The 144179-nt window shown below is 43.9% G+C and overlaps 1 pseudogene; it reads right to left on the minus strand.

Moving 5' to 3' along the window:
- Positions 1–90757: 90757 nt before the first annotated feature.
- On the minus strand, positions 90758–90876 carry LOC115082838 (annotated as a pseudogene).
- Between the last annotated feature and the right edge of the window lie 53303 nt (positions 90877–144179).

Consider the following 144179-nt stretch of genomic DNA (forward strand, 5'->3'; position numbering starts at 1 on the left):
CTCTGCCCCGCCCCCACCTATCCACTTTCCAATAAACAGTCCCCCAGATCCAAATGCCTGTCTTCCCTCAGCAGTAGCAGCCTTGACCCACTCTAGTCCAGCTCTCTAGACATATCTGGTGGTCTAGTAGGGCCTGGAGTGACCACTAGGCTCAGGGCCATGCTCTCTCTCTCTCTCTCTTGTCAAATTTGCATCAGCCAGCTGTCATACTAGAAATTACCCTAGAAGAAGTGGGAGTGGGTAGGGGGAAGTCTCTAAAAGCTAGTTGGGGGGGGGGGGCTATTTCAGACATAATAGCCCTTTAAGAACCATTCCAGAAGCATCAGAATATATATTAGCATCACGATGCTCCCAGGGAAAGTTAGCTACAACTTCTGAGTTGTAGCTAAATTTCAGGAATATAGAGAGCTTGTGTTTTTTTTTTTTTTTAGGAAAGCTGCCTAATTTTATTTGCATAAAATTTACTAATAAGGAGCTTCTTTGTATGATTTTCAAACCATATGCATACAAAGCAGGCCATTACAATCCCAATATTATTCAGAGTTAAAGTGCAGCATTTAAACTATTGTGTGTTATTGCTGAGTTAGGCACTTAATGCATGGTAAACAGTGTTTAACATACAGTAAATGCTATTCAATGTGCATTAAACATTTAACACAACTTAGTAAATGACCCCCTTTGTCAAGTTATCATTGCTTGCTAAACGCTGATGTGAACTCAGCATGTGAACTTGATTGATTGTGTGTGACAGACACTCTCATTCAGTACTAGAGTGTACTGTGCACTAGTTCGTAGAGTATCAATAAATCAACCCCCCCCCCCCCCCAAGTAAGCACTTCAAATTCCATCATACCATTGCGAGGAAAGAACAGATTGTTGTGCCGGAGGTGGACCCTTGGGCCGAGGTGGGGTTGACCAACCCGTAGGTAGGGGACCTACGGGTCCCCACCGTCGGCAGGCAGGGTGGGCTGATGAACAGAGACCAGCTGGAGCTTCACCAGTACCAGCCCTCGTTCCCCATGGGTTGAGCCTTTGGGTGCCGGGGCCAGCTGGACTTTGGTGGGCCTCTGTATGAAGTCGATGAGGAGATCGAGATCAGCCCAGAGAGATGGTACAGTCTTACACTGGACAAGGTAGTGTCCTGGAGACTCGAACGTGAAAGGAATGAAAGTAGATAGGGGGCGCCCGAGCAAGAGCAGGCTAAAGCCTGAATAGACCAAGTCCAGGAAGTAGACTGAAGAGGCATCGAGGAACAGGCTTGAGTCAGGGCTGGCGGCAATCTGGAAGCAGTGGCAAGCAAGGCTGAGGTCTGATCACAGAGATAGTTAAGCATAGTCAAATGATGCTGAGGTCTGGGTCTGGAGAGAGGCAATGAAGTAGTCAGGCAATGCACAGGTCTGGATCTGGAGAGAGGCAACGACGTAGTCAGGCAATGCAGAGATCTGGGTCTGGAGAGAGTCAGCGGCATGGGCAGGTGAAGTAGAGGTCCAGGCTTGGAGAGAGTAAGTGGTGTGGTCAGGCGAAGCAGAGATCCAGGCTTGGAGAGAGTCAGCGGCGTGGTCAGGTGAAGCAGAGATCCGGGCTTGGAGAGAATCTGTGGCGTGGGCAGGTGAAGCAAAGTCAAAGTCCATGTAGGCAATCCAAGGAAAGGTGAAGAGCAGGAACATAGGAGCAAGGAGTCAGGAACCAGGATTGGCGAGGGACAGGAACATGGGAGTGAAATGAATCTCAGGAGGCAACGAGTACTCAACCAGTGAGGAGACCTGTTGCAAAGGCAGAGCTAAGGAGCAGAGCCCAGGCTTAAGTACCAGTGCTCCACTGACATCATCATCCTGGGCCGCAGCTTGGTTCCCACCTCAGGCCCTGCTTAAGCATTAGTGATGCGAGCGTGTGCACCTAGGGAGAGGCGCAGTGCCGAGTAGCAGCATCTCTCTGCGGGCCACGCAGAGAGGCCCGACGTGGAGCAATGGAAGTGGTGGCTAGACCGGGTACGCCAGGAACTGTAGTTGAGCCTGAGACATCAGGGGAGGCCTTAGGACGTGGGTCTGCCGTGGACGGCATGTGTAACAAACGGGGAGCCTTTAATTTATCTGACACAGCAATGAATGGAAAATGGCTTTCAACACTAGGGATGGCCACTCTAAGTACCTGGTGATGCCCTTTAGTTTATGTAACAATACCGCCGTATTCCAAAATATAATGAATGCAGATTTCTGGGACCTTCTCTATTAGTGCAAAGTAATGTATCTCAATGACATCTTTATCTTCTCCTAGGATTTGGTATCTCATTGCTGCAATGTTCGCCAGGTACTACAACACATCTGGGATAATTAGTTGTATGCTAAGCTTGAAAAATGTTTATTTGTAAAGGAGAGCCTCCCTTTTCTGGGATACATTGTCTCCAGTAGGGGCTTTAACATGGATCCAGACAAACTAAAAAGTATCCAGGACTGGCCTAAGCCAATTGGACTACAAGCCTTGCAGAGATTCTTAGGTTTTGTTAACTAGTACAGACATTTTATTAACAATTACTCCAAGATATCCACATCTCTCATGACCCTCACATGAAAAGGGGCCAACACCACACTCTGGCCACCCGAAGCCATGACGGTCTTTCAGAAATTAAAGGCCACCTTCCTGCAGGAGCCCTGCACGCAGCATCCAGATCCCACACGCCCTGTTGAAGTGGATGCTTCCTTTATTAGGGTAGAGGCAGTCAAGTCAGCACTCCTTTAAAAGAGTCATATACCCCTTTCCTTTTTTCCCCAAAATTTCTTGCCAGCAGAATGCAAATATGGGATTGGCGATAGAGAGCTCCGGGCAATCAAGTTGGCTTTGGAGTAGTGGTGTCACTGGTTATAGGGGGCACAACACTGCCTAACCATCTACACTGATCATAAAAACCTGGAGCACCTCCACCAAGCACAACCCCTAAATACCCGGCAAGCACACTGGTCCTTATTTTGTCCCGCTTCAATTTTGAGCTCCAATATAGACCAGCAGCCAAGAATGCTCACGCGGATGCACTTTCCCACTCGTTTCAGACTCAAGATACCCCAGAGCTGCTCTAACACATCATTAACCCAGCCTGGCTCCTCCTCACTGCCTCCATGACCATTCCTCCAGGGAAGATGGTCGTTCCATGCCAACTTTGAGAAAAAGTATTGAAATGGTTCCACGATTCCCATGTTGGATGTCACCCTGGATGCCCTGCACCAAAAATTCTATTGGTTACCCCATATGCAAAAGGATGTCTGGGACTATGAGGACTCCTGTCCCACCTGCGTGCAGCAGAAACCATTGGTGAGATGACTCTGGGGCTGTTGCAACCATTGCCAGACCTCAGGGAACCCTGGACACATTGCCAACTGACTTTGTAGTGGATCTCCCTCTCTCTAATGGCAATACTGATATTTGGGTCATAGTTGACCGCTTCCCTAAGATGGCCCATTTCACTCCACTGCCTGCTCTCTCTACGTTGCCATTGTTGGCGTGACTCTTCACTCAGCATATCTTTTGCCTCCATGGACTGCCCAAGCACATTGTCTCAGATCAAGGTACCCAGTTTACAGCAAAGTACTGGCAATCCCTATGTAAAAAGTTTAACATCTTGCAAGATTTAACTATGGCCTACCACCCTCAAGCCAATGGACAGTCCAAACAGACCAACCACACTTTGAAAAACATCCTACGGGCCTCACCAACACCTGTTAGGATGATTGGGAATCTTTGCTCCCATGTGCAGAATTCTCACTCAATTTCCACTCATGCACCACCACAGGATGCTCCCTCTTTCAGATTGTCTATGAGCAACAACCACATCCTCCTTTTCCAGGTCACTGAACATCCCTTCACCGGAAGCACACATGCCTGCTCAGGAACCCCAGAAACTTTGCAGGCACAGCACAGGGATGCTCCAAAAGGCAGCCAAGAAGGCTAAGAAACAACTGATAGACACTGGAGACTGGCACCCTAATTTAAGCCTGGGGACAAGGTATGGCTCAGCACCCATCATGTTAACCTTTGGAGGCCCTCTATGCACTTTGCTTCCTGGTACTTTGGTCCTTTTCCAATCATGCCACAAGTGGGACCAGTGGCTTATCAACTATGGCTACCTCCTTCTCTAGGCATCCACAATGTCTTCCATGTCTCTCTCCTGAAGTCATTAGTCCTCTCATAGCCCTCTTGGAAATCTCCAGAGCCACAAGAGATCTCCTCAGAGGAAGATATTACCTGACCAGGTAAAGGAGGTTCTGAATATCCATCAACGAGGCAAGAGATGGGAATGCCATATCTTGTGGGAGGGGTACAGACCAGAGGAGAATACATAGGAACCTGCCTCAAACATATTGGACAAAAACCTCCTAAAGGATTTCCACGCTACACACCCCAAGAAAAACAAACCCTCAGGAGGGAAGCTTAGAGGGGGTGTACTGTTGCACTTGGTGGCTCATGGCCTTCCTTGAGCCGCTGCACTCACCTTCAGGCCAGGCTGGGTCCCGATGCTCCCTGACACCGGGGCCGACCCCCAAGGCAGTATAAGTCCGCTACCTGCTTCTCTGCCAACACCGGCTTTGCTCCTCTTCCTGACACTCAGTGGGCCACCACGCACGATCCCCTTCTGAGGCCACTGTTCTCTAGTCTTCCTTCTTAGGGCACGCACGTGCAAACTGCACACCATTTAAAGGGACATTGATGTGCACCAGAGGTGCCTCCTAATGACATCACAGCCTCCTTCCTATTTAAGGCCTTCCTGAACGCCCTTTCAGTGCCTCGGCAATAAGTCCACTACTTTCTGGTAGAGACAGTTGCCCATATTCCTGATTCCTGCATTCCCATCTGTGCTCCCAAGTCTTATCTTCATCTGCTTCTTGGTCAGTCTCCACTTCCAGCCTTCGGTGTCCACTGTTCCTGCCTATGTCTTCCTGCCTCCTCTCTATTCATCTCCTCCCTCGGATGGATCTAGGTTTGACCTCGGCTTGGACTCTGTTTCTGATTCTTCTCCGCCTTCCTTCAAATCTGGCCTGAACACCAACCTTGCTTGTTCTTCTCCTGCCTCCAACCTCTGTTGGGACATTAACTCTGAAATAACTCTACCTGCCCTGACCACAGCTTCAATATGGCCTGTCAACTCACTGCTTCTTCATCGGGCTGGTCTGCAATGCTCCCTCCTTCATGGACTTACATCACCTCAGAGGCCCCCACCTCAGACCAGCCGGCCCTGCACCCAAGGGCTCAACTTAAGGGTAGTGCGGGCTGGTATTGGCAAAGCTCCAATTGGGTATCTGCGCCTACCATCTCTGCCTGCCAACTGTGGGGACCTGTAGGGCTCCTTCTGCAGGTACGCCAACTCCCCCTCTGTCCAAGGGCCGCATCTGCTGCAGGAGGAAGCATTTCCAATCTTATCTATATTCTGAAAGGGAAGGAACCCAGGTCATTACCTTCATATAAATGCAGGCTGGAATACAGAAAGCAATAGTATCCATCCCAATATCACCTGCTGACCACTGGGAAGTCATATTTATTTATTTATGTATTGATTGTCACTTTTATAGGCTGCTTCTACTATAGAGGCTACAGAGTAGTGTTCATTATAATCAACTACAGAGACATCATGAATAAATCAATAAACAAAAAAATAAGCTATATCCACAATCATAAATAAGAATAAAAAAGATAAAAATGCAGTAAATAAATACAAGATAAAATTACAATTGAATCTGCGAATGGGAAATTAACTTTATTTGAAGGCCATATAGAATAACCATGCTTTACACATCTTTCTCAAGATAATTGGATCTTCTAGGAGCTTAAGCTCCTGTAGCCTGGTGTTCCAAAGAACTGACCCTATACAGGTGATACTGTTCAAGCTCTCCATCAGTTAAATTTTATCAGGAATCTTGAGCAACAGAAGTTGGGAAGAATGCAGATTATGACAGGAAAGATACCATTATATCCATGACTGTAAATCACCACTAATACTACTGTACTTCATGGGCCTGGATCAGAGCCAGACTCTATGTGAATGTGAGTGGAGGTCTGGCTTGCATCCAAGGAGTGATGCCTAAGAATAATTTGAATAAATTGATTGCTGCAGAAAGTAATGCAAAAGGAAAATTAAAGAAGCAGGTAAAAAAGAGGTGAAACTGAATAATTTAGCAGACAAACAACATAAAAGTGAGAAGGAGAATGCTACAATGTATAAATGAAACAGATTTTGGAAAAGACAGGATGTCCTATGGGATTTCTTTGATAGCTACTAGAACTATGCTACTAGGCATAGCTCTAGTAGCCATACTATCCCTGGAGAAAACAGGATTATATACAGAATAACACTTTCATTTATTGAACTAACATAAAAAATTATCCAGAGATGCTGTTGTACATAAGCTTTGAAGCCTAAACCTGAATAAAGGGCCCATGTGGTCTTAAAAGTTTATGGGCAATCAACCATACTTTGAGATAATTGTTATACTGGCCTACTGAAATTATATCACAGGTCCAGGGTGTAAATGAAAAAAAAAAAAAAAACCCACACAAAAGCTTATCTTCCCTAATGTTATGGAAGAAATGTAAAATTTTGTCTCAAAGTTGTTGAGGTTAAATACAAAACCTTTCTATACATATTGTTTAGCATTGTTTTATTAAAGTTAATGTGGTGAGAAATGCTTTCAGAAAATAATACTATGGTTTAATGCTCACTTTAATGTAAATTTTATTCACTATATCTATTCCAAATGTTAGTATATTATTTCTCATTCCCTGGGTGAATGTTATGTTTACTTTGTATTTATTTATTCAATTTTTTTTTGTTTTCTTATTACTAAAGAAACTAGGAAATGATTTCTGCATCTCCTGGGCATATTCCCCTTATTCCTCCCAATAAATCATATCTGGTAGAATCCTAATATGAATCTAGCTTGTTCAATGAAGTAAAAGTAAGAAACATTTAAGGTTCACCTATTCCTAAATGTGCTGTTGCACACTGAACTGCGCATTTCAACATGTTGTCCATAATGACTCTAAGCTCTTTTCTTGAGTGATAACATCTAATAAGAACCTAACATTGTATACATATGCCTTTGCACTAGTCCATATTGAATTTCATTTGCCATTTAGATACCTTGTTACCCAGTCTCACCAAGTTCTTTTGCAGCCTGCTTGTGTTTTAAATATTTTAAATAATTTTGTATCCTGTAAATTTGAGCAGCTCACTCATTTCTCCCTTTTTCCAGTCATTAATGAATAATGAAACAAAACTGATCCTAGTTCAGAACCCACAAGATATTTCACTATTCAGCTCTCTGCATCAGGAAAACTGACCATTTAGTCCTCTTTATTTCCTGTCCTTTAGACAGTCACCAATCCACAATAGGACATTGACTTCAATCCCTTTCTGAAATACCATTTTAAAATCTAGATACATTATATTGACCCTCTCATCCTTATCCACATGTTTATTTATTCTTTCAGAGAATTATAAAAGATTAGTAAGGCACAACTTCCCTTTGCTAAATCCATTTGGCCATGTTTATTCATATGACCAGTAATTTTGTTCTTAACAACAGCTTCTACCATTTTACCAAATATCGAGCACAAAAGATCAAAAGAGAATGAAGAGGAAAGAGGAAATGAAAGAGAAGTAGATAAAAGAAATGATAGTTGGAAGACACTTAGGTGTTAGATTGTTTATGGAAACCTTCATGTGCAATCACCTGGAATAACAGAAAGCCAAAAAAGGGAATAGACAAAATACAAAATCAACATTCTGTTGCGTTAATGGACGAAAATGTGGACCCCTTGCCCGACGGGGAGTTGGCGTTACTTGAGAAGGCGAACCCCCGCAGTTCCCCATCATCGGGAGGTGAGGCTGAACTGATGCAGGGGCTGGCTGGAGCTTTTCCAATACCAACCCCATTCCCCATGGTTTGAGCCTTTGGGTGCATGGGGCCGGCTGGTCTTAGATGGGCCCCTGTGAAGACAGTAAAATGGTCAATGTTCAGTCCGAGGTCAGAAGCCAGAAGGTCGCCAATAGCCGGTCTAGGGTCAGAAGCCAGAGAGTTGTCAGAAACCAGTCCACGGTCAGAAGCCAGAGAGTATTCGGAAGCCGGTCCAGAGTCAGTAGCCAGAAGATCCGTCTGCAGGGGCAAAGGGAATGCAGCTGGAGCAGGAAGAAGACTCAGAGGACTGGGACAGGACTCAGAGACTGGAACAGGACACGGAGGGCTGGATCAGGACAAGGAGCACCAAGAAGCACTGAAGGCTCCACAAAGGCGAAGCAGACTTGTTGCCAAATCGGGGAAGAGCAGGTGGAGTGGGCCTAAATAGGCCAGGAATGATGACATCATCCAACGACGCCTCCAGGAAGTTCCCGTGCCTGTCTTTTTAAGAGGGATCTGTGGTCGCACCCACCTAGAGGGCGGGTCCAGCTGGCTGGGAGGATGGCAGCATTCTGCGGGCCTGCGGCAGTCCAGTGTCACTGGAGAAGGGCCTGGGGTATCCGGGAGAGGTGCTGAGGCAGGCGGCTGGCCACGTGCAGCTGAGAGCCGTGGCGAGTGGGGAAGGCTCGGCCAGTAAGCACAACACATGCACAGTGTTAGTTTAGTTGTGTTAACTTTCAAGAAGTAAATCAACCAGTATAAGAACATAAGAACATGCCATACTGGGTCAGACCAAAGGTCCATCAAGCCCAGCATCCTGTCTCCAACAGTGGCTAATCCAGGCATAAGAACCTGGCAAGTACCCAAAAACTAAGTGTATCCCATTTTGCTGTTGCTAGTAAAAGCAGTGGCTATTTTCAGAGTCAACTTAATTAATAGCAGGTAACGGAATTCTCCTCCTCCACTAACCACATCCCCTAGCAACAAATTCCAGAGTTTAATTATGCGTTGAGTGAAAAAGAACTTTCTCTGATTAGTTTTAAATGTGCCACATGCTAACTTTATAGAGTTCCCCCTAGTCCTTCTATTATCTGAAAGAGTAAATAACCAATTCACATTTACCTGTTCTAGACCTCTCATGATTTTAAACACCTCTATCATATCCCCCTCTGCTGTCTCTTCTCCAAGCTGAAAAGTCCTAACCTCTTTAGTCTTTCCTCATAGGGGAGCTGTTCCATCCCCTTTATCATTTTGGTTGCCCTTCTCTGTACCTTCTCCATCACAACTATATCTTTTTTGAGATGCGGCGACCAGAATTGTACATAGTATTCAAGGTGCAGTCTCACCATGGAGCGATACAGAGGCATTATGACATTTTCCGTTTTATTCACCATTCCCTTTCTAATAATTCCTAACATTCTGTTTGCTTTTTTGACTGCCACAGCACACTGAACCAATGATTTCAATGAGTTATCCACTATGATGCCTAGATCTCTTTCCTGGGTGGAAGCTCCTACTATGCAACTAACACTGTGTAACTATAGCATGGGTTATTTTTCCCTATATGCATCACCTTGCACTTATCCACATTAAATTTCATCTGCCATTTGGATGCCCAATTTTCCAGTCTCACAAGGTCTTCCTGAAATTTATCACAATTCACTTGTGATTTAACTACTCTGAATAATTTTGCATCATCTGCAAATTTGATTACCTCACTCATCATATTTCTTTCCAGATCATTTATAGATATATTTAAAAGAGGGGGGGGGGGGAGCCAAGATGGCCGCTTGCTAGCAGCGCATTTCAGAAGTTCCCACTGAAGTTTCTACTCTGACTAGTTTTCTATCGGATATGCCCCCTAAATGAAAGGGGAAAGTAAGAGTTTATCCCTCTACACCCTCCCTCCCCATGGGACAATGAACCATCTCTGAATGCACGTTTGTTCGCCTGAAACAGGGGGGCTGCTCCCCGCTGACGAGCCTGGTAAGGAAGTTTTCGTCTCATCTGGGGAACTTTCATTGAGCCCCCCCCCCCCCACACACACACACTAAGGGTTCCATCAGCGATTTCCTCTAACCTGCCACTGGAAACTGCGTTGGCGATACCGAGAATGGCAAGCTCAGAGGAAGCCACTGAGGGAACAGAACCAAACAGAGCACAGTGAGTAGAAACACCTTGGGAAGGAGGCACCATCACTCCGGTATTGGTAGACAATACATTGTGAAACCAGATGACACCATTGGCGGTAAGACTGTTCTAATTCCTACTTCAAATATTTCTTTGCTGGTTTCTTCATCTACCCAGGAACATCAACCTGAGTTGGTTATCCAACCTAAACCTGCTGTGGTTATGTTGGACTCCCTCTGGGAATTGATGGCCCAACAAAATTTGGCCCTGCATGGTTGCAGTAATCAGATTACTCAGATTTCTACATGGTTGGATATCCTAACCCATGATCATGATAAAAGATTAACTGAGCAGTCAAATAAAATACAAATGCTTGAAAATCAAGTGAAAGAAATTCAAAAAGTCCAGTCAGCCACGATTCAGGATTGTACTATTCTTAATAAAAAAAAACAGAGCTGCTGGAGAATCGGTTAAGATGGCTTAATTTAAGATTACTAAATTTCCCCAGGATAATAGGGGAGCAGCCAAGAGTTACCCTACGTAGATACCTGAACGAGACGTTATCAATTGCTTTGGAAGATATACCACCTTTCAATAAGGTTTATTTTTTACCTTTCTCTTGCTCAAGAGGTAATATGATACAAAATCAATTGGAGCTGGGGAATTTGATGGACTTGCTTGAATCATCATCTACAGATATAATTGAGAGTACCACACTGTTAATCTCATTTACATATGAACAAGATATGGGTTTGATAATGAGGAATTATTTTCAGCATATGGGGACCAACTTTATGGGCCAATTTGTCCAGATCTTCCCGGATCTGGCAAAGGCCACACAAGAGAGAAGGTTTCTTAGCGTTGCGGCAAGAAACTAAAGCCATGGGTGCAATTTACCAGCTCAGATACCCGTGTAGATGTATCATCAAGTTTAAAAATAACACTTATGTTTTTCTCATTCCTGAACAACTGAAAGTGTGGCTTAATTCCCAGAGAAGGGTGATGACTATTTCATCACCTATTGAAAGTCCAATTACCTAGCTTAAGTATTAATGGGTAAAACGAATGCAAGTTAATGGCCTTTTTCCTTGAGATATCTGTTTGTATAATTTTCAACTATTGGCTTCCAATTGTATTTCTATAGTTTCCTCCCCCTCATAATATATTTTGGGGTCTAAATATAAAAAGGTTTCTGGTGGATTACTACTGTAATAATTTGTTTCTTTTGTTTCTGTACAAAGATGATATGCTTTGTAATTTTGTGAAAATACAATAAACATAAAATAAAATAATAAAAAAATAATAATAAATAAATAAATACATATATTGAAAAGCACGGGTCCCAATACAGATCTCTGAGGCACTCCACTGCCCTCTCCCCTCCACTGAGAAAATTGTCCAATTAATTCTACTCTCTATTTCCTGTCTTTTAGCCAGTTTGTAATCCACGAAAGGACATCGTCACCTATTTCATGACTTTTTACTTTTCCTAGAAGCCTCTCAAGAGGAACTTTGTCAAATGCCTTCTGAAAATCCAAATACACTACATCTACTGGTTCACCTTTATCTACATGTTTATTAACTCCTTCAAAAACATGAAGATTTGTGAAGCAGATTTGTAAAGCTACTGCCTGTTCCTGCCTCTGACCTGTACACAGGCTTCATCTCTTCACCCGAACTTCCATTGCAGCACAGGTCCAATATAATTGGGAATGGCAAATTTCCAGCATGGGCTACAGGATGGCTTGGCTATACTTTCCAACAAAAGAAGGAGCAGAGACTCGAGTGTGCATGGTTGATAGCTGTGATATATCCTTAGTACAAGGGATGTACTATATGATGGCAAAAGCAAGGGGGCATACTCTTACTCATGACCTTGTATTTTGTTCTAGTTTGTATGGACTTCAGTGTGGGAAGGATAGCTTTCTCCCAGTCCCTCTTTCATGGAGTGACCATTTTTTGGTTAAATTCTCAATTCAAACTGGATGTTGAAAAACTCACCAGAATAGATAGATTATACCTGCCTCTTTCCTGGAATATTTAGAGTGAATCTCCTACAATTTTAGAGGATTTTATATAGCAAAACCTGGGTTTCTTTATGGGGTGAGGAAATGATCAGATTAGTGGAATGATTTGGCACCTGAAGAGTCGCAGTAGGCGAGGAAAGTGAAGCGATTGCCATTGTTTCCTAATACCTTGTAATCACTTAAACAAGTGGCCAAAAGCTTGAAACAATATTCACCTAAATCATGTCTAGACTCCAGCAGACAAACCTATAAGCACCATAGACATCAGTATAATAGGAAACCTTTCAAGGCTAAGTAGTTATTTTTTTAATTGTATTGTTATTGCTCATAACCCTTCCAAGAAACTGTTTAGAATAGCAAACAGCCTGGCAAAACTGTTTGTTGTAGCAACTCCTGTGTCCTCTAGTGAAGCCTGTGAGAGGTGTTCTGCCTTTTTGAACTAGCAAGGTTCTGAAAATACATGCCAAACTTATGGGGAGAGAGGTCTCCATGGAGACTGTTAAATCTAAAAACTGTGTTGATCCTTCAGATCCCCTGGGCCAAGTTGGATGAGTTAGTCAATTTGGTTGCGTCAGAGACTCCAACAAACCAGATAATGTTTGGGAGTCAGGATGTGCAAACCAGGCTGGCTGAGTCAGGGAATCCTACAGCACATGAAGAGCTTGGGATTCAGAGCAGGTTTAGCATGTTTCACTTTTGTTATAGATGTTCAGTAGTAATCTGCTTAGATTAGTGGATCAGTGGAATATAAATTGTTTTACATAAATAAATAAGTTAGTTATTACTGAACTTGCTGCTAACACCAATGACTGCATTTCCAGTCAGCATTCATCTCAGAATGAGTCATTTTATGGTCACTTTCAGGATGTCGGATTTAGACGTTAAAACATTTCTAATTTAAGATTTTTAGCATGTTTCCTATATTCAATATCATATTATTTACTTAAGACAGCTAAATATACATTTAATGTTTGTTTAGGGCTAATTATTATAGTGTCTTTGCATGTTGGTCTTCCTGTGTCCTTGAATTGTGCGGCCATTAAACTTTTATTTTACAAGTTCTCCCAAGATCCTGTTGTAGTGGAGAAATTTAGATAAATTCCAGAGCTCCATTCCTGGCCATACTAACTAAATGGTCAGTTTTTCATCAACGGCAGCAATTTATTCAGAAGGAGAACATTTTAGACCCATATCAATCAGGGTTTAGATGTGTCCATAGAATGAGGTCATTATTAGGTATGTGCAGTAGGAAAAAAATTGCTTTATTTTAAAATTTGTGTCATAGGGATCCTAATTCATTATCTTAGTTTCAAAATGAAAAAAATATGTTTTAGTTTGGTTCATTTTCATTTGCCAATAAAGTCAATGGGGGAAGAATAACAAGTAATTTTCAGCCTATTTTGGGCTTCAGAATAGGGGTTTTCTAATCAATTGTCTTAACATTTGTGGGGAGAAGTCAACAAAAGGCAAAAAAAATTCAAGGTACTTAGAAAGACCAAGGAGACTGGAAATTGGCACTAAAAGTGGCATGAATAGATTTAAAGGGATCCACGGTGGGAAATGTTCCACAGAATTCCTTGCTGACATCATCGGCTCTATAGTATATAAGCATTTCCTGTTCACCCTTCCAGTGCCTTGGCAATAGGTCTCCTTGCTCAGAGTAGTGGATTGCCATTCCTGCATTCCTGTATTCTTGTGTTCCTGCATTCCTGAATTCTTGAGTTCCTGAGTTCCTGCATTCCAATATTCCTGCCTTCCTGCCTCCTGTGTTCCTTGTCGTCCTTCTTCATTCCTTGGACTGATTTTGGCTTTGACTTCAGACTGGACATTGACCATGATCTACGCCGCCTGCCATGACCCTTGCCTAGAGCCTTACCACAAGCCACGCCACCTGCCTTGACCTTTGCTTGACTTACAACCTTGAGCTATTGCCTGCTCCTGCCTCTGACCTGTGCACAGGCTTCATCTCTTCACCCAAACTTCCATTGCAGCAGAGGTTTCACCTAAGTCCAGCTGGCCCCGGCACCCGAGGGGCTCAAGCTAAGGGGAACATGGTGATGAAGCTCCAGCTGGGCCTCTGCTTTCCTTCAGCTCCTCCACACAGGTAGCGCCAACTCCCCCTCGGTCTGAGGGTCCAGCAGCACAACATAGACATGGTTTAATGGGACAAAGCCAGCATATAGTTACCCAAGGGAAGACTTGTCTCACAAATTTTCTACAATTTATTCAGGGGTGAATAAACAGGTGGATAAAGGTGAACCAAGAACTCGCTTTCAGTATCGGGACCTTTATGTTCTACAATGGAATCATAATATAGACTAGAAGAAGTAGCAGAAACAATATGTCATGAACTGAACAAGGAAGAAGGCTACCTATCCTGCTCAGAAATGCATGTCTTATTTGCAACAGAGTTTGTCGACCTTGGATTGGTTTCATCAGTCATCTTTAGACCCACAGATAATGACAATCAAGGAAGACAATCCTTGATATATATGCTAAATATGAGTAACTGTAGTTATTTAGAAAAATCCACATGCCTATACTAAACATGGAATAACATTCAAAGATGCTCCAGCTTGTTTCAAATTTTGATCAATTTGTATTGGAAATTGCAAGAATATAACATTTTATAAATAAATAAATAAACAAACAAACCTGTGCTATATCAATCCCTTTGTGCATATGTTATAGAGATGTGCAGGGAAATATATTTTCATTCTGTTTTATTTTTAGATAATATTTTATGTTTTTTTTACATTTCATGTTTTTTCCTCATTTTTTCATAGTGTGTAATATTCACAAATTTTGAGCATTATTTGCAACTATTGCATACTACTTAGAAGTAGTATGCCCTATTTTCAGAAACAAATGAATCACATTTTCAGAGGGATTTTCTGGAGGATTGTGCATTTATTTTGGTGTAAAACAAGAGGGGGTTGGGGGGAATAATAGTTATATAAATGTATCACTGTCCTGCTCTTTGTTGACTGATGTAGTTTTCTGTGGTTATCTGTTTTTGATAGGAATAAAAATTACTAATTAAAAAACAAACAAGTGAAATAGGTATTATATCACCCTGGTCAATTAATGAAGGAAGGCTGGAAGAAAGACCTAGAAAGGAGATCCAGTAAGTAAAAGAAGCCAGAATATGAGTCAGACTCAAGCTCCCATAAGGCACATGGTTCTTGGAGGTAGAGGAACTATCTAGGCTTTACCCCATTGAGGGGAAGAGAGAGCCCAGCTATAGTAGGTGAAGGTTGAGAGCTTGTCAGGAGGGGTGGAACAGGAACAGGAATGAGTTTTATTAGAACCAGGAGAAGATACAGAGGCGATGGAGATGGAAGTGTTGAGCAGTCCTGAGGATGACTCTGAGCCAATGGATGTAGGAGTCGAGTAGTGGAGGTCCCTTCCAGAAGAGGGATACACTCAGGGAAACTGCAGGTCAGGAGCTTAAAGTAAATACTACCATGGGTGACTGAGTTGCAGCCACAGTGAAAGGGGAAGTACAAGCCTCAGCTACAGACTACGGTGGAAGGTGGCAGTAGGGCCTGGTTCCCTTAGAACCAGACCCTTAGAGCAGAAGCCAGACCTAGGCTGTGAAGGAAGCAACTGCAAGCAGCAGATATGAGGATTGATAGTTAGTTGCTTTATTACTGCATGATTTTTGGATTATTGTTGTTTAATAAATTAATGCTATAGAAACTGTAAACTAAGGGATTATATTGGCTCAACTGGGGTGAGAGGCCCCAAATCCATAATGGTGACACCCTGGAAGGAATAGGGTAAAGTAATGCTATAGAGACTTCAAACTACCAGGACAACCTGGAACTATATTTGCTTAAGCCCAACTCTCCAACTGGGGGGAGAGGGCCAGAATCCTTAAGTGTGACTCCCTAAAAGGAATGGGGTAAAGAAACACTATAGAGACTTTAAATTAGCAGGTAGGGAGATCATGTGATGCCTTGAGCAAAGAGGGATGTGATTTCCTTTGCTCTTCTCAACCCCCTGCCACATCTGCTTCCATCCCTTTTACTAGGCTATCCTCTAACAGCAGACAGGTGTTAGAAGTAGTGATGGTATTTCTGGAGGCCGTATAAGGTATGTCGGCTTGATTAACTAAAAAAGAAAAAGGTAAAGACAAAGCTAGGCCAGGAAACAGCAAGATGGCGGAGGTGAACCAGGCCTTGGAGAATCCAACAGTATGTGCAAAGGAGATTACAGAGTCGAAACAAGCAGTTGTGTCAGCTTTAGAGCCGAAATTTAAGATAATAGTAGATAAATTGGAGGAGGTGTATGCTTCTATGGCTATTTATGAGGTACAATTTGGGGAAATCAAACAAAGAGTATCTGCGAATCAAGATGATGTAACAGCAACTGAAGAGGAAATGCACACTTTGAAAGCAATGGTCCAAAAACAAGAAGATAGACTTGATGAGCTAGAAAATCGCTCCTGATGAAATAATTTACATTTTGTCAGTCTCCCTGAGACTCTGCTTGAGAAGGACTTAGTAAAATTTATGAAGATTTGGCTGGTGTTGCTATTGGGCCTTAACACAGTGAGAGGTCCTTTGCATATTGAGCGTGCACACCGCTTAGGAGCAAAAAGGGAATGTATGGAGTGATCGAGAGTAATTATTGCTCATTTTTTTGTTTTTTTATTTTGTATAATTCTTTGTTTATTATTTCCATTACATATTCAAGAAGTAATTACATACTTGAATGAAAAACATATATGGCATTCAGTAATATATCTGAAACAATAAATTGAAGAAACAAATAGTCATTTATCAGAGATGTACTAGTCCTCAGCAGGGATCCATTACCACAATCCCCGGACAATTATATTAAAACATTAAGGTAAAAAGCTGGTATAACTAGGCACTCTCAATATGAACGGTATCCTAACGGGAACTTTTTTACATTTAGGTAATAGGAGAAGAGCTAGCGACAGGCACATACTTTTCACTAATGAAAGAGGAAAGCTGAGAAGAAGTAAAGAAAACATATGAGGCGCTTTTGTATTTGATTATACATTTGCACAGAAATGTAAGGAAAAAAGCAGCCCCATTTCTATAACATGTGGTTTTAAAATCAAGAATTGTTTCCACTTCTTTTGAGTTTCTCGAGCAAAATCGGGATACACATGCACATTCAAACCAAGAAAATTCTCAGCACAATTCCTAAAGAATCTTTTAAGTATCCATTCTTTATCACTAGGAATGTGCATTCGTTTGTGACGAAATAGGAAATAGAGACGCGTCGCGGTTCGGGAGGGCGCTGAAACGATAAGAAAACCCCCAAAATTTTGTATGGTTTTCTTATCGTATTTTTTTGGAGGGGGGAGAAAGAGCACATTAAAAAAACCCAAAAAACCCCCCAAACCCTCCCCAACCCTTCAAATTTAATTAATTGCAACATCCCACCCTCCCGACCCCCCAAGATGGCACTGGCCGTCTATTGATCCTACCATGTGACAGAGGCCGGCCAATGGCACCGATAGCCCCTGTCATATGGTAAGGGCAAAGGGCCATTGGCACCATTTTGATTACTGGCAGCCGATGGCCCGAGAGTGGGAGATCGCTCCCGGCACTCCCGCTGGACCACCAGGGACTTTTGGTAAGTCTTGCGGGGTCGGGAGAGTTGAGGGTTGCAATTAATTAAATTTGAAGGGTTGGGGTGGGTTTTGGTTTTGGGTTTTTTTACAACCACCATCTGCCCCCCCCAGATTTTGGGCTTTGTTTCGGGGGGCAGACAAAATAGAATCAGCCTGAACCACGGGAAAACGAAATTTCCCCCAGCGGGCCGATAACGAAGGCCAAACCAAAAGGTTTGACTGAATCACATCTCTATTTATCACGCTATAAAAGAAAGGAAACAATAAGGGGCGGATTTTCAGAGCCCTGCTCGCCTAAATCCGCCCAAAACCGGGCGGATTTAGGCGAGCAGGGCCCTGCACGCCGGTGAGCCTATTTTACATAGGCCTACCGGCGCGCGCAGAGCCCCGGGACTCGCGTAAGTCCCGGGGTTCTCCGAGGGGGGCATGTCGGGGGCGTGTCGGGGGGCGGGCCCGGTCGTCGCGGCGTTTCAGGGGCGTTGTCGGCAGCGTTTTGGGGGTGGGCTACGGGGGTGTGGCTACGGCCCGGGGCGGTCCGGGGGCGTGGCCACGCCCTCCGTACCCGCCCCCAGGTCGCGGCCCGGCGTGCAAGAGACCCGCTGGTGCGCGGGGATTTACTTCTCCCTCCGAGAGGCGTAAATCCCCGGAGAAAGGTAAGGGGGGGGGGTGTAGACAGGGCCAGGCGGGTGGGTTAGATAGAGGAAGGGAGGGGAAGATGAGGGGAGGGCGTTAGAGGATTCCCTCCAAGGCCGCTCCGATTTCGGAGCGGCCTTGGAGGGAACGGGGGTAGGCAGCGCGGCTCGGCGCGCGCCGGCTATACAGAATTCATAGCCTTGCGCGCGCCGATCCAGGATTTTAGTGGATACGCGCTGCTCCGCGCATATCTACTAAAATCCAGCGTACTTTTGTTGGCGCCTGGAGCGCCAACAAAAGTACGCCTATGCGCGCTATTTGAAAATCTACCCCTAAGTGTAGCTGGTAAAACCATGTCCTTCTGTGATGTCTCAATAATGTTTGTAATATCCAAATGTGAATCAAGCAAAGTGAAAATCTGGCTTCCATGCTGTTCCTCAGTTCCCTTCTTGAAAGGTGGAAGATAATAAATTCTTCTTGTCACAGGAAATGTTTGTTCGGGTATTTTAAGATTTTCCAACAAATATTTTTGCCACATATCTTTTGCAGCAATTAGAGGGTCCTTGGGAAAGTTAATAAATCGTATATTCTTCACTCGAGCTCGGTTTTCAATTGCCTCTAATTTGTATTTTATACTTGTGTTTTCTTTTACAATTGAGCATTGCATATCCTTCATAGCAGAAACTTTTTTTTTCAGATTTTCACTGTCCCCCATATTCTTTTTAATCTGGAATTCTATAGTACTCACACGGTACTCCAACCCACTTACTGATTTAACTACCGGTTTCAATTGTGTGGTAATATTAGGATTTAGGGAAGATATTGCATCGCAAATTACTTCTAAGTTGATCTGTGTGGGCTTCACCCAATCAAATGCGTGAAAATCAATTACCTCTTCCTCCTGCCACCACAACATGGGTAAAAATGCTTGTATCTCCGGTCCCGCAGTGGTAGAGGGCTCTCCAGAGGATTTCACTTCCACTCCCCGAGACCCTGTAGCGTTGCTCCTTTCCAGCAATCCTGCTTCTTGGGGTAGGCCCAAGGATCTAGCTACAGCCAGATTGACTGGAGCACATTGTTTTTTGGGGAGAGAGAAGTTTGCAGCTCCAAGGGGACTCTGGGTTCAGCTTCCTCCCATGAGCGAGCCAGCGAGCCAGCTCCCAGAATCAGGTCCTCGCCACAAATAAAAGTCCATCGGGCCCGTAATCGTAGTATGTTGTATTGCTTCTCTTTCCTTAGCTCTACACTTCCTAGCGGTATGTGGCATGCCTTCCTCATAGGAACCCGAGGAGCACTCACAGATGCATCCTACCAGCGCGGCCATCTTTGATCCCCTATTTCTCTTTTTTTTTTTTTTGCCTATAAAGTGGATTCTTTGTAGGCCTTAAGATCTGTTAAAAAGTTGTCCTATGAAAATAAGAACATTCTTGTGTTCCAGGATTTTTCTCCTAAATTATCTGCCCAACACAAAGAAATTTTGCCTGTATGCTCATGGCTGCATGCTCTGGGTTTGAGATTTGCACTCATAGAGCCAGCTAGGCTTTGGGTTATGCTTCCTGAAGGTACTCAATGGTTCCAGTCTGTTGGAGAAGAAATTAAATTAGTGACTCATCTGGAAAATACAAGAATGGCGGTGATAATTACTTGAAGACTCTGCTCCACCTAGTTGATGACATGACGACAGTGACATAAGGCTATATACGTTATTTCTCATTTTATGGGCTTCCTATGGAATTTAAGCAATTTATTGTGCTGGATAAAGCATAGATGACTTTTAGGATGATGCATAGGCATGGTTTGCTCCCTGTAAGTTTCATGCCTTATTCAGCCTACTGCTTTATCTTTGCTCTGGATTTGTTATGGAACTTTTCTTCCTTAAATTCAGTGAAAACACTGGCAACTCTCATTGTTACACATTGGCACTGCTTGGGGCATTCTAGGGCATGGAGGAGGCTCTGCTCCGCGAACACAGAGCTACAACTTTCTTGGAAATTAACAAATTGTGTAAGTTTGGAAAAAGTGAAATTAGCTTCTAGTTATGATTCACAATTCTTCCTTGAGAAGGAATGATTCTTTGCAGAGAGGTTACTAGTAAAGTTTTACAGTTAGGTAACATCTCACTTGTGGGAATATATGGCAACAGATAGTGGCAGGTTGGAGAAATTATGGCATCGGTACTGATCTTGCCACTTTGGGTGAAATTCTCATTTAATAGAGGTGCTGAGTAAAGGGGTTTGGGGGGAAAGGGGAATGGATGCAGTGAGGGAGGGAAGTATTATTAGGAGAATTAGTTGTGTGGGCTGGAAGAAGGGTCTATTGATGGGAGAAGTAAAATATGGACTAGTGGGCACCTTAGCTGGGGAGGTGCTCACTTTCAAATATTTACCTATCTTGGATGTTTAATTATCATACATGAATGAGAAAGAGTAAACCAACACTGAAATTGGTTTCTTGGAATGTCTGTGGTATCCACACATCAGTGAAATGTACAAAAATTTTGACAGTTCTTAAAAAATTAGCCTCTGATATAATTTATTTGCAGGAAATGCACTTGAGTGATGTGGAACATCAGAAGCTTAAGAGTGATTGGGTGGGGCAGTTTTATTTTGCATCTGCTTCCACCAGATCCATTGGATTAGTGATTCTTATTCACAAAAATTGCCCCCTAAAAATTGAAAAGAAGTCAAAGATCCTCTGGGATGATACTTAATCATAGCAGAACTGGGAAAGAAGTGTGTGGCACTTTGTAATATATATGCTCCTAATAAATATGATCATGCTTTCTTTACTAAGATAGTACAGCTGCTATTAACTAATCTAGAGGATATGATAATTGTGGGAGGTGATTTTAATATAGTGGCAGAACCAAACCTAGACAAATCTCACTTGACTAGCAGTAAGATTCTGGTTGTGAACACGGGTATTCTCTTCCTAAATTCAGAGCTCCATCTTCTTGATTTGGGAAACCTTCCACTCACTTGAAAGAGATTATACTTACTTTCTAGAGCATATGCCACATTCAATAGATTGGATTACTTTTTGTTTTCACAGAATGGATTTTCTTATATTGATGATACCAGTATTGGAGAATAAGAATTTCAGATCATGTTCCTGTTTGTATTACACTTAATGGGTTGGGAAGGAGACCTTCTAAGGGTTTGGAGATTTCCATATTATTTGGATAATGATTCTTCTTTTCAGGAATTTCTGAAACAAAGTTGGACAAACTACACAGTTCATAATGGGATTCATTTTGAAGACACCAATTTTGGCCTGGTACACAGCTAAATCTGTTTTGAGAGGAGACAGACATACAATCTTTCATCATTAGGTAAAGAAAGGTAATATATAAACATATTTTGGCTTTAGAATCTAAGCTAAATTTAAGGAAAAAATGTTTGGCTGAATTCAATAATGCTGCAAATAGGAAAGTATTTCTTTCACTTCAGGTACAATTTAATATGCTCCTACATCAAAGAGCAAAAAAGAGTATTTTATATTACAAATTTAAATTGTATCAACATAGCGAAAAGCAGGTAAATTGTTGGCCCGTCTAATCAGATCTGATTCAGGTCCTAAATACATTTCTCATTTAAAGGGCAAGAGTGGGACGATACTCCATTCTAATCATGATATTTTGACCTCCTTTGTTGATTTCTATACAAAATTATAAACCCCTGAGGGATCTGATATAGCCAAATGTCTGGGTTTTCTACAAAATTTGGGATTAAAAACTTTTGAACATAAACATTTACTAAAACTAAACAGGCCCATTAGTGTGGGGGAACTATTGCTGGCTGGGAATATAGCAGGCTAAGCTATTGAAGACACTTGGACTGAATGAATTCAATGCTGAATTCTACAAAATCTTGTCAGAACCAATTGCTCCCCTGCATAGTAAAACTTTTGCAGCATTAAGTAATAGAGGCTATTAACACAACAATGCCAATAAAGACATATTAACAGTCATTCCCAAACCAGGGAAAGATAATTCATCTGTTGCTTCCTACTGCCCGATTTTCTTGCTACATTTTGATCAAATGTCATTAGCCAAAATATTGGCCAATTGTTTGGCATTGATATTACCAGAATTTATCGATTAGGACAAGTGGGATTTGTCCAGGGTAGACATGTTACAGTAAATATACATAGGTTACTTGCTGCCATTTCTTTTGTACCAGTAGGAAAATTTATTTATTTATTTATTTATGTTTTTATATACATAAAGGGGTAGATTTTCAAAGGGTTACGTGCGTAAAATCCACTCATAACCCTCAAAAACCTATCCCTGCACGCACAGAGCCTATTTTGCATAGGCTCAGCTACGCGTGCAAGCCTTGGGATGCGCTTTTGTCCCAGGGCTTTCAAAAATGGGCGGGCCAGGGGCGGGGCTGGGGGCATGGCGGCGGTTCAGGGATGGGCGTGGGATGGGGACGAATCTTCCGGCACAGCAGTCTGTGCTGGGGGATGGCGAGCCGGCGCGCGGAAGTGGCAGGCGTAACTCAACGAGATAAGGTAGGGGGGGATTTAGGTAGGGCTGGGGGGGTGGGTTAGATAGGGGAAGGGAGGGAAATGTGGGGGAAAGCAAAAAAAAAAAAAGTTCCCTCCAAGGCCGCTCCGATTTCGGAGCGGCCTTGGAGGGAAAGGAGAAAGCCATCGGGGCTCCCCTTGGGCTCGGTGCATGCAAGGTGCACAAGTGTGCACCCCCTTGCGCACGCCGACCCCGGATTTTATAACATGTGTGCGGTAGCGAGCACATGTTATAAAATCAGGTGTACATTTGTGCGCACCGGGTAGCACGCACAAATGTACCCCACGTGTTTAAACTAAAATCGGCCCCAAATTGCATATAAGGTCAGTGTAAATATATCTTTTCTAGTAGTCAGCTTCAATGCTGAAAAAGCATTTGATTGAGTGAAATGGCAGTATTTAATTATTTGAACTTCTAGACCATATGCAGCTAGATGGTCTTTTTTTGCATGAGATTTAGTTGCTATATACTATCAGACAGTGGAAGTAACAAAAATGGAGAATGTTTTGACATTTTCATAATCAATAGAGGGACAAGACAAGGATGTCCATTGTCACCTTTGTTGTTTCTATTAACAAATTCAACAGGACCCTACCATCAAGGGTATGCCAATGGGACCCTCATCTTTTAAGTATGCTGCATTTGCTAGTTTTTCTATGTGAACCCATTGGTTCTCTTGCAAAACTGTTACATTTCTTTCAAATTTGGGGGGAATTTTTGAGATTGAAACAATAAAAACAAATCTGAAGCCTTAGCAGACCCAGAAGAAGTGAAAACTAATTAGAGGGGAGATTTCTTTTTAAAGTGGGCCTCAGGATCCTTTCATTATTTAGGGATAATCATTGCTTTGAACTTAAAACAAATGTATGCTCTCAATATACTGCCATTACTCCAGTTTACCAGGTCCAAGTTGGGTGTTTGGAAACATTTACCTTTTTCTTTGGAGGGGGGAGGGGGGTGTAAATCTTTTTCAGATGGTCATATTTCCTAAATGACTATACATTTTACAGACTTTACCCCTTTGGCTCTTAAGTAAGGATATTAAGGTCTTGGACAAATTCATATTACAATTTCTATGGGCAGATAAAAAAACCCCTAGAATTTCTCTTCAACAATTAAAAAGAAGTTGGGATCAGAGAGGATTTGGTCTCCAAAATATGGAACTCTATAATTTAGCAAGTCTATTATTAGTGGTCAGAGGCTGGCTTTACAATGGCTCTATATTTACCTCTATAGTTAATGATCAAGAGATGGTAGATCTGCGTTAATTTCACAGACCTCATCAGATAAATTACCATCAAACCCCGCAAGTCAAATATTAGTGGCACCATTATGATGGGCATGAAAAAGACTTATGAAAATGATGAAAATGTCTAGTGTGTACATGCCAATTTTACCACTTCAGGGAAATGCAGATTTTCTACCAGGTATGCAGTCTCTGCGTTTCCAGTACTGGAAAGATAAAGGGATTACACAAATTAAACGTGCTCTCTGAGGGGGGAACATTATTAACATTTCAAACATTACAGACCCAATTTGGCTTAATTGAGTTTGTTTGTTTTTTTCATATCTGCAACTGCATCATTACATCATTTCCCTGAACAGGACAGATTGAAACCTGAGTATGGTTGACAAGGTGGATAACGTTTTTCAAGTAGAATGAAGGAAGATATCACTGGCCAGACTGTACAAGGGATTGTTAAAATTAGACAAAGAAGTAGGAGTTCAGACACTTTGTGATCATTGGAGGGCAGAGAGTGGTTTTCCAATTTCTCAGAAAATCTTGTTACCGTGCTTTAAAGCAATTAAAACCTTTTCATCCAACAGCTACCTAAGAGAAATCCAATTTAAGTTTTTCCATAGGGCACATATCTTGCAGGTGTTAGCCTTTAAAGCACAACTATCTCTGAAATTTGTTAAAATATTTCCTCGTTAGAGGTTCTCTAACTCATGCTTTTTGGGGGTGCCTGATAATCTCCATATTTTGGAAAGGGTCATACATTAATGAACTTATGGGTTGTGATAGTCCCTTAGTACCAGATCTAATATTATTTGGAACATAAATATTTATGAAGAGATGGGGAAAGACTTTTAATTAAAAAATTATTGGTGCAAGGGAAAAGATCTATTTTATTAGTGTGGAAAGAAGAAACATTTCCTTCTTATTGGTTATGGCGTAATGCTGTGCATAATATGATGTTTACGGAATCCCTGGCGGCACAAATGTCGCTTAAATCCAAGACAAGGTTTTTGAACATTTGGAACAATTATATCCAAAATTTATCTAGCAGACCTCAGTCTAATTTTAAACACTTTATAAATGGTTTGCATTCTCCTTCAAAAGACAGTTTGTATATGGAACTAAGATTTCTGTGGCTGATAGGAGCGAGGGAGGTAGTCAGGTTGGGAGATACTTGGGAGAGAATTCCTGAGCTGTGTGCTGTGGGGTGGTGAGTGACTTACTAGTTTTGGTGGGTAAGAGTAACCCATCTGAACCAAATTTGATGATCTTATAGTGGACTTGGGGAACTGAGGGGTGTGTGCTTGGGGGGGGGGGGGGGAATAATAATAATAAAATTGAAACTTTCATTATTTGAGGTTTAATGAGTTGACTTCTCATGGTATAGAAACTTTGGGGCGGATTTTAAAAGGGTTGCGCGCGTATATTACGCACGTAACCCTGAATACCCGCTCCTGCGCATACCGAGCCTATTTTGCATAGGCGATGCGTGCAAGCCCCGGGATGCATGTATGTCCCAGGGCTTTAAAAAAGAGGTGGAGTGGGCGGGGTGGGCAGTCCGAGGGCGGGGTAGGGGTGAGACCGAGGCCTCCAGCACAGTGGCTGTGCTGGGGGATTGCGTGCTAGCATTTGGCCGGCGTGCGCAACCTATGCCTGCCCAGAGGCAGGTGCAACTTATTTAAAAAAGGTCAGGGGGGGGTTAGATAGGGCTGGGGGGCGGGTTAGGTAGGAGAAAGGAGGGGAAGATGGGGGGTTGGAAGGAAAGCACTCCGAGGCTGATCCAACTTCGGAGCGACCTTGGATGGAACAGGGAAAGCCATCGGGGCTTTCCTAGGGCTCACTGCGTGCAAGGTGCACCCCCTTGCACGCGCCGACCCCAGATTTTATAACATGTGCGTGACTGTACTCGCATTTATAAAATTGGGAGTAGATTTGTGTGCGCCGGATTGCGCGCGCAAATCTACGCCTGCGCATACCTCTTAAAATCCGGCCCTATGTTTGTATGGTGCATGCTTTTGTTCATTATGATGTTATTATATTCGTCACTGTTCTTTATGCCAGGTTGTTGTATTCTTTTGTCATGCCAATAAAGATATATGAAATTAAACTACTGGGACAACCTGGGACTATGTTTGTTTAAGCCCAGCTTACCAAATGGGGTGAGAGGGCCCAAATCCATAACTGTGACTCTCTGGAAGGAAAAGGTATATTAATGCTATAGAGACTTCAAATTATCAGGATACCCTGGGACTATGTTTGCTTAAGCCCAGCTCACCAACTAGGGTAAGAGAGCCCAAATTCATAGCTGTGACACCCTGGAAGGAACGGGGTAAAATTAGGCATGAGAACTGGAGTACCTGGCCTGGGAGCCTCTGAGGGAGGAACTGGGGAAAGCTGCAAGGAGAAGCCAGGCAGTGGGACCATGGAGAAACCCCCCTAGTGACTTAACCAGTGTTTCAACTTCTGATTTAACTAGAGAATTTCAGCTGGATTATGAGTGGGAGAGTGGCCGATGGCACGGACTTACGATATTTGGTGTCAGTTGTGGGATCACGAAGCCTCATGTCACAGAGGAAAATAGAGACAAGGATAGTATGGACACCTAGAAACACAGAGATACAAGAAGAAATGAGGTAAGAGTACTCAATTCTAATTGCTGTTGGATACTAGGGGACAACCAGTGGCGGGATTTTCATTAAAATTAGACATGAAAATAGATGCCCTAAGGTAAGGGTACCACAGGATATCGCTGAACTATTTTATAGATATATTAAAAAAAAGGAAAAAAAAAAAGAGGGAGAGTTCTTGGAGTAGGGAACTTGTAGTGGTGCCACACTTGGGTTTGTCTTTTGTTTTGTTTCCTGAAGTCCAGGATGGTTCCAACTGCCCTGACAAGCACGAATGAATCAATGTCTCCAAGAAAAGTGAAAGTGATGAATTTCAAGGGACTCAATTTACCGATATGTAATTAAAATTGCATGACTTCAGGTCCTCAGTTTCTGTTATGTATTTAATTGAATAATACGCAGCAGAAGACAAAATATCTCCAGTTGTTACTGAAAGGTCATTATTTTTATCTGATTTATATGATGCTCCCCCGATGAAGCTTTTAATTAGGTGAAACAAAGGCCTTTGTTGGCTATATACAAGAGGGTCTTTTAGTCAATATTCTATGAGTTTTTGTGGAATTCAGTGCTGTGGTAGTTTTTATCATTTTATTGGGGAATTACTGGTGTGTTTGAGGCATGAATGGTTTGAGTGTTTGAATAATTTTAAGATGTGTGTTGTGGGCTAATAGCGGAGTTGCGTTAATGATTGATGCATAAAACTAATAAAGTGTTTTCTGCTTGTGTAGGCATATGCGTATACATAAGCATTTTCATATATAACAATGTGAATAAATATCTGAGGTATAATTAAGGTTTTGTTAAGGGTATTTTTGTTATGTTTTGTATTATTACACTTTTTACACCCTTTAGTAGGGTGACTGCCAATATATATGATTTTTACTCTCTATATGTAGAGAGTAAAAAACATCTCTCTCTCTCTCTCTTCCAGAGAGAGATGGAGTTTTAAAAAGAAAAGAATGAGTACAGAGGGAAGATTCAATGCGCTTTTTTTCTCAGCTAGCCATGGACTGAGTTACAGTTCAGTAAATTTGAATGTCACTACCACAGCCACAGTACTTGGGTATTTATCCAATACCTGCAGACAAGCAGGTTCCTTAGGCATTCTTTTTTTCTCTGTGCCAATCTCTTGTCTCTCTTTTCATCTGGGACACCATCAAAAAAGAGTAAAGGGCTGACTTTCAACAATGCTGCTGAGTTGTTTATTCAGGATGCCATTGGTTTTTACCACTGCTTGTTGAAACTAAGGTGCTCAGCTTTGAACACTGAACACAATGAAGCTAATGTAATGAGTCTAATATGTCAGTGAACAAAACACAATGAAGTTTTAGCAACAAACACTCTTGGTTTCAAGTTATTGCCTCCCTTAGATTCAGGGCTTTGAATTTTATTGTTTTGTTGCTGTAGCCTTTTTTTTCACAGATGAATGGCCACACCATTCCAATAAAGCACTTTTTTTTTTGTCTCTGTGCCTTTATCATCTCTGCATTACCTCCTGACAGAGAAAGTACTCCAATAGTATCTTAACAGCCTGCAGGGACAGAAAACCTGCAGGCAACCTTATTTAATAAGTTATATTTTCTTTAAAAAATATATAATTTTTTTTAGGTCTATTTAATGTGGTGGATAAAAGAGTCTCTTTCAGTATCTTCTAAGTCCTTGAAATCTTTCAGCTGCGGCAGAGCACCACTGAATATTGAAAAATCTCAGCCACTGCTAATCCTAGGAAGTGGGAAACTATCCGTCACACGTAGGTGCTCACTTATCACTTAGGTACTAATACTGCCAGCACTAATGTTAAATTGCCTTGCACTGTACTGGCATTATGCATTTATCACTGCATGAATTTATCATGCAGTGCTAGATTAATGAGATATTAAACAATTCTAGCCAAGATGCAAATTGGCATGGCAAAGGGCTAGTGCTAATATTTAACAAATGAGCACCTATGGCCAGCTTCAAGTTTCAGGATTTCTATTGGTGCATGGTTCGGAATGATGTATCTTTGAAGAATACTAAGAGAACAGGAAAATTAGGTCATCTCAGTAGAGAGGATAAAATAAATACCAAAATGGACCAGGTTTCTTTTAGTAAAGTGCAGAAAGATTCCAAATTACCCCTGTCAACTGATGAAAAGGTTGTTAACACAAACAAAAAAATAATAATTTGGAAATGACTGTAAACAAATCCTAGAAGTCTAAAAACTAAGATCGGACAGTTAGAGTAGATAGCACTGGATGAAGAGATAGATATAATTGACTTCTCAGAGACCTGGTGGAAGGAGGATAACAATGGCACATTGTGATACCAGGATGAAACAGGAGGAGGGGTGGCACTATATGTTAAAGAGAGCATTGAGTCAAACAGGATAAAGGTTCTTCAGGAAACAAAATGCAATGTTGATTCTTTATGGATAGAAATTCCAGGTGAAAAAGGGAATAAAATAGTAGTAGGTATGTATTACCGTCCACCTGGCCAGAATGTTAAGAGAAATCAGGGAAGCTAACCAATTTGGCAGTGCAATAAATAATGGGAGATTTCAATTTCCCCAATATTGACTGGGTAAATGTAACATCAGGACTTACTAGAGACATAAAGTTCCTGGATGTAATACATGACTGCTTCATGGAGCAATTGGTTCAAGAACCAAAAAGAGAGGGAGCTATCTTAGATTTAATTCTTAGTGTAACACAGGATTTGGTGAGAGAGGTAACAGTGGTGGGGCCACTTGGCAACAGTGATCAAAACATGATCAAATTTAAACTAATAACTGGAAGGGGGGACAATAAGTAAATCTGCAGCTCTAACACTAAACTTTCAAAAGGGAAACTTTGATAAAATGAGGAAAATAGTTAGAAAAAAACTGGAAGGTGCAGCTCCAAAGGTTAACAGTGTTCAACAGGCATGGACATTGTTTAAAAATAGAATCCTAGAGGTGCAGTCCATTTGTATTCCACAAATTAAGAAAGATGGAAGGAAGGCAAAACAATTACCGTCATAGTTAAAAGGTGAGGTGAAAGAGGCTATTTTAGCCAAAAAAAAAAACACCTTCAAAAATTGAAAGAAGGATCCATCTGAAGAAAATAGGATAAAACATAAGCATTGTCAACTTAAGCGTAAAACCTTGATAAGACAGGCAAAGAGAGAATTTGAAATGAAGTTGGCCATAGAGGCAAAACTCATAATAAAAACATTTTAAAATATATCTGAAGCAAGAAACCTGTGAGGGAGTCAGTTGCACCATTAGATGACCGAGGGGTTAAAGGGACTTTTAGGGAAGATAAGGCCATTGAAGAAAGTCTAAATGAATTATTTGCTTCTGGTTTACTAATGAGGATGTTGGGGAGATACCAGTTCTGGAGATGGTTTTCAGGGATATGATTCAGACGAACTGAATGAAATCACTGTGAACCTGGAAGATGTAGTAGGCCAGATTGACAAACTAGAGTAGCAAATCACCTGGACCGGATGGTATGCATCCTAGGGTACTGAATGAACTAAAAAATGAAATTTCTGATCTATTAGTTAAAATTTGTAACCTATCATTAAAATCATCCATTGTACCTGAAGACTGGAGGGTAGCCAGTGTAACCCCAATATTTAAAAAAGGCTCCAGGGGCGATCCAGGTAACTATAGACCAGCGAGCCTGACTTCAGTGCTGGGAAAAATAGTGAAAACTATTCTCAAGATCAAAATCATAGAGCATATGGAAAGACATGGTTTAATGGAACACAGTCAACATGGATTTACCCAAGGGAATTCTTGCCTAACAAATCTGCTTCATTTTTTTGAAGGGGTTAATAAACATGTGGATAAAGGTGAACCGGTAGATGTAGTGTATTTGGATTTTCAGAAGGTGTTTGACAAAGTCCTTCATGAGAGGCTTCTAAGAAAACTAAAAAAGTCATGGGATAGGAGGTGATGTTCTTTCATGGATTACAAACTGGTCAAAAGACAGGAAACAGAGAGTAGGATTAAATGGTCAATTTTCTCAGTGGAAAAGAGTAAACAGTAGAGTGCCTCAGGGATCGGTACTTGGACCGGTGCTTTTCAATATATATATAAATGATCTGGAAAGGAATATGACGAGTGAGGTTAGCAAATTTGTGGATGATACAAAATTATTCAGAGTAGTTAAATCACTACAGGAGGACCTTGCAAGACTTGAAGGTTGGGCATCCAAATGGCAGATGAAATTTAATGTGGACAAGTGCAAGGTGTTGCATATAGGAAAAAATAACTCTTGCTGTAGTCACACGATGAATACTGTATACAATTCTGGTCACCACATCTCAAAAAAGATATAGTTGCGATGGAGAAGGTACAGAGAAGGGCAACCAAAATGATAAAGGGGATGGAACAGCTCCCCTATGAGGAAAGGCTGAAGAGGTTAGGGCTGTTCAGCTTTGAGAAGAAATGGCTGAGGAGGGATATGATAGAGGTCTTTAAGATCATGAGAGGTCTTGAACTAGTAGATGTGAATCGGTTATTTACACTTTCGAATAATAGAAGGACTAGGGGGCATTCCATGAAGTTAGCAAGTAGCACATTTAAGACTAATCAGAGAAAATTCTTTTTCACTCAATGCACAATAAAGCTCTGGAATTTGTTGCCAGAGGATGTGGTTAGTGCAGTTAGTGTAGCTGGGTTCAAAAAAGGTTTGGATAAGTTCTTGGAGGAGAAATCCATTAACTGCTATTAATCAAGTTTACTTAGGGAACAGCCACTGCTATTAATTGCATCAGTAGCATGGGATTTTCTTAGTGTTTGGGTAATTGCCAGGTTCTTGTGGCCTGGTTTGTCCTCTGTTAGAAACAGGATGCTGGGCTTGATGGACCCTTGGTCTGACCCATCATGGTGATTTCTTATGTTCTTAATGAACTAACAGGCAATTAAATGCTAAAAGAAATTAAGAAAGTTAAGAAAATCAGCAGCACATTAATAATGGGTGATTTTAATAACCCCAGTATTGACTGGGTGAATGTTACATCAGGACATGCTAGAGAAGTAAAGTTCCTAGATTAAATAAACGACTGTTTCATGAAGCAGATGGAAAAAGAACCAACAAAAAGGGAAACTGTTTTAGACCTAATCCTTAGTGGAACACAGTATTTGGTGTGAGAAGCCACTTGGTTATAGTGATCACAACATTATCAAATTTATAACTGGAGGGAGTGCAAAAAAGAAATCTACTGCAATAGCATTTAACTTTCATAAAGGTGATTACGCTAAAATGAGGAAAATGGTTAGGAAAAAACTGAATGGAGCAAATGCAAAGATTAAGAGTTTAGCTCAAGCATAGACATTGTTTAAAAATACCATCTTGGAAGCCCAGACCAATGTTTTCCACATTTGAGAAAAGAAGGATAAATGACTAACAGTTTGGTTAAAAGGTAAGGTGAGAGAAGCTATAATATCTAAAATAATATCTTTCAAGAAATGAAAAAAGGGATCCAGGTGAAGAAAACAGGAAACAGCATAAGCACTGGCAAGTCAGATGCAAAGCATTGATAAAGTAGGCAAAGAGAGAATTTGAAAAGATGCTTGCTGTGGAAGCAAAAACTCACAAAATCTTTTCCAGGTATATTTGTGGTAAAAAGCCTATGAGGGAGTCAGTTGGACCATTAGATGATCAAGATGTAAAAGGGATACTTAGGGATGTCAAAGCCGTAGCAGAGAGAGAAAATGAATTGCTTGCTTTGAATTCGCTGAGGAAGATAGAAAGGTGATGATTCAGAAGAACTAAAACAAATCTCAGTGAACCTGGAAGCTGTACTAGGGTAAGTTGACAAACTAAAGAGTAGCAAATTGCCTGGCCCAGTGGAATACATCCCAGAGTGCTGAGAAAAGAAATTGCAGACCTGCTATTGGGAATTTGTAAACTATCAGTAAAATCATCTATGGTACCTGAAAACGGAAGGGTTGCCAATGTAACGCCAATTATTACAAAGGGATTAAGAGGTGATCCAGGAAACTATAGACCAGTGAATCTGAGGTTTATGTCAGGCAAAATGGTAGAAACTATCATAAAGAACAAAATTGCTGAACATATATATAAGCATAGTTTAATAGGACAAAGCTAACATGGATTTAGGCAAGGGAAATCTTGCCTCACATTGCTACTTTTTTTTTGAAGGCATAAACAAACATGTGGATAAAGATGAGCCAGTTGATATTAGAGGTGTGAATCGTGTAATCGATCGTCTTAATGATCAATTTTGGCTGGGGGGGAGGGAAATCTGATCGTCGAGTTTTTTTTTTCTAAAAATCGTTAAAAATCGTAAATTGGGGGAAGGCGGGAAAACCGGCACACCAAAAAAACCCTAAAACCCACCCGAACCTTTAAAACAAATCCCCCACCCTCCCGAACCCCCCCAAAATGTTTTAAATTACCTGGGGTCCAGTGGGGGGGGTCCCGATGCGATCTCCTCCCGCTCTCTGGCCACCGCTGCGTTGAGAAATGGCGCCGGTGGCCCTTTGCCCTTATCATGTGACAGGCCAAAGGTAGTGCCGGCGCCATTTTGTTTCCTGGCTCCCGACGTCACGCGTGCCGGAGATCACCCCTGGACCCTCGCTGGACCCCGCTGGACCCCCAGGGACTTTTGGCCAGCTTGGGGGGGGGGGCAAAGGTAGCGCCGGCGCCATTTTGAAGATTGGCAATACCGCCCGCGTGCAGGAGGTCGCTCCCGGACCCCTGCTGGACTTTTGGCAAGTCTTGTGGGGGTCAGGAAATTAAAATGTCATATATAAACATCGGGGTAACTTCTCGTTATGAAGGTTACTACCCTCAAACATTAAGCCTTATACTTCACTTTGATACAGCTCCAACACTGCTCTCTACATCAATGGCAGGGGAGGAAGGAAATTGGAATAAAAAAGTTATCAATAAGGTCCCTGAACTCAGCGGTTGTGGTAACAGAAAGGCATGGGAAAATAAGTGTGAAGCTTGCTGGACAGATTGGATGGGCCTGTTGGTCTTCTTCTGCCGTCATTTCTATGTTTCTATGTTTCTATAATTGTTATACAAGTAACCACTTCTCATGTTTATTGCTACAAGTTATATGCTTGTTTATAATTTTGAAATTTCAATAAACAAAGTAAAAAAAAAGTTGAAAAGAACTGGTCCAAGGATCGGTAGCAGTGAGAGCAAAGCTGAAGCATAACCAGTCGATGATAAGACTGTTTTCTCCTGCCTGCTCACTTGGGAAGAACTTTGGAGATTCTGGGAATAATCTGAGAAAAAGATAAGAGAAGGAGACCAGGGCTTATTTATTGACATTTTGGCTATCGGGGAGGGGATCAGGAGAAAAACTGTTTTTGCCAAAGTCTCCACTGAGCTCTTTATGGCTAAGGCCAAGGGCCTTTAGTTAATCCTCATCCTCCTTGACCTATCAGCTGTTTTTGACACCATTGATCACCATCTACTACTTGATTAGATTTCAGGACTCTGTTCTATTTTGGTTTTCTTCTTATTTATTTATTTAACATTTTTATATACCGAGGGTCTGGTAACAATGTTACTAATCACTTCGGTTTACATAAAACTTTGAAATGACTTAACACAAGTGTCTTACAGAGAACAAGGAAAATGGGGAACTTGGAAAAAATTGAATAAATAACACCTTATAAAATACATACAATTGCCCCATCCATCATACTTTTACTGTATCCTTATCCTCTGGTGGTACTTTCAACGCTGCAGTTCAACTATGCCTCAAGGTTCTCTCTTGGGCCTTTTTCCTTTTGCTCTCTACACTACTTCTTTTAGAGCTCTGATCTCCTCTCTAGGCTTTCAGAACCACTTTTATGCTGATGACTTCCAGCTCTACCTCTGTATACCAGAAAATTCATCTAGATTCCTGCTGCAAATTTTATCCTGCTTATCAAATATTGCCACCTGGATGTCTTGCCATCACCTCAACTTAAAACATGGCCAAGACAGAACTTCTTGTTTTCTTCCCCAAACTAACTTCCTCTCTTCCCTCTTTCTCTGTTTCTATGGATGGCTCTCTCATACTCCCAATTCCCTCATCCTGTAACACTGGGATCCTCTTTGATGCTTCCCTTTCTCTATATACATCCAAAACACTGCTAAAGCATGCTATTTCTTCCTTTAACACTTCTAAAATCTGTCTTTTCCATTCTGAGCATGCTGCAAAAATCTCATCCACTATCTTTCTACCTCCCACTTAGACTACTGCAACTTGCTCTTCATGGGCCTCCCAATAAATCCTCTCTCTGCACTGCAATCTATTCACAATTCAATTGCACAACTTATCTTCCTTCAATATTGCTATGACCATGTAAACTCTCTTCTGGAGTCACTACATTGGCTTCACGTTTGCTTTCCACATAGTTCAAACTTCTCTTATTCATCTATGAACTCATTCTCTCTACAACTCCTCACTACCTACATTTTCTTCTCTCTCTGTACACCATTACTCATGATCTCCATTCATTGGGCAAGCTGCTCTTATCTGTGCCCTTATCCTCTACTGTGTACATCTAACTCCACGCTTTGCACCTTGCTTCACCGTATGCCTGGAATAGAATTCTAGAGATGGCATATCATGTTCCCTCTCTGGCTGTATTCAAATTCAGTCTAAAAACACACTGTTTTGAGGTTCCTTTCAGATCCTAAGCATGACCAGTTAATAAATTCACTTTCTTTATAATTGTCATGTATGTTTCACTTGACTAGATTGTAATATCCATGGATCAGGGACTGTCTTTTATATGTATCTATACAGGGCTTTATATATTTAGTAGGGATGCATATTCATTTAGGATGAATTAGGTAATTTCAACAAAATTGTCTAATTCGTCCTGGTTCTGGGACACTAAAACCAGAACTAATTTGTCCCAAAATTTCGGGAAAAAATTGTTTTCAGGTTAGTGCGCACTAACGGGAGTTAGTGTGCGCTAACGTTAAAATGTTAGTGCACAATTAATGGGGAGTTAGTGTACCCTAACCCCATTAGTGTGCACTAACCTGAAATTCGGATCCCCCAAATTTCAAAGGCCCGAACCGTGGGAAATACGATATTTCCCGCGGTAGGCTGAAACAAAGCCCGAACCAAAAGATACGGGCTTTGCACATCCCTAATATTTAGTAGCATTTTAGAAGTTATAAATAGTAACATAAGTAATAGTAGTAGAATGGGAACTGGTGGCCATGTTATTTTTTATAATATAGTTTTCTTAAAGGAGGGTGATCAGGGCTACAGGACCAGAATGTTTTAAAAATATTTTGAACTTAGGAAGGGAGGGAGGGAAAGAGGAGGATGAGGCTGAGGGGCATTCATTTTAAGCTTTGTGCAGGAAGGGGGATTATTAGCTTTTTTATTTTAGAAGACTTATTGGGTCATTTACCAAGGCATGTTAGATGTTTACTGCCATGGTTATCACCTTGTGGTAGTGATAATGAGTACTAATTTAAATACTGTACATTATTTTACCCCTGATATTACTGGTATGGATTCAACAAAGGGGAACATAATTTAAAAAATGATTTACCTGCATGACCAGAGAAACCTGTGGTGGCCTGTGATTGAAGAAACAGTGCAGCCATAAAGACAGCATAATGCTACTGCACAAATGGCATAAACTCAACCACAAATTTAGAGAGACAACACATTTAACCTATATAATATTTAATGTAAATATCCACATATCTACCTATATAGACATTTAAAACTAAGCTAGCGCACTCACACATTCATACAACCCAATTAAAATAATAAGTGTTCATTCGAGATGTTAAATTGAGATTAACATATATTATTTTTGCAATAAAGGCACTTATTTAACTGAAAACTGAATATTTGACAGTACAAAGTTTAAAAAAGAAAAAAAATGGATGAATGAGTAACTGGGCAGGAGTCCTGCCCCTTGGGGTGACTACACTCTGTCCCAGGCTGGCTGCAACCCTGTCCAAAGCTAGGTCCCGTTGTAGAAGATATAAGGCAATCAAACTCTAGAGCTGCCTGGGCCAAATGCTACACTCTCCCATGGTAATAAAGGCCTCTGATGACTGCAGGGAAAGGCAGGGAGAAGGCTTAGAAAAAAGGCAGCATCATGCTGCTGTTGCCAGCAATCACAGGAGTAATTTTGTTTTTTCATACAGTGCTGGAAAATGTTCAGGGATGAAAGCAGCTTCAAGTTGTGTTGCTGGTGGTGCCTTGGTAGAACTTCTGAGGAGGCAGGGAGAAGCCAGTTGTCCGGGAGAGTAGTGCTGCTGTGCTGACTGCTGCGGAAGCCCAAGCACACTCTCGCCAGCACAGTTTTTAAAATAGAAGGTGGTCACAAGCACTAGGAGCCTTGTTGAGGCTCCCGGTGCTAAAAAAAAGGGGTGCAAGCCTGGTCTGGCAGTGACATCAGTATGGCATCATTTTCAGGTCTGTGGCAGTGGTGATAAAGTTTTTAAAAGTTTAAAAACACACAAAAAGAAAAGCAAATTGAAATTTAAAAAACCCTGAGTCCAGGTCATGGGCATACAATAAAGGCTCTTACTCATTTTTTAAACCCCCAGTGAAACCCAGTGCCCTTGATGAAAAATAAATAAAAAGAAGAAAAAGGCACAAAACACACAGAAAAATGCCCAGATTACACCAAAGGGGATCTCTAAGAGGCTTATCAAAACCCCCAAAGTCAACCTTTAAAATTTAAAACTGACAAAAACAGTAATGATCCAAGTGGCATTAAAAAGTCATTAAAAGTGAGGAAACCATTAAAATAATTAAGAATAAAGATCTTTAATTTCATTGGGAAGTAGTCAGGAAAATTAAAATGGAAGCCACTAGGGCAGGGGTGACCAACTTCGGTTTTCAAGAAATCCGTACTGAATATGCATGAAATAGATTTACATGTATTGCTTGCATTGTATGCAAATCTATCTCATGCATGTTTATTGTGGAAATCCTGAAAACCAAATCTATCTCATGCATGTTTATTGTGGAAATCCTGAAAACCAAGTCTGTTTGTGGCTCTCGAGGACCAGAGTTGGTCACCCATGCATTAGAGAATACTATATAGTGCTTCACCAAATCAAGGTATAGTAAAAGTTAAACTAAAATAAAACATTAAATAACATATTCAAATTAACAGTGTCAGTCATCAAAATGCATTATGGCATTAACACAAGAAATACATGTGTTACTGCATGGTGCGAATACAAATTTTTAGAAGGGGCAACATCACACTGTGTGATAGCATAATGCATGCTATCGCATGGTTTTAACTTCATCTTTTTTCCTGGCATTGAGCTGAGCAATATGCCCAAAGCAGCTGTAATGCAATTTAGAGAGAGAGAGAGACTATTTATAATACCTTCATAGTACTCAATTATTTATATCTCTATAGGAGGGCCAGATAATAATTCAAGGTGAGGTGTTGGTGGTGGTTTAGGGTTTAGGGGCTAGTTTTACATGCAGAGTGAGATGGATGAACAGCGCAGTACACCTTGGTGAAGATTTGATGTCATTTGAAGTGAGAAAAGTCTCACAAAGTTGAGATTTCTACTATGTTCTCTCACCCTAGCTTGATGGACTCTATAAATGACCATGCAGTTTCCTCTTGCTCTTTTCGTCTTTTGTACTTCCAGCTCAGTTGGAACCAGGACTGAGATCTGGTACTATAAGCCTTCATTAACAATTATCCAGGGATTTTTCCCCCCTATTTTATACTCTCCACTTCTTACATATCTAGTTTGGTCTTGCAGTGAAGAGCCTGAGCCAGCAACCATGCACCAGGTATCATTCCAGAACCCTGCCATTATGAGCCCTAAATCCAACCACTAGGAGGTCCAATTTGGTAGCTGTGTGGCTTGGCTGTTTAGCTGGATAAACCTATCCAGCTAACTTAGGTCCAAGCCATGTTGGATATGCAATCTAAATTCAGAGCTAGCTCCATCTTTATTTTTTACACTAAAATCAAGGAATAGGACATTCTGGGATAACTGCACATCAGTTTGTGACTTTTGTTAAAGTCTGTGCTAATCTAGGAATAGAGTCGGCACCCATTAGTAAATTGTTAAAAATAGTACAGTGTGAATACCTTCATGCCACCCCTTTGACAAATGAGTCCTTTTACAGTTCAATTTCCAAATAGTTCATGTAGTGGCAAACTACATGAGTGCAATTAACATGTATACTTTAAGATATGAGAATACAAGTATACTTTAAGATAAAAGAAGTTATTCAGATTGTTTCTTTTTTAAAGTAAGCAAAGGCAAAGTTCATGTTATGACTGCGGGGCCTTCAAATTCTGTTGAGGATGCGGAGGCATGATCACTTACTCCTGGGAGATTGTGACCCCTTGGACCACGGCGTGGCTCAGGGAGGAGCCCCAAGACACACCGTGGGAAGTGAGTCTGTACAGGCATGGGCGGAGCAGGAACAAGCTGGACCAGAAACAAGGTAAGGAATGTAAAGAACTGGAACAAGGCAGGGTCAGCCCTCCACTGGACCTACATGCACCAGTGAGACCCAGCAATGTAAGACCAGGACAGGAATCCTTCAAGACTTAGGATTCAAGACTCAGAACTGGGATTTCAGGAATAGACCTCAGCATTAAAAACAAGAGCCTTCTGGAGACTTGCGCTGCAGACATGAAGACAGGCCTTGTGCCATGAACACCCTACACAGCTCCCCATGGGCTGGTCATGGGCCACGACAGTAGCATGCCAGGAAAGGTGGACAAGAAAGGAATCTGGAAGCAGGACAAAGAGCCGGAGGTGAGGACATCAGGACCAGGACTGGAACATGGAATATCAGGAATGTCTGGAACGTGGAACATGGAACATCAGGAACTTCTGGACATGGAACATCAGGACTTCTGGACAAGGAATCACAAGTGGATTGTGATACATTACAGGAGGACCTTGCAAGACTGGAAGATTGGGCATCCAAATGGCAGATGAAATTTAATGTGGGTAAGTGCAAGGTGTTGCCTATAGGGAAAAATACCCTTGCTGTAGTTACACGATGTTAGGTTCCATATTAGGAGCTACACCCAGGAAAAAGATCTAGGCAAAATTCTTTTTCACTCAACGCACAATAAAGCTCTGGAATTTGCCAGAGGATGTGGTTAGTGCAGTTAGTGTAGCTGGGTTCAAAAAAGGTTTGGATAAGTTCTTGGAGGAGAAGTCCATTAACGGCTATTAATCAAATTTACTTAGGGAATAGCCACTGCTATTAATTGCATCAGTGGAATGGAATCTTCTTAGTGTTTGGGTAATTGCCAGGTTCTTGTGGTCTGGTTTGGCTTCTGTTGGAAACAGGATGCTGGGCTTCATGGACCCTTGATCTGACCCAGCATAGCAATTTCTTATGTTCTTATGAACATCAGGACTTCTGGATGAGGAACATCAGGACTTGGAACATCAGGACCTCAGGACAAGGAACAGACGACGAAGGAGCTCTGACAAAGAACAAGACCAGGAAAATCAGAGGAAGGAGACCAGGAACATGAAGAACATGGAACACAGAGACATCTGGACAGGAGCAGACCACGGAAGACCTTGCCCAGAGAAGAGGAACATGGAAGACCAAGGAACCCGATTCAAAGGCCCCGAGGAAGTGAAACTGAGTCCTTTTATAGGGCTGGACTAGGGCAAGGACTGATGACAACATCTGGTGGGGCCAAGGGCTTTTCCCACCATTGGACCTTTAATAGCATGGAGAGGCGTGCACGCATGCCTAGAGGAGTCTTGGGATGGAAGAAGTCGGCGGCTACACCATGGCTGCAGAGAGGATGACAATGGCGGCGGCTCCATACCGCAAAGTATCAAGTCTAGAAGTGGCTTCCTGCCATGAAGGCAGGAAATGGCGGTGGCATCCTGCCACATGTTGGAAGGATCCCAGTGGCATCTTCCCCACCACAAAGGCAGAATCAGCGGCAGCGACTTCATGGCCACATGGGATGAGACGTTGGGCGGTGGCTTCAGGGTCGCAAAAGAGTGGTGTCCCGGTGGCGGCACTAGGGCCGCATGAAAGAATCCTGCGGCATCAGGCTGAGGAGCAGGGCATCCAGCAACGATAGTGTGTTGGGTGAGTGGAGGGCCTGCTCGCGGGATGGTCTCCACGAGCAAGATCGTAACAGTTCATACATCAAAATCACCTGCTTTCTGTGCACCTGATATTTGTGCAGATAGTAGAGGAAGAGCAAATGGCAAGTGTACATTTGAGAATCAAATATATATATTTTTTCCTTCCATAACTAACTTTCCCACAGCAATGTCTCTTTTTATGGAAGCCTCACATACTTTTCACCACATTTATGGAGGGTAATTTTCAGTCAAGCTATTTTATACAGGTAAATGCCTTAAATTGCCCTCGTGATACTTTAAAGAATCGGTTTAACATCCTTTCTGATACATAATTTAAGTATACTGATCATTTATAAATACAATTTTCATGTATTTCCCACAAAAGAAGCAACTCTCCTATTAAATTTCTGTTCCTTTGTCTGTTGGTTTTTATGTTTTTTTCCACTTCAAGTATCAAATGTACTAAAGGGATTTCCCCTTTCTATGGGAAAATAAATTTAGCACATTATGTCTTTAGATAAAAGCAAGGAGTTATCATGACCTTGGGCTATAAAACCATCTGTGTTCTACCAATGGATATTATACATGGTTTTCAACACATAGACATTAACATAAGGACGTCAAAAGAATTCATGCATCCAATTTCAAGATTTATTGTTGCTTTTGAAGTCAAAATAATAAAGCTTAATATTTAAAAATGATATAGTTGAAAGAGTTTTTTAAAGGTTTTATTTTTGGAGGTTTTGAGAAGTAAAATAAAAACCATCCAAATGAAATCAGCTGAAGCCCTGGACTCCTGTATCTAGTAATAAACCAACTAAAGTCAAAGACGTCTGTATAGAATTAGCAAAGCCTAGAAACATTTTAATTGTTGTGCTGATGAACATTTTCTGTTTGAGGAGCTATCTCTAATCTTCAATTTGTTGGAAAATGAAAGAAAGACTGAAGCATCCAACCTATCATAAAATGAAGCAATTAGAAAAAAAAAATAAAAGGAGAGTTTGACCAGGTTAAAAATTTGCATGAAACATAAGCATTGTTAAGAATACCATCCTGGACTTCCAAAATGTATTTTGTGTACATTAAAAAAGGTCAAAAGAAAATCAAGCAACTGCCACATGGGTTTAATGGTGAAGAAAAAGAGGCAATTTAAGCCAAAAGGGGATCTTTAAAAAAATTGAAAGCACACTCACATGAGAAAAATAGGAAAGATCATTAGCACTGGCAAGTTAGATGTAAACCAGTAATAAGGCCAACAAAGAATTTTTTTAAAAACTTGCCATAGAGGTAAAAAATAATAACAATTTTTTCAAGTACATTTCAGGTGAAAAGCCTGTGAGGAGGTCAGTTGGACCTCTAGATGACCAAGGGTTTTCAACCAACCCAAGGAAATTGCAACCCCCCCAAAAAAAACTATGGATAGATTTAAAGAAAATATCTGTTTATCTAAGTTAGCTGGATAGAGATATCCAGCACATGGCCTTGTCCAGTCCATGGTCCTTATCCCTGTCAAATGATAGGGTCAAGGCCTGGTCAGTGCCATTTTGGAAAATGGCACTGACTAGGCTCCGGGCCCTAACTCTGAACAATAAAGATTTTAAGGTAACGGAGTATGGGGGAGAGGGGCTTTGGGGTGTCTGGGTGGGGGACCACTAGGCCACCAGTGTTTTATTAGAAGAGTTGGGAGGTGAGGGGGGAGCACTACTGGCCTATTGTTTACATGGAAAGGGGAGCCAGAGGGAGAGCACACTCTTTATGGGAAGAATTCCAGTAAATAAGGTGGGGGTTTGCAAGGGAGGTCATTTTTATGTACCACAGTTCAGGACTGCCTCGAATGGTGACCTGGGGTGGAGGTGGGGCTCTAATAAAGCTTCTGGTGATTTCTTTTTTACTTCTGGGCAGGACGACATCTGTGTTGGGCTGCAGGACCATTTAAAGTAATGGCGACCCATATGTTGGGGATTGCCATCATACTTTCACTAGGCCTCAGCCACTTTCTTTTGTCTCACGGACTTTTTCTGTGAGCCAAAAAATGAAGCGATACTGCTGCGATATTTTGTCAGAGATGTACAAATTATCACAGCACCTCTGCCTCCATGATATTGGGCATCTTTTACAAAAAATAAATTGCAGCTTAGTGAATCCAGGACTTTGATGGGATATTCAACAGCACAGCTATGCTGCTGACTCTCCCTGGATAAATCACTATTTGGCCAGATAAGTATTACCCAGCTAAGTTTAGACCTGCTACTGAGCAGGTTTAATTTAGCTAGATAACTTTGCTACTTAGCTGGATAACTTATACGACTATTGCCTGCCCCCAGGTTAGCTGGCTAAGAACTCAGCTGATTAAGTGATTAACACATTTCTTTCTGGGTCATTCAGTTCTTCATTTTCATTATTTTTAGTCTTTGCTGTATATGTGCCTCTCATCTTTCTGGGTCATTCAGTTCTTCATTTTCATTATTTTTAGTCTTTGCTGTATATGTGCCACTTATCTTTCTGGGTAATTCAGTTCTTCATTTTCATTATTTTTAGTCTTAGCTGTTGTTAGTGTTTGTGGAAATTGTGGGTGGATCCTTGGGCTGGTAGCAGATGACAACGCCCCCGGGGGAAGATCCCGAGAGGGACCACCGGTCAGGCTTAGAGTATGGAGACAGACACACACTAGTTCTTTTATTAAACAATATATCGAACCACCAGAGGTGGCAGTAGTAAGCTGAAGTCCTGGCTGAGCTGTAGTCCCTCAGATACTGGAACAGCGATCCTGGATAACTGAGCTGTAGAGAAACTGAATATAGTGAGTAGGCAGGATATGCAGAGTTCAGGAACAGAACCTTGATGGTAACACTCACACAATAGTCTCTTAGAAGCAGCCCAGGAGCTGGAATGAAGTAGGCCCTTGAGGAGCGAGTACCTGGTTCCAGGGAATGCTCTGAGAGAGAGATAGTAACTCACTGATATTGTAGGCAGTGATGACTTCCTGGCAGAAGTGGTATTCAGTAGGGGTGTGCATTCGGATTGACCGCATTAGTAAAACGCAACTCATATTTTTTTTTTACTTAAAAAATTGATTCGACATAAACGATCGGATTTCCCACATATCGAACATAGATATGTTCGATATGTGGGAAATCGCGATTATTGAGCCAAAATAAAAATATAAACCCCCTCACCCTCCTTAATCCCCCCCCGACTTACCACAACTCCCTGGTGATGGAGCGAGGAGTGAGGACGCCATTTCTGCAATCCTTGGCGAGAAGCATGTGACGTCGGCGGCACGTCGAGTGACGCCGGCGTCACGTGATTCCCGGCGAGTTCGCGCCGGACGGCTCGTTCGGCCCAAAAAGAACTTTTGGCCAGCTTGAGGGGGTCAGGAGGCCCCCCCAAGCTGGCCAAAAGTTCTTTTTGGGCCGAACGAGCCGTCCGGCGCGAACTTGCCGGGAATCACGTGACGTCGGCGTCACGTGATTCCCGGCTCGTTCGCGCCGGACGGCTCGTTCGGCCCAAAAAGAACTTTTGGCCAGCTTGGGGGGGTCAGGAGGCCCCCCCAAGCTGGCCAAAAGTTCTTTTTGGGCCGAACGAGCCGTCCGGCGCGAACGAGCCAGGAATCACGTGACGCCGCGTCACTCGACGTGCCACCGACGTCACATGCTTCTCGCCAAGGATTGCAGAAATGACGTCCTCACTCCTCGCTCGATCACCAGGGAGTTGTGGTAAGTCTGGGGGGGGGATTAAGGAGGGTGAGGGGGTTTAATTTTTTTTTTTGCACATATGTACATATACCCAACTCATTGGATTTTTTTTATGTCCATATTGGCCGCAAGTGGGACCCCCTTTCGGACATAAAAAATATGAACATAAAATTTTGCTCTGCACATCCCTAGTATTCAGTAGCAAGTCCGGGAACAAGGGCCCTCGAGGAGCGAGTACCAGTTCCAGACTGCGATCTGAAAAGCAAAAGAGAAAACGAGGCCCCTGAGGAGCGGGTACCCCTGGTAAGTCCGAGTAGGCAGAGTAGCAAGATATGCGGAGAGTGAATCCCATCCGCCAATACCTGGAGGAAAGCCCGTAAACCGAAACCTTTGCTAACTCGATTCGTTAGCGATTTCAGAGACCTTTAATATCCGGTGAGGATGACGTCACCTCAGGGGGACGCCCCTGAGGTTCGCGCCACTGCTGGTACTTGAGTCGGGGCCACGCCGCGTGCGCCCTTAGGCTGCTGGGAAACATGGCGGAGTGCAGTGTCCAGCCAGTCCGGGGACGCTGGAGGGAAATGGCAAGATGATGCTGCGGCAGCCAAACTTCCAACAGGCAAAGAGGGAGTCGCCAAAGCGGTAAGTTGGGCATAGTGGAGATGTCGGGCAGCGACGGTCGCAACAGCTGTATATGTGCCACTCATCTTTCTGGTTCATTCAGTTCTTCATTGTCATTACTTTTATTCTTTGCTGTATATGTGCCACTCATCTTTCTGGTTAATTCAGTTCTTCATTTTCATTATTTATACTCTTTGCTTCTGACTGTTTGCTCTATGCTTTCCATGTGCCCCTCTTCAGTTGGGGTAATTATTTTCTTAAATTTCTCTACCTTCATTAAACCCTTTCCTCCGGCCAGGAAAACATTCCATTGCACGTGTAGAGGTGGAGTCCGGAGATCGGCAACCACTTGAAGGCACTAGTTCAGGCTCTTTCTTGATGCTGTCCATGTGCGTCTCTATTTGATGGTTCACTATTTATCATTTATACAGCTTTTGTCAATTTCCGTCATGCTGTCTCTCCATTCATTAATCACCATTCTTTTTGTTTCCCGTTCAGCTTTTTAACATGGCAGGAAAATGTACTATTGCGGAGGTTGAGGCACAGTGCAGTGATCATCAACAACAGGAAGCCAGTAATTGTAGCCAGCCATCCCAAAAGTGAACCTGTAATGCTAGCTTCACGGATGAGGAAAAGGAGTAACTTTGCCATGCTGTGTGTGACAAATAAAAAGTGCTATTCCAGTCCAAGGTTCTAGCTAACGATGAAACGGATTCGAAACGGATTTGGGAGAAGATCGCACAGGATGTCAGCTCTCTTTCTGTCATGCGCAGAGACGTTAAACAGGTACAGCACCGGTGGCGCAACACTCGAAAAGAGGTGAAAGAGAAGGCTTCAAAAATTGACGCATCGGCAAGGAGGACCGGTGGAGGGCCACCGTGTCATATAGTGTTGACACCAGTGGAGGAGCTGGTTCTCCATACCGTGAGGCCGGAGGTCATGGTTGGTATGCGCACACAGTTCAGCGCTGACACAGGAGCAAGCGAAGGTATGCATAAACATATATCTTGTTTGCATTGCATGTTAACTTTTGGGCTCAATAGAGGTAAACTGACAACTCTAACCGCGACCTCTTTCTCTCTCTTTTCCTCAGATAGAGCGCACAATTGTGATGTTAACAGCGAACAAGCCATTCCCACGCCTGCCAAATTTGTTTTCCCCATGCCCAACGATGACTCCCCCAGTGAACACGTCTCCACAGATGAAGCCTTTACACTTAACCTGTTCAATGTGTCTTCTGTGAGCCAACAACCTGAGACATCTGAAACCCTGGAACCATTGGTAGTAGAACCTGAGGCATTTCAAGCGTCACAACCATCTCCCCCTTAGCCTCCCCCACAAAAAACTTTTTACACATACCTGGTGGTCCAGGGGGGCCACGGGGACCGATCTCCCTTTCCCACGCTATCAGCTGCGCTAAAAAAAATGGCGCCGATGGCACTTTGCCCTTACCATGTGACAGGGCAAAGGTAGCGCCGGCGCCATTTTGAATATTGGCATTAGGGCCCGAGTGAGGGGATCACTTCCGGACTCCCGCTGGACCCTCAGGGACTTTTGGCCAACTTGGGGGGGCCTCCTGACCCCCACAAGACTTGCCAAAAGTCCAGCGGGGGTCCGGGAGCGACCTCCTGCACTCCGGCCGTATTGCCAGTATTCAAAATGGTGCCGGCCCTACCTTTGCCCTCACAATGTCATAGGGGTGACCCGCGCCGGCGCTACCTTTGCTCTGTCACATGGTAAGGGCAAAGGGCCATCGGCGCCATTTTTTTTAGCGCAGCTGATAGTGTGGGAATGGGAGATCGGTCCCCGCGGCCCCCCTGGACCACCAGTTTGTGTAAAAAGTTTTTTTGGGGGGCTCAGGAGAGTGGGGGAGGCTAAGGGGTAATTTTAAAGGGTCGGGGTGGGGTTTTTTTTTATCGGCGCGGGCCTCACTAAAAATTTAGTGATGTGAATTGGAATCGGAACCAATTCCAATTCACATCTCGTAACGATCAGATTCCCCCCCCCCCCCCCAGCCGAACCCGATCGTTAAAACGATCGGGCACACGATTCACATCTCTACTGTTTATTGATTTTATTGATTTTATTCATTTAATTCATTTTCTCTATCGATTACATACAGTTTATATACACAATGTATGGATTACATACAGTTTATACTTCGATAATTAAAAATAAAACCATGAAAAATGTAGAGAAGACAAGGAAAAATTCGAGCAAGTTTTCATTTGGTTCACTATTATTTATAAGTTTGCATCTTGCTGGGAAATGGAGGGATAAGCTTGCTGGGAACGGTTCTGATGGATGGATCAGGTTGCTTTTAAAAGATGGCTAGATCACAGCTCCTGAAATAAAAACAACAGAAGATTAAACATACTGTACAGGAATTAAAAGAATTAATATGGCTATGTACCACAATAAAAGCACCTTCAGTATGGGACCCTGGAGACAGGAGTGGTGCCACAAGACACAAGAAGATCAGTATGGAGAAAAGAATGTATAACAGTTAGAAACTTACAAGAGAAATATGTTTCGATGATCCTTCGTCGGACTTCATGCCCCCGTGCAGTGTTGTCTGCTTCAGCTGCCGGTTACACAGGCGGATGTAGCGGCAAGTTTTTTGCTACCTCTGCATCCACACCAAATCGCAGAGAAATGTTGTGTAGCATGCAGCAGGCAACAATCCTGTTCACCGTGCTTTACTGTATTGGCCTGTATGTGCCTTTTCAATATTGGCCTCTATATGATTTCTTTGTCTCAGACTTTACTGAGGAGGATGTTGGGAACAAACACCTGAAATGTTCTTTGATGATAATTTTGAGCAACTCAAGCTAATCAACTGAGAGACTAAAGAATAATAAATAGCCTGGTCTGGATGGTATTTATCCCAGAGTTCTAAAAGAACTCAAATCTGAAATTACAAACCCATTTCTAGTAATCTATTACTATTACTATTATATCTATTACTATTACTATACTATTATAATTTAAAATAGCCACTGTAGTTGAAGACTGGAGGGTAACTAATACAATAGTATTTTTTTTTCAAAAAAAGCTTCATGGCTGATCCGAAAAACTATAGATTAGTGAGCCTGATGTTGGTGCTGGGCAAAATGACTGAAGCTATTCTTAGAAACAAAATTACTGGCCACATAGTTTAATCAAAAGAAAGTATTGCCTAACCAATCTATTAGAGAATTTCTTGAAGGTGTAAAACACCTTTAGTGTTATCAGTATTTTATTAGGGATGTGCATTCATTTGAAACATATGCAAAAAATGTAATGAATGAGGCCATATTTGTTTTTTTCCGAATGGAACAAACAAAAAATGGCCTTCTATTAGAATACATGAACATTTTTAGACAATTTCATATTAATGATATTTTTCAATAAAGGCTTTCCTTGGCTCCTCCCCTTCCATTTAAATGTGCTGGGGTAAGGAAGCTCCCATCTCAGCCCCTAGTTACCACCTTCCTGGATCCTGCATGATAAAGGGCAAGAGCGATGCCCACTTGCTCCCACGCAAATCCAGGTCTATTGGTGCTTTTGGGAAATTTTGCCTCTGTTTATGAGTGTTGCGTCCGTCAGTCTCAGACAGCTTGGACCTCTGTGCCTCACCTTTCTCTCTGCTCTCCCTGCTAACCTTGGGAAGATGGCTACCGCCACATCTGGATGCTGCACTCTCTGGAGTCCCTGGAACGGCAATGGCAAGGCAATCCGCCATGTTTCTACTGAGGGCCTCCTAGGGTATGCGTGCACGCACGTCACCCACATCTGTATCCATGTCATGGCGGGAACCTCGGGGGCGGCCCCCTTGAGTGACATCATGCCATCTGGGTACTTAGCCTGCCCTTCATTTTCTAACAAATCTAGTTAGCAAGGATTGGACTTGTCCGGTCTAAGCTGCTCTACCGCTTCCCTGCTGCTGCTGGAAGCTCTCTCTACCCTTTGAGGTAATTCTCTAACCTGGGTACCCGCTCCGCGGGGGTCCTTTGCCTTCTTTCAGGTGCCTTTCAGGGATCAGGTACTCGCCCCTCGAGGGCCTGCTCTCACTGCCTCGGTACCTGTATTCATCTACTTCTGCCTGCTGGGATCTCCATCTATACAGCTACCAACTTACGGGTCGATACAGTACAGTGCGCTCCGGTGGAGCACACTGTTAACCCACGATTTGACACGCATTTTGGACATGCTAGCTTTACCCCTTATTCAGTAAGGAGTAATAGCGTGTCCAAAACGCGCGTCCAACCCCCCAGAACCTAATAGCACCCGCAACATGCAAATGCATGTTGATGGCCCTATTAGGTATTCCCGCGCGATACAGAAAGTAAAATGTGCAGCCAAGCCGCACATTTTACTTTCAGAAATTAGCACCTACCCAAAGGTAGGTGCTAATGTCTCCGGGCACCGGGAAAGTGCACAGAAAAGCAGTAAGAATTGCTTTTCTGTGCACCCCCTAACTTAAAATCATGACGATATTAAGTCGAGGGTCCCGAAAGTTAAAAAAATAGAAAAAAAAATTTGAAATAGGCCCATGGCTCGAGGGTCGAAAACCGGACGCTCAATTTTGCCAGCGTCCGGTTTCCAAACCCGTGGCTCTCAGCGGGCCCGAGAACTGACACCGGCAAAATTGAACGTCGGCTGTCAAACCCGCTGACAGCCGCTGCTCCTGTCAAAAAAGAGGTGCTAGGGACGCGCCAGTGTCCCTAGCGCCTCTTTTTACCACCGTCCCTAATTAAAATAAATTAAAATACTGTATCGCGCACACAGGAGAGTGGCCTGTGCGCGTGCTGGGAGAGCTCGCCTGCTCTCCCGCGTTTTTACTGTATCGGCCCGTTAGTGAGTAATCTAACATTGACAGTCTGTCTCATCTACAGATCAGCACTGGGAACTTGCATCCTGCATTCCCTATACTATCATTGTGAGACAGGTCTCCTCTGCCGAGGGCCCCTGGACTGCTATCTCTGGATTACCTCACTACTGCCACCTCTGGTGGTAACAGTCTGTTGTATAATAAAAGACAAATCTCTGTGTTTGCATGTCTCGAATCTGGCCTAGTTCTGTGGTTCCTCATGGGGCTCCTCCCCATGAGCGATACCATCACCACAGTACCCAATAATCCACTCCAACCCCTCAAAACCATAACAGTGAGGTCTTTAAAATTATTTTCAAACTTACTTATGATACTTTCTGACTATTGGTCTTTCCATACCATTAGGTGCTGTACACATTTACGGCACCTCTGGCTCTCTTAGTACCTTGAGGTGTTTATGTCACTGTTGATACCATTTTGCTCTTCTTTTGGTGCCTTGGGGTTTTGATGCCACTCTTCTTCCTGTGTTATCCCTAACTTATTGTTTGGGGGTATTGATACTACTGTGTGATTTTTTTTTTCTAACAAATGTGATTATCTGTTATGTGTGTGTCCATGCCACTAGATGTACTGTAACACTAAAACCCACCAGCTTCTTCTCCTTTCATGCAGTCTTAGGTGCTGCTTTTGGGGCTAGATTTGATAGTGGATCAAAAGGCAAAAGGTCAAGGGCATCACTCAAGCCCTCCACTACCTACTCTTCCTGGGGGATGCTCCTTGCCATGGCAGTGTTACTTTCTATGTCCTCTACTTGCTTAATGGTAGATAACAGGATGGCAACTAGACTTCCCAGCTTCTCCACAGCTACTAGCTTTTCTATCTCCTTTGATTCTGAGAAGCTCTGACATGATACCACTAAATCAGTACTTTCTAGCTCAATCCATTGCAGATATTGTTCAGGAAGCATCGTATAAGAGCACTGTGCTTTTTTCTTCCATATGGACACCAACAAATGAAAATCCCAGTACATCCAGTAGCACTAGTAGTAGTACTCCCTCTCCAAAGCTAAAGAGAGAACATCAACCAAGAAAAGATATTGGAATATGTGCTACCTGCAGCCACTATTAGCTCTATTCCTAAAGTGCAAAGCAGTTGCCTCTGCACTTTAGGAATAGAGCTAATAGTGGCTGCAGGTAGCACATATTCCAATATCTTTTCTTGGTTGATGTTCTCTCTTTAGATTTGGAGAGGGAGTACTACTAGTGCTACTGGATGTACTGGGATTTTCATTTGTAGGTGTCCATATGGATGAAAAAAGCTTTTTCTCTCCCTGTGCTATTGTTCCCACCAAGTTGTCCTCTTCCTCCCATTCACCCTGAGCATTATGGAAATTTGACAGTCACGAAGAATGCTCAGTACCCATTGCTCAGTGACTACTACCCACCCTCTATGGAGAGGAGCTTGTCTTTTTACAAGTATTTTAATGTTAGTATATGCACTCCTCTTTTCACTGATTTCATACACACTGCTTGTACCCAATAGTAGTACTGTATTTTTTTCCACAGATGTAGACACAGTTTATGGAAAAACAGCACACCACCAAAAACACAGAGTTTACAAACTTTCCCACTCCAACATGCAACCCATGGAAACAAAAATTCAAGCCTGGCTGCTTAGCTTTGCTTTTCTTGTCAGTACAAACACACACTGCAATGAACGTCTACAATTTTAAAATCCCTTTGTCAGTGTATTGACTTGTATCCACCATAGAGAGCTCAAACTAAGATTTCCTTTTCCAGTGTAACAATGTGTGAGTCTGACAAAAAGAAACAGAGCTAGAGACCATCTCACTTTTCATTTCATGTCCCAGTCTTTTCTCAATTATTTTCAGCTTTAAGAGCTCAAAATTCAACCACCCACTCTATCCAACTGGTGACAAATGAGGTTAAAATGGTGCTGCTTGCCTTAACTAACTTTCAATATCAAGTTGAAATAAAAGAGGAAGTCACTGATAGGCTGGTTAAAAAAAAAGCTTCACCTTGATTGGTTCTGCTTCCTAGCTTGTTCCTTCTCTTTTCCTGTGTATTAGTCTTGTGTTAATTGTGACATCACTGCTTGCTGAGCACTGTGACAGCTTCCTCCAGTAGGAGTTAAAACCCCTGCAGCTTTGCTTGTCCCATAAACTTTCATAGGAAATGAAAATTAATGCAAACAAAACTTTTCATTAATTTTTGGGGCACTGGTCTTTCATATTTGTTTTCCATAAACTGAAAAATAAAATCTACCTGATTCAGTTTGGATTTCTTATTTGTTTTAAACAAATGTACATCTTTAGTAGCTTAAAGTGTGCTGTTTATATAGATTGTACTGTTTGGGGGTCCCAATCATTCATGTGCTGCATCCCCAAAGCCCATTTACATCTGGCACTCCTAATCCCACAACCTAGCCACCAGCATGTCTTTCCAAAATAATGGAATGTTGTCCTGGGGACCATCACTCCCTTGCATCCATGGGTCACAGCATGGCAATCATGTAAGTATCCAGCTGTGTGAAGGGTTTGAGTCTATCTTGCACTTGCTGCTCCAAGGAGTCCACAAACAGAAACACTTTTGGTACACTTTAGGAATAGAGCTAATAGTCAGGGTGATCCAGTACCGAGCGGTAGGAAGAGCTGCGTTAGTGCCTACGGCACCCGCGGTTACCGCCCGCACAGTGCAGCTCACCTACCGCTCGATCCTGAAGCCTAATTATATGTAAATGTAAGCCGCGTCCGAAAAGCCTTAGTCCCGCGCAACCCAGGATACTGGATAGAGCGCCTATACAGGATCCTGGGTGCGCGGGCCTAAGGCTTCACGCCACGCTGGTATCTGTCATTTCAAATGTCATTTGAAATGACAGATACCAGGAAGTCTGGTCCGATCGGGTGCAAAAGTAAGTTGCTTCGCCGCTGTCAGTGTCCCCCCCCCCCTCCTCTCGGAGCAGGGAGCGAAAAGCAGCCTTGCTCCGGGAGGGGGGGGGACACTGGCGAAGCAACGCAGAAGCAACGGCGAAACGACTTTTCAGTGTCCCCCCTCCCTCTCGGAGCAGGGCGCGAAAAGCAGCCTTGCTCCGGGAGGGGGGGGACACTGACAGCGGCGAAGCAACGCAGAAGCAACGGCGAAACGACTTTTCAGTGTCCCCCCCCCTCTCGGAGCAGGGCGCGAAAAGCAGCCTTGCTCCGGGAGGGGGGGACACTGACAGCGGCGAAGCTTTCCCCCAGCCCGGACACCGGCAAAACTTGCTGTTTTGCAGCCATGAGCCACGAGCAGGAACGCGAAGATCTGGCTCCGATAGCTCCTCCCGACAAGATGGCCGCCTGCACGGGGAAAGAGTACAATTGGCCGCTGAAGACGTGACATCACGACATCACGTCTTGAGCGGCCAATTGTACTCTTTCCCCGTGCAGGCGGCTATCTTGTCGGGAGGAGCTATCGGAGCCAGATCTTCGCGTTCCTGCTCGTGGCTCATGGCTGCAAAACAGCAAGTTTTGCCGGTGTCCGGGCTGAGGGAAAGCTTCGCCGCTGTCAGTGTCCCCCCCCCCCTCCCGGAGCAAGGCTGCTTTTCGCGCCCTGCTCCGAGAGGGGGGGGGACACTGAAAAGTCGTTTCGCCGTTGCTTCTGCGTTGCTTCGCCGCCGTCAGTGTCCCCCCCCCTCCCGGAGCAAGGCTGCTTTTCGCGCCCTGCTCCGAGAGGGGGGGGGGACACTGAAAAGTCGTTTCGCCGTTGCTTCTGCGTTGCTTTGCCGCTGTCAGTGTCCCCCCTCCTCCCGGAGCAAGGCGGCTTTTCGCGCCCTGCTCCGAGAGGAGGGGGGACACTGAAAACTCGCTTTGCCGTTGCAGTCTCCGTGGCAGCCCCAGTCCGGACATCGGAGGGGGGCTGCAACGTTTTTTTCGCTTTTTTTTTTTTTTTTGGCTTCTGGAGGAGGGGAGAGGACTGGGGCTGCCACGGAGACCGGCACCCATGATCGCGGCCGGGGCAGGTGAGCGGGGGCTGGGGGAAAGCTTGCCACTTACCCTTACCCATGCCTCTACCGCCTGGGTCAGGGTAGGTGGTAAATTTGCAGGTTAAACGCGCGACAAAACGGCAGGGAAAGGTAGCGTTAGTCGGGGCGCGGGTTACGGGATGCTAGGGGAATAGCTAATTGGCTCGTTTGCATGCTAATTCGCTCGTTTGCATGCAATATGCATGCCGCGGGCGGAAGGGGTTACCCGGGGAATTTAGGATGCGGTAGGAGTAGGTTAAAGGGGATTCGGGATCGCAGGAAGGGCTAACGCGGCCGAAACGTGAGTTAGAAGCGGCTTAGGAGCAGGGTAAACACGGCCGCACTTTACAGGATAGGCCTGAGTGGCTGCAGGTAGCACATATTCTCATCCTGCCATTAGATCTCTAACTTCTCCTCCAGGATATAGACAATAGAGATGTGAATCGTGTCCTCGATCGTCTTAACGATCGATTTCGGCTAGGAGGGGGAGGGAATCGTATTGTCGCCGTTTGGGTGTTTAGAGTATCGTGAAAATCGTTAAAATCGTGAACCGGCACACTAAAACCCCCTAAAACCCACCCCCGACCCTTTAAATTAAATCCCCCACTCTCCCGAATGCCTTAAATTACCCTGGGGTCCAGCGGCGGTCCATAGCTAAATCGGGGGAAGGGGGAGGGCAGGAAAACCGGCACACTAAAACCCCCTAAAACCCACCCCCGACCCTTTAAATTAAATCCCCCACTCTCCCGAACCCTCCCGAACCCCCCCAAATGCCTTAAATTACCCTGGGGTTGAGCGGCGGTCCGTAGCTAAATCGGGGGAAGGGGGAGGGCAGGAAAACCGGCACACTAAAACCCCCTAAAACCCACCCCGACCCTTTAAATTAAATCCCCCCCCCCCCAAATGCCTTAAATTACGCTGGGGTCCAGCGGCGGTCCAAAACGGTCTCCTGCTATTGAATCGCGTTGTCTTCAGCCGGCGCCATTTTGCAAAATGGCCACCACCATTTTGCAAAATGGCCACCGCAAAATGGCGGCGGCCATAGACCAACACGATTCGACTGCAAGAGGTCGTTCTGGACCCCCGCTGGACTTTTGGCAAGTCTTGTGGGGGTCAGGAGGCCCCCCCAAGCTGGCCAAAAGTCCCTGGGGGTCCAGCGGGGGTCTGGGAGCGATCTCCTGCCGCAAATCGTTTTCCGTACGGAAAATGGCGCCGGCAGGAGATCGACTGCAGGAGGTCGTTCAGCGAGGGTTCCGGACCTCCTGCACTCGATCTCCTGCCGGCGCCATTTTCCGTACGGAAAACGATTCGCGGCAGGAGATCACTCCCAGACCCCCGCTGGACCCCCAGGGACTTTTGGCCAGCTTGGGGGGACCTCCTGACCCCCACAAGACTTGCCAAAAGTCCAGCGGGGGTCCGGAACGACCTCTTGCAGTCGAATCGTGTTGGTCTATGGCCGCCGCCATTTTGCGGTGGCCATTTTGCAAAATGGTGGCGGCCATTTTGCAAAATGGCGCCGGCTGAAGACAACGCGATTCAATAGCAGGAGACCGTTTTGGACCGCCGCTGGACCCCAGCGTAATTTAAGGCATTTGGGGGGGGGATTTAATTTAAAGGGTCGGGGGTGGGTTTTAGGGGGTTTTAGTGTGCCGGTTTTCCTGCCCTCCCCCTTCCCCCGATTTAGCTACGGACCGCCGCTGGACCCCAGGGTAATTTAAGGCATTTGGGGGGGTTCGGGAGGGTGGGGGATTTAATTTAAAGGGTCGGGGGTGGGTTTTAGGGGGTTTTAGTGTGCCGGTTTTCCTGCCCTCCCCCTTCCCCCGATTTACGATTTTTTGACGATAAATCGGGGGAATTGGTATTGTATCGTGGCCCTAATGATTTTTGACGATTTAAAATATATCGGACGATATTTTAAATCGTCAAAAAACGATTCACATCCCTAATAGACAATGGGGTTGCCTTCTCTCAGGATAGCACTTGAGGAACTGAAATCCTCCATGACATCCTTGAAATGCTTCAGGTCTTATTTCATCTGCATAATGTATAGCCAATCTTTATGCTCTAGGTGGTGATTCACATCTGTCTTGGTTTCAGAGATGAGTCTTGAAGGTCTGTCTATGGCTTCATTAGCCTCTACAGCAAAAGACAGATATTTTCCACCTGATGCCTGTATCCTGAATAAGCCAGTACAGAGGCTTCCCATTGCTTTGTTTCTTACTGAGCAGCTGCTAGGGATGTGCAGCTGGAAAGTTTTCATTGCATTCGTGATACGTATTCGTTGGGGGTCATTTCCGTTGCATTCGGACGTATGGTGCCCCGTTACGTTAATATGTGAATTCATTTTCTGGTTCCCATTAAAGTCAATGGGGGAAGGATTTCCAGCCTATTTTTGGCTGCAGAATTGGGGTTTTATTATCAATTTTGATGAAACCTCTAGGGAGCAATCATCAGAACAACAAAAGAGCTCCAAGTTACATAGACTGTGGCAAAGTGGCACCAAAGTGGCATCAATAGCCTAAGGCATTGTAAAAGAGAAAAGGGGTACCAGAAGTGGCAAGAGTGCTTTAACAGAGGCACAAAGCAGCAGCGAGAGTGTCAAAAACAAACCACAGCTTCAAAAGAAAGCACTGATAACAGATGCATGAACCCTCGAAGGCAGCACGACAGGCAAAGCGGCAAGACAAGTGGCATTGACATCCTACAGCACAATAAAGGGGGAACACAGCAAGCAGAAAGACTAGCATCAACACACTGAGGAACCATGATAGTGGCAAGAACACCACAAGGAGTAGAGTGAGTCATCTGGTGTATGGCAGCAAGGCAGAGTGGCAGAAAGCTGATAGGGGCAAGACAGGCTGGCAGAGCGGAGGTAGTCTGGTCCCTGTAGCTTTGATAGGGGAAAGACAGGCTGGCAGAGCTGAGGTAGTCAGGTCTCTGTGGTTTTGATAGGGGCAAGACAGGCTGGCCCAGGAGATAGTTCCTTTTCTTTTGTGCAGGAAACGGATCCCTAGAACGCGTTCGCCCCTAGAGTCGGGTGTTTCCGTGGGCGTCTAGTGAATACCCAGAAGCTACTGACTGTACTTACGCACTTCAGCTGATGACAAAGGAACTTGAAGAGCTCTCAGAAATAAGAAAACTGCTACTCAAGTCCAAATCTACAATATCAACCTATGTTGACTTTGTACCCTACAGTGCCTCTGTAAACAATGGGAACACAGAGGGTGAACTTGTGTACAACTACCACAAGTTTTCTATAGCACTAGAAACATTAATGTGGCAACTAAGAAACATCTAGGGAAAATGGCCCGTATTATGAAGGTCATGAAAACTATATCCTAGCTCCAAGCTGGACAGACAGGCACAGCATTAGAGGCCAAGCCCTGGTAGGGATGTAAGGCCTGGACAGACAGGAACAGCGTTAGAGGTCAAGCCCTTGTAGGGACGTAAGGCCTGCATGGACAGGCACAGCATTAGAGGTCAGGTCCTTGTAGGGACGTAAGGCCTTGATAGTGGATGGATAGGCACAGCATTAGAGGTCAAGCACTTGTAGGGATGTAAGGCCTGGATGGACAGGCACAGTGGTAGAGGACAGAGGTCAATCCCAACTAGGGACATAAGGCCTGGACAGACAGGCACAGCAGTTTTTTGTTTTTTTAATTTATCTGCTATTTTCAAATGTTTCCAGCACTTCATAGTCGATTACACTCAGGTACTATAGGTATTTCCCTATCCCCAGAGGGCTTACAATCTAATCAAACACTTGTAAGAACACAAGGCCTGGACAGACAGGCACAGCAGTCGAGGTCAAACACTTGTAGGAACACGAGGCCTGGACGGACAGGCACAGCAGTCGAGGACCGAGGTCAATCCCACCTAGGGACATAAGGCCTGGACGAACAGGCAGAGCAATCGAGGTCAAACACTTGTAAGAACACAAGGCCTGGACGGACAGGCACAGCAGTTTTTTGTTTTTTTAATTTATTTATCTTGCTATTTTCAAACATTTCCAGCACTTCATAGTCGAACACACTCAGGTATTGTAGTTATTTCCCTATCCACAGAGGGCTTACATTCTAAGTCAAACCCTTGTAGGAACACAAGGCTTGGATGGACAAGCAAAGCAATCATGGTCAAACACTTGTAGGAACACAAGGCCTGGACCGACAGGCACAGTGGTTGAGGACAGAGGATAATCCCACCTAGGGACATAATGCCTGGACGGACAGGCACATCAGTCAAGGACAGAGGTCAATCCCACCTAGGGACATAAGGCCTGGAAAATGCTTGACACCCACCTTCTCCACTAGCTGCAAGGGCTGTTCATCAAGAGCACAGCAATCGAGGACATAGTCAATCACTCCTAGGGACAGAAGCCCTGGATGGACAGGCACAGCATGTTTTTTGTCTTTATTTATTTATCTTGCTATTTTCAAACATTTCCAGCACTTTATAGTAGATTACACTCAGGTACTGTAGGTATTTCCCTATCCCCAGAGGGCTTACAATCTAAGTCAAACCCTAGTAGGAACACAAGGCCTGGATGAACAGGCAAAGCAATCGAGGTTAAACACTTGTAGTAACACAAAGCCTGGATGGACAGACAAAGCAGTCGAGGACACACCCTTGTAGGGACACAAGCCCTGGATGGACAGACACAGCAGGTTTTTTGTCTTTATTTATTTATCTTGCTATTTTCAAATGTTTTCAGCACTTCATAGTCGATTACACTCAGGTACTGTAGGTATTTCCCTATCCCTAGAGGGCTTACAATCTAAGTCAAACCCTAGTAGGAACACAAGGCCTGGACGAACAGGCAAAGCAGTCGAGGTCACACACTTGTACGGACATGAACCCTGGATGAACAGGCACAGCAGGTTTTTTTGTGTTAATTTATTTATCTTGCTATTTTCAAACGTTTCCAGCACTTCATAGTCGATTACACTCAGGTCTGTCGGAACTACCCTATCCCCTGAGGGCTTACAATCTAAATTGAACCATTGTAGGAACATAAGGCATGGACAATAGACGGTCAGGCACAGCGTTTCAGGTCAGGTACATGTGCTGCAGTGCTTATATTATCTGGAGCATAGGAGGCCATTGGAGCTGCTGCAAGGCTTTCAATTGCTTTCATTCATCTTGCCATTCACAGGGAAAATTTGGAAACCCAAGCAAAGGCAGGTTTACTTTCAAAAACACTAGCATTTCCATCAACTCTTGTGCCAGCCTTGATCGGTGAGGGCTCATGATATCCCCTGTCATTGAAAAGACACGATCACTGGGAACACTGGTTGGTGGACATGACAGATATTGCTGAACCACTTTGGCTAGGTATGGCCAGACAGTGGACTTGTGTACCCATTATGCCAGCAGATCTGTCTGCATGTTCTCTATCGGCTCTGAGAGATAACATGTCACTGACAGCTGTGCTGGTGTCTCCTTTGCTTGGGTAGGCTGAGAGTCACTCATGCCAGCTGCTTTCTCTCTCGCCTGTCACACAGCAGATGAATATTTAGGGGCAACATGCCTTGGATGTTCTGAAGTGAAGGAGGAGGTACTATCTATCGCTGACAGAGCACTGCTGCTCCAGCTTGGGCTAGCAGCACAACTCTTTAAAGTGCCCGCTGTTTCCACCTCTGCTTCAAGCCTAATCTGTCTCTGCCTATGGCGCTTCTGTTCACGGACTTTTGCTAACAGCAGGTCCTTTACCAATATGAGACAATCAGACTGTAGGGCGAGTTTCTCTTTCACACGGGGATCACAGACTGTGGCAAGCATGCATGTGTTCTGTTCTGTTAAAGGCCTTAATCTCTCTTTCACCTACTGCTGCAAAACGTCCAGACAATGCAGCACCTCAACTGTCATTCCCTCTTCCTGTTTAAAGGCCTCCAAACGTTCATCCAGTGGATGAACTATAGGGATAATGTCAGCCAAGGTGGCACTTCTGTAACTCAGCTCCTCTGTGACATCCTTGAAGGGCTGCAGGATTTTTACCAGCTGACTCATGACTAACCAATCATGATCCCCTAGGGAATACTGCACACCTATGTCCATTCTACCAGAAAATTCATGAAGGGGTGTCTTCAGCTCCACTAACCTCTCCAGCATCATAAAGGTGGAATTCCACCGGGTGGCAATGTCTTGAATGAGTCACTTGTGAGGCATCTCCTTATCAGTCTGCTTTTGTCGGAGAACCTGCCCCGCCTTCACACTTCTGTGGAAGTGCGCTGCTATGTTCCCGTACTTCTGTATTAACCTATGCAGGTATTGATTCTCTTGGTCATTGGAATCCAACCCCAGAGCTGACTTCACTACCAGGTGCAGAGTGTATGCAAAACATTGGATGTTCTTAAAGCGCCCGTCGTTTATTGCCTTAACCATGTTTGCACCATTGTCTGTGACAAAGAACCTGCCTGAGTTTTTCTGTCTCGCTGGTGTAGTTGCCAGCCCTCCAGCATCTCTCTGATGCATACTAGAATATTGGCTGCAGTATGGGCCTGGTCCGTCAGGTGGGGGTGCAGTAAAGCCCACCTCCACCCTGATACTTGTTGTAATAGAGTTGCTGACTGCCCTTGCCTCAGCCAGGTCCCACCAGTGTGCTGTCAGAGAGAGGTAAGAGTGTGCAGCATTCATCGCGGTCTAGATATCACAGGTAAAATGCACTCTCCCCTCTGCCTTAGCAGGCAGCACTTGCATGCAACTGTGACACTGCTTGTACAGACTTGGGATGACCTTTCTACTAAATGTTGTTCTGGAGGGGACTTTGTAATTTAGAAGTACGACCTTCAGAAAATGCTTGAAACCCACATTCTCCACTATCTGCAAGGGCTGGTCATCAAGAGCAATCATTTCCCCAATGGTCCTGGTTACAACTTTTGAGGCTGCCTGCCTCTTACCCCGGGATAGTGTTACCGCACTCCACCCCATTTCCTCCATGGTGGGTTGTCGCTTCTGCAACATGTCAGGGGTGTTGCTGGCCTGCTACCTGACTGCTAGAAGGGGATGAGGGCGTGGGCTGACTCTGCTGCTTTTGAATCACTGCACACTGCTTGGAAGGGGTCCCCCGACTGGTGCTGTCATCATCCCCAGATGGTAGTAATCTTGTTGGGTGTTGCCTCTTCATATGATGGTTCATGCCAAAATTAGATAGATGTCCCATTTGCTAATATCCCTGGCATAGTAATTACACCGAGCAAAACGCAGGTCTTCCATCACTTTAAAGTGGCTCCAAGTCGCAGATGTCTTTCATGATCCTCCCCTCTCTAAAGCCTTTGTGGTGGAACCTGCCACTGGAGCTGAGGTAGTGGTTGCACCCTGAGAAGCAATGCCAGGGGCCTCAGTCACCCTCTGTGCCTGTGCTGTCTGCTCTTCCTCCTCCTCATCATCACTTTCATCTCTCCCCTGCTGCACTGAAGTGGAGGCTAAGACAGGACTGACTGAACCTCCCAAAGATTCTTCATCTATTACTTCTTCCGTTTCTGATGAGAATCCCACACAAGAAGATTCTTCATCTGAATCTGAAGCAAACAGTGACTGCGCTACCTTGTCAACGCTAAGTGTTAGTCGAGACTTCTGTCCCCCTGCTGCTTTTGGTTGTCGACATTTTGTCTGGCATGACTCTGCCTACCCTTCCCTCACCTCCAAAACTACAGGGCCAGAAACATGTGGTGGTGATGGTGATACATCATGGTCAGATTTCATTTTTTTCGGGATGGAACTGCCAGCCCCTACAAAGAGTTTAGATTGTGACAGGTGCTTTTTTAACTGTACTGTTGGTGGTACACTAGTGTCTTTTGAAGTGCCTCCTCTACCAGTCCCAATCACTTGACTACATCTATCTTTCCCTGACATTATGGATTTAACGTCACCGAGTAGTGCCTACCACTGCCCACTATCACGGTGCCTGGCTGTGCATTAATGTGTGTGGTGTGCACACAGATGCTGCTTGCTTGTAAGCACAAAAGAGCCAGACTCCCTGGGCACTTGTCTGCACAGACCCACCCAATAATAAGGTTCGGTCTGTTAAACTAGCCCACTCCCTACTGAAGCCTAGTGCACAGAGAGACTAAATGACTTGAATTTTAAAAAACTCAGTTTAAATCCAGTGGAAAATGGATGAAAATAATATATCTTTCCCAGCCAGCCACAACACTCTAATGGTGAATGCTAGCTGCTTCTCTCCCTCGAACAGCGTCTCAGTCAGATCACCTAAATAAATAGCTTGAAAGATACAGAACTAGCTGGCACTGGCACTGCTGCAAAATAAAAGTAATTTGCTTTTTCTTTCCCTTTACTAACTAGCCTATCTCTCAGTACAGCCTCCTCTTACACCAAGCCCACCTCCCCACAGCATCGCTAGAAATGAAATGCGTTGCTCTCCTCGTGCTGATCTTTATATAGTGCTGGCTCATCAGTAAAATTGACAGAGAGCACTGAATAACAGCGCAATTGGCTGCATTCAGTGCATGTCACAAAATTTCAACGTGGATACACTGCATTCCGGTATCCATGCCGCCCTGTCCAACTCTTTCCTGTGAGGGCATGGGCGCTGCCATTTTGTGAAAATCCTAGCTACCTAGTAGCTAATGGGGGCGAAGAAAAGTGTGCGCCGCGGGGCGCTCCAAATTAAACGGATAATAAGTTAAATACGTGGGGAGTCGCGATGCGTTTTGCCTCCGCACATATTTAACAAATATGACAAGATACATTGCAGATCGCCAATACGGCGAAAACGAATGCACACCCCTAGCAGCTGCACACCCTTCATGCTCCAGTGCAGTTATGCCACTGTGTTCCTATACCCCTTTATCATTTCCTTCAGGACTGCTGCATTCATCCTTGGCCTCCATGGCATGTTTACTGCCAGGTGAAGAAAGTGTGCAAAGCAAGAGATCTGCTCATTGTCCCCACCTTCCACTGCTTGTTTTATATTAATGCCACTATAACAAAAATAAAAAAAGAATAACCATGTTGATTATCTGGTAAAGCTGCCAGCCCTTCATCATCTTCCTTATTTATGCTAGGATATTGACCAAGGTATGTTTGATGTCCATTACCTGGGTGTACCTTTCACTAGAGATGCTGCCTGTCCTTGCCTTGGTCAGCTGTAACCATGTACCATCAGATAGAGTTAGGTATGTGTAGCATTCTGACAGGTCTAGATGTTGATGCTGAAATTAATGCTACTCTTAGTTAATTGTACTTGAATGCAAATATGGCACTGAGAGTACAGGGTGAGGATCAACTATTTACTGACTGTTCTTAGGGAGGGTACTTTTTTGGGGTGCTAAAAGGTGCAACAACAGCTTAAATCCCATGTTCTCCATGATTTGCAGGGGTTGGTCATCCGGGGCAATCTTTTTCTTGCTGCACTGTTTTACCATCTTTGATGCTGCCTGCACCTTACTGAAACAAACAAACAAACAAAAAATTCAGAATTTCAAGAACTTCTAGTTTAAAGAGAGATGCACATAGAGAATTTGATAAGAGCTTTAATAACAAAGGAAATAAATAGAAAATACTTAACGAAAGTTGATTTCCTGAATTTCTGGAATCCCTATAAATACAAAAGTAAACAGAAAAAATCAACATTCTAATGGGAAAGTGCCATCAAGTAAAATAGACAATCAAATTGAAACTTCATAAAAAAAAATCATACCTATCTGAAAGAACAGTTCAATCACAGTAAATATTGCAGTGTAAAAAAACTTAGCAGCTGTATTAAAATATCTTAAAGGGCTTAAAAGTTATTTATTAATTTATATATGTTTTTATATGATTTTAAACTAAACCATTTATAGTTTTAATTGACTTTTAACTGTTTTACAATGATATCAAAGTGCAATAATATTTAATACAATTGTTACAAATTATTTGTCTCTGTTGCACCATCTTCCTTCTATATCAGCTTATCATATCTAATTGAAGTGACAATAAAATTATATTTATATCTACATCTTGTCTCAGTATCTAATTAGAACAACTCATCACAAATTCTTTCATTTTATTTTTATTTTTATTTTATTTTATTTGATACCTCTGCTTCTTTCCACTAACACTGGGGGCTGAGACTGGGGAGGTCTAATCCACAAAGTCCAAACGAGAAGAGAGATTTGAATTTGAAAGCTAACCCTAAGGTCATAACATCTAAGGAGAGCTCTTTAGAGGAAACCCAGCTAACCAATTCATTGACACTGAGTGACAGCGGAACAGCAAAGGTCTTGGGCTCTAGGTTGTTTACATTATGTTCATATGTTTTTATATTCAGCAAGCTGAGAATATCTTTACAATGTGAAAACTGCAGCAAATCAGGGTCTCCAGTGTAATACTGCTCTAGAAGAATTACACTTGAATTATGCAATCAAGTTGCAAGTTTTGGCATAGAAAAGCATAGATAGACATACTCCATGTGTATATATTTACGATTTTGTTGGTACATCATATATATTTCAGATAAGCAAGTCAGTGTATATTTATTCTCAGCTAGCATTCAAACCAGGAAGGTTGAAAATTTCTGAAGCAAGACTGCTTCTGTCTCAGAGATGCTTTGAGCAAAAATCAGAAATGAAATGAATTAAAACAAGGGGTGGGTGACTGTAGATATGTGCCTGATGTGAATTGACACATAGTATGATAGCTCCATGGGGATTAGTGAGATAAATTTTATTTATTTATTTAACAGTTTTTTATACCGACCTTCATAGTAAATAACCATATCGGATCGGTTTACATTTAACATAGGGTATAACTGAAGGAACAATTCAGGTAAACAATAAATAACCATAGATAGGAATAAGTCAAAGTTACAATCAACGGGAGTCAAGAACTTGGAAGCTTAAAACAAGCTGGAAGGAAGATAAAGGCAAGTATTAATTATGAAAGATACGATAGAGAGAACGGGTTAAAGCTTGAAAGTGCTTTAACCTGGAGGTACCAGAGTCCATAGTTCATGAAAATAAATGCCAAGGCCGGATGAGAGTGGAAGCCATTAGTGATTGTCTGGAGGATCGGAGAAGGCTTGGTGGAAGAGCCACGTCTTGAGTCTTTTTCTGAAAGTTAAGAGGCAGGGTTCCAATCTGAGGTTTGCAGGGATATTATTCCAAATAGATGGGCCTGCTATCGAAAAAGCTCTGTCTTTGGTCGTGGAGAGACGTGTGGCCTTAGTCGGAGGAAATTGTAGAGTGCCTTTGAGAACCTCTCTAGTTGGTCTGTTAGAGGAGTGGAGTTTGAATGGGATTTCCAAGTCGAGTTGAAGTTGATGGTGGATGGTTTTGTGAATTAGGGTGATTGATTTGTATAGGATTCTAAAATTTACTGGTAACCAATGTAGGTTACTGAGGATGGGTGAGATGTGTTCACCGCGGCTGGTGCTGGTCAGCAGTCTCGCTGCCGCATTTTGTAACATCTGCAGTGGTTTGGTGGTAGATTTGGGGAGGCCTAGGAAGAGTGCACTGCAGTAGTCTATTTTGGCGAATAGTAGCGCTTGTAGGACTGTCCTGAAGTCCTGGAAAAATAGTAATGGTTTAAGACGTTTTAGAACCTGTAGTCTGTAGAAGCAATCCTTGGAGGTTGTGTTGACCATTTTCTTTAAGTTTAGTCGATTGTCTAGTATTGCCCCAAGGTCTCTAACATGCTTACAGGTAATGTGAGAATTGTGAGGTGATGGTGGCGGAAAATTGTTTTCATTTGAGGAGATGAGGAGTAGCTCTGTCTTTGAGGCATTGAGGACCAGGTTTAAGCTGTTAAGTAGATTGGTGATGGAAAGAAGGCAGTTATTCCAATGGGTAAGAGCTTTTGAGATAGATTCTGTTATAGGGATTAGAATCTGCACGTCGTCTGCATACAGATAATGAATTAAGTTGAGATCCGATAACAGTTGGCAGAGGGGGAGAAGATAAATGTTGAAGAGGGTTGGAGATAAGGAGGATCCTTGTGGTACACCTACGGTTGAATTTGTTAGGGGAGACTCTTTGTTGTTGATTTTGACCTTAAAAGTTCTATTGCTGAGGAAGGACTTGAACCATTTTTGGGCTGATCCATAGATGCCGATATCTGCTAGGCGATCTAGAAGGATGGAGTGGTTGACTGTATCAAATGCCGCCGAGATGTCCAACAGGACTAATAGAAAGGAATGTCCTTTGTCTAACCCCATTAGGATATGATCTGTAAGTGAGATGAGGAGGGTTTCCGTGTTGCGTGCTTTGCGGAAACCATATTGCGAAGGGAATAGGATATTATGGTCCTCTAGATATTCAGAAAGCTGGGTGTTTACCAGTTTCTCTGTAAGTTTGGCAACGAATGGGAGATTAGAAATGGGTCTGAAATTCGCCAGAACATTGGGGTCTAAATTATGTTTCTTGAGGAGGGGCTTGAGAGAAGCGTTTTTTAGACTGTCTGGGTAACTTCCTTGAGTTAGAAGGCCGTTGATGATGCTTGTCAGAGGTCCTGAGATCGTGTTCGGGATGAGAAGCAGGAGTTTCGATGGGATATTATCAGCCGGATGGCTAGAAGGTTTCTGTTTTTTTAGGAGGGATTCGATCTCTTTGGTGGAAATATATTCGAAACTGTCGAACTTGGGTCTACTAAGGGAGTTGGAATTCTCTCCTGACTTGAGAGGTGTAGTGTTTGGAGGGAGGAGGGCGAGGGTATTTAGAGTTTTCTGTTGAAAAAATGCAGCGAGCTCATTAGCCTTGGTTAGAGCTTGTTCATCTGGAATAGATGGAGGGGTTGATTTAGTGATTTGTGTTACATAAGCAAATAGGGCCTGGGCATCGTACTGGAAGTGGTGTATTTTGTTAGCATAGTATTCCTTTTTTTTTTGTAGAATAGAAGTCCTGTAGTGATGTAAGAATCCCTTAAATGTTGAGAGGGTAGATGTGTTAGGGGTTTTGCGCCATCTATTTTCTTTATGTCGCAATTCCTGTTTCATCTGTTTTAGTTCGGAGCTGAACCAGGGTTGATTTCCCTTTTTTGTTGGATTGATTGTTTTGGAGACTAATGGGCACCATTTGTTTGCAACTTGTTCAGTAATCTTGTACCAGGAGGAAAGGGCTGAGTCAGGATTAGATTGGTCTAAGTTAGAGAGTTCTTTGGAAAGCTGCTCACTAAGTATCTCCGATGGACATGCTTTCCTGAATTGAATGGTAGAGAGGTGCAGAGAGGAGAGTGTCTGTTTGCATGTGGAGAAGGAAGATTCAATCAAGAAATGGTCAGACCAAGGGATAGGGGTACATGTGGGTTCTGTTGTGCAAGAGAAATTGGAGTTGATGAATATTAGATCCAGAGTGCGTCCAGCTTTGTGTGTGGGGCTGTTGATGGTCTGAGTGAATCCCATTGCACTGAGGGTGGTGAGGAGGGCTTCGCAGTTCGCAGAGCGGGGTATAGCGTCGCTATGGAGGTTTAAATCACCCATAATCATTGTTGGTAGGTCTCCGTTAATATGTTTCACAATTGATTCTATGAGGGGGGAGGGATCCGTTTCTAGAATTCCCGGGGGAGCATAGACTAACAGTATTTGTAGATGTTTTGATTTGACTAACCCCAGTTCCAATTTGGAGTCAGTCTTGATTGTATGTGCGGTCAGTCTGAGTTCTTTCTTGGTGGCTAGAAGAAGTCCGCCTCCTCTTTTTTTGTGTCTGTGGAAGGTGAAAATGTCATATGTCTGGATAGGTAGTTGGTTGGTTAAGGCGATGTCAGAATTTTTTAACCAGGTTTCTGTGATGGCACAGATGTCTGGGTTGGAATCCAGGAGGTAATCATTGAGGATGTGTGTCTTTTTAGTTAAGGATTGTGCATTGAAGAGGGTTACTGAGAGTAGCGTGAGGCCTAGCAGTTGGTTCAAAGGTGAAGTCATGATTGGGATAATTCTTTTTTGTATGACGTTGGTGAAGTTGATTGAGGGGATTCTTCTTTGATTGTGGATGATTGGGATGTTGTAAGTGTACATAGTGAGTGGGATTCTGGAGGAGGTTTAGACTGGGAGGCACTTGGAATGAATTTGGTAGCAAACTGGTGAAAGTCTGCAGTAAATAGAAGAGATGTCTGAGGATGGATGAGGGAAAGGTGTTTGTCTGAATGATGAGAGTCCTGGATGAATGCTGAGGGTGGCTGGATGAATGATGAGAGTCCTGGATGAATGCTGAGGGTGGCTGGATGAATGATGAGAGTCCTGGATGAATGCTGAGGGTGGCTGGATGAATGATGAGAGTCCTGGATGAATGCTGAGGGTGGCTGGATGAATGCTGAGAGTCCTGGATGAAGATGCTGACGGTGCTGGAACGAAAGCTGTGGTGGCGTGATGAGTGCTGAGGATTTTGTATGAGTGCTGAAAAGGTGGGTGGAGGAATGGTAGGGAGGACCTAAGTTAGGAGTTGTAGAAAAAAATTTTTTTTTTTTCCTTTATTTGGATCTATTCTGGAGCCTTGCGAGAGGCTAGTTCCGGGTCCTCCTTCTTTGGCCCCAAAAGGCCGATGCCGAACGCGCGGGGGGGGCCGATCTGGGTTGGTGGAGAAGCGTGGGGTGGCGGCGCAGGTGGAGAGTAATTATGGCTGCCACTTCGAGGTACGCTGTTCTGGTGCGGGTCTGGTGCGCACGAAGGGGCGCACAAAGGGGCTGGCCCCTTTGTCGCGCTCCTTCGTGCGCGCGACGCCGAGCAGGTCGTCGGATTTTAAAACCCCCGGCTTACCGCTGACGTGCAGGTAGGTTCCCCAATCGTGTGCTGTTTCTCTGAGAGGGGCGGAGCGGAGGAATCGGCCGCGTGGCCGGGGCTGGAGCCTCGGGGTGCTGGGCGAGTTTTTAAGGCCTTGCCCCAACGGGCTTCAGCGCCAGATGCGCAGGCCTAGCTGCCTTTTGTTTCGTGTGCGGCAGGAGCAGCGATCGCGCTGAAAGAGGGAGCCGAGCAGGGCGTCGGATTTTAAAACCCCCGGCTTACCGCTGACGTGCAGGTAGGTTCCCCAATCGTGTGCTGTTTCTCTGAGAGGGGCGGAGCGGAGGAATCGGCCGCGTGGCCGGGGCTGGAGCCTCGGGGTGCTGGGCGAGTTTTTAAGGCCTTGCCCCGACGGGCTTCAGCGCCGGATGCGCAGGCCTAGCTGCCTTTTGTTTCGTGTGCGGCAGGAGCAGCGATCGCATATTTCCCCCCCAAATTACATTTTCCCCCATTAAAAAAATACTACAATAATTGTAAACATTATGGGGCGGATTTTCAGAGCCCTGCTCGCCTAAATCCACCTAAATCCGGGCGGATTTAGGCGAGCAGGGCCCTGCGCGCCGGTGCGCCTATGTTCAATAGGCCTACCGGCGCGCGCAGACCCCGGGACTCGCGTAAGTCCCGGGGTTTTCCGAGGGGGGCGTGTCGGGGGCGTGTCGAGGGGGCGGGCCCGATCCGCACGGCGTTTTCGGGGCGGGCCGTAGCGTTTCGGGGGCGGGCCCGGGGGCGTGGTCACGGCCCAGGGCGGTCCGGGGCGTGGCCGCGCCCTCCGGACCCGCCCCCAGGTCGCGTCCCGGCGCGCTAGCGGCCTGCTGGCGCGCGGGGATTTACGTCTCCCTCTGGGAGGCGTAAATACCCCGACAAAGGTAAGGGGGGGTTTAGACAGGGCCGGGCGGGTGGGTTAGGTAGGGGAAGGGAACGGAGGTAGGCTGCGCGGCTTGGCGCGCGCCGGCTATACGGAATCGATAGCCTTGCGTGCGCCGATCCCGGATTTTAGCGGCTACGCACGTATCTACTAAAATCCAGCGTACTTTTGTTTGCGCCTGATGCGCCAACAAAAGTACGCCAAATCGCGCTATTTGAAAATCTACCCCTATGGCTACAGTTAAATGAGTAAATCTAAAGTGACATTTGCAGCATCATAGGGACAAGGGCAGTCCAGGCATTTCATTTTCATTTTCATTTACACTCTGCAGCTTTCTAAAAGATTTGGAACAGCTTACAACAGCATACTCAAATACATGAAATACAAAATACATTACAATGTATCCCTTTACAAAAAATCAAAATGCTATCCACCAAAAATCTTTCCAACCTATCCCAATGCCTTCTCTTACAGAGAGAGACCATATTTAAAGCCTAGCCAGCTGGATAAAATAGCCAGATAAATTTATTCAGCGAACTTAACTGGGATATTCAGCAGCATATTAATGCGCTGATATTGACTGGTTGTTCCCCCTAGTACATGCTCCTAGCAGTACTAACTTCTTATCCCGCAGGATAAGTCTCACTAGGCCAGATATTCAAAGCACATTCAGTGCTTTGAATTTAGCCAGATAAGTGGGACTTTTGTGGCTGCTGAAAATGCACCCACATTGTGTGGCACTGGCTATTATTTGGGTTGCTCTTCTCTACATGCATTGCTTTAAGAATATAAGCTCATAAGAAATTGCCATACTGGGTTAGACCAAGGGTCCATCAAGCCCAGAATCCTGTTTCCAACAGAGGTCAATCCAGGCTATAAGTATCTGGCAAGTACCCAAACACTAAGTAGATCCCTTGCTATTGATGCCAGTTATAGCAGTGGCTATTCTGTAAGATATCTTGATTAATAACGGTTAATGGACTTCTCTTCCATGAACTTATCCAAACCTTTTTTAAACCCAGCTACATTAACTGCACTAACCACATCCTCTGGCAACAAATTCCAGAGCTTAATTGTGCATTGAGCGCAAACGAATTTTCTCTAATTTTCTCTATCCCACCGGACTTAAGACAAGAACCATGCGTTCATACTTTCAGGAAAAGACTAAAAACTTGGCTTTTTAAAAAAGCTTTCCCAGAACTGGATTAAATTCTCCACACTTCAACCCATCAACACATCTTTTGCTTATAACATTATACATATTTATTAATTTGGAAACAGTTGGCTGAAATGTAAATATTCTCTTTTTTAATTCCCTCCCCCTTTCTGGTCCTAGTTATTATTCCCTGTTTTTTGTAACTTTCTCACGTCCTAATTATTGTTTTAATATTTTTTAAGTTTCACACTATATTTAATGTTGAATTGGGAAATGTTTATCACTATGTTACTCCCTGCCTCCACACACATGTTAATTGTAAACCGGGTTGATGTGATTCTTATCATGAAACTCGGTATAATAAAAATAATAAATAAATAAATAAAATAAATAATTAGTTTTAAGTGTGCTACTTGCTAAGTTCATGGAGTGCCCCCTAGTCCTTCTATTATCCGAAAGAGCAAATAAACAATTAACATTTACCAGTTCTAGGCCACTCATGATTTTAAAGATCTCTATCATATCCCCCCTCAGCTTTGGAATTGTACAGATTAAATGTCATCTTCCATTTGCAAGCCCAGTCTTCCAGTTAGCTGCATCGGGGCAGAGCAAGTTAGCCATATGACTTTTACAGCTAATGGCAATAGGAAAAGGGGTATTTATATACAACCACTTGGGGGGGGGGGGGGGGGAGAGAAAGAAAGAGACTAGCCACAGTACCCTCCCACTAGATACGTATTTATATCTCTATGGGAGGCCCACCTAATAACTCGAGGTGAGGTTTAGGTATTAGTGTAGGGGTTAGGGGCCATTTTGACATCCAAAGTGAGAAGTACAAACAGAACAATGCTCTCTTGTGAAGATTTGATGACCTTTGGAGTGAGGAAACTCACTCAAAGATGATATTTGTGCAATGTTCTCTCAACCTAGCTTGATGGACTCTGCACATGTACGTGCAGCAGGGATATTTTAAATGATACGCATGTACCTGGTAAATGGTAATTTTAAAATGAACACATGTGCACTCATAGATGTGAGCATCAGTACACAAGCAAAGATACACTGAAATTGTAAATCGTGCGCATATTTGCATGTTTACAGATTTGCCCAAGTTTACAGATCACAAGTTTTAGGGCTTATAGGACAGGGTGAGGGGTCCAGATCAACTGGGCAGTGTGCAGGATAAAAACCTTGGTATTAATTGGAAAAACTGATGGACTAACTGGAAAGCTGGAAATGTTTCTCATGCAAGTATGTTTTAAAATCCTCTTACGTATGCACGTAAAAGCTGATAATGTCTGATGGAAGACATGCTCATTAGCTTTGCTTGAGTAACCTCTTAAAATTAGGAGCATATTTACATATGGTAGGTGTATTTTAAAACATGCTTGCATGAGACACATTTCCAGCTTTCCAATTAGTCCACCAGTTTTTCCAGTTAATATCAAGGTTTTCATCCTGCACACTGCCCAGTTGATCTGGACCCCTCACCCTGTCCTATAAGCCTGTAAACTTGTTCCTCATCAGGAGCAGCAGAAAAGTAATGCAGATATCTAGCCTAAGCGTGTGGTGGTTTTCAGTTTTAAAATACAGAGTGCGGTCTATATGTGTTGACCCCACCCCAGAATGCCCTTTCCCCTCTTTCCTCACCCATGTTCTGCCCCCTTATTTCTCACACATGCACAGATACATTTGCGTCTAATTTGCAGCATTTTACAATATGCGTTGCTCGTGTGCAGTCCACAAATGCATGTATGTGGGCAGTTTTGTGCAAGCAACACTTTTAAAATCGACCTCTTTTAAAATCAGAAAGTACACACCTAAGTCCCAGCTTTGCAGAGTTTCCATCCCCAGCACATCTCTCCCCTATGCATGTAAAAGTACATAACAACATTGTGTATGCACATAATTTTATACTGTATTGATTGAGCAATTTACTAAAAGTCCATTTCTGTGGGTAAAGCACTACTTTTCTTTACAGAAGTCCCTTTGAAAATAACCCAGCCTAAGGGCGATTTTCAAAGCTTTTTTTCACAGGTAAAAACAGTACTATACCCATGGAAATGGCCATTTACAAGTTTGCCAACCTGCCCAATATATAGGTAAACTGACATATGTATAGACTGTATGTGCATACATTTATAAGCAGTGATCAGAGGCAATCCCAGAGTAGGACTGGAGAGGGGTTTATACTTAGACATTAATAAGTGACTTTTCAAATGAGTTATGCATGCAACCTTAACATACTATTGTAGCAGTTTTCAAACCCCATTTGCCCATCTTAAGTGCACTTAATGCAGGTAAAACCTATTGACAATTCAATGGCATATATTGTAGCAATTTTTAAAAGCCCGCTTTCAGAGGTAAAGTGCATTTACATGTGTAAAACACATGTGCACTTTTTCCTGGAAAAATCTATGTGCACATATTAGCAGGTATACATGTATATGGGAAGTTTTGGTGGAATAGGTGTAAAGTATTCAGGTAATTGCTTTAAAATCTATGCAGCTTGCTACAAAATGATTCCCTTAATCATATATATCAATGAAACTCACAACTAAGAGTTACAGTATATAAATATCAGATACTCGTAACATTGAGGTGGGAATGTAATAACACATTCTCCAGTATAGAGATATAATTTTGAGTTCTTGGAGGATAAAGAATTTTGGATTACACTAGAGAAAGCCATACATCAGTGTTTTGAATTTAATGATTCCTGTTTAGTGGCAATGGCAGACAAATGAGATGCATAAAAGCAGATTTGAGAGGTGTTATCATAAGTCACAAGATTTGTTGAAAATGGAGAAGGAAATTAAACACATGGAACATAATCAACTTTATAAAAAAAAAGCCATTATTAGTGAAACTGCAAACATTTACATAGAATATGCCATGACTGCAGATAAAGAGCATACAGCCAATCCAGTTTTTCTCTCTATATCGCCTGCTCACCTATATTGACCCTGCTTCTCCCCCAGATATCTTCGGTGCTTGCCTATCTCCTCTTAAATTCTACTCCTGTTTTTATCTCCACACCTTCCTAGGAAAGTTGTTCCATGTGTTCATTACCCTCTTTGTTAATATATCTTCTTAGATTATTCCTGCTTCTACTCCCTTTCTCTGACATCATATATCCCTATTCCCTCCTTCCTTCCAGAGTACATATATTTTGATCTCTAAGTCCGTCTCTCTATGCTTTATTATAAAGACTGCTGACCATTTTAGTATTGTAGCTGTTCCCTGAAACAAGTCTAAACAGTTTATTTCCTTTTGAAGGTGCTAATTCCATAATTGTACACATTGTACACATTAATACTCCAAAAGATGTCTCACTAAAGACTTGTGCATAGGCAATATCACATCCTTTTGGTTATTCCTCTTTCTTTGCACCTAAGCATCTTTCTAGCTTTTGTTGTTACCTTATCTATCTTTTTGGCCATCTTAAGATCATCAGATGTGATGATCCTCAGATCCTGTTTTTCTTTTGTGTACAGACCTTGACCCCCTTTACTGTACTGTGCTTTTCAGTTTTTCAAACCCAAACATATAGAATCTATCAACCTTTTGAGATCCTGCCAGGTACTTGTGACCTGGATTGGCTACTGTTGGAAACAGGATATTGAGCTTGAAGGACCTTTGGTCTGACCCAGTATTATAAATCTTATATTCTTATGGTCTAATTCTATTGCACACTGGGTCTTCAGACAAGATGATAGCAATAGAACACTGGAGGATGTAGAAAATAGTGATGCAGATAGATGTGCTCTGTAAGGAGTTGTCTCTTTTTTGGTCTGACCCTGTATTTTGCAGCATTAAATCTTAGCTGTCAAATGCTAGACCATTCATCAAGGTGTACTAGATTTTTCCTTATGTTTTCAGGAAGCCTAACTTTCAAAGCTATTCATGTTACTGCATATTTGGGCATAAATGGATGCTTGGAGTTTTATCCTGGTATTTTATAAACTGTGTAGTGGGAGCTGCACAGTTTATAAAATACAATATATTATGTGTTTGATTTACACATTGAAAAGGTCTTGAAAATATAGACTTTCTTTCTTGCCTGAGGACTTTCAATGTTTTCTCAAGGGGCGATATTTCCCCCCTCTTGTTGCGGTGTTTTGGCTTTTGGAAGAAGAGATAGGATTATTGTAGAATGATTTCTGTTCTTCCATTTCATTTAGGGTAAGATATGGATTCTCTCCAGAGCAGTGCTTTCAATAGGCAAATTAGGTGGTCACCTAGAGCACCATGATTTTTGGAGGGGCAAAATCCAACCAGTATGAGATCCAGAGGGGTGCTGTACCAGAACCAATACTGCCAAAGAAGGGAGTACAGTCCTGGAGCTTCTGCTGTGAGTAGGAGGGAGTGCTGGGCTGGAACAGCCGCCAATAGATAAGTTGGCCGGGGGGGGGGGGGTGAATAACCAATGGTTCATCTAGAGTACCAAATAGGCTTGCACTTCTCTCTAGAGGATTAACAATATCCCCTAGAAAAGCTTAGATTAGTGAATCATGTTGGTATAAATTGGCTTACCTATTTTATAAACATATGTGTGTATATTTTAGGATCATAAAAAATATAACATGTACACATAAAAACAAGTATTTTATAACATAAAAAATATAAATACATTCTTGTACAAATACTTGAAATCACTAGTTCACCTATAACTCCACCAGTTTACCCAGTCTATCTCCAGTTCACATAGACGCTCTAACACAGGGCTTCCCAAACCTGTCCTGGGGACCCCACAGTTGGGTTTTCAAGATATCCACAATGAATATGCATGAGATAAATTTGCATATACTGAGTCTCCATGGTATGCAAATATATCTCATGCTTATTCATTGTGGATATCCTGAAAACCAAACTGTCTGTGGGGTCCCCAGGATAGGTGTGGGAAGCCCTGCTCTAACACTTCATACTGACCCCCCCCCCCATCAGTTCACCCAGACATCCAATCAAAAACTGCAGACAAGTCTGATTTCAATTGTAATAGTCAATTGTAATAGTCAATTAGTAATAGTCAATTAGTAGAAATAACTTAGATTTTATATGCAAATATGTTTATAAAAAGGAAATTACATGCGTACCTGTTGATTCTGCTCAGGAACACCACTAGACCGCCTCTATTTTGCACTGGTAACATGCTAGTTTATAAAATAGCATGTACATGAATACAAGATACTTAGCATGAACATGCACAATTTTCTTGTGTAACTCCTTTGAAAATTTACTCGAGTGTCTTCACTGTTGCAGATTTTGGTATCATCTGCAAAAAAGAAAACCTTCCCTGATAGCCCTTCCACAATATCTCTTATGAAAATTTTCACCATAATTAGATAGAGAACTGATCCCTGTGGCACAGCACTGGTAACTCTCTCTTTCCTCAAAGTGAACTTCATTTACTACTACCCTTTTCCAACCAGATTCTCAATCATTCATTTTAGGACGTATAGCTAGGGTGTTCAGTCTGTTTTTAAATCTCCTATGCTAAACCCTATTAAAGGACATCTGTTCATTGAAAAAAAATGTATATTGCGCCATTTCTTAACAATTGTCTAATGTGGATCACATTTAAAACATAAAACAGAGTTCAAATCCAAGTACACTGCATCTAACATTGTCCCCTGATTTAAATCTCTGGTTACCAAGTCAAAGAAATGGTCTAGATTTATCTGACAAGGACTATCTTGGTGAAACCATGCTGCCTCCGATCTGTAATTCAGTGGATTCCAGAAACTGCAATATTCTCTGTTTTAGCAGCTATTCCATTAATTTACTTATCATGGAGGTCAAACTAACCAGCCTATGAGTTTTCAGACTCCTTACTTCCACTTTTGTGAAGAGGAACCATATTTATCTGTCTCTAGTCTTTTGGAACCACTCTTGACTCTAAAGAAGCATTGAAAATGTCAGACAGAAGAATTGCCAGAACTTTCCTAAATTCTCTTAATACTCTTGGCTCAATTGCTTTATTTACATTATGTTTTGCTAGCTTTTCTTGAATACAGTTTTCTGAAATTTGTTTGAGGTCCATCTCAATTCTGTTCCTATTTGTGTCAGTTTTCCATGGTCCTGCTCTAAGACTTTCCTCAGTGAACACTGAACAAAAATATTTGTTAATCAATTCTGCTTTCTCCTCATCACCCTCTGCCTATTTCCTTCACTTTCACTTTTAAGTATTACAATCTCAATTTTGCACTATCTTCTGTCACTAATATATTTAAAAGAAACTCTTATATGAAAAGTGTACATACAATAAGAAGATGGAAATATTATACACAAATGCAATACACAATAGTCCACCAAATTTATGGGGAAGAAAGGAGACTCCAATTCCAAGAAAAATCAACAAGAAAAACATAGGTGGACTTTTCACTAGTTCAAAAGCCAATATATACTGAAGAAAAATACCCAAATGATATTATAATAATCAGGCTACCATTAAGGACCTGCCACTGGGACAATCTTATTACTCAGGAAAGATGTTAAGTGATCAGATTTAAAAAACCCATAATAAACATTTTGATATCTTATCAAATATTTGGAAGGATTATTTAAAAACAACACATTAGCCTTAATAACAAAAAATGTCTTCTCACCTGTGTGTCTAGCAAAATTAGGAAAAATCTTTTGCAATGAAAAAGAGTTCATTTCTATGCTAAAAAAAAGCTACATAATCTATACCTTGTCAGATTCCAAAACTAAATTAATAGTAAAAGTTGCCTTACTAACAAGTCTATCTTCAGACTCCTCCAAAAAATCAGTCATATTATTAGATTCTAGGGGAATAGGTGACAGAGTCCCCTCCTTTACCACTCCAGATTGCACTGTTTTGATTAAGTGCAGATAAAAAGACCATGATATAGGAGAAATTGATTCAACAGAGAATGAGAGGCTGCCTGGAATAAGTGGGTGTGTGAATGGGATATTGCCTGTGATGGGTATATGTGTATGGGAGTCTGCCTGGGATGGGTGTGTGTGTGTGTGTGTGTGTGTAAATGGGAGGCTGCCTGTGATGAGTGGGCATGTGAATGGGAGGCTGCCTGGGATGGGTGTGTGTGTGTGTGTGTGTATGTGTATATGGGAGGCTGCCTGGTGTTGTGTCAGAGGTAGACCCTTAGGCCGAGGTGGGGTTGACGCTACCCATAGGGGAGGCCCTATGGGTCCCCACCGTCGGCAGGCAGAGCTGGCTGACTGATAGAGGCCGGCTGGAGCTTTGCCAATAGCAGCCCTTGTTCCCTGCAGGTTGAGCCTTTGGGTGCCAGAGCCAGCTGGAGTTAGGTGGGCCTCCATCCAAGGTCTTCGATGAGATGATGATGAGGTCAGCCAGTAGACAGCAACAGCAGAACTGGAGAGTCTGTACTGGACAAGCCAGAGTCCTGGAAATCTGGGTGCCAATAGGAACAAGAGTCAGATAGGGGGTGCCCAATCAAGAGCAGGCCGAAGCCTGAAAGGCCAAGTCCAGGACTTAGACTATAGAGGCGTTGTGGAACAAGCTAAAGTCAGGGCAGGGGGCAATCAAGGAGAAGTGGCAAGGCAAGGCAAAAGTCAAATCCAGGAGATTAACAGTGGCATGGTTGGGCGAAGCAGTGGTTGGGTCCAGGAGACGATCAATGGCATAGTCAGGCAAAGTAGTGGTTGAGTCCAGGAGACGATCAATGGCGTAGTCAAGCAAAACAGTGGTCAGGTCTAGGAGAAGATCAGACCATAAGAGTAGCTGAGAAACACGAAGCACAGGAACAGGAGAAGGCAAAACCAGGAATAGGAACACGGAAGGAACAGGAACCAGGAACACGAGGAAATTACCAAGGAGGCAACGAAGTACACGTCCAGCATGGAGACCTGTTGCAAAGGTGATTAACAGGAGCTGAGCCCGGCCTTATATACCGGAGCTCAGTGTCATCATCATTCAAGGCCGTGGGTTGAATTCCTGCAGCGGACCCTTTATAAGAAATGGAGATGCGCATGTGGCTAGGGAGGGGTGCGGCGCGGGATGGCGGCATCTCTCTGCAGACCATGTGGAGAGGCCCACCGTGGAGCAAAGGAGTCAGCCATGGAGACAGGAGTGCCAGGGACGGTCCTAGGATGGAGACAGCGGCCCACAGCCATGAGGGAAGTGAAGCCAGACACTGGAGCATGCCTCCCAGGAAAGGAGGTATTCCCACCGGCGGCCCCTATGGCGAACATCGAGGACTTCATGGACCTTGTAAGTGGTGTCAGACTCAGCAACCACCTGGGAAGGTTCAGGAATCTTACGTGAAGGCCAGGAGCAGATTACTGGCTTCAAACGTGACACATGGAAAGAGTTGTGAATTCCCAAAGTTCACAGCAGCCGAAGTTGGTAAGTAACAGGTCCAATGCGACGGATGACTGGAAAGGGTCCAATGTATCTTGGTGCAAACCTTTGGGAAGTTATCTTAAGATGAATGTATTGTATACTTAGCCAGACCTTTTGACCAAGAAGAAACTCAGGAGCAGATTGTCAATGAGTATCCGTAGACTTCTTAGCTCGGTTAGCGGCTTGGTGCTGACAAAGGTTCATCTGATTCCAGAGAGCCTTGAGGGCATCTGCAGTAGTTTATGTAGCTGGAGAAGGTACCAACAGCGGTATGGGTAGTTGTGGCTAGGGCTGCTTACCATAGACAATGGAGAATGGTGACGTATCGGTGGCAGCGGCAATATGGGAGTTGTGGGAGAACTCCACCCAAGGAAGAAGTTCTGACCAGTTGTCTTGCCGATCATTTATGTAAGCACGAAGAAAGGCCTTCAAAGAATGATTCATACATTCAACTTGACTGTTGGCTTGTGGATGGTAAGTTGTGGTGAGGCTGATGTTAATGACAAACTTACGACAAAGAGCTCGCCAGTAGCGGGTGATGAACTGGGGACCTCTGTCCGAGACAATGTCCTTAGGTAAGCTGTGCAGATGAAATATATGAAGAAGGAACAGGCATGCCAATTCTGGAGCAGAAAGTAAGCTCGGCAATGGAACAAAATGGGCCATTTTTGAAAACCTGTCGATGGTGACCCATATAACTGTGTGACCTTTAGACGGAGGCAAGTCCACAATGAAATCCATAGAAAGATGTGTCCATGGTTCTTCTGGAGCAGGAAGTGGTTGGAGTAGTCCCCAAGGTCAACTGACCGGGGTTTTTTGTTGAGCGCAGGTATTGCAGGAGTCAACATATGCTCTAGCATCAGAGACCTTAGTGGGCCACCAGAAGAATCACTGGAGTAGAGCAAGAGTTCGCACTCATCCTGGGTGGCCAACAAACTTGGAATCGTGTGCCCATCGGAGAATTCTTTCACGGAGGTGACGGGGCACAACAGTTTTCCCAGCCAGAACTGGGTGAGTCACAGGCAAGCAGATACAGGCTGGGTCGATGATATGACTGGGTTCTTCAGGGATGTCTTCGGGTTCGAAGGAACGAGAAAAGGCATCCGCCCAGAGATTCTTTTCAGCTGGGCGATACCGGAGTTTGAAATTGAACCTGGAGAAAAACAAGGCCCATCGGGCGTTGAGAATCGTAAATTTGTGCTGGGCACCCTCTAACCAAGGGCACCATTTCTACAAAGCCAGTTTAATAGCAAGTAATTCTCGGTCTCCAATACGGTAATTCTGTTCTGCAAAGGAGAAATTCCAAGAGAAAAAGGAGCACAGAACCAAGGATCCGAATGTTGAATGTTGGCTCAGAACAGCCATGGTCCCGATAGCAGAGGCATCCACTTCAAGCAGGAAGGGGCGGTTTGGATCTGGGTGATGAAGGCATGGTCTAGCAAAGAAATTTCTTTGAGGTGCTGAAAAGCTGTAAGGGCTTCCAGGGTCCAATTCCGAGTATCTCGGCCCTTATGGGTCATCGCTGTGAGAGGAGCTACCAAGGTTGAATAGTTGGAAATAAAGCGGTGGTAATAGTTTGTAAATCCGAGAAATCATTGCAAAGCTCGGAGGACCACAGGCCAAGGTCAGTCATGGATTCCCTTGAGTTTTTCTGTGACCCAGTGACTTCCTACAACCTAGGCAGCATTCTCAGGTGCTGCCTCCTAACTTAAAAGAGGACACATGAGGAGGAGGAGGAAGCAAAGGAAGAACATCCAGTGATACAGCATGAGTCCCTGGAGGAAGAGGAGGAGAAAGTGGAGAACCAGTAGACCCTGTCTCAATCATGCATGCCAGAACTCTGGTGGCATGCAGCAGGGCTGGATGAAGACAGCTCAGCTGAGGAGGACTTTGGCTTTCATAGGGAAGAGGACATGCAGGCCACTCCAGTGAAGAGATGCATCTTGGACCTGAATGCTTGAGAGATGGAGGAAATCAGTGGTCCCAGGCATTACCTGCAAGGCCAGAGGGATGTGAAAAAGAAGAGGTGCAGAGTGCAGGAGTAGCCTAATGTTTAGAGCAGCAGGCTTTGAACCAGGGATACCAGGGTTCAAATCCCACTGTTGCTCCTTGTGACCTTGAGTAAGTCACTTTACCCTCTGTGGCCTCAGGTACAAATTTAGGCCAGGATTCATCATTCCATGCAGAATGATGAACCCTGTGCTATGGGGGGGGGGTGAATGAGGGGGCAGTTGGGCAATAGCTTGCAGCTGGCTGCACCACAGCAGTGCAGTTTCCCCCGTCTCAATCATGCATGCATGGTTCTGTATTCTGTGGCCAGCTGCAGGCTTTTGCGGGCATAGCATCACCGTAAAAGGTGGTGCTATTCCCCGCACTACTGCGGCAATAATGTTCGAAACATTATCGCTGGCAGCGGTGCCACCACCAAAACATATTTTCCTCCCTAACTCCACTCCGACTCTTCCCCTTCCCCTAATTTAAATCTTACCGTGCGATAAGGCCCTAACGCGACTTGGAAAATAACCCCTTAGATTGTGAGCCCTTTGGGGACAGAAAAATATGTTATCCTCTTTGAAGTGCTGGAAAGTGGAATAAAAATAAATAAGTAAAAGATGCAGGGTTTGTGGCAGGAGATGCATGGTAAACAGGAAAAGCTAAGAAGCAATCATGTATAGATGACGACCCAGGCTACACTGTGGAAGGAGATGCTTCAGAGGATGCCCTGTCAGTTGCAGCCCTCACCAGCTCTGTACTTTAAAATGTATCCATGGATGCAGCCCCCACCAGCCTTGATGGTACCGTCACCATAGATGGCACCTCCCCAGTCTGAGCTCTCACCTGCCCCGTGGGCTGCTTCAACTATTCCTCCATCAACATCCATAGGGGTTCAACCTCTTCTTCTGCCACCACAATCTTCAGCAAGGCAACCTGCAGTTTCAACACAGCCATCACCTTCACCAGAAAGAGATGTTCCCCTTTCTCCAAGGGCACTGATGGCTGAGCAGATAGGTCCATCACTGCAGCTGGCTCATCTTCACAGCTGCATCAGAGCCTTCCAAGCTTCTCCAAGCTTTTCTAGTCCCAATGAGCCACTGCTCCCAGGTTCTGGACCATCTGCAGGCAGCATAAGCTGCAATAGGATCCTGCTGTGGAGGAGCACAAGAATTGGGTAGGCCAAAGCAACAGATGTCCCAACTCAAAAAAGAGGCCAGCCAAGGAAGGACAGAAACAGTTGATTTTATTGATCATCACATTGAGCACGCCATGAAAATTAATGCACCTTCACCTTCTAATTAACCTTTGTACACCCTGCAAATAAATGCATCTTCACCATCTGAAATGTCTCTGTTTCAGAGTGCTCTTTCCTGAATAGCTTGCTGTTGATTCAGGAGATGTATCACCTATAATTTCTCCTGATTCAGGTTGTGTGCTTCCTTTTCCGCCTCTTTGTCTAGATAATCTTCTAATCCCCCTGGAGGCCTCTGGTTTTGGTTACAAAGCATGCAGCAGGCTAGAAAGATCTCACAAATCTTATGGGAGGGAGGGGGTAAAGAGAAGGCATCTCCCAGATCTGTGCAGGAAGCAGAAACACAGAGTAGGCCTATGGTTCTCTCGATGACTGTCCTGGTCTGCCAGTAGGCTCTGTTGTAACAAGTCTCTGCAGCAGTCTGTGCGTTAGCTAGAGGGATCATGAGCCAGGTTTTGAGTGGATATCACCTATCACTTGTAGAGGAGAACACAGAGAAGACCAGAGTTAGATATCATTTAGTATTGGAAGGAGCTAGATCCCTGGTTGAGGTTGAGGTTGACAGCATTGGTCCAGTACTCTTGGACCAATGCTGTCAGTCTGCCTAGATATGAGGGAGACCAAAAGAAGAGGTTAGTTGCAGTGCGGTGGTAGACCCCAGTGAAAAGTCCTTCCTGAAAGGAATTCGTGATTCTGAAAGTTTATAGGCATCATGAATGGATCCCAGAAGAGGTTAGTTGCAGTGCGGTGGTAGACCCCAGTGGTAGACCCCAGTGAAAAGTCCTTCCTGAAAGGAATTCGTGATTCTGAAAGTTTATAGGCATCATGAATGGATCCCAGAAACCTGGACACAACATCTAAGATGATGCCCTTCACATCACAGACCACTTGTATGTTGAGGAGTAGAAACCCTTTTAGTTGTGGTAGGTGGCCACCCCCCTGGTGCCCTTATAGGAATGTTAATAAAAAGTGTACAAATTGGTAGAATCATTCAAGGTCATTCATTAAAATGCAATGTGCAGTTATCGCTACAAAAAAACACGGTCCAATTCAGGAGACTATGCAACCCAGACAACCTCAGCTCTCACCTATCAATAGAATTAGAACAACTGGACCTTTCAGATGTTGACATGGCTACCTCCTCATGGTTCAAGAAGAAAATCGACCATTTAATCCTACTCTCTGTTTCCTGTCTTTTAACCAGTTTGTAATCCATGAAAGGATATCGCCTCCTATCCCATGACTTTTTAGTTTTCTTAGAAGCCTCTCATGAGGGACTTTGTCAGATGCCTTCTGAAAATCCAAATACACTACATCTACCGGTTCACCTTTATCCACATGTTTATTAATCCCTTCAAAAAAATGAATCAGATTTGTTAAGCAAGACTTCTCTTGGGTAAATCCATGTTGACTGTTTTCCATTAAACCATGCCTTTCTATATGCTCTATCATTTTGATCTTTAGAATAGTTTCCACTATTTTTCCTGGCATTGAAGTCAGGCTCACTGGTCTATTTATTTATTTATTTATTTTATTTAACAGCTTTTAATATACCGGTGTTCGTGCGAGCACATCACGACGGTTTACAATAAACTTGAGAAAGGAGGAAATTACAAAAAACAGGGAGTGGGAGATGGAGCAGGAGCGAAATGAGGGGGGGAGAGAGAGGGAGAAGGTAAAGGAGGAAAGACAGCAGCTGAGAAGGTAAAGGAACGTAGCAGTATTTACAAGAGAGACTGATTAACGAGGGTCTATAGTTACCCAGATCGCCCTGGAGCCCTTTTTAAATATTGGGGTTACATTTGCCACCCTCCAGTCTTCAGGTACAATGGATGATTTTAATGATAGGTTACAAATTTTAACTAATAGATCAGAAATTTCATTTTTTAGTTCCTTCAGTACCCTAGGATGCATACCATCTTGTCCAGGTGATTTGCTACTCTTTAGTTTATCAATCTGGCCTACTACATTTTCCAAGTTCACAGTGATTTGGTTCAGTTTGTCTGACTCATCACCCTTAAAAACCATCGCTGGAACTGGTATCTCCCCAACATCCTTATTAGTAAACACGGAAGCAAAGAATTAATTTAGTCTCTCTGCAATGGCCTTATCTTCCCTAAGAGCACCTTTAACCCCTCGGACATCTAATGATCCAACTGACTCCCTCACAGGTTTATTGCTTCAGATATATTTAAAAAGGTTTTTATTATGAGTTTTTTCCTCTATGGCCATTTCAAATTCTCTCTTCGCCTTTCTTATCAATGTTTTACACTTAACTTGACAATGCTTATGTTTTTTCCTATTTTCTTCAGATGGATCCTTCTTCCAATTTTTAAAGGATTTTTTTTTGTCTAAAATAGCTTCTTTCACCTCACCTTTTAACCATGATAGTAACCATTTTGCCTTCCTTCCACCTTTCTTAATGTATGGGATGCATCTGGACTGCACCTCTAGGACTGTATTTTTAAACAATGTTCATGCCTGTTGAACACTTTTAACCTTTGCAGCTGCACCTTTCAGTTTTTTTCTAACTATTTTCCTCATTTTATCAAAGTTTTCCTTTTGAAAGTTTAGTGTTTGAGCTGTAGATTTACTTATTTTTCCCCTTCCAGTTATTAATTCCTTCTACAAAACAGGCTCACCTTTCTACAATAAGGGAACACGCCATCTCAATAGCAGGCCCCTCCCTATGGAATAATCTACCCACACAGCTCAGAATGGAACCTTCAACCCAGGCTTTCAAGAAGAACCTAAAAACATGGCTATTCCAGAAAGCCTTCCATCCAGTGAGTCAATGACACCCCCAGATCACTATGAACCACACCCTACCCCACCCCTCACTCCTAGTCATCTCACTCCTCTCCTTACCACCCACCCGTAGCACCTCCATGCTAAGCCCCCAAACTGTTGCTCCTCTTTCTGATCCCCCACACAACCTCTCTTACGGAGTCCTTATTCAAGTGTTCAATCTGCCAAGGGCTCTTCAATCACCCTCTCAAGAAGAAAAATATACTCCTATCTCATCATCTCAAGCGTTCTATGTATATCAAACAAGATTTCCAAATCGTTAATTAAGTTACTGTGTTACTATGTAAAATAATAAGACACCATTGTCATATTATTCCATGAGTTAATCTGTAAACCGATGTGATATGCCATATCGAATGTCGGTATATAAAAATAAATAAATTAGTTTAAATTTGATCATGTTATGATCACTATTGCCAAGTGGCCCTACCACCGTTACCTCTCTCACCAAATCCTGCGTTCCACTAAAAATTATATCTAAAATAGCTCCATCTCTTGTTGGTTCCTGAACCAATTGCTCCATGAAGCAATCATTTATTACATCCAGGAACTTTATGTCTCTAGCAAGTCCTGATGTTACATTTACCCAGTCAATATTGGGGTAATTGAAATTCACCATTATTATTGCACTGCCAAATTGGTTAGCTTCCCTGATTTCTCTTAGCATTTCATCATCTGTCTGACCATTTTGTCCAGGTGGACAATAGTATACTCCTATCACTATACTCTTACCCAACACACATGGGATTTCTACCCATATAGATTCTACTGAGCATTTAGTCTCTTGTATGATCTTTATCCTGTTGGACTCTATACCCTCCCAGACATAAAGTGCCACACCCCCACCAAGTTGATCCTCCCTATCATTGTGATGTAATTTGTACCCTGTGATGCCAATTATGTCAATCTCATCATTTACTGCTATATACTCTAACTCTCCCATCTTACTTCTTAGACTTCTGGCATTGGCATACAGATATTTTAAAGTGTATTTTTTTGTTTGTATTAACAACCTGCTTTTCAGTTGTTAGGGACATGGTAATATATCAATGATGTCAGATAAAGATGAAATGATCCATTCAGTCTGCCTAACAAGTGAGTTATGGTAGTAACTGCATCACTGCAGATTACCCCAATGTGCTTTAGTTTGCATGAAAAACAAAACAAATTTTAAAAAAATGAAAGTGGGGAAAAATAACAAATGAAACAAAAGATTATACCATTTTTTTTGGCTGTTGAATAATAAATTCATTAAATCATCTAGCATGTATGTATTTACCAGGACTGTGTAGCCAAAAAAAATGGTATCATTTTTTGTTTCTTTTGTTATTTTTTCCCCACTTTCATTTTTTAAAATTTTGTTTTGTTTTTAGTGCACACTAAAGCACATGGGGTAATCTGCAGTGAGGCAGTACTACCATAAGCCACTTGCTGGGCTGCTATTTCTATCTCTAAAAAATTCGCTCTCTTCTATAGATAAGTTATTACAATTCAATCTGTCCAAAAACTCCTGAAGAGACTTAGTCATATGGTTCTTCATATTTGTATAAATGTGCATACTAATCTTTAAACTGAGTAATGATCTCATCTGTTATATGTAGTTATACTGTACTGTTTTTATTGCAGGTTTTCTGATTTATTTTTGTTTGTTTGCCTTTAAATATTCAGCTAGGAGATTCCCTATCTTATTGCTATCTGCAAAACAATGTGGTCTCTGAAGAAATCATGTATTCCTGGATGTTGGCTATACAGTGAGTTTTATTTATTGAACAAACAAATTTATTGAACAAGGTAAAGCAGAAGGTACATTCCTTGAGGCTATGACTGCTATCATAGAGAAACCGGGGAGATATTTACTTTTAACCTAATTAATGTAGACTGTAAAAAATTACAAAAATAGAGATAGTGAAATCGCTGAGGAATATAAATGCATCAAAAAAGAGCCAATCATGAACAAAAAAAATCATATCCTTATATCTAACCAAAGATTCACAAAGATCATTTATTTACTTCTTAAAATTGCAGTTAACTGTAAACTATCATTACAATCAGCTACAGTATCTGAAGATTGGAGGGAGGCCAACACAACCCCAGTTTTTAAAAAAGCTTCAGGGGTGATCTTGGAAATTACAGAACAGTGAGTCCTGGGAAAAATGGTTGAAACTATTATAAAGAACAAAATTACTGAACATATAGATAGTCATAGTTTAATGAGACAAAGCCAAGAGAAGTCTTGCCTTATCAATCTGCTACATTTTTTTTTGAAGGCATGAATAAACATGTGGATAAAGGTGAGGCAGTTGATATAGTTTAGATTTTCAGAAAGTGTTTTTGGGAAAATTGAAAAGTCATGGGATAGGAGACAATGTTCTATTGTGAAATGAGAACTGGTTAAAAGATAAAAACAGAGAATAGGGGTACATGATCAATTTTATCCATGAAGAAACTTGAAAAGTAGGGTGCCCTAGGGATCTCTACTGGCACCACTGTTTATTTTTAACATATTTATAAATTAAACAAAGATGGGAACAACAAATAAGATGATCAAATTTGCTAATGCTACAAAATTATTCAAAGTTGTTAAATCATGAGAAGTGTGAGAAATTGCAGGAGGATCTTTGGAGACTGGCCATCCAAATGGCAGATAACATTTAATATAGACAAGTGCATAGTGATGCATATAGGAAAGAGCAACCCAAATTATAGCTACACAATGCAACTTCAAAAACAAAAAAAACACACCCGAAGGTAGGAAACATTTAAGGGGTGGGGAGGAGAGGGGAAGGGAGGTTAGGGTAGGGAGTAGGAAAGTTCCCTCCCAGTCTCCTCCTTAATTGGAGTGGACTGGGAGGGAACTGGGGAAGGCCCCGATGCATTGCTGTGCAAAAGTTGCCAAATTGGACCCCCCTTTGCGTGTGCCGCTCCTGATTTTATATCATGCGCGCACTGGCGTGAGCATGCTATAAAATCATGTGTCCATGTGCGCGCGCTGGGTAGTGCGCGCACATGGACGCATGCGTGTATCTTTTAAAAAATCTACCCCAATATGTTTAAGACAAATAGGAGAAAATATTTTTTTACTCAACACAAACTCTGGAATTTGTTGCCAGAGAATGTGGTAAAAGCTGTTAGCATAACTTGGTTTATAAAAGGGTTGGGCACGTTTCTGTAGAAAAGGCCATAAACCATTATTAGAGTGGATTTGGGAAAATCCACTGCTTATCCCCGGGATAAGCAGCATGGAATCAGTCAACTATATGGGATCTTGCTAGATATTTGTAACCTGAATTGGCCACTTTTGGAAACAGCATACTGGGCATGACAGAACTTGATCGGACCTAGTACAGAAAATATGATGTTTTTATGAACCATTATTTTTAGTACAACCAAAATCTCTCTGAAAAATTTCTCCTCAATCATTCAAGTCAAGGATAAAGACTATGGCAGAGAAGGTTGCATTCTGGAGATGAATGAATGGCTACATATATAGGGGTAGATTTTATAAAGTTGCACACATGCCTACTTTTGTTCGCGCACCAGGCGCGAACAAGAGTAGGCAGGATTTCAATAGATACGTGCGTAGCCGCTCATATCCATTAAAATCCGAGGTCGGCACACGCAAGGCTGCCCAAAATCGGCAGCCTGCGTGCGCCGAGCCACGCAGGCTGCCTGCTCGAAGCAGGCGTAACTTGCGCGCGCCGGGCCGGCTGCCGGCGCGCCATGTTCCGGTCTGGGGGATGGTCCGGAGGCCGCGGCCACACCCCCAGAACGCCGGAACCATGCCTGTGGCCCTGCCCCCAGATGACACGCTGGCCGCGTCACGCCCCCGATACGCCCCCACAGCTTCAGCTGAGATCCCCGAAAATTAAACTAAAAAAGCAAACATTTACCTGATTTGTCATGTATCCAACGAAGGATGGGTCCTGATGCCGGAACCTAGGACCAGACCAAGGCCCAATGCCGTGACCTGACCCAAAGGCTGGGACCTTACACTAGAGCCTTAGCCTAGGCCGAGACCCAGACCCAGGCCCGATGGGTCCAACATGACCCCCAGCGAATGCCATCATTGTGCTGCAAGCTGAAGAAAGAGAGGATGCCTGAAGAGGAGCTCCCTGGCCTGGGCTCTGAGGCCTGCGCCTGACCATGGGTAAGGCCCAGGCATTGGGTCATGGCCTCTGGGTCGGGTTGCAGTGTTGGGCCTGTGTCCGGACCAAGGACCCAGCTTGGAACCTGGCTTCCAGGCTGAGTTGCAACATTGGGGCCCAGCCTCCAGGCTGGGTTGTGGCATCAAGCCTGAGTCTGGGCCCTGGCCTAGGCCTGGCTTCTAGACCCAGCCTTTCTTTTGGGTCTCGGTCTGGTCCTAGGTTCCAGCATCATCAGGACCCATCATTCGTCTGCTGCCATGCCAATGGCTTCTGAGCTTGGCTCATTGTCTGGAGCACCCGTTCCACATGATGAGCCAGTGTCTTAGTGGGCTTTTGGCAAGGATATGCAGGTGATGGTAGAGGAGATGAGAAGGATCCAAGCTTACCTCAGGAGTCTGTTGAGTATGATGGGCTACCTCACTGTAGCTCTTGAATTCTTCAGCGTGAGGTCCCCACCACACCAACCAGACTCCTAAGCCTGAAACACCTTGTAAATAGTTTGAACCCTAGAATGTCCCAACCCTGTCCCTTTTCTTCACTACAATTGTAAATATTGAAAAGTTTTAAACATTTTAATGTTAATATAAATATTTTTACATTTTCAATTTAGTTTGGGTGAATAAATCCATTTTTCTCTATAAACTATGGTTTATTTTCAACAACAGTAAAGTCCCTGTAAAGATATCCTACTGCCATAACTCCGTGAACCACACATAGCCCTGCATGTCGCATGCAGGGCTATGTGTGGTTCACGGAGTTTGTCCATTAATTGCTACACTTGTCTTATTTACCCTTACATCAGCATATGTGGTTGGTTTACTTGTGTTAACCTTGCACCCCTAAAACTGCTACCAGTAGGGGAGATCACAAATCAAAAGGTACATATCAACAGGTGCCCCGTACCACCCCAAAGGGCACCACATATAAGAACTGGCAAGGGATAAGCAGGGGCTGTAAGATATGTATCCCCTTAAATTGTTATGGGTAGTAACTGCCGCTGCATGCAGGTTATCCCCAAGCCTTAGATATTAACAAAGTAACATTTTTATTGGGTGAGGAACCTTCTTGAAAATTCAGACAATGCTGCTTGATGAGCTTTTGCTTTTGAACTTGGCCATAGAAGCAGTCCTCTGCTTTTTCCCTTATGTCTGCATATTAGTACTCCAGACCATAAATGTTGGACCCAAGTTAGTTGTCCTCTGAATCAAATTTTCCTCCTCCCCCTCACTCTGTCAAAGTGGAGAGCGATGTCAAAGTAGAGCAGTTGTGTCAAAAGCATCATGGCTTATTGGTTAAGGATAGTAATCCTGATGCATATTATTAAGGGTAGTAACCACCACCGAGCAGATTACCCCCATACACCATTTTTATCCTTCAGCCGTTAGGGACCCACAGTGTTTATCCCATGCACCTTTGAATTCTTTGACTGTTTTTCTGTTCACCACCTCCTCTGGAAGGGCATTCCATGTATCCCTCACCCATTCCGTGAAGAAATATTTCCTGTCATGGGTTCTGAGTTGTCTCCCCCCCCCGGAGTTTCATTTTGCGGCCCTTAGGTCTACTGTTTCCTTTTCAACAGAAAAGGTTTGAAGTACATGCATCATTATAACTACAGTACCTGGTATTCCCAGGTGGTTACCCATCCAAGTACCAACCAGGCCCAACTCTGCTTCACTTCTGAGATCAGACAAGATCAGGCATATTCAGGGCAGTATGGCTGAAAGCTATTCAGGACAGTATGAATACTATAGAGATGGAATGCCTACTAGCCTTAAAACAGGTGTCAGATTCATGAACAGCACCCAGCCTAACCCTTTCCATACTCACACTGATTATCCTTACAGGTAAGAACCTGCTCTTTTGCTAAAGGCTCCCAGCTCCCATCTGCAAAGGGCCTGCTCTTTTGCCAAAGGCTCCCAGCTCCCATCTGCAAATTCATTTAAAGACTAAACCAAATGTATAACTCTCAAACACCTACCTGCTAGAAGACTGCTAGCCTTGTGCTCTACAAGATATCCAGGATGGCGAAATTAATTTTTTTATGGGGGTTGGCACTGAGGAAGAGAAAAGACCTATCCCTTCCTTCCTCTCTCTTTTTTATCTGAGCTCAGCCCTTCCCTGGCTGAGAGCAACATCGGGTCAGAAGTTACAAGGGGAGAGGGCCCAAGCCTTCACCGCTGAGCTCTCCCTTGTCCTCTGATGCTCTCTCTTGTTTTTTTTCTTTTGGAAGCCTAAGCCTGGGCAGGCATTGAGGCTCAACCACTCAGCTGAGGGAATGACCAGCCTGGTGTCACCTTACAAGCTCAACCTCTTCTTTTATTTTTCTTTAACATGGGAAATCCCCACTAGGGAGATTCATGTCCACCATGTGCTGGAGAAGGAGATTCCTAGCAGGCTAATGTTGGGGCAGGGCTATATGTCAGTGATGTCAGTGAGTCAGTTTTCTCTGTCTCCATCTGCTGGTAGGCGTTCTTAACCCATTGGTGTGGATTGGCCTGCCTGAGTACAGAAAAACATGTGTAAATTAATCAGTCACTCTATGATGATTAAATTAATTGTCCCCCTCATCCATTTCTACCACTGGTAAATGAAATGGACTAGAATGCTAAACTATTTAAGGAAATTAACAGAGCTTGTCTAGCAGGATGGAGCTTGGTCGAAAGTGTTATTATCATTGGCTATTTCCCATTCATACTGAATGAAAAGGAAAAAGGGTTGGTAAGGAGGAAGAAATGACAAGAGTTTGATTAGAAAATCTGAGCCATATATATTATAAGACACAGGACACATAATAAAAGACTATGAGATACCTACTGCCATTTCCAGACTGAGAGAATTACTGGTATACAGGAAATATAGACACCAGCCTAATATATTATTCACTCAGACCTCTGATAATGATGTTTTCATCCACAGAATCCATGCTAGCCTAACATCCAATATATACCTTGTGGTGATATAATAGCAGCTAGCTCCATGGCATCAGTGACTTGCAAGTTCAGTCCAGGTCTTACCCACATCGCAAACTATAGGGAGAAACAATGGCCCAGATACTGAAGTTCCTGAGCAGATGGATTATGCTGTTATCCCTTGTGTAGATCCACTGTACTCACAAGAGGAAAAGTACTCATAAACTAATAGTGCATAAAATACATGTGTACCATAGCTTCAAAGAGTATACATGCAAATGTTACCGCTATATATGCAAGTAATAACAATCACACATATATCTGCTATCTATTTTAGTTATAGATATGTGTAAAATGTACATCATTTACCACCTCCTGATATGCATAAATGTGTGCAATTATGTGTGTTTACAGGTATAAAGGGCTGGCTCCAGGTGCATGTCTTCCTTCTAGCGCCATGTCACAAAGGAGTGGAGCACTTGTGAGGAAGCCTAACTTCCCAGCCAGGGAAGTGAATCCTTCCCCCTTCCCTATACTTCACCTTCCAGCCCCTGCTCCCTCTCCCCACTCTTTTTCAGTTGCATTGGGAGGGGTTACTTGTGCCCCTTAGCGGATGCTGCACTATGTGACCATACAGGTTGAACATCTCAAAAGCTAGCTCTGCCTTGGAGACTTGAGGTCTAATGAAGCTTTGCTGTTTGTATTATTTGTAATTTCTGCATCATTTATGTTTATTTATTTATTTATGTATTTATTTATTGTTTATTTAGATTTATATTCCACTTTTTCCACTTTTTTCAGCACTTCAAAGTGGATTACATGCAGGTACTGTAGGTATTTATATTTGATAACCTGCTTTTCAATAGTACATAGTGAAGAAGTTTAAAATTCTAGTGAAACCATAAAATTATTAAAACAAAGACATCACAAACATATAAAATAGAGGATAATAATATACTGTAGACCCAACATAAATGTGAAATCGCTTATAACTGGTTAAGGGTTTTTCCTAATTTTTAGTTAAAATTATTTTCTTGTTATTTCATGTATTTTTTTAAATGATAATGAATCATACTGAGAAAAAAAACATTAAATGAACAAAATAAATAGAAAAAAACAACCTACCCCCTCTGAAATGAAAAACCAAACCTTGCTGACAATTTTGGGGCTGCACATCCAGAATACAGGTGTTTTGTTCTTAACATTTTTGCTCTTAGCAAAAAATTCTTTAAGAGCATAAGAAGTTGACATACTGGTTCAGACCAAGGGTCCATCAAGCCTAGGATCTTATTTCCAAAGATGGCCAATCCAGGAAACAAATGCTAGGCAAATACACAAACATTAAATAAATCCCATAATACTAAGACAGGTAATAAGCAGTGGCTATAGCTTAAGTCAACTTGACTAATAACAGTTTATGGACTTCTCCTTCAGGAACTTGTCCAAACCTTTTTTAAACCCAGCTATACTAATTGCCATTACCACATCCTCTGTCAACAAATTCCAGAGCTTAATTGTGCATTGAGCTTAAAAGAATTTTCTCTGATTTGTTTAAAATGTAACCGTCTATTTTCTGAAAGAATAAATAACAGATTCACATTTACCTGCTCTAGTCCTCTCATAAATTTGAGAACCTTCATTATATCCCACCTTAACCATCTCTTCTCCCAGCTTAGCATCAACAAAAGAACATAAGATATGCCATACTGGGTCAGACCATGGGTCATCATGCCCATTATCCTGTTTCCAACATTAGCTAATCCAAGTCACAAGTACCTGGCAAGTACCCAAACATTAGATAGATCACAAGCTACTATTGCTTATTAATTACCGTCATAGCAGTTTATTGATTTATTCTCTAGGAACTTATCCAAACTCTTTTTAAACCCAATTACACTAACTGCTGTAACCAAATCATCTTTCAATGAATTCCAGAGCTTAACTATGCCCTGAGTGAAAAAGAATTTTCTTCGATTTGTTTAAAATGAGCTACTTGCTAACTTCATGGAGTGCCCCCTGGTCCTTTTATTATCTGATAGCGTAAATAACCGATTTACATTAACTTGTTCAAGTCCTTTCATGATTTTGTAGACTTCTATAATATCCCCCCTCAGTTGTCTCTAGAGATGTGAATCGTGTCCTCGATCGTCTTAACGATCGATTTCGTCTGGGAGGGGGAGGGAATCGTATTGTTGCCGTTTGGGTGGGTAAAGTATCGTGAAAATCATTAAAATCGTGAGCCGGCACACTAAAACCCCCTAAAACCCACCCCGACCCTTTAAATTAAATCCCCCACCCTCCCGAACCCCCCCCCCAATGCTTTAAATTACCTGGGGATCCAGCGGCGGTCCGGAACGGCGGCGGTCCGAAACGGCCTCCTGCTATTGAATCGTATTGTCTTCAGCCGGCGCCATTTTGCAAAATAGCCGCCGCAAAATGGCGGCGGCCATAGACCAACACGATTCGACTGCAGGAGGTCATTCCAGACCCCGGCTGGACTTTTGGCAATTCTTGTGGGGGTCAGGAGGCCCCCCCAAGCTGGCCAAAAGTTCCTGGGGGTCCAGCGGGGGTCTGGGAGCGATTTCCTGCCGTGAATCGTTTTCCGTACGGAAAATGGCGCCGGCAGGAGATCGACTGCAGGAGGTCATTCAGCGGGGGTCCCGAACCCTCGCTGAACGACCTCCTGCAGTCGATCTCCTGCCGGCGCCATTTTCCGTACGGAAAACGATTCGCGGCAGGAAATTGCTCCCAGACCCCCGCTGGACCCCCAGGAACTTTTGGCCAGCTTGGGGGGGCCTCCTGACCCCCACAAGACTTGCCAAAAGTCCAGCGGGGGTCTGGAACGACCTCCTGCAGTCGAATCGTGTTGGTCTATGGCCGCCGCCATTTTGTGGCGGCCATTTTGCAAAATGGCGCCGGCTGAAGACAACACGATTCAATCGCAGGAGGCCGTTTCGGACCGCCGCTCTACCCAGGGTAATTTAAGGCATTGGTGGGGGGAGGGGGTTCGGGAGGGTGGGGGATTAAATTTAAAGGGTCAGGGATGGGTTTTAGGGGGTTTTAGTGTGCCGGTTTTCCTGCCCTCCCCTTTCCCCCGATTTAGCTACGGACCGCCGCTGGACCCCAGGGTAATTTAAGGCATTTGGGGGGGGGGGGGTCGGGAGGGTGGGGGATTTAATTTAAAGGGTCGGGGGTGGGTTTTAGGGGGTTTTAGTGTGCCGGTTTTCCTGCCCTCCCCCTTCCCCCTTCCCCCATTTACGATTTTTTGACGATAAATCGGGGGAATTGGTATTGTATCGTGGCCCTAATGGTTTTTGACGATTTAAAATATATCGGACGATATTTTAAATCATCAAAAAACGATTCACATCCCTAGTTGTCTCTTCTCCAAACTGAACAGCCTTAAATTCATTAGGCTTTCCTCATAGGGCAGCCATTCCATGCCCCTTATTTTGTTTGCCCTTCTCTGCACTTCCCCAGTGCAGCTATTTTCAAGGTGCAGTCTCACCAAGGAGTGATACAGAGGCATTATGACATCCTCCATTTTATTTTCCATTCCCTTCTTAATAATTCCTAACATTCTGTTTGCTTTTTTGATTGCCACAGCATACTGGGCTGTCGATTTCAATGTATTATCCATTATGACGCCTAGATCTCTTTCCTGGGTGGTAGCTCCTAACATAGAACCTAACATTGTGTATCTCCATCAAGGATTATTGTTCCTTATATGCATCACTTTGCACTTGTCCAACTTAAATTTAATCTGCCATTTGGAAGCCCAATCTTCCAGTCTCACAAGAACCTCCAGCAATTCATCACAATCTGCTTGAGATTTAACTTCTGTACATAATTTTGTGTATTCCGTAAATTTGATCACCTCACTCATTGTACCCCTTTCCAGATCATTTATAAACATATTAAAAAGCACTGGTCCAAGTACAGATCCCTGAGGCACTCCACTGTTTACCTTTTTCCACTGTGAAAACTGATCATTTAATCCTACTCTCTGTTTTTGGGCTTTTAACAACTTGCAATCCACAAAAAGACATTACCTCCAATCCCATGACTTTTAAGTTTTCTTAGAAGCCTCTCATGTGGGACTTCAAGAACATAAGAACATCCAAATATACCACATCTACCGGTTCACTTTTGTCCACGTGTTTATTCACTCTTCAAAAAAATGTAGGAGATTTGTGAGGCAAGACTTCCCTTGGGTAAATTCATGCTGGCTGTGTCTCATCAAACCATGTCTATAAATGTTTTGTGATTTTATTTTTTATAACAGTTTCCATGAATTTTCCTGGCATTGAAGTCAGGCTCACTAGTCCATAGTTTCCCAGATCACTCCTGGATCCTTTTGTAAATAGAGCGGTTACATTGGCCATCTTCCAATCTTCTGGTACATTGCATGATTTTAATGATAGGATACAAATTTATACTAATAGGTCTGAAATTTTATTTTTTAATTCTTTCAGAACCCTGGAGTGTATACCATCCAGTCCAGGTGATTTACTACTCTTCAGTTTGTCAGGCAGGCCTATCACATCTTCCAGTTTCACTGTGTTTTGGTTCAGTTGATCTGAATTATCACTCAAGAAAATCTTCTCCGGAATTGGTATTTCTCCACTATCCTCTTTAGTAAACAATAAAGCATCCCTAACCTTTTTAGTCTTTTCTCATAGTAGAACAGTTCCATCCCCTTTTTCATTTTGGTCACTCTTCTCTGTATTCTTTCCAGTGCATCTATATCTTTTTTGAGATGCAGTGACCAGAATTGAACACACTATACAAGGTTCGGGCTTATCATGGAGTGAGACAGAGGAATTATGAAATTCTCCATTTTATTCACCCTTCCCTTCAAATAATTTCTAACATTGTTAACTTTTTTGATTGCCTCACCACACTGAGCTGATAATTTCCATGTATTGTCCACTCTGATGCCTAGATCTTTTTCCTGGGTGGTAACTCCTAACATGAAACCTAACATAATGGAACTAAAGCATTAGTTATTTTTCTCTATATGTATCACCTTGTGTTGTGGGAGTCTCAGTTTAGTGGACCCTTGGGCTGACCTGCTGGAGACTAGGTAAAGATGGGCAATGTCTCTGATGAACAGCGGGCCGGGAGGCAGATGTTCAGGTGCAACGTAGATGCTCTTCACCCTGGAAGCTGGTGCTCCCCCGGGAGGAGCCCGTAGGAGCCCAACCGCTGGGACTTAGGTGGGTTGTGGATCAGGACAGGTAACTGGAACCAGACTAGGACAGTAGTGATACTGTAACTGGGTACGGGTTCTGGAACCAGGCAGGAACTGTAGCAGGACTCGGGTACTGGAACCAGGCAGGAACTGTAGCAATACTCGGGTACTGGAACCAGGTAGGAACTGTAGCAGGCTCGGGTACAGGAACCAGGCAGGAACCAAGCAGGTACTGTAGCAAGCAGGCAGGAACCAAGCAAGTACCATAGCAGGCAGGCAGGAACCAAGCAGGTACTGTAGCAGGAACGGAGCGACGTAGCCAAGCAGGTCACTCCGGGGCGCAACGCAACAGAAAACCAGAATGCTAACCCATTGCAAGGCAAAGGTTGGATGGCCATGGCCGGCTTATCAAGGTCGCGGCATCTGACGTCAGGAATTGGGCGGAGTCGGCACTGGCGGGAAACTGGCTACAAAGGTGCCCAAGTGGCGCGCACGCGCGTGCCTAGGAACAAGGCGTCCACCGGAACCTTCACAGCGGTGCTGCCCCAGCGGGGATGCCGCCAAACAGGCCGCAAGCCAGGACTCTGGAGGCGGGAGCAGGTCCGGGAATCAAGGTCCTGGCTGCGATGCTCGCGGCCAGGACCACAACAGTAGCTCCCCTCTTACGTACTTGATACGTAACCTCATCCGGTACTGAAGGGTCCGAGGGTTCAGGAGCCCTGGAATGGTATCTGGACAACACAAGAGGCTTCAACAATGACACGTGGAACACATCATGTATGCGCATGGAGGCGGGTAGGCGTAGACGGTATGAGACCGCTCCCACTCATTCGGCGATTTGGAAAGGCCCACAGAATTTCAGGGCTAGTCTTCGAGAGGGAATACATATCTGTAGATTTCTGGTGCTAAGCCAGACACGGTCTCCTAGGAGGAAGATAGGTGCTGGTTGACGATGCCTATCCACCCACTTCTTGGTGGACAGGGCGGTTTTATGGATCTTTTCCTGGGTAGAGTTCCACAAGGCACAGAGCTGGTGAGCTGAGAGTTGCACTGCCGGAAGTGCACTAGGTTCAGGCGAAGGTACAGGCAGACAAAGTTGCTTCCCATAAACAATGAGGAACGGGGAACTTCGCGTAGCAGCATGCATGTGATTGATATACAAGGGAGTAGCTTGGCCCAATTATCTTGTCGTTTGTTCTCAAAGGCACGGAGAAACATCTTCAGGGTTCGATTGGTTCGTTCCGTTTGCCCATTGCTCTGAGTATGGAATGCAGATGAAAGATTAAGCTGCACATTAAAGCTCTTATATAGGGCTTTCCAATAGCGGGCTGTAAACTGTGGTCCTCGATCGGAGACGATATCCTGCGGAAGACCGTGAAGTCTAAAGATGTGCTGAGCGAACAGACCAGCTAGGTCAGGGGCAGAAGGAAGTTTTGGCAAGGGATCGAAGTGCACTATCTTGAGAAATCGGTCCACGGTTACCCAGATGACCGAATTACCTCCTGAGAAAGGAAGATCCACGACAAAATCAGTGGAGATATGTGTCCAAGGCTCCACCGGGATGGGCAATAGTTGCAACAAGCCCTTGGGCTTCCTGAGGAGTGGTTTTTGAACCGCACAAGTAGGGCATGAGTCCACAAAAGCTTGGACATCTTGTCTCACCGTTGGCCACCAGTAGAAATGGTTTAACAAATCTAATGTCCCTTTCCAACCAGCATGGCCCCCAGTGAGGGAGTCACGGGCCCAAGCAAGAACTGCTCTCCTGGAGCGACGTGGAACGACGGTCTTCCCTTGGGAGGACACCAAGGTTGCAGCAAGGCTGACTTTTTCAGGGTCCAAGATATACTGAGGTGTATCAGGGTTCTCTTCAACCTCAGAAGAGCGTGAGAGCGCATCAGCTCGAACATTCTTAGAGCCGGGTCGGTAGCATAAGATAACATCAAACTGATCAAAAAACAGCGACCATTGGGCTTGTCTTGGATTCAGGCGTTGGGCTTGCTTCAAGAATGCTAGGTTTTTGTGATCAGTGTAAATCGTGACCTGGTGGTTGGCTCCCTCCAACCATTGTCTCCATTCTTCCAGGGCAAGTTTCACGGCTAGCAACTCTTTGTCACCTACACAGTAGTTGCTCAGAGCCAGGGAGAATTTCTTTGAGAAATATGAACAGGGCAACAGCTGTCCAGAATCAGAGTACTGGCTCAGTACAGCCCCCACAGCCACATTGGAGGCATCAACCTCCACCACGAAGGGCCGGCTGGGATCCGGATGATGAAGGCAGGTATCTAGTAAGAAGGCTTCCTTGAGGACCTCAAAAGCTTGGCAGGCAGAAGGAGGCCAATCCACCGCGTTGGCCCCCTTTCGGGTGAGGGCAGTTAACGGAGCCACAATACGGGAGTAGTTGGGGATAAAGTGACGGTAGAAATTAGAAAAGCCGAGGAAGCATTGCAATACTTTAAGACCCCTGGTCCGGGGCCAATTCTTAATAGCTGCCACTTTCTCAGGATCCATTAGAAAGCCTGTTGCAGAGACTATGTAGCCTAGGAACGGCAGGGAGGTCTTCTCAAAACTGCACTTTTCCAGATTCGCGTATAGACCATGCTCCCTAAGTATCTGGAGCACTTGGCGGACATGTTGACGATGTGACAGCAGGTCCTGGGAGTAGACTAACACGTCATCAAGGTAAACAATTACACAGGTGTTCAGAAGGTCCTGCAACACCTCATTCATCAGGTGCTGGAACACCGCCGGGGCATTACATAAGCCGAAAGGCATCACGAGGTACTCGTAATGCCCGTCTTGGGTATTAAACGCGGTTATCCACTCATCTCCGGGACGGATTCTGACCAAATTATAGGCTCCTCGTAAATCCAACTTTGTGAAAATCTTCGCTCCTTGAAGCCGATCAAGGAGCTCCTGGATTAATGGGAGCCGGTAGCAGTCTCGCTTGGTAATCGAATTTAGGCCTCAATAGTCTATACACGGCCTCAGTGAGCTGTCTTTCTTGCTGACAAAAAAGAAGCCCACCCCTGCAGGAGACTTGGACGGGCGGATAAACCCCTTGGCCAAATTCTCTGCAATGTACTTGGACATGGCCCAGGTCTCAGGTATGGATAAGGGATAAACCCTTCCTCGAGGGGCCATGCTACCAGGTAGCAAGTCATATGGATGGTGCTGCGGAAGGATCTCCGCCTTGGTCTTGGAGAATACATCGGTGAAGTCCTCATAAGGTGCAGGGGGACCCACAGCAGAGTGCATCAACGGAAGTGAGAGGGTCCTAGGCACCTTCATACAGTTAGTTAAGCAGAAGGGACTTCATTTAACAATCTGTAGCGTATCCCACTGAATCGTGGGCGAGTGTTTCTGTAACCACGGCAACCCTAGCACCACAGGGTGGACAGCCTTATCCAGTACTAGGAAGGCTATCTCCTCCGAATGGATCACCCCGGTGCGGACCGTAATGGGTGCCGTGGACAGCTGGACTGGACCAGGAAGGAGCGTCCCCTGGATTGAGGCAATTCATAACGGGACTTCCCGTCTATGCGTAGGGATTCGCAACTGGGAGACTAAGTCAGGCAGGATGAAATTACCTCCGGCTCCAGAGTCCAGGAACTCCATCGTCTCAAAGGAACCTCCGGGGTATTCCAGAGTAACAGGAACAGTGCATTGAGGAACTGTAGCACAGCCTAGGAGGAGCTCCTCCCGACCTCCTAGGCCTTAGCATTTTCTGCACGCTCCTGGCAGCGTGCCAAGGAGTGGCCCTTCTGGCCACAATATAAACACAACTTCAATGAACGGCAACATGTCTTTCTTCAAGAGAAAGCGGGGCCGGTCCCAGTTGCATGGGTTCGCTGGTGGGGACGTCTGGAGACCTGCGCCCTCTTAGGAGAGGGCGCAGGTCTCGGGCCACGAGCCGGACTATCGGGAGAAGAGTGCTGCTCCTTGGCCCGTTGTTGTAGGCGGCGGTTTATGTGAGCAGTCATCTCGATCAAGGCATTGAGGTCTTCTGGCAAATCTCGAGCCACAATCTCATCCTTAATGCGTCCGGAAAGGCCTTCCAGGAAGATGGCCTTAAGACTACCATCCTGCCAACCTACTTCCTGGGCTAAAGTCCGAAACTCCATTGCATAGTCTGCCAAGCAGTGAGCCCCCTGATGAAGTTGCAGCAGATCAGATATAGCCGTAGCTACTCGGGCGGGGCTCATCAAAGGCCTGGCGAATGTTCGTGATGAGCAATTGTAAATCCGTTAGTGAAGAATCATTGTTTTTCCAAAGGGGAGAAGCCCATATCAAGGATTTCCCATCGAGCAAGGACAGGATGTATGCCACTTTCACCGCATCTGAGGAAAACTGCCGAGGCAACAAGGAGAACCGTACAAAACATTAGTTCAGGAAGCCGCGGCAGGTCCTTAAATCGCCAGCGTAGCGGGAGGGTGCTGGTAACTGTGTCACAGATGAGCTGTGACCCTCGGGGGCCCTGCCAGCGGAAGGCAAGGACTCCAGGAGCGAGGATAGCCGTTCCACAGTGGCTGCCAAATTATCAATGCAGCTCTGGTGCTGTAGCATCTGCCAGGCCATCCTGGACAGATCTGAGGGAGCGGGTGCATCCGCCAAGTCCATGGCCTTGCAATCTGTTGTGGGAGTCTCAGTTTAGTGGCCCCTTGGGCCGACCTGCTGGAGACTAGGAAAAGATGAACAATGTCTCTGATGAACAGTGGGCCGGGAGGCAGATGTTCAGGCGGGACGTAGATGCTCTTCACCCTGGAAGCTGGTGCTCCCCCAGGAGTAGCCCGTAGGAGCCCAACCACTGGGACTTAGATGGCTTCACCCTTGAAACCTGAAGCCCCCCCAGGAGGAGCCCGTAGGGGCCCGGCCGCTGGGACTTAGGCGAATTGTGGATCAGGACAGGTAACTGGAACCAGACTAGGACAGTAGTGATACTGTAACTGGGTATGGGTTCTGGAACCAGGCAGGAACTGTAGCAATACTCGGGTACAGGAACCAGGCAGGAACCAAGCAGGTACTGTAGCAAGCAGGCAGGGACCAAGCAGGTACTGTGGCAAGAACAGAGCAACGTAGCCAAGCAGGTCACTCCGGGGCGCAACACAACAGGAAACCAGAATGCTAACCCGTTGCAAGGTAAAGGTTGGATGGCCGCAGCCGGATTATCAAGGCCGCGGCGTCTGACATCAGGAATTGGGCGGAGTCGGCACTGGCGGGAAACTGGCTACAAGGGCGCCCAAGGGGCGCGCACACGTGCCTAGGAACAGGGCGTCTACCTTCACGGCGGCGCTGCCCCAGTGGGGACGCCGCCAAACAGGCCGCAAGCCAGGACTCCGGAGGCGGGAGCAGGTCCGGGAATCAAGAGGTAAGAGCCTGGCCACTATGCTCGCGGCCAGGACCGCAACAACCTTGCACTTGTCCATATTAAATTTAATTTGCCATTTGGATGCCCAAGCTTTCAGACCCACAAGGTTCTCCTGCAATTTATCACTATCTGCTATTGATTTAACTACTCTAAATAATTTTTTGTCATCTGCACATATGATCACCTCACTCATCATTCCCCTTTCCAGATCTTTTATAAATATATTAAAAATTACCAGTCCAAGTACAGATCACAGAGGCAGTTCACTGTTTACCTCTCTCCACTGAGAAAACTGACCAATTAATGTTTCCTGTTTTTTAACCAGTTGGTAATCCACAAAAGTACATTGTTTCCTATCCCATAACCACAAGGCTATAACTTTTCAATTTTCTTATAATCCTCTTATTGGGGACTTTGTCAAATGCCTTTTTAGAAATCCAAATACACTACATCTACTGGCTCACCTTTATCCACATTTCCATTAAATCTTTTTTTCCAGCATCCAAAAAAATGTACAGAATAAGGTTATCAAATCTTTCTTATCTATTACAGCAAAATATATTACTTCAATATAACATAGTCTCACATATAATGTGGACCAAATTTTTGGACCCCATCACCCACATTATCTCAGGTCTACAGTGCATAAATAAAACAAATAACATCCAAAAATAAAAATGAATATAAAAATAAAATATCATAGAAGAATAATAATATAACTCATAGATAAGAATTAACTTCTACACCAGCTACGATAAGAATTAACTTCTACACCAGCTACTCCTAAAGTAAAGATGCTGATGCCACTGAAATTCATATAAAGACTGAGTTTATCTCTAACCCCAGCTGAAAGCACAGAATATAGCAGCTTACCTAAAAATTGTTCTAACTCATCCCTGTGATAGATCAGAACTATAAAATGTGTAATAATACTACTGAAATTGTTGTACTATTTCTTTGTTTTAATATAAACTTTATATAAACTTTATGTCTTCTTCAGGTTTTTAACTCTTATATCCTTTCTATAATTTTCCTAGCCTTGAAATGCTGCACTAACAAATGGCCATTATGATTTTTCTCCACATAGTTTCAAGCCCTTTGATGAAATATAGAAGACCTTGCTTGCTGAGGATCTCATTGAATTTATATGTTAAGCCATTGCAATTATTTCAATTAAACATTATTCTCTCTTTTAATGTGCTGATCTTCTATTCTTTTAGAGGGTAATTTTTGTAGTGACTTCTATGGGTAAAGAAGTTACCTGCAGACATATTAGTTTAGAAAAATGTACAACTAATATGTGCATAAAATTATATGCATACACACTGTATGAATGTACTATTATGAAGACAGGGAACAGGCATTCCAGGGTAGGTGTCTGGGCAGGGTTGGTACTTATATACTGCTTTTTGATTTTCAAAGAATGCACATAAATTCTCTCAGGAAAACTATATGTAACCCCCCCTGTTGGGGCACACAAAATTATAGAGGCTCTGATACTGTTTGTGAGCTGAACACAGGTCTCTATGTGGTTTCAAAAGCAAACATGATCCAGAAAATGGTGTAGTGGACCTGGCTCAGAGCCAAGTTTTGATGAGATAACTCCACATATCTGCCTAAAAGCCAGAAGTCTGCTTAGGGCATGGCAAGAAACAGGCCAAGAATCCCACAATCAGAAAGGATTTGGGAGGAAACTACATCTCCCAAGGTGCAAAAGACAGTGACCAATGGAGTTCTGGGGAAGGAATTCCTAAGTGCAGCTTGATGTTACCCAGGTAGAGAGTCCATCAAGCTAGGTTGAGAGAACATTGCACAAATCTCATTTTTGGGTGAGTTTCCTCACTCCGATGGTCATCAGATGTTCACAAGAGAGCACTGTTCTGTTCGTATGTCTCACATTGAATGTCAAAGTGGCCCCTAACTCCCTACACTACCAACTATACCTCACCTCGAGTTACTAGGTGGGCCTCCCATAGAGATATAAATACCTATTTAGGGTGCAAATATTATGGCTAGGCTCTCTCTCACTCTCTCTCTCAGTCAGCTCTTCACATAGATATTAGCACAAATTGCAATAAACTGCCTCTTACCATAAAACACACCTCTTTTTCTATCACATGCAGTATTTAGTGCATTTTGATAAATCCAGGCCTTAGCTAGAAAAAAAACACAAGATTAGACAAACATAGTAAGGGTTAAAAAAGAAAATCCAGTCCTTAGGGGTAGGTAAAAAAAAAAAAAACCCAAGACATACAAGGATAAAAAAAATTGTCTACAAAGTAGTAGATTGTACAAATAAAAAATGAAACACAGTTCCATCAGAAATCTAATTGGCATGGATGATGTCCCACCTCCCAACAGTTGAGCAGCTTTATTCCAATACAGTCTTTTTAGAGAAGATAGTCTCCTCAGAAGATTTCTCATCTGAATAATCGTAAAAAAAATAAAAATTATTATTGGAGATAACTTCCCAATAAGAAGGTGGACATGCAGAATAATTGTACTTTACAACCCAAAAATTCTTTCATTCTATTCGTGAAGAATTTTTTAAAGATCCAATTTTTATCAGATTCTAACATGAACGATATTATTAATGTCGATGTCTCAACTGATTCTAAATCTATTGCTCAAATAATTCTGACACATTCAGAACTTTATCCTGGAAGGGTTGGTTTTGTTTTAATTCATATAATTGTAGATTTCCAATATCTCTTACCTCCAATGATTTTTTCATTGGAAGTAGATAAAATATCTTTGAAAATATGGGCAATGTTGCCTCTGGGATATCAGAATTTCCATTAAGTACCTCCTCCATAAATACAACGGGGTAACAGTAGACAACCTTGAAAAGTTTATACATTATATATTTTTTATTCTAGCATCATTTTCCAATTTTTCTATTTTGGATTGTAATATCAAATTTTCCTGCACCATCAAAGATTGTACCTGTCTAATATTTCCCACTTCTTCTTTAACTTTGATTAATTCATTCTTCACTTTCTTATTTTCAATTTCTATTAATTCCACATTTCTCTTAGTTATACCAACAATCTCTGCTATTACAAGCAATTGATCCCCCAGATTCTTATTTACCTCATTTATAGCATCCCATATAAATTCAAGTGAAAATGTCTGTGGTTTAACTAATGGTTTATACTGAATTATAGAAGGAGCCTCCTCTCTTACCACATAACCCACATCTACAGCTCCGACAGAAGTTTGACCGACTCCCATTTGCTGAGAATGTTTCCAGTTGTACTCCTTGCCCCAAGGGAGTTCTTTCCCCTGCCCCTTCGGATGGTCTCAGTTCTCTGCAGTTTGCTTGAATTTCTCAGCAGAGTTAGTCAGAGGACATCTCTCTACAGGGGAGAGTGATGTTATAAGTTCAGGAGCGCAGGAGGGCTCCTCTTCCCCCACCCCCCCAGCGCTCAGTGAACCTTCATCCCCTAATTGTATCCCTCGCAACACAGGCATATCCCAGACCTTGCACCAGTAACTCAGAAATGTAGAAAGCAATTTATGTTATTAAAACCTCAAATACACCAGATGGGAATGTATTTCATACTGAAGTACCCATGTAAATGTTTTATAAAATCTGAGGGAAACACTTATGTTTTTCTACAACCAGAACAATTAACTCAATTTATTGATAATAAAATGAAATCCTCTACTAGTTCCACACCGAAACCCAAATAAAAACAGCTTAAAGATGAGAAGTGATGTCTCGATATATTGAAGTATATCCCTAGGTTAGCTGAGAATTAGTGTTTGTTAAGAAATAAAGGGGCAGATTTTAAAAGCCCTGCGCGCGTAAATCCTTGTGCGCCGGCGCGCCTATTTTGCATAGGCCGCCGGCGCACGTAAAGCCTCGGGACGTGCGTAAGTCCCGGGGCTTTCGAAAAGGGGCGGGAGGGGGCGTGTCTGGGGCATTCCTGAAACAACGCGGCATTTCGGGGGCGTGCCATGGCGTTTCAGGGGCGGGCCCGGGGGCGTGGCACCGGCCCGGGGGCATGGTCGAGGCCTCCGGACCAGCCCCCGGGACCGGAACACGAGCGGGGCTGCCAGCTGGCGCGCGCAAAGTTACGCCTGCTTTCAGCAGGCGTAACTTTGCCGACAAAGGTGGGGGGGGGTTTAGATAGGGCCAGGGGGGTGGGTTAGGTAGGGGAAGGGAGGGGAAGGGAGGGGAAGGTGGGGGGAGGGCGAAGGAAAGTTCCCTCCGAGGCCGCTCATAAATCAGAGCGGCCTCGGAGGGAACAGGCAGCGCCGCTGGGCTCGGCACGTGCAGGTTGCACAAATGTGCACCCCCTTGCGCGCGCCGACCCCAGATTTTATAAGATACGTGCGGCTACGCACATATCTTATAAAATCCAGCGTACTTTTGTTCGCGCCTGGTGCTCGAACAAAAGTACGCGATCGCATATTTTTTTAAGATCTACCCCAAAATGTTTTGGAATAGAGTACCTTGGTACCATTTATGGGCTAAACACAGGTTACGTTGTAAGTCTAATATCTTTTGATGTAAGAATTTGCTATAAGTGTGAAAAACATTTGTTTATCTGTGAGATATTCAAGATGTATTTGCTTGAATTGTAATGTTAAAATGTAATAAATAAATAAATAAATAAAAAAGAACGTGGACATGCTTGCAAAGACATGTCATAGTGTACACAATCTATGGCCTGGACTCATCATTCATCGCTGAATGATGAATCCAGCGAAAACGGGGGGCGGGTCTGTGAAAACCCGCAGCCTTCGCACCACCGCGGTGTCTTCGCTGCCGGCTTTCGCACCGAATAGTGCCACTGTGAAAGGTGGTGCTATTTGGCGTGCTACTGGCGACGATAAAATTACTAACCTTATCACTGCCAGCGAAGACACCGCCGAGTCCGCCTCCTTGCCGCCCTGACTCCACTCCGAATCGATTTTGCATGCTAGCGCACGTGATACGGCCATATCGCATGCGATAAGTCTTTAGAAAATAACCCCGTATGACACAGTTAGTAGCCCATTACTGCATTATAGTATCCACTTCTGGAATTTCCTCAGAAACATACGGGAAGATTTTAGCAATGTAATATCTAGAGATGTCTGGATTATTCAGGCCTGGAAAATTCTGCTGTCCATATGCATGGTGAGTTTTATCAGTGGGAATGGGGTCAATATAATCTTTCCAAGTATCAAACACCCATTGCATTATCAGAACACTTAGTTGTCCCATCCAAGTGGGATATTCCTCATTAATCATAGACATTACTTGATCTGCCACATCTGTAACCATCAGATCTGGGGCTCCCCAGCCAGACATCCAGAAAACATGTATGTGAATGCTTCTTTCATAGCTCTTTTCATTTTTGGCACTACTTTTTCTTGCCTCACAGTGTACCTTCATGGATGATAATAGCATGGATATCATCTGCACAGGACTCTGTTTCATAGATCAGGTACAAGGATATATTGGATTTATTGACCCTGACATGGTCATAGTGCACTTGGGGCCTGTTGGTCTTCTAAGGTCATGTTTCTCACAGCTCTTCCCAAGGTTACGGCCCTCTCAGATGGTTCACCTTGATTACTCATTCCGTCAACATGAGCTTCAATTATTTATTTTTATATACCGACATATCACATCAGTTTACATTCAGGTACTATATGTATTTCCCTATCCCCAGAGGGCTTACAATCTAAGTTTGTACCTGAGGCAATGGAGGGTAAAATGACTTGCCCAAGGTCACAAGGAGGCTATTCCTCCTCCCTCCCAGACACAGTCACTAATTCCAGGCAAAGTTATTTTCATACCTGCAGCAGCTTCTCATCTAGAGGCACACATGATGGTGATGAGGCCTTCACTTCCCATCTCATTTCAACCTTAATTGCTCTATTTCTCAATCAGAATATGTTGCAATCCCAAGATTGGGATCATAAAACTCAATCTCAAGTGATCCCCTCTCTGGGTTCTCTGATAATAAATGAAAGTTTGGTTTAGAAGAAAATCTCCCTTTCCGAGAAAACAGGGTTTAGCACATCTCAGGCATACCTTCCTTTTGATCCAACTGTGCTGCATCCTATTTCTCATGCTTTTCACACACACGATGGCAGATGTCATCAACTTGGTAGATATACTAATGTAAACTGTTTCAGTATTGCATTAGATTGGTCATAAAATTATAATGAACGCAAATGACATTAGACAAGCAGAGTTCGATGTTCTTCACAGCCTATTTTACAGGCTTTTGCTCTTAAAATATCCCTGTAGTAGAGATGTGAATCATGTGATCGATCGTCTTAACGATCGATTTCGGCTGGGAGGGGGGAGGGAATCGGATCGTCGCGGTTTTGTTTTTGTAAATATCGTGTAAATCGGGGGAGGGCGGGAAAACTGGCACACTAAAACATCCCTAAAACCCACCCCGACCCTTTAAAATAAATCCCCCACCCTCCCGAACCCCCCCAAAATGCCTTAAATTACCTGGGGTCCAGAGCGGGGGTCCCGGTGTGATCTTTTACTCTCGGGCCTGCGGTGCGTTGTATAAATGGCGAGGCGCTACCTTTGCCCTGTCATATGACAGGTCAAAGGTAGCGCCGGCGCCATTTTGTTTTTTGTCCCCCGACGTCAGGAGCGTAGGAGATCGCTCCTGGACCCCCGCTGGACACCCAGGGACTTTTGGCCAGCTTGGGGGGGCCTCCTGACCCCCACAAGACTTGCCAAAAGTCCAGCGGGGGTCCGGGAGCGACCTCCTGCACTCGAATCGTTTTGCCGTTCGGCCAGCGCCATTTTGCGCAAAATGGTGCTGGCCGTACGGCAACACGCTGTATGGCCGGCGCCATTTTGTATGGCAAAACGATTCGAGTGCAGGAGGTCGCTCCTGGACCCCCGCTGGACTTTTGGCAAGTCTTGTGGGGGTCAGGAGGCCCCCCCCAAGCTGGCCAAAAGTCCCTGGGGGTCCAGCGGGGGTCCGGGAGCGATCTCCTACGCTCCTGACGTCGGGGGACAAAAAACAAAATGGCGCCGGCGCTACCTTTGACCTGTCACAGGGCAAAGGTAGCACTGGCGCCATTTCTACAATGCACCGCAGGCCCGAGAGTAAAAGATCACACCGGTAGCCTTGTTCTGGACCCCAGGTAATTTAAGGCATTTTGGGGGGGTTCGGGAGGGTGGGTGATTTATTTTAAAGGGTCGGGGTGGGTTTTAGGGTTGTTTTAGTGTGCCGGTTTTTCTGCCCTCCCCCTTCCCCTCCCCCTTCCCCCAATTTACGATTTTTGACGATAAATCGGGGGAATTCCTATTGTATCGCGCTTCTAACGATTTTTGACGATTTAAAATATATCGGACGATATTTTAAATCGTCAAAAAACGATTCACATCCCTACCCTGTAGTGGTCATTTGATTCAGTGGTGCAGTTCACTAAACCACAACAGTTTTGGCTCAAAACATGGTGAAAGCATTTAAAACCATTTCAAAACACATTTTCTTCACAAAACGTCACTTATGCAATGCTTACAGGGTCCCGGTTTCAGGGTCTATCCTGAACCAGACAGACAGCTGTTATGGTTATTGGATAATGTGAACCCTGGGCTGTGATGAAAGGTGTCTCCACCCGCAAGTAGGAGCCCTGTGAGCCTCACCATCAGCAGGCGCAGTCACAGTAGCGTGAAACATGGCTAGAAGAGAAGACTTTATTATGAGGAAGGAAAAGAAATGTCCACAGAATGGTAGATGAAATAACACAGTTCTGAGCAAAGGGAATTATCCAGAGAGAACCACAGCTGGGAAGATCCGGTAGTGGCCCACAGAGCGGGGTATGCCGAGGATGTCTGTACAGAAGATGTTGATAGAGATGCTGGAACCCGGAGGTGGCTCCTGTAGCTGTACTTGTAGATATTTTGTAGAGTAGGAATGCTGAATGGCTTCAACTGAGGGAAGATGGTAGTGGCCCTAGGGTCAGGGTACACTGTGTTGAATCCACAATGCAATTCGAGTAGTAGAAGTCAGTAGAGGTACTCACAGTAGATGATTCCTGGAGAGAAAGAGAGACCTGAGAAGCAGGTCTAGAAGCAGTCAGGCAGGAAGGCCCTCCGAGGAGCGGATAGCTGAGAGTGCAGGGGAGCCCCCAAGGAGTGGGTACACAGAGTGTCCAATTGCCAAGACATGTCAGGAAAAGGAAGTCCTTGAGTGTGGAGAAATCAGCAAGACTGAACTCCTTGCTAACTCAATGAAGGCAAGGGCTGGGTGGGTTAAACACTGAAGTGGGTTGACGTCATCAGGAGGGGATGCCCACGAGGTTCCCGCCATGACGTCTTCAAAGGAGGCCCTTGTGCGTATGCGTCTAGGTAATACCTGGTCCAAGATGGGATTGGAGGCGCCCACACTGTGCTGAGAATGCTGGAGAGGTCGGCGGGGATTAACAGAGACCACCGTTCTTCCCAGACTTGATGAAGCGGGGAAAAAAGAGGTGAGCATGAGAGGTTGCAGCTGTCTGCGACAGACAGACATAACAGTACCCCCCTTCTTAGGCCCCTTCCAAGGGGTTTCGGTATCCTAGGATGAGTCCTGTGGAACTGTTGGATTAACTCCTTGTCAAGGATGTTACATGCAGGCTACCAACTATTTTCCTCAGGGTTGAATCCTTCCCAGGAAATAAGATATTCCCATTGTCTGCCATGTCTTCGTACATCAAGGGTGTCTTCCACTCGATACGTGATGTCTTCTTTGGCAGAGAGAGGCTGGGGTTCTGGTGTTTTCCTGGAGTATTTTGACAGGATGAGAGGCTTCAGGAGGGAGATATGGAATGCATTATGTATTCTGAGTACCAGTGGTAGCTTCAAACTCTACGTGACTGGACCCAGGCAGTGGAGAACTGGAAAGGGTCCTATGTACCTTGGCGCAAATTGGACAGATGGCAGTTTAAGGTGGATGAAGCGGGTACTAAGCCATACCTTGTCGCCGGGTTGTAATTGTGGTGCTGCTCTGTGATGAGCATCATAGAACTTTTTGGCTTGTTGTCCAGGCTTCTGGAGAAGTTCCTTAGTGTGTTCCCACAACTGATGTAATTCTTGCGCTGATGCCTGGGCTGCAGGAGAAGCTACAGATAAAGGCATTGGTAGAGGAGGTAATGGCTGATGTCCATAAACTAGTTGAAAAGGTGATGACCCAGTTGAAGCAGACTGATGTGAGTTCAGCACGAATTCAGCCCAGGGGAGTAAATCAGACCAGTTGCTTTGTCTGGAGTTAATATAAGCACGGAGGAATTGTTTTAATGTTGGGTTCATTCTCTCCGTCTGTCCATTGCCTTGCGGGTGGTAAGCTGATGTAAGATCCAACGAGATGTCAAATTTCTCTTGCGATGCTGCCTGCAGCCGGAGCTATGGGCAGCTTCTTACCTTCTCCCAGCCTGCCTGTCCTTTCGACACCATTTTCATATGGCAGGAGCCACCATTGTGTTGCCTTCGCTGCTCGGAGGCCGCCCGCGTTCCTCTCCTACATGGTGGCCCAGCCACCATGCTTCCATACAGCCAGGAGGCCGCTGATGTCATCTGCCCCCTCCGTGGGGAGGGGCCTTCATTCCCAGTCTTGACTGTGGCAGGGAACCACTCCCTGCAGCCTTCCATGGCAGGACGCCACCTCCTACGTCGGGGCCTGTCCTGCAGCCCGTTCCTCTTCCTGATCAGCATCAGTGGCAGCATGGCTGCTTTCCAGGGTCCTGCTGCTCTTGCTTCCTGTTTCTTAGACATGGGGCCGCGCCAGATATGCCCCGACCCTACCTGAACTCCTCCCTGGGCATCTCCTACTCTTCAGCCCTATATAAGGGCCCAGCTTCCAGTGCTACCTTGCCTTTGTAAGGGGCTAGTCCTCCTCAGGTCTTCTCGTCTCTGCTTCTGCTTGGCTTTCCTTGTTCTTTGTGGGATCCCTCGTCATCTGTGTTCCTGGTCTCTTCTTGATGTCCTTTGTCTATGTTCCTGATGTTCCGTGATCTAGTCCTGATGTTCTGTGATCCAGTCCTGATGTTCTGTAATAGTCTTGATGTTCTGTGATCCAAGTCCTGATTTTCTGTGACCCAGTCCTGATGTTCCGTGACCCAGTCCTGATGTTCCAAGTTCTGATGTTCCAAGTCCTGATGTCCCAGGTCCTGAGTAGCCCATGCTTCTGGAGGTTCCTTGTTTTTAAATTCCGAGTTGTGTTCCACGTTCCGAGTTTTAATTCCGAGTCTAATATCCTGTTCCGACTTCAGAGGATCCAAGGGGTTGCTTCATTCCTGACCTGTGTATCTTGTCCAGAGTTTGCTCTGCTCCCCTCGTGGTCCATGACCAGCCAATCAGCTGTGTAGGGCATGTAGGGGACAGTGTGGTCCATGACCAGCCTGACTGGGATGTATAGGGTACCTGAGGGACCTTGCTCGCTTGTGTATCCATGTTCCAAGTTCCTCGTCTGAGTCTCCACATTCCTAGCTCCTCATCTGAGTATTCATGTTTTAAGTTCCTCCTCTGAGTCTTCATGCTCCAGAGTCTTCATCTGCCCTTGCCTCCTGTCCAGCCTTCCACTTCTGCCGTTACCCAGTGGCAGGTCAGAAAGGGTTTGGAGTGGTCAGAGGACTACTCAGAGACCAACCTTGCGTGGTTGGCCTCCCTGAGACTGTGCAGGTCAGCAGGGGTCTGGGCTTCCGCCTTCCGCCCAGATGAGGTTCCATCTCACCTGCCTCGGTGCTTCCTCGGAGCTCCTCTCCAGGTTCGCTGAGTCCAAGGGCACACTTCTCCCCGGGATCGGGAGCACCTCCTAGTGCTCCCTCCTATGGATCCAGAACAAATTGCAAAGGGCATGTGCCTGATGGGACAGTCCTTGTCCCAGATTCCGTTCCTGGATGTTATCTTTGACCCAAGAAATTTTTGGGGAATTTTTTTTCTGGGTTCTACACAACCTGCAGGAGACGCCTGCACCCAGAATTTCATCTCCAGTGTCCAGTGTCGGTGTTTCAAGTTCCAGGTTCCAATATTTTTTCCCTATGACCTGCAAGAGACGCCTGCACCAATTGATGTTCCAGATCTTCCATGGTTCCATCCCTGAATCCAGATGTTCCAGTTCCAGTTACTCTTGCCTGGTTTCTGATCTCCCGAAGGATGGGAGGGGACACCCTTTGAAGGGAGGTGCTATTGCGATGCTGCCCACAGCTGGAACTATGGGCAGCCTCTTACCTTCTCCCAGTCTGCCTGTCCTTTCGATGCTATTTCCATGCGGCAGGAGCCACCATTGTGTTGCCTTTGTGACCCGGAGGCTGCCCGTGTTCTTCTCCTGCACGGAGGGCCCTGCTGCCGTGCTTTCATTTGGCCAGGAGGCTGCTGGTATCATCTGCCCCCTCTGTGGGGAGGGGCCTTCGTTCCTGGCTTCAATTGCGACAGGGAGCCACTCCATGTAGCCTTCCATGGCAGGACTCCGCCTCCAATGCCAGGGCCTGTCCTGTGGCCCATTCCTCTTCCTGCTCGGTATTAGCGGCAGCATGGCTGCTGTCCAGGGACCTGCTGCTCTTGCTTCCTGTTTCTTAGGTGCAGGGCCATGCCTCTCTTCTTCTTTTAAAGGGCCCATGGCCGGATATGCCCTGAGCCCCACCTGAACTCCTCCCTGGGTGTCTCCTACTCTTCAGCCCTATATAAGGGCCCAGCTTCCAGTGCTACTTTGCCTTTGCAAGGGGCAAGTCCTCCCTAGGACTTCTCGCCTCTGCTCCTGCTTGGCTTTCCTTGTTCTTCGTGGGATCCCTTGTCATCTGTGTTCATGGTCTCTTCTGGATTTCCTTTGTCTATATTCCTGATGTTCCATGATCCAGTCCTGATGTTCCATGATCCAAGTCCTGATGTTCCGTGACCAAGTCCTAATGTTCCAAGTTCCGATGTTCCAAGTCCTGATCTCCCAGGTACTGAGTAGTCCATGCTTCCGGTGTTTCCTTGTTTTTAAATTCCGAGTTCCGGGTTCCAAGTTCCAAGTTGTAATTCCGAGTCTAGTATTCTGTTCCGACTTCAGAGAATCCAAGGGGTTGCTTCATTCCTGACCTGTGTATCTTGTCCGGAGCTTGCTCCGCTCCCCTCATGGTCCGTGACCAGCCAACTGGCTGTGTAGGATGTGTAGGGGACAATGTGGTCCGCAACCAGCCTGGCTGGGCTCTGTAGGGTGCCTGAGGGACCTTGCTCGCCTGTGTCTGAGTCTCCACATTACAAGCTCCTCGTCTGAGTCTCCATGTTCCAAGCTCCTTGTCTGAGTCTCCATGTTCCAAGTTCCTTGTCTGAGTCTTTATACTCCAGTCTTCGTCTGCCCATGCCTCCTGTCTGGCCTGCCACCTCTGCTGTTACCCAGCGGCAGGTCCAAAAGGGCTTGGAGTGGTAGGAGGACTACTCAGAGACCAACCTTGCATGGTTGGCTTCCATGAGGCTGTGCAGGTTGGCAGGAGCCTGGGCTTCTGCCTTACACCCAGATGAGATTCCATCTCACCTGCCTCAGCGCTTCCTCAGAGCTCCTCTCCCAGTTCACTGAGGTCCAAGGGCACACTTCTCCCCGGGATCGGGAGCACCCCCTAGCACTCCCTCTATGGACACAGAACAATTTCTTTGCCAGGGATCTCCAAAACATAGATGTAAACTGAACCCATCTGTCCAAGAGGATATGCTTAGGCATGCCATGTAGACGGAAGATGTGTCGGATGAACAACCTTGCTAGCTCCAGAGCAGACAGTAAACTGGGCAGTGCCACAAAATGTGCCATTTTAGAAAAGCGGTCAATGGTGACCCAGATGTTATTATTACCATTGGAAAAGGGTAAATCAATGATAAGTCCGTGGCAATGTGTGTCCACGGTTCATTACAAGTGGACAGTGGTTGGAGGAGTCCCCAGGGATGGCTGGCTGGAGGTTTCTGTCTTGCACAGGTAGGACATGACTCTACGTAGGCCCGTACATCTTCCTTCATAGAAGGCCACCAATAGTATCTCTGTAAGGTGATGAGTGTTCTGGGGTGGCCTGCAAGCAGTGAATCATGGGCCCATCTGAAGACCTTCTTTCTGAGAGAGAGAGAGGTACCACTGTCTTCCCGGATGGAAGTGTGTGAGTAGCTGAGAGAAGTACCCTGGTGGGGTCAATAATATGTCATGTGTGTCCGGGACATCTTTTGGAATGAAGGAACAGGAGACTGCATCTGCCAGGGAATTCTTATCCGCTGGACAATACTTCAACAAGAAATCAAATAGATTAAAAAATATGGACCAGCGCGCTTGTCTATGGTTCAATCATTGCGCATGATGCAGGTATTCAAGATTTTTATGGTCGGTGTAGACCGTTATCTGGTGTTGTGCATCTTCGGGCCATGGGCAGCATTCTTCGAACGCCAATTTGATGGCAAGTAGCTCCTTGTCTCCTATCCTATAATTCTGCTCGGCAGGAGAAAACTGCTGGGAGAAGAAGGAGCAGGGATGTAATGTGTGGGTGTCACTGTGTGACTAAAGATAGCACCAACTCCGACATCCGAAGCATCTACCTTGACAATGAATGGTCATCGGGGATTTGGATGGCAGAAGTAGGGTTCTTGAATAAACGCTTCTTTAAGTTTCTGAAAGGCGTCAATGGCTTCTGTAGACCAATGAGAGGTATTGGCTCCCTTCCACGTCATGGCCGTAAGAGGCGCTGTCAAGGTGGAATAGTGATGAATGAAGGATCTGCAGTTGTTTGGGAACCCGAGAAATCTCCGCAAAGCCTTAAAACCAGTAGGTTGGGGCCAGTCCTGGATACTTTTGGGCTTTTGTGGGACCATTTGGAATCCTTGGCTGGATACCACATAGCCAAGGAATGGAACGGATTCCTGATGGAAGGAGCATTTCTCTAATTTGGCATAAAAGTGATTATCCCTGAGTCTTTGGAGAACATTGGCAACATCTACATGATGTCTCTGTAGTATGTCGTCAAGATATACTACTACACAACTGTATAACATGTCCCTGAAAATAGGCCAAATGTCGGGGCAGGTGGCAGGCACTTGTGGTCAGGTCCAAGCAAGAAGTCAGAATCAGGAAGTCAGGCCAAGGATAAATGAAGACACACAGGAGATGCTGGATGAAATGGACTGGGCAAGGAAAGGCTAGATGAAACAGGCTGAGCAAGGAAAGGCTAGATAAGGCAGGCTGGGCAAGGCACAAGCAGGAGAAATCAGGAAAACAGGACAGTCAGGAATGCAGGAGCAACACACATTGCTTCTAGGCAGGAGACCTGTTGCTGAAGCATCTGAGAGGTGTCTGGGGCAGCATTAAATAGATGAAGCCAGTTGACATCACAAAGGGCGTCATGGGGACTTTCATGCTGTGGTCCTTTTAAGTCTCCATATGTGCAGGGAGGACCTGGATCATGATCACGTCTCAGTGGGGAGTGCTGCTCTCAGCTGTGTCTGTTAGAAGCCTATGCCCTGCTGCAGGAGGAGACTGTCAGTGCCCAGCGTGTCATGGGGGTGAATGATGTCGGTTGTTGATAGGTCCTGTGACCAGCGAACCTAACACACAGCCATTACTGCAGATCGATATTCTGTGGCCTGACAAGAATAAGCAAACCCATTTTAATGTCATTCCTTGGATCCCCATTGAATAGCAATGGCTAAGCAGAATATCATGATCAATGAGGTCAAAAGCAGTGGACATTCCAGTTATAAAAGCAAGGAATATCTCACGTTGTCCAACAAATGCAAAATATCATCATAAACTGAAACTAAAACTTTTTTCTTACTATGTTCTTTTTTAAAGTCAGGCGTTCATATTCCTCTAGGAAAGCAGTAATTTGGACAGTCACCATCATGCCCAGTACTTTTGCAAAGAAAAGGATACTCACAACTGGCCTATAACTTGTCCATTCTGTAGTACTCCAATTAGGTTTCTTAAGGATTGGAGACACAGGGAACTAAGTTCTCCTCCAAAGTTTATTCACTATTTTTCTTATGCAATCTCTAATTGGCTCTGATGCTCCTTTTAGTACAACTGATGAGCATGGAACATATAAATGAAAATATGTTGCGAGCATTGGGGTGCAGTCACTTGCTCTAGAGGGGTTGTGAGCCCTTGGACCACAACTCAGTTCAGGGAGGAGCCCTAAGACATACACCATAGGAGGTGAGAGTGTTCAAGCATGGGATGGAGCTGGATCAAGGCTGGACTAGGATCAAGACGTGGAGCATTGAGGAACTGGAGCAAGGAAGGCTCAGACCTCCACTGGACCTGCATGCATAGGTAAGACCCAGCAACACAATGCTGGTCTTAAGGGTAGCCCTCTGGCCACTCAGTAGCCCTTCCTGACCCACCGCTTAGGAACAAAGAGTGCATAAGGCCAGATGGAGGCTGAGGGCAGGAACCAGATGACACTTGGAACTCAGGAACTTGGAAAGATGAAGACTTGAGGAACTTGGAAGACTCAGACAAAGACTCAAGGAACTAGGAAGACCCAGACAAGGATTTGAGGAACTTGGAAGACTCAGATGAAGACTCGAGGAACTTGGAAGACTCAGACGAGGTTTCAGGATACTTGGAAGTCTCAGATGAGGATTCAGTATTCAGGCACTAGTACAGGGTGGAAACTGCACTGCAACGCGCCCTACACAGCTGCCCATGGTTGGTTGCGGACCATGCTGAAGCAGAACAGGTTCTGGCTTGAGTCTAGGGCATGGACAGAAGCAGGAACAAGGAACTCCAAAGACCTGGGACATGATTCAAGACTCAGGATTCAAGACTTCGGAACTCGGATTCAGGAACAGAACTCTACATTAAAAACAAGGGCCTTCTGGAGATTTGCACTGCAGACGTGAAGACAGGCCTTGTGCCATGAAGCGCTCTACACAGCCCCCCAAGAGCTGATCACAGACCACGATGGTGGCAAGCCAGGGAAGGTGGACAAGCAGGGAACCTGGAAGCAGGGCGACGAGCCAGAGATGGGAACATTAGGACCAGGACTCGAAAATAAGGAACATGGAACATCAGGAACTTCAGCAACATCAGGAGCATGGAACATCAGGACATGGAACAGGTGACAAAGGAACTCCAATGAGGAACAAGTCCAGGAACATCAGACGAAAGAGACCAGGAACATCTAACAAACAGCCATCTAGACACGAGAAGACCACAGAGGACCTTGACTGGAGGGAGACCACAGACAACTGTGAGACCAATGTGAAGGCCCTGAGGAGAACAAGCTGAACCCTTTTATAGGGCTGGACAAGGCACAGGAAGATGAGGTCATCCGTTGGAATAGCGGGGCTTTCCATAAATTAGTTAATCAATACTATTCTGCAACTTTAAGGGCTAAATGGGCATATTTTACTTCTAAAATCAAAGCAGTGAGCCATGAATCTAAAGTATTATTTGATATTATTAATAAATTGGTAGGAAATGAACCAATATCTAATGTGGCTACCTCAGTGCTTCCAGACTGTGAAAGTTTTGTTCATTTTATGCCACTGAGGTGACTTCTCTGAGAGGACTACAGAATTAGGGTATGATCCTTCACTGGAGTTTTGGTATTAATCTATTGAAATTAGAGAGTTTTATTCATTACCATTGACAGCCATGAGTAGAATATTAGCTGTCACCAGAGGTATGTTGTTACGATGCTACTCGCAGAGCCCATCCCGCGAGCAGCCTCTCACCTCCGCGCCAGCCCGATGCTGCAGGACGTCTTCTTCTTGTGGTCTAGGCCGCCCTGGATCACCACTGCTGCTCCTCGCAGCCTGATGCCATTGTATGCAGCAGGAGGGGCCGCCGTTATCTCTTTGCGACAGGAGCCGCTGCCGGGATGCCTCTACATGCAGCAGGAGAGCCACTGCCGTCTTCATCATTTTCATGGCCCTGGTGCCGCCACTGTTGCCTCAGTCACACGACAAGGACACCACCAACACCAACTTCCTCAATCTCCCGGGCCATGTATAGACGCATGCGCACACCTCCTCTCTTCATTTAAAGGGCCAGCAGCAGGAAAAGCCCCGCTATTCCAATGGATGACCTCATCTTCCTGTGCCTTGTCCAAATCCTTGTCTGAGTCTTCCAAGTTCCTCTTCGTCTGAGTCTTCCAAGTTCCTGAGTTCCAAGTCTCATCTGGTTCTTGCCTTCTGCCTCCGTCTGGCCTCACGCACTCTTTGTTCCTAAGCGGCGGGTCCGGAAGGGCTACCGAGTAATTTATTTACTTGGTTCAGCTGTTTGACCATCATTTCTCTCTTTTTAATCCTTGTAATGCCTTTGAAAAACAATTAGTACTTCTACGTCCATTTCTCTTTCAAAGAAGCAATCTTATCCAAAATAATCTGAATATCTGTTTGTCAGTCTGTCACTAGATTGTCAACTAGATATTTCCAATGTAAATTTAATTGCTTTAATAAAACTGTTTACAAAACAAGCTTCATCAATTTTACCTCATCATCCTAGATCTACACAATAATTCTCAGCATTTATAATGAAAGATAATGTAGAAGGGTAATGATCAGACCAAGGAAATATCTGAGAACAATTAAAACTCAAACTACAATCTCTTATCATCAAGCTCATACCAAACACTTCCTCCAGTATATAGCCAATGGAGTGAGTCAGTCAAATAATTATCTAGTTGAGATCACTGTCATATAGGGCACTTAGAAAATTGTGGGCTAATTGATACCCTAATCATCAATATCTATTTATTTATTTGTTTATTTGTTTGTTTATTTATTTGAAAGCATTTATTACCTGCCCCTCCAACTTTCGGGGTGGGATACAGTAAACACATTCATAATTTAAAATAGTAGCAATAAACAGACTAAGAAATCATACTAAAATAGAAGTAAATTAAAATTACTCATCGCTATCACATAAGAGCTGCACATTAATACCACAGCAATAAAATCATGTAAGGAGACTCATTTTTCTACTTACACCAGGGGCCAAGAAAATAACCAGCAAGCCAATTTTTACTTGGCTAGTTAATGTAATAATAAACTTTATATGGAATATAGCTTATCTAACGTTACATTGATACACAAATATCTTCCTTCGTGACAATTGTAACCCCACCTCCATTTTTCCACACATGAGCACAGGAGTAAGCCCAATAGCCCATGCGACACCGCGGATTTAAAATCACCTCATTCTTTTCCACAGCCATGTCTCAGTAATAAAAAAGAAAAATAATTTCTCCTACAGAATAAAATTGTGTAAAATAGCAATCTTAGGGCCAGATTCATTAAGGCTTTTCTCCCATTTTGTGTCTATGGGACAAACCTTTAGTAAATTAGGTACTTGGTACCTAATTCAATTAACTGGTTGATTATAAAAGCCTTGCACGCACTGAAGCTGGGAGATACACACACGTGAATCGGTGGGGATCGTGCTGCACAGATTTTAAAAACTGTGCGGTTATGTGCGTATCTCCTGGTACGTGCACAAAATATTTTTTTGCCAAAAGGGTCAGGGCATGGGTGGGCCGGGACTGAGGCATGATTTCTGTGTGTACCTATTTATGGGCACATGCTCACACTGCCCTTACCATGTAACTTTACTGCTGCTATGAACGGTGTGTAAGTAATAAAATAAAAAAATACAGGCTACTTAGCAAGGTTTAGGGGATCTGGCCTAACAGGGTAACAGGTAGGAAAAGTAACAGGGGGGGTTAGGAAGGCCAATTGATTAACTGGGTGAACTGGGAATGAACTGGAAAAATGGGCTCTAGTGTCAGTGAGCATTTCTAGTAAAATCCCCCCCCCCCCCCACTTACATGAGCAAAGTGGCACTTGTGAGCACATCCGCGCATCAATATGAAATTGTGCGCACATGTGTGCGTGAATAGCCAATTTTAAAACATGCGCACATATATGCACATATGTCTTAAAATAGCCACATCCATGTCCTCGCGCTGGCAAACACGCATACATGTGTGCCCATGTGTGGCTTTTAAAATCTACCTCTAAAGTTTTTTTCCATAGTCACAAAGTCGGAGAAAAGCCTTAATGAAGCTGGCCCTTATTTTATAAAGACCAAAATTCATTTAAAATGTCTCAACAACCCACAGGCCTATTACCCAGACCACTTAAAAGAGAAATATATTCATGGCCCCTTGCCCAAGTCATAAGGGCCTGACAGGTTACTTTGATCCTAAAGACCCTGACCTGACAAACAGGAGATATTGTGTTCAAGGAACATTTGGACTCAATCTACCATCTCAAAATAGCATAAGTCAGCTCCCATAGAATCATCCAATTGTCTAGAAAAGCCTACAAATACAATATAACAATACAAATAAAAATAATGCAATCTTCCCCACCTCAAATTTCCACAAGTTTTTTCAAGAGCCTCTTAAGAAGACAAGCTGTCAAATAACATTATTAAGGTGGAGTTGCAGAAAAAACATTTCTTATCCCTGAGATAAGCAGCATGGAATCTATCTACCTCTTGAGAACCTGCCAGGTACATGTAACCTGGATAAGCCACTATTGGAAACAGATTACTGGGCTTGATGGACCTTTGGTCTGATACAATATGACAAATCTTATGTACTTATATGGCATGCTGCCTCATGGTATCCATGGTATCAGAAGCCCCTGGTGCTTGATGTTAGGGAGTGTGGTTTGTCTCATTGTGGAGTAGGGTTACACTGTCAAACTATCTGGTTCCCTTGAGGCAGCTGAAGTAGCTATGGGCAGCTGCTGTTGGTCAACAGCATCTTAGGATGGCTCTATACCTCTCCTTCTTGGGGCCAGGATGATTGGTTGCCTCTCTGGCTTTCTTCTTCTTGGCAGCCATGGCCAGAAAAAGAACCTGGTAGGTGAAATCAGGGGGTGTGGTTTGCCCCTTTGGGGATGGGGTTACTGCTCTGAATTCTCTGACTCCTTTAGGATAGCTGAAGCAGCTCTGAGTCAGCTGCTGCTGGTTAACAGCAACTTAGGATGGCACCACACTTCCCCACCTGGTTGATCTGGTCACCTCTCTGGCTCTCTCCCTCCTCACAGCCATGGCCACAGAAAGCCCTGGAGGATGATGCCAGTAGGTGAGGTTTGAATGAATGATCCTTCAATATATTTTTTCTGCAAACTACTTTTGAATAAAATTGCAAGATTTAAATATGTGATTAATCTTCAAGTAAATTATTAGTATCAATTCTGAAATCAGTCCATATAATCCCATATAGTATACTTGGTGTATATCTGGGAAAGGAGAGAAAGAGAGATGGATAAAATTAATAGGTTTGCAAGTAACAAAGAGGTCCATTTTAAAATGAGCACGCGTGCATCCATACATGTGTGCATTGGCGTGCAAGTGAGGATATGCTAGAATTTTTAATCAGGCATGCACTTATGCACATATGATTTAAAATGCACCAACTGCACATATGTAAGCTCCTAATTTTAAGAGGTTATTCAAGCACAGCTAGAGCGTATATGTCCTCAGTAGTACCATATTGGATTTTTCGCACGTATGTCAGCAAATTTCAAAAGATGCTTGTGCACGGCACATTCCCAATTAGTTCACCAGTTTGTCCAGTAAATAGTAAGGTCTTTCAGACACCTCTAGTTCTTCATCCTGCCTGCTGCCCAGTTGAACCAAACCCCTCTTATTTAAGCCCTAAAACTTGAGATCTACAGAATTGTTCCTCATCAGGAGCACTAGTAAAGTTGCACAGATATCTGGCATATGCACGCTGCAGGTTTCATTTTTATGTTCAATATATTTTTTATTAAGTGGTGTAATAAAATTCGGAGTTACACGCATAAGTCTTGGTCCTGTACCAGAATGCCTATGTACCGTCCCTTTTCCGCCCGCTTATTCCTCAGGCAGTGCATGGGTATCTACATGTGTATTTGGCAGCATTTTAAAATCTCATTTGCTTGTGGCTCACATGCACGCGTTTGTGGGCATTTTTGCATGAGCGACACTTTTAAAATTGACCTGAAAATGAATATATTATTTTAATACTGTGTATTTGTACTGTATAAATACTAGTTTTGGATTTTGTTTGATGGTTTGTTTCAAATTACTAACTCAGAATGAGGGAGTAGATCTTAGGCTTAGAATGCAAAATGCCTCCAGAATTAGGTTCCAACATAGCCCATTTATTAGGGATGTGCAGAGGGACGCCATTCGTTGCATTCGTGATTCGGATTCGTCGGGGAGCAGATACTTTGCATTTGGCCGTATGGCGCCCCGATGCGTTAATACGGCAATTTCTATTCGTGTGCCAGCTAAAAATCAAATTAACTACAACCCCCCACCCTCCTGACCCCCCCAAGACTTACCAAAACTCCCTGGTAGTCCAGCGGGGGGTCCGGGAACCATCCCCTGCACTCACACCCTCGGTGCCGGTTTCATCATGGCGCCGATAGCCTTTGTCACAGGGGCTACTGGTGCCATTGGTCATCCCCGTCACATGGCCATCGGCACCATCTTGTGCTCCTACCATGTGACAGGGGCTGACCAATGGCACCGGTAGCCCCTGTGACATAGTATGGGCAAAGGCTATTGGCGCCATTTTGAGTAGTGGCATCGGACAGACGGAGTGCAGGAGGTCGCTCTGAGACCCCCAGGGACTTTTGGCCAGCTTGGGGGGGGGCCTCCCTTAGACTGTGCACCAGAAATACTGTTAGACTATCATCACTCGTTATACACTACGGGACTGGCAACCTCTTCAATCAGAGTATATCTCGGTGTGATAGCGGCCTACCACCAACCGTATAGAGGACAACCCATCTCGGTCCAGCCCTGGTCTCCCATTTCCTGAAGGACCTGACTCACCTTTGACCTCCACTTTCCAAACCACCGATACCATGGAATCTAAATGTCGTACTAGAGCAATTAATGGTAGCCCCCTTTGAACCAATGGAAGCGGCTCATATTAAATATCTTACATGGAAAGTAGTGTTTCTCATTGCCAGGACATCCGCACACAGGGTCAGTGAATTATAGGATCTGGTTCACTACAGCCCATATATGAAATTCTATCATCACAAGGTGGTACTTCGCACACATCCTCCTTTCCTCCCAAAAGTAGTCAGTCAATTCCACTTGAACCAATCAATTGAGTTACCCACATTTTTTCCCAAACTTCACCAAAATGATAGAGAAAGATTACTGCACACCTTGGACTGCAAAAGAGCACTGGCGTATTATAAATGACAAATGCATTCCGAGTCAAGAGCCTCTCAACTATTTGTCTATTTCAACCTGAACACTCCCGGTCTACCGGTAGCAAAACGGACCATATCTAGCTGGGTAACACAGTGCATTCAATTCTGTTACATGAAACAAAACTTAACCTTGCCATCGCAACCCAACGTGCATCAAGTGAGGGCAGTATCAGCCTCCCTAGCCCATCTGCAACAGGTGGCAGCCATAGATATTTGCAAAGCAGCCACCTGGTCATCTGTACATACCTTCACATCTCATTACTGTCTGGATCAACAGACAGCTGATGATGCTAAACTCGGACGAGTTCTTCTACAGACTATGTCCACCTAAACCTGTACTTGACTATCCACACACTTACATCATGCATAATACTTTTCTAAATACCTGGGTGCGTGATTGGGAGCTTAGGACTCCCATGAGAGCATGGCTAATTCAGCCCTACTATCAACGTGAAAAAGCAATTTTGCTTACCGTAAACGGTGTTTCCGTAGATAGCAGGATGAATTAGTCATGCTGACCCACCCACCTCCCTGGATAGTCATTTTTTATTTTTCTCACTTACGTGACTACGGTACTAAATCACAGACTGAGGAGAGACCATTTTTTCTGCGCGGGAAGGCACACACAGATGCACAGAGCAAAACTCTGTATTCTATTCAGAAGCTCTGCCTCCTGGGCCCTGATAGACAGTTCCCATGACAGCATGGCTAATTCATTCTGCTATCTACGGAAACACTGTTTACGGTAAGCAAACTTGCTTTTCTTGGAGGAGAAGTCCATTACCTGCTATTAATTAAGTTGACTTAGAAAATAGCCACTGCTATTACTAGCAACAGTAACATGGAATAGACTTCGTTTTTGGGTACTTGCCAGGTTCTTATGGCTGGATTGGCCACTGTTGGAAACAGGATGCTGGGCTTGATGGACCCTTGGTCTGACCCAGTATGGCATGTTCTTATGTTCTTATGTTAGTGCAACTGGGTTTAAAAAAAGTTTGGATAAGTTCCTTGAGGAAAAATCCTTAAACTGCTATTAATTAATAAGCAATAGTAGCTTGAGATTTATTTAATGTTTGGGTACTTGCCAGGTACATGTGACTTGGACTGGCCACTGTTAGAAACAGAATACTGGGCTTGATGGACACTTGGTCTGACCCAGTATGACAATTCTTATGTTCTTATGTTCAATTCAGCAGGAGAAAGTGTGAAGACTTGGAGAGCTCTTTGAGGTGTAAGCACTTGAAAAAGTTTCTGGAGTGAAAAGACATTGTATAAGAACTGTGCATTGTGGAAGTGATTAGGAAGATTTTTGAAGCATAGAGGTGTTTTCTTTCCTTGACTGTGAAGTTGTTTGGATTTTGTTTTGAACCTGTTTTTTGTATCTGCTGAACTTTACTAGTTTTCTTATGGAATGTACTTTATTCTGGCAGAAAGTTGGTTTATTTTTCTAAGAAACTGTTTTTCTGTTTTCAGCACCAAACTTGTATAGACTGTGTGGGTTTTTTTTGTTTTGTTTTGTTTTTTTTAGATAATCTCTGCCCAGGTTGGCCTTGCAGGAGAGCCTGCCCCAGTTCCATCAAATCCACAGAGAATTCATTCCTCCACCCTGGTTGAGTAAAATCAGTGCTCTCCACGGCTGAGAAGGTGAACCCCCCCCAGTACAGGGAAGAGGGGTTACACAAACATGCTTCACATATCGCTACTCTTCATCCACAAATTTGTGAACACCAGCTGTCAGTAGTATTAGCAAAGTATGGATTTTGGTTTTAACAATCAAAAAGAAAATAATTTGATGAAAATACTTTGGTAGAGATGCATGAATGAGATAAAGATGCATTTTTTGCATTATTAGTATAGCACTCCAGGGGCACAGGTTTAAACTGAAATCATGATTTTTAAAAAGGAGAAATGCATACATTGCATTTGCTTTATACACCAGCATTTAAGTGTTGTGTTTATTTATCACTGAGATAGTCCAGTCACTTTAAAGTGACTCTAGAACAATGAACTGCATTTATTTATTTATTTATTTATTTATTTATTTATAGGCCGCTTCTCATAGACACCATCGTTCTGAGGCTGAGGATTATGTTAGAAACTGACTTTCTGAAGCATGAAATGGATATATACAACACCATGACCTGTAACATCCAATTTCAAATCTTCATCTAATATTAACAGCAAACCAGCAGGTAAGCCCAAATAATCTGAATTCTTAAAAAATAATCAATTGAAACTGTATTTAAGAATCTTCAGTGTTTGGAATGGCTCATGTTATCCCTAAGCTTTGGAGATGTTTAATGTTAACCCTTTTCATTACTTATTTTTCTACTATATTTTGACTCTGAAAGCATGTAGGAGAGGGAATGTGAGGCAGGCAGATATACAAAATGACTGAGAAACAAGATAAAAAATGCAGAATGATTGAGAAGACAAGAGCAGAAAATAAGAAGGAATTTGTATTCATTTTTATTTTCCAACAGTTTATGCATACTGGAGGTAATTTTCAGAGTTATGCGGTACATGTAAAATTAATATATGCACATAAGTGGCATGTATATATATATATATATATAAATATACATACTATTTTATAAACCTCATAGTAGCATAGTAATAACGGCAGAAAAAAGACCAAATGGTTCATCCCAGCAAGTTTCTTATGGTAATAAGAAACCGCTCTGTGTAGGTTCACCCCAAGCTTTGGTAATAAGAAACCGCTCCGTGTAGGTTAACCCCAAGCTTTATTTTAAGGATAGTACTGCTGTTCCACGCCTGCTAATCACAAATCTTATTTTAAGGGAAATAATATTTACAATTAAACCCAGCAACTGTCAAACCCATAACAAAATGACTGCTAACAACATTTTAAAGAATGAGCAGCCTTCTTGAAAATTTAGACAATACTGCTTGAACATTCTTTGCTTTTGGATTTCGCCGTAGAAGCAATCCTGCACTTTTTTGCTAATGTCTGTATATCAGTACTCTGGACCATAAAAATCAGAGCCCAGCTTTGGCTGACATCTGAATCTTTTTCCTTCCCCCCTCTCCCTTCCTCCATCGAAGTAGAGAGTGATGTTGCAGTTGCATCAGAAGAATCAAGGCTAATTAGTTAAGGATGTTAATACCCATGCCCTCTGCTAAGGGTAATCACTGCCGCTCCATGCATGTTACCCCCATGCACCCATTCTTCATTTCAAATCTCTAGCCTTTAGGGATCCACAGTGTTTATTCCATGCCTTTTTGAATTTGTTTACTGTTTTCATCCTCACCACATTTTTCAGAAGGTTATTTCAGGCATCCACCACCTTCTCCATGATAAAACTATTTCCTGATGTTGGTTCTGAGTCATCCCCCCTAGATTTTCATTTCATGATCCCTAGTCCTACTGTTTCCTTTCCAATGGAAAAGATTTGAAGTTTGTGCATCATTAAAACCTTTCAGGTATCTGAAGGTCGGTATCACATCTCTTCTATACCTCCTTTCTTTCAGGTTATACATATTTAGAGCCTTCAGCCTCTCCTTATAAGTCTTCTGATACAGACCCCACACTATTTTGGTTATCCTTCTCTAGACAGCCTCCATCCTGTCCCTATTCTTTTTCTTTTCTGTCTCCAAAACTGAGTATGCATTTACTTGCAGTGTCATGCATAAATGTTCAGGACAAAAAGATGAGGTTTAAGGGTATTCCGGGGTGGGGTTTGGAATTATATGTACAAGTATTTTGTAAATGGTATATGCATATCATTACAAAACTCTTTTGTAGGGTTGTGCATTCGTTTGCAATGTATTGGCAATCCGCAACGTATATGCCATATTTGTTGTATTCATGGGGGTCATGAAACGTATGGTGAACACCCCCCAAATACAACGTATCACTAACGAATAAACCCCACCCTACTGACCCCCCAAAGACCGGCGCCATCTTGTGCTCCTACCATGTGACAGGGGCTGACCAATGGCACCGGTAGCCCCTGTAACATAGTAAGGGCAAAGGCTATTGGCGCCATTTTGAATATCGGCAGCTGACAGCCCGAGTGCAGGAGATTGCTCCAGGACCCCCGCTGGACCACCAGGGACTTTTGGCAAGTCTTGGTGGGGGGGGGGGTCAGGAGAGGGGGGGGGGTTGTAGTTAATTAAATTTAAAGGTTGGGATGAGGTTTTTTTGGGAAATGAATACAAATGTAACTAATGAACGGATCGGGGTCCCCCAAGAATGGATGCAACGGATTTGTGTCCTGATAAATACAAATACCAAATAGGACGAATCTGTCCCAGCTGCAGATCCCTACTCTTTTATATGTTTTCACAATTGTTAATTGACTCATGCAAATGAAATGACATTTGTCTGTGGTCTGTAGTTTTGGTGGGAGGTCTGGGTGAACTAGTGAGAGTTCAGGTTGAAGTGTTAGATAGGGCTGATGCCTCCATTAGGCAAACTAGGCAATTGCTAGAATGCCAATATTTTGAGGGCAGCAGATCCTGCCAGCATGAGATCCAGAGGGGTGTTGTACCAGAGCCAATATCACCAAAGACGGGATCACTGTGTTCTATCCCCTGCCAGTGATAGGAGAGCATGCTGTGCTAGATCTACTCTCAATATTTAAGTTAAGGGATGGGTAAGTGACCAAATGTTCACTTATTTAGGGCACCAAATATGCTTGCACTGGCTCTGGTGCTGGAGGGTCTAGGTGAAGCAGTGAAGGTTTGGGTGAGATATTGTTAAACAGGTGATTCCAAGTACACATGCAAATAAATAATTTCTGAAGTGGAGTGCATGCATATATAAAATATGACTGCATACCTCCTGTTGCTAAGATACTTTACCTGCCTACTGGCTCCAGAGGTGGACCGGATTAGGTTACACCTGGAAGAGCCAAGCTTGTCACTGACAGTTTAGAACATACTGTTTAGGGTTTTTTTTTGCCAAATTCTCAATCTGAAGAAACTTTCTGGTCTTTGCTATTGGTTGCTATCACTCTGGAGTAAGTTGAAAACTAGACTTTAATGTGGGGATTTTTTCTCTTTCAAGGCACAGAGAAAAAACAAGTCTCCAGGGAAAATTATGAAAGAAAGTTTGTTGGGTGTGGCCTGCCAAGAGTTTAGAGGCAAAGGGCCTCATTTTCCAATATCGCATTAGGGGGCGTTACCAATGCAAATGAGGCTTCTTTCGTGCAGTGGGGAAACATCGTATGCGGCGATGTTTTCGCCATGCGCGAAAACATTAGCACAATGTTTTCCCAGTGTGCGATGATTCTTTGGGTGTTTCATCGCAGTGCACGATATTTGCAATTCAATCGTCACAGTCCACGATAGTTCCAGACCACCTGTTTTTCAGAGAGAGAGAGAGAGAGAGAGAGAGAGAGAAGAGAGAAGAGAGAGAGAGAGAGAGAGAAGAGAGAGAGAGAGAGAGAGAGAGAGAGAGAGAGAGAGAGAGAGAGAGAGAGAGAGAGACTTACTATAGTGCCTATGCCCTAGACAGGTATTTTAATCCCTATGGGAGGGCCACCTACTAACTCTGGGGTGGGGATTAGGTATGAGCTTCGGGGGGTTTGGGGGGCCACTTCGCATTTCCACAGAACCCCTACTTAAAGCACAGTGGTCTCTAGTGGAAGATTTTGCTGGCCGCGGAGTGAGAAACTCACTCCCAAGAGGAGATTTGGGCAACGTTCTCTCCACCTAGCATTTGTTGTGTTGTCCCAGTGTAGAGTGTACATCAAAGCTAGGTGGAGAGAACGTTGCCCAAATCTCCCTCTTGGAGTGTATTTTCCTCACCGACGCCAGCAAAATCTTTCACTAGAGATCCACTGTTCTTTCTCGTAGGTCTCATGTGGAATGCGAAAGTGCCCCCAACCCCCGACGCTCCATACCTAATCCCCACCCCGATTTAGGATGCCCTCCCATAGGGATTAAATACCTTCTAGCATAGCACTATAGTATTCAGTCTCTCTCTCTCTCTCTCCTCCTCTCTCTCTCTCTCTCTCCTCTCTCTCTCTCTCTCTCTGCATCCTCTCTCCTCTCTCTCTCTCTCTCTCTTTCTCTCTCTCTCTCAAACAGGCAGTCTGGAATTATTGTGGACTGTGATAACCCTTACTGGCCTGTAATGCAAATTTGATTGCATGTGGTAAAGTAGTGCTCTTAGAATTGTACAAAAAAGAAAAACCAATTAGAGAACCCTGCCTAAGGAAGGGGGCTGGGACAGAAGAACATTTCTGCCCAGGCTGCAGAACACTGAAATTTTAAAATATGCTGTCTCCAAGAAGAACAAAAAAAGGGGAAATTATCTTTAAAACAGAGAATGGTCTGTGAAGCCTGGAAGGAAATCAGGCTTAGGTTTACAGCAGGCAAAGGAGGTAAGCTCCACCTTGGAATTAGGGCTTATACTCAATAAAGTCAGTGCTGGAAAAGCAGGAGTTTTTTTCTTTTTTTACCTTTATACAGAAGATAAAAGGGATAAAAATAATGGTACAGAGAACCTGTGGACTTGATAGTGCATGATCCCAGCAGAAAGTAAAACTGCTAGAGTATGCACAGGGTGTAACCTTTCAGCAACAAACTATGCCTTAACAGACAAGGGAAATCACAAATAAATATGCAAGCTTTGGTTCAGATCATTCTAGAAGGGAAGAAGCAGCTGCAGAAAAGTGTTCTGAAATGCCAGAATCTCTGGAAAAACACCTGAAAAAAACAAGAAGCAGACAGGGCATGTATAATTGCTAGTCTGACTAATGTAAAAAACTTGACTCAGTACTGCTGGTAGCAGAGAGAGCACCATAGCTAACCAAGTCAGCTGTCTGCTCTACCCTGCAAAGGAACAATGCTTTGGAGGAAACTGGAAGCAACAAGGCAGCTGATATCAAAGCAGATCCTGACCAGCAAGAGCCCACAGAGAAGCATTAAAAGGGAACAAGAGAGTGCCCAGAGGTCTGGCAGAGATAAAGATTGGTGCAGAGGCTACACAGTAGATGACTGAGTCACCTGACTGCCATTCAAGACTTCAGAGAGACTCAAATCCAGGGAAAACTGAAAACAGTGAAGGGGAAGAAGCTAAAGCAAACCCTGAGTTGCAAGATCAGCTTGAAATCCAGGTAAAGGAACTTGCAGTAACCGAATTTGAGTTACCAGAAATCTCATGGTGGAGCTTCATAGGCAGGCCTAGAGAAGACAGCACAGACAGCTCAGAAAAGGGGAATACAAAATGGCCTGCTGGACAGAGCATTGATGACCTATGGGAGGCACTGCAGAGAAACCAGATGCAGGTGCTGAAGAGAGGCCAGACAGTGTGCTGTCTTGGAGCCAGATGCAGGTGCTACAGGGGGCCCAGAGAGAGGCATTGTAGAGTGCCAAGATGCCACCACTGCAGAAGGACCAGAAGGAGGTGCTGCAGATGGCAAAGGCACAGGGAAATTAAAGACCATGAGAAAAGTTTTGTGTGCAACAGAAGTGCAACAGGATCTGAAGGAGAAACAACAGCACATTCAGGCTGCTTCAGGTTTCTCTCAGCCAGTTTCTGCTCAAGTTGCTAAGGAACCTGTTATGTAAGAGAGGTGGAAGCCTATAATGGTAAGGATGCCAGCCAACAGTCTAAAGATGGTGGTAAAAGGAAGAGATGCCACATTAATAATAGTTCAAGGTTACCAGCAGAACAGCATGAAAGAGGAGATAACTCAGGGTGAAGTTGGACAATTACAGGCTGAAATACAGGAAGCACTTCAGCACCACCAGAACTCAGACCTAATTTGGACACGAGCAGTAGCAGAACAGAAGAGGCCCATTGAGGAAGCCTTGGATATCTGGGAAATAAGATATTAGGAGCTTTCACTCCTTGTGGATATCCAGCAGAGACACAGAGAGATGGCTAAACAAGAAGTTAGCTGAGTGCAATTGGCACTACAGCAAGAAATAAAGGGCCATTCAGTCCAGCTCCTGAAGGTAGAGGAGCAAACCTTATTCTTCGACGGCCAGAATTTGAAGTTGCAAGATAAAAGGCAGCTAATAGAGACACAGATGCAAAAATGTACTTTATAACTGTCCTTTAAGCTGGAGACACTGCAGGCTGAGGTAGCCAGAGCAGAGAAAGAGTCTGTATAGAAACAAAAGACCCTCAGAGTAGTACAAGAATTAGAAATTCAAGTGGTAGATTTGCAGATGGAGCTGAAATCAGAGAATGAGTTGCACTACCAAGCAGAGAAGCAAGAGGAGATCCTCAAGAAGGATTTGGAAGTGACGGCCTTACAATTAGATGGCTGCTAACAGATCAGAGATGACCATGCAGAGCTCAAGGTCCAGATCTCCATGCTGACTTTCCAAGTCTGGAGGCATCTGACAGAAATAGGATGCCCAAGTGGCCAGTGAGCAGCTGAAACAGGAGCTGGCAGCTGCAATGCAGATTCAGCATGGACCATTGCGGCAGCACACTGAGCTAAGGAAATCATATGAGGTCACAGTTGTTGGCCTGGAGGCACAGTTGGCAGATGTAACCAGGAAGCAGAAAAACAGTCAGCTGGAGAAGGATCAGCTGTTATAGAGTATAGACTACCTGCAGACAATCTACATCCCACCAGAGCTGCATGAAAAGGAAACTGCTGCCACGAAAAGTAACATGGTACAAATGCAGAGGCATATAAGAAGAGTATCCTGTTTCCAATAGTGGCTAATCCAAGTCACAAGTACTTGGCAAGTACTCAAATATTAAACAGATCCCATGCTACTAATGCTGGCAACAAGCAGTGGCTATTCCCTTTTGATTTATAATAGTTTATGGACTTCTTCAGGAACTTATCCAAACCTTTTTAAACTCAGCTATACTAACTGCCTTAACTCAGTTACACTAACTGCCTTATCCACATCCTCTGGCAATGAATTCTAGAGCTTAAATGTGCCTTGAGTGAAAAATAATTTTCTCCAATTTGTTTTAAACATGTTACTTGCTAACTTCATAGTGTATCCCCTAGTCCTTGTATTATATAAAAGAGTAAATAACCGATTCACATTTACCCTTTCCTTTCAGGATTTTGTAGAACTTTATCATATTCCCCTCAGTCTTCGCTTCTCTAAGATTAACAACCCTAACCTCTTTAGTCTTTCCTCATAGGGGAGCCGATCCATCCCCTTTATTATTTTGGTTGCCCTTCTCTGTACTTTCTCTAATGCAACTATATCATTTTTGAGATGATGCGACCAGAATTGCACACAGTATTCAAATTGCGATCTCAACATGGAGGATACAGAAGCATTATGAAATCCTTTGTTTTATTTGTAATTCCCTTGCTAATAATTTCTGTTTGCTTTTTTGACTGCCACAATATACTGAGGTGACAATTTCAATGCATTATCAATTATGATGCCTAGATCATTTTCCTGGGTGGTAAATCTTAATATGGAACCTAACACCGTGTAACTAAAGCATGGGTTATTTTTCCCTAAATGTATCACCTTCCACTTGTTAACATTATATTTCATCTGCTATTTGGATGCCCAATCCTCCAGTCTCTCAAAATCCTCCTGCATTGTAACACAATCGCCTGTGATTTTACTACTCTGAATAATTTTGTGTTATCTGCAAATTTGACCACCTAACTCATCGTACCCCTTTCCAGAACATTTATAAATATATTAAAAAGCACCAATCCAAGCATGGATCTCTGTTTACCTTTTTCCACTGTGAAAACAGATCATTTAATCCTATTCCCTGCTTCCTGTCTTTTAACTAGTTTCTAGTTAAAAGACAGCCCCTTTAACCTTCCTGTCATCTAACGGTTGGACCGTTAGATGATGGAGGGATTAAATGGACTCTTTAACCTTCCTGTCTTTTAACTAGTTTCTAGTTAAAAGACAGCCCCTTTAACCACTCTGTCATCTAACGGTTGGACCGTTAGATGATGGAGGGATTAAATGGGCTCTTAGGAAAGATAAGACCATTGCAGAAAGACTAAATGAATTCTTTGCTTCTGTAAACCGCCGCTCCTGTGGGATGGGATCGCTGTCGTGACCGGGAGTGGTGTTAAAATGTAATCTTCAGAACAGGCAGCAAGCTCTCAGATGTTACCCACAAGAGTGCAGTTCAATGCCTTCCTCCCTTCTGGGTCTTGCTTAGGATTGGGGTGCGTAGGGATCCGGGATGCTACCACCCACCCAGTGAAGTCTCTTGGCAGTAAAATGGGGAGGCAAGGATAAATACAACAATACTGTACTTTTTAATATTTTTTATTTAAAACACTAAAGAAAATATACTGTTTCTTTATAACAGTGTGCACTTTTAAACAACAAATTTCTCAAACAACCTTAACATATCTCTCTTCTTTTTCCTACAGAAATTATAACCTATAACTAAACAAGAAATTACAAATAAAAAATGCTCAAGTTGCTTCTACCTTGTCTACTTATCAGATAAGTGTTATTCTTTAATTCCCCTCTCTGTATTAAAGTTAATGTTCCATATATTGTTTCTTTTAACTAAAAAGAATTGATTCTTTGTATTTCCTTTTCTCTCTTTTTGTTTTAGGTCCAGTATTCCTACTTCTTTCCTTGGCATTCAGGTAAGTGTTATTCTTTCAATATAGTCTTTTCTTTTCTCTCTTTATCTTAGCTTCTATTCTTTCGCTGTATTTTCTTGTGTTTTATCTTTAGTAACTCACGATTGATGTTCATATGTGCTCAGGCCTGGTTCAAGTGTTAAGTGTTCTTTAGGTATGGAAACTTATCTGTTTCTTCATCTGTCGGTGCTGGCCAGTTTTCTTTTCTTTTCTTCTTCTTCTCCTTTTTCTTCTTTTTCCTACTAACTTATTCCTTAAATAAAATCAACAAAAGAAACTTCCTCCCTAAAACCGCTCCATGGAATCCGTAAGCTGGTCAATGTGTTCCTTCAATGTAGATGTATTTGCAGCTTATTGTCACTTGAACATCTAGCTAGTATAAACCAAAGGATAATTACAATGTCCCTATTTTTCTTTTTATATGAAAGAACAATTTCACAAAATAATAAAATTACTTTGGTCACTCAAACATTCATTCTTCGGTTCCTGCCACATGAAACGTAGATATTCCTTGTATCAGGTATGGACTTTGATTTCTCTCTCTCTATATAACAACGCATCTAATACTTGGCTTTATCAAGTATTGTTACTACTGTTGCAATCAACAGTTTAGCTGTCATTTAACAATATCTTTTCAGCATGGTGTGTACTTCATTTGATGAACCATTCTGAATTTTCAATTTTCCAGTGTTCATCAAGGCTAGGGATAACAACCACTCACACTCTAGCATTAATCCTATTAATTGCTGTACTAATACGTGGAATAGCATCAACTTTATATTTAATCTCCCCTTACTATTATCTTACCTTTAGCAGGAACCTACCCTCATACATTCACTCATTCACTCATCCATCTCTATTAGTGTGAATGTTCTTTCATTACTTATTTAGGGTTTATTCTATTTTTTATGGGCCTAGAAGTCAGAGGTCCTCGACAGCACCTCTGCTTACTTAGACTTCTGGCTCACAACTGTCGTATTCTATAACTGCTTTTCCTTTTTCTGAGCTCAGCACATCCCTACTTTTGCTGATGTCACCCTATTAAATAGTACTATACGTTATATAATAGCTATTTCTATTTTGTATTATCAAGAGAATTTTTATCTGGGTTTATTATTTTCATCCTAATAAAATTTTTGGTACATCTTTTATTAATTAAATTATCTTTTATTTCTCTTTTTAATCTTGCGCTATGGCTTAACTGTGTATATCTGTGCTCTCCTTTTCACTGGTTTCTAGGGAAGCCTTCGTCAAGGCTTCATGGTTACCTCCTATTTTTTTAGAGGTTGTGGAATGTACCATCCCAATTAGGGATGTACGGACCATACCAATAGCTTGTTTTAATTAATTTCCTTACCATTTACAAACTTTTAAATTTTCTATAAACCCACTAAACATATTTTTATATTTATTTTTCACTTTCTCTACATTTCTCTCCCTCTAAACACCTATATAGTATGCGCAGTCAGCACAAATATGTGTCTCCGTTAAACTACAAATTCAAAATTATTCTTAATAATTAAACTTAAGCTCTAAAGTTTCAAAACCCTTTTCCTATATTTAAAAAAAGCCTTTCCCCGAGTTTCACAGGTTATTTTATTCCCAAATGATTAGTGTTTCTAACTGGGCAATTTGCATATTTAAAACAGTTCCTGGGACTGAGGAGTTGGTTCCAGTCAGGAAGTCAGGGTCACTTTTCTTAAACACCACTGTCATTTCATTTTAAAAGTATTTATCCCCACTTAAACACAGGCTCCTGCTGATGTCATTGATGACATCTTTTAAACTGTCAGAATCTAGGCCTGCACCGGACAGAATCCTCTCTAACTGTTTCCCTCATTAAAAACTTACCCAGAAGTTCTGATCCTCAGCAGCTTCGGTGCTCTGCACATGAAAGAGGAAAGTCACCAGCAGTGACTGTGATTGAAATCAGCTGATCACTGCCGGCTAGCTGATCCCTCACATGCTGTGTTCTTTTCTTCACTCCGGTGCTATTCTGAACTCCTCTCCTAGGAGCAGCACTGCCTGAGGCAGCACAGCTCTTCCCTCATTGTTTACTTCCTGATTGCATCTTGCTCAGGGCTCAATTCTGTTCCCTGCCTCTCTGTATCAGACCTGACTCAGCGCTGCCTATCACAATAGAGAGAACAAAACAAAACAAATGTCTGGCTGTCAGCACCCTCTCTCTCAACTATTCTGCTTGCCTTCAGATCGCATCGCTGGCCAAAACACTGGTTCCCAGCATTTCCTGCTTTCAGGTAACTTTTTAAAAATGTATTTACACTATTTACACTTCCGTGTTTACTAATGAGGATGTTGGGGAGATACCAGTTCTGAAGATGGTTTTCAAGGGTGATGAGTCAGACGAACTGAAGCAAATCACTGTTAACTTGGAAGACATAGTATGCCAGATTGACAAACTAAACAGTAGCAAATCACCTGGTCCGGATGGTATGCATCCTAGGGTACTGAAGGAACTAAAAAATGAAATTTCTGATCTATTAGTTAAAATTTGTAACCTATCTTTAAAATCATCCATTGTACCTGAAGACTGGAGAGTAGAAAATGTAACCACAATATTTAAAAAGGGCTCCAGGGAAACTATAGACCAGAGAGCCTGACTTCAGTGCTGAGAAAAATAGTGTAAACTATTCTAAAGATCAAAATAGTAGAGCATATAGAAAGACATGATTTAATGGAACATAGTCAACATGGTTTTACCCAAGGGAAGTCTTGCCTCACAAATCTGCTTCATTTTTTTGAAGGGGTTAATAAACATGTGGATAAGGTGAACCAGTAGATGTAGTGTGGATTTTCAGAAGGCATTTGACAAAGTCCCTCATGAGATGCTTATAAGAAAACTAAAAGGTCATGGGTTAGGAGGCAATGTCCTTTCGTGGCTTACAAACAGGGTAAAAGACAGGAAACAGAGAGTAGGATTAAATGGTCAATTTTCTCAGTGGAAAAGGGTAAACAGTGGAGTGCCTCAGGGATCTGTACTTGGACTAGCGCTTTTCAATACATTTATAAATGATCTGGAAAGGAATGCGACAAGCGAGGTTATCAAATTTGTGGATGATACAAAATTATTCAGAGTAGTTAAATCACAAGCGGATTATGATACATTACAGAACCTTGCAAGACTAGAAGATTGGGCATCCAAATGGCAGATGAAATTTAATGTGGACAAGTGCAAGGTGTTGCATAAAGGAAAAATAACCCATGCTGTATTTATACAATTTTAGGTTATATATTAGGAGCTACCACACAGGAAAAATATCTAAGCATCATAGTGAATAATACTTTGAAATTGTTGGTCGGTGTGCTGCAGCAGTCAAAAAAGCAAACATAATGTTAGGAATTATTAGGAAGGGAATGGTTAATAAAACGGAAAATGTAAAAATGCCTCTGTATCGCTCCATGGTGAGACCACACCTTGAATACTGTGTGCAATTCTGGTTGCCACATCTCAAAAAAGATATAGTTGCAATGGAGAAGGTACAGAGAAGGGCAACCAAAATGATAAATGGAATGGAACAGATCCCCTATGAGGAAAGGCTAAAGAGGTTAGGGCTCTTCAGCTTGGAGAAGAGATGGCTGAGGGGGGATATGATAGAGGTCTTTAAGATCATGAGAGGTCTTGAATGAGTAGAAGTGAATCGGTTAATTACACTTTTGGATAATAGAAGGACCAGGGGGCATTCCATTAAGTTAGCAAGTAGCACAATTAAGACTAATCGGAGAAAATTATTTTTCACTCAACGCACAATTAAGCTCAGGAATTTGTTGCCAGAGGATGTGTTTAGTGCAGTTAGTGTAGCTGGGTTCAAAAAAGGTTTTGATAAGTTCTTGAAGGAGAAGTCCATTAACTGCTATTACATAGAAACATAGAAATGATGGCAGAAGAAGACCAAACGGCCCATCCAGTCTGCCCAGCAAGCTTCACACATTTTTTTTCTCATACTTATCTGTTTCTTTTAGCTCTTTGCTTCTATTTCCCTTCCACCCCCACCATTAATGTAGAGAGCAGTGATGGCGCTGCATCCAAGTGAAATATCAAGCTTGATTTGTTAGGGGTAGTAACCGCCACAATAAGCAAGCTACACCCATGCTTATTTGTTTTACCCAGACTATGTTATTCAGCACTTATTGGTTGTTTTTCTTCTCCTCTGCCGTTGAAGCAGGGAGCTACGCTGGATATGCGTGAAGTATCAGTTTTTCTTCTCCCCTGCCGTTGAAGCAGAGAGCTATGCTGGATATGCGTGAAGTATCAGTTTTTCTTCTCCCCTGCCATTGAAGCAGAGAGCTGTGCTGGTTATGTGTGAAGTATCAGTTTTTCTTCTCCCCTGCCGTTGAAGCAGAGAGCTATGCTGGATATGCGTGAAGTATCAGTTTTTCTTCTCCCCTGCCGTTGAAGCAGAGAGCTATGCTGGATATGCGTGAAGTATTAGTTTTTCTTCTCCCCTGCTGTTGAAGCAGAGAGCTATGCTGGATATGCATTGAAAGTGAAGTATCAGGCTTATTTGGTTTGGGGTAGTAACCGCCACAACAAGCCAGCTACTCCCCGCTTTGTGAGTGCAAATCCTTTTTTCCACATATCCTCTTGCTGTTGAAGCTTAGAGCGATGTTGGAGTCACAGTAACCATGTGTATGTTTATTGAATAAGGGTATTATCTCCAGGCAGTAGCCGTCATTCTGGCGAGCCACCCACTCTTCATTGACGGCCTCTTGACTTTATGGATCCACAGTGTTTATCCCACGCCCCTTTGAAGTCCTTCACAGTTCTGGTCTTCACTACTTCCTCCGGAAGGGCATTCCAGGCATCTACCACCCTCTCCGTGAAGAAATACTTCCTGACATTGGTTATGAATCTTCCTTCCTGGAGCTTCAAATCGTGACCCCTGGTTCTGCTGATTTTTTTCCTACGGAAAAGGTTTGTCATTGTCTTTGGATCATTAAAACCTTTCAAGTATCTGAGAGTCTGTATCATATCACCTCTGCTCCTCCTTTCCTCCAGGGTGTACATATTTAGATTCTTCAATCTCTCCTCATAAGTCATTTGATGAAGACCTTCCACCTTTTTGGTCACTCTTCTCTGGACCGCCTCCATCTTGTCTCTGTCTCTTTGGAGATACGGTCTCCAGAACTGAACACAATACTCCAGGTGAGGTCTCATCAAGGACCTGTACAAGGGGATAATCACTTCCCTTTTCTTACTCGATATTCCTCTCTCTATGCAACCCAGCATTCTTCTGGCTTTAGCTATCGCCTTGTCACATTGTTTCGCTGACTTCAGATCATTAGACACCATCACCCCAAGGTCTCTCTCCTGCTCCGTGCACATCAGCCTTTCTCCCCCCATCGAATACAGTTCATTCAGATTTCCACTCCCCATATGCATGACTCTGCACTTCTTGGCATTGAATCTCAGCTGCCATATCTTTTTGGTCACTCTTCTCCACGCGGCGACCTGAAGACCTGCGCGACCGGCGCCGGAGCCCCACCGGGGGAAGGTCAGGACAGTGTTCGGCCTCCCCACCCGGGGGACCCCGACGCCAGCCGCGATCGCCGAGGCCCAATCCGGCGAACGCGAGAAAAATGCAAAACTTTAAAAAACAGGGAAACGCGATAAGGCTCGCCCCCAACTGAGACCGGCGACCAACCAGAGAGAGCCCGGCAGGGATTTAAATCCTCCCTGCTAGGCGCGCTTCCTCCTTCTCCACGCGGCGACCTGAAGACCTGCGCGACCGGCGCCGGAGCCCCACCGGGGGAAGGTCAGGTCAGTGTTCGGCCTCCCCACCCGGGGGACCCCGACGCCAGCCGCGATCGCCGAGGCCCAATCCGGCGAACGCGAGAAAAACGCAAAACTTTAAAAAACAGGGAAACGCGATAAGGCCCGCCCCCAACTGAGACCGGCGACCAACCAGAGAGAGCCCGGCAGGGATTTAAATCCTCCCTGCTAGGCGCGCTTCCTCCTTCTCCACGCGGCGACCTGAAGACCTGCGCGACCGGCGCCGGAGCCCCACCGGGGGAAGGTCAGGTCAGTGTTCGGCCTCCCCACCCGGGGGACCCCGACGCCAGCCGCGATCGCCGAGGCCCAATCCGGCGAACGCGAGAAAAACGCAAAACTTTAAAAAACAGGGAAACGCGATAAGGCCCGCCCCCAACTGAGACCGGCGACCAACCAGAGAGAGCCCGGCAGGGATTTAAATCCTACCTGCTAGGCGCCGCGCGCCGAGCGTCGTGCGCCGAAGGAGCGCGACAAAGGGGCCTGCCCCTTTGTTTCGCCCCTTCGTTTCGATCCTCGCTTCCCCGAGCAGCATCACTTTACCGCACCAGAGCTCTTCCAGCGTCCATCTTGCTCACGTTCGTCCAGCTCTCACCCAGCAAGTACCAGCCTGCGCCCAGCCAGCGCCATCTCAGCAAGCTTTCAGCCTTCGAAAGTGACTACAGCTGGAAGACCCACACCAACGAAAGTAACTACAGCCTATGACCACAGCCTTAACAATACAATAGTAAAGTTTACTGCCTGCATTAAAGCCAATACCGGTTATAGCCACCGTAGTATCCAGTCCAGCCTCTCCAGCATCCAGCATCCAGTCCAGCCACTCCAGCATCCAGTCCAGCCTCTCCAGCATCCAGTCCAGCCTCTCCAGCATCCAGCATCCAGTCCAGCCACTCCAGCATCCAGTCCAGCCTCTCCAGCCACTCCAGCCTCTCCAGCATCCAGCATCCAGTCCAGCCACTCCAGCATCTAGTCCAGCCTCTCCAGCATCCAGCATCCAGTCCAGCCACTCAAGCATCCAGCATCCAGTCCAGCCTCTCCAGCATCCAGCATCCAGTCCAGCCGCATCCAGTCTAGCCACTCCAGCTTACACTCCAACAATCTAAGAAGAATGTCTCCATCCTTTCCAATCCCAATCCTCCCACACTGTCCACCTACCAAAGGACATTCAACTCGACACGCCCATTACCATAACCTTAAATCCCTCTCTCCAATCGTGATCACTCCCATTACCCAACTGCTAGGCCTCACACTATTTATGTTAACACTATTCAATGCACAATCCCTAACTAAGAAATCAGTAATACTAAACGACTATCTCATCGATGTGAAACCGGACATATGCACAATTACTGAGACATGGCTCAAACCTTCAGACACTGCAATAATCAACCAATTACCCACAGAGACATACTACTTCTTCTCCATCCCACGTCAGGGAAAAAAAAAAGGAGGAGGAATCCTCCTAGCTACAAAAAAGGACCTCAGATTCACTCAACACTCCTCCAATTCCGACTCGAAACTTGAATTTGGCTTCTTCTCGTCAGACAAACTCCAAATTTTACTTCTCTACGCTCCTCCAGGTTTACTGGAAACAGATGCATCTCCTCTGGTCGAACTAACTACTTCCCTTATCAATCTAGATGCCCCAGCGATAATCTTAGGTGACTTCAACCTGCATGTCGACAACTCCACATTTTTACCCAACTGCGAAGCCTTACTCACAGCATACTCCGCTTTAGGTTTCACTCAACTAGTCAACAAACCCACACACAAAGCTGGACACACGTTAGACCTTATCTTCGTCAATACAGCAATCAAACTGGACCAGCACCCCACCTGCACGAAGGTACCATGGTCAGATCACTCCCTCATAACTTCCTCATTCTCAATAAAAGATACCAGTCCACCTCGCATACCCTCACATTGCTTCACTTACAGGAAAACATGCACCACAGAAGATCTTAGCAATCACTTATTATCACATCTCACTCAAGTAGACTTCACCAATCCAAACTCAGCGCTTCGATCTTGGAACAACATCACGGAATCGATAGCCAACAAGCTATGCCCCCTAACAACAAAAAATCCTCACCCCAACTCGTCCAAAAGACAACCATGGTTTACCCTAGAGCTAAGAAAGCTCAAACTATTGCTAAGACAAAATGAGGCTAAATGGCGTAAAAACCCATGCACCATCACTCTATCTACCTATAAATCTACTCTTCACCAATACAAATCGAATACATTAAGATCCAAGAGGAACTACTACGCATCCAAGATCCACCACCTAATCTTCGACGCTAAAGCCCTCTTTAGCTACGTCTCTAACCTCACTCAATTAAACCCATCAGAAATCGCTCTCAACCAAGCCAAATCTAAAGCGGAAGAACTAGCGCTATTTTTCAATAACAAAATCAACAAACTTCTAACTCAGCTGCCCCCTAACACCGCATCTACTTCAACACCACCTCAGACCGCCTTCAAAAATACCCGCTTAGAAGAACTGGAACTCACTTCTTCCATTGAGATCCAAGGCATTCTACGGAAAATGAAACCATCTTCTCACCCTTCGGACCACATCCCCTCGAAATTGCTTCTATCAATTCCTGACTCCATCTCCAAATCCCTGTCAGACATCATAAATTGCTCAATAACACAAGGATCTTACCCAGATGACCTAAAATTGGCCTCTCTCAAACCATTACTCAAGAAACCTAATCTAGATCCTAATGACCCAAACAACTACCGACTGATCGCCAACATCCCCTTCATAGCTAAGATTATGGAGAAACTGGTAAACACCCGACTCTCAAACTACATTGAAGAAAACAACCTCCTATTCCCATCACAATACGGTTTCCGCAAAACACTAAGCACGGAGTCCCTCCTCATTTCCTTAACAGATCACCTCATCCTGGGCCTCGATAAAGGTCAAGCCTTCTTACTGATCCTACTGGACCTATCTTCCGCCTTTGACACCGTCAATCATTCCTTACTCATACACCAGTTAGCCTCCATAGGTATCTCAGGCACAGCACTATCTTGGTTCATATCATTTCTCAGCAATAGAGGATACAAGGTCAAGATACAGAACAA

The sequence above is a fragment of the Rhinatrema bivittatum genome, chromosome 1, assembly GCF_901001135.1.
Source record: "Rhinatrema bivittatum chromosome 1, aRhiBiv1.1, whole genome shotgun sequence".
Lineage (NCBI taxonomy): Eukaryota > Metazoa > Chordata > Amphibia > Gymnophiona > Rhinatrematidae > Rhinatrema > Rhinatrema bivittatum.